Consider the following 144,179-nt stretch of genomic DNA (forward strand, 5'->3'; position numbering starts at 1 on the left):
CGACTGAATGAATGAATGACTGTCTCTGTGAGCGCTCCGTCCCTTCCGAGCGCTCAGTCCAGTGCTCCGCACGTGGTAAGCGCTCGCTAAATACGACTGAATGAAGGATGACAGGCGGGAGCGTGAGTCCGGGGAGGGGGGGGGGCGGTCGCCGTGGCAACGGGAGGGCGGCGCCGGGTCCCGGCCGCCCATTGGCTCGGCGGCGGGGCCAATAGGAAGCGGCGTTGCTGCGGGGTCCCAAGATGGCCGCCGGGCGGCCCGAGGACGACGGCGACAACGGCGACGAGGAGGAGGAGGAGGAGGAGGAGCGAGCGACGGGGTCCGCGGCCACAGGTTTGGGGGCGCCGGAGGGGGCTCCTCCACACCCACACCCTGACACTGGACGCTCCCCGGCGCCTACTACAGCGCCCGACGCTCAGTCGGTAGCGGGGATCGTGCGCAGAGGAGGCGTCCGCCACCTCTCTTTCTATTGGACGCCCCCCCCCCCCCAGCGCTTACTAATAATAACGGGGGATTTTTGTTAAGCGCTTAATAATAATGTTGGTATTTGTTAAGCGCTTACTATGTGCAGAGCACTGTTCTAAGCGCTGGGGTAAACACAGGGGAATCAGGTCGTCCCACGTGGGGCTCACAGTCTTCATCCCCATTTTACAGATGAGGGAACTGAGGCACAGAGAAGTTAAGTGACTTGCCCACAGTCACACAGCTGACAAGTGGCAGAGCTGGGATACTATGTGCGGACCACTGTTCTAAGCGCTGGGGGGAGTCATCGGGTGCTCTTTCCCACGTGAGGCTCCCAGTCTTCATCCCCATTTTGCAGATGAGGTCACCGAGGCCCAGAGAAGTAATAATGATGTTGGTATTTGGTAAGCGCTTACTGGGTGCCGACCACTGTTCTAAGCGCTGGGGGAGATAACGGGGTCATCAGGTGGCCCCACGTGAGGCTCCCAGTCTTCATCCCCATTTTGCAGATGAGGTCACCGAGGCCCAGCGAAGTAATAATAATGGTGGTATTTGTTAAGCGCCTACTGTGTGCAGAGCACTGTTCTAAGCGCTGGGGGAGATCCAGGATAATCGGGTTGCCCCACGTGAGGCTCACAGTCTTCATCCCCATTTGACAGAATAGGGAACTGAGGCCCAGAGAAGTGAAATGACTCGCCCAAAGTCACCCAGCTGACAAGTGGCCTTCCCGGGATTCGAACCCATGATCTCCGACTCCAAAGCCCGGGCTCTTTCCAATCAGTGAAGTGACTTGACCGCAGTCGCCCAGCCGACAAGTGGCAGAGGCGGCATTCGAACCCATGACCTCGGACTCCCAAGCCTGTGCTCTTTCCCCTGAGCCACGCTGCTGTTGTAGTCTCCCAAGCGCTTAGTACAGTGCTCTGCACAGACTAAGCACCCAATAAATAGCAGTGATTGTGGGTGGGGAAGCTGCCCGTCCTGGATTCTAATCCCAGCTCCGCCATTTTGCTGGGTGAGGTTGGGCAGGTCGCTTGACTTCTCTGGGCCTCGGTTACCTCACCTGGAAAACGGACATTAACACCAGGTCCTACGCGGGACAGGGACCGTGTCCGGCTCAGTTTGCTGGTATCCACCCCGTAGTGCCTGGCACGTAAGTGCTTGATTAATTACATCGAAATAAAATAAAATATGACATCGTGCCTCCAGAGTCCCTAAGATCAATAAGTAGTATTTCCTGAGCACTTTCTGAATGTAGAGCGCCGTACCGATCACTCGGGAGAGTTCAGTCGAAGTGGTACACACGATCCCCGTCCTGAAAGGATCTTTTCGGTCTAGTAATGACGTTGGTATTTGTTAAGCGCTTACTATGTGCAGAGCACTGTTCTGAGCGCTGGGGGAGATCCAGGGTCATCAGGTTGTCCCACGGGAGGCTCACAGTCTTCATCCCCGTTTTCCAGATGAGGGAACTGAGGCACGGAGAAGTGAAGTGACTCGCCCACAGTCACGCAGCTGACAGGTGGCAGAGCTGGGAGTCGAACCCATGACCTCTGACTCCGCAGCCCAGGCTCTTTCCACTGAGCCAAGCTGCTAGTTGGGGGAGAAAAACCCAAAATTATGGCAGGTGGGTGTTGGGGGCCAGAACGATTAATGCCAACGTTATTATTATTAGATTAGAAATTCATCCCCAAAGACCTCCTGGGGATGGAGCAGGTGGGGGCTGCTGCCATCCGTGTGAATCCTTCCAGGGTTAGTAATAAAAATAAGAAGAAGAATAATGTTGGTATTTGTTAAGCGCTTACTCTGTGCAGAGCACCGTTCTAAGCGCTGGGGGAGATACAGGGCCATCAGGTCGTCCCACGTGAGGCTCACAGTCTTGATTCCCATTTTACAGCTGAGGGAACTGAGGCACAGAGAAGTGAAGTGACTCGCCCACAGTCACACAGCTGCCGAGCGGCAGAGCCGGGATTTGAACCCGTGAACTCTGACTCCCCAGCCCGGGCTCTTTCCACTGAGCCACGCTGCAATGGTATTTGCTAAGCGCTAACTACGTGCCAGGCGCTTTTAAGCGGGCGCCGGCGTCGATACAAGCGAATCGACCCGGCCACGGTCCCTGTCCGATATGCGGCTCGCGGTCTCAATCCCCATTTTCCAGATGAGGTAAGCGAGGCCCGGAGAAGCGAAGCGACCCGCCCGGGGTCACGCGGCAGACGAGTGGCGGAGCCGGGGTCGGAATGCGGTCCCTCGGTCCGCCGGATCTTCAAAAGTGATCGCTGAATTATTAATCTCTATAAATACCAAGGTGACATTTCATAAAGGGTTGAATCGTTCACTTTTATTCATCAGATGCGTCTGTATCGTTGCGGGCTCTGTTCGGTTCAGGTTTCAAAACCGAACCGCCCGTCAGATTTAAGATTTTTCAGGTTGATTTCTAAGAACCCGAATAAATGGCCTGGCAAGTTGTTTTTTCTGCTTTGGCGCCGCGTAGGGTGTCGAGTTCACGTCCGTTCTTTTTAACAGCGAGGATGTGGAGCGGACTGTTACCTCCTGGGGTGAGCGAAAGCGACGTCGGGTCGGATTCCGAGGACGAAGCCGCCCCGGGCAGCCGCGGGCTCGGTTCGAGGGAAGGGGAAGAGGGCGAGGCGACAGAAGAGGTCGCGTCGTCTCGCTTAGCCGTAAGCGGACCTGAAAGGATGGCAGAGACGACGGCAAAAGCGGTCTGCGAAGAACGTCCCGCTGGAGTTTCCCCGCAGATGTGGGATGTAGGTACTTCTTCATTTTCGCTTAATCCAGATCCTCTCCCTGCGCGATATTTGGAAGTTTCCCCTTAAGTTGGGCATCGTGGCCTTTGCGGTCGGTTCGGCGGCCGCACTGAGTTCTTTCAGATCCTTTTGTGTTCAGTTATTGGCATTTATTGAGCGCTAGCGTGGACGTAGGATTCAGTGGTATTTAATGAACCCTTACCGGGCGGAGAGTAGAAGCGCTTAGTGCAGTGCTCTGCCCGGAGTAAGCGTTCAATAAATACTATCGAATGAATGGAGAGCGCTGTACTAAGCGCGGGGGACCGGGACTGCGTCCAATCCGATTTGCTTGTATCCTCCCCGGTGCTTAGTATGGTGCCTGGCCCAGGTAGTTAGTGCGTAACAAATACCACAGGTATTATTATAGTTTATTCTGGAACACCCCATTACCCTTTTTAAATAATAATAATTGTGGTGTTTAAGCCCTTCCTGTGTGCCGGGCACTGTCCTAAGGGCTGGGGCGGATGCGAGCGCATCGGGTTGGACGCAGTCCCTGACCCGCGTGGAGACTAGGAGTCCCAATCCCCATTTTCCAGATGAGGGAACTGAGGCCCAGAGAAGCGAAGTGGCTTGGGCATAGCAGACAGGTGGAGGAGGCAGGATTGGAACCCATGACCTTCTGACCCTCAGGCCCGTGCCGAGGGTGAGGGTATTGAAACATCTGGTCACGGGGGAGCATTTGGGGAGCAGGGATAATAATAATAATAATAATGATGATGATGTTGCTATTCTTCTTGTCTGTCTCCCCCGATTAGACCGTAAGCCCATCAAAGGGCAGGGGCCGTCTCTATCTGTTACCGATTTGTACATTCCAAGTGCTTAATACGGTGCTCTGCACATAGTAAGCGCTCAATAAATACTACTGAATGAATATTTAAGTGCCTACTATGTGCCACAAGCACTGTTCTAAGTTCTGGGGAAGTTATTAAGTAATCAGGTCATCCCACGTGGGGCTCACAGTCTTAATCCCCATTTTCCAGGTGAAGTAACTGAGGCCCAGAGAAGTGAAGTGACTTGCCCACAGTCACACAGCCGAGAAGGGGATGGTCGACAGCGTCAGAGGCAGCTGAGAGGTCGAGGAGGGTTAGAATGGAGTTCTTCCCCTCGACTGTATTTATTGCCATCGTTCTTGTCTGTCCGTCTCCCCCGATTAGACCGATTGTCTCTATCTGTTGCCGATTTGTCCATTCCAAGCGCTTAGTACAGTGCTCTGCACATAGTAAGCGCTCAATAACTACTATTGAATGAATGAATGAATGAGTCAGAGGACATGGGTTGGAATCCCGGCTCCGCCGCTTGTCAGCTGTGTGACCGTGGGCAAGTCACTTCACTTCTCTGGGCCTCAGTTACCTCATCTGGAAAATGGGGATAAAGACTGTGAGCCTCATGTGGGATCACCTGAAAACCACCTGATGACCCTGTATCTACCCCTGCGCCTAGAACAGTGCTCCGCACATGGTAAGCGCTTAACACATACCAACATTATTATTATTATTATTATTATTATTATTAGACCAGGTTACCTGCCCACAAGAAGTTTGCCACCTAGTAATTCAACCTCAGAATATTTCTGTAATCAATCTGTTGACTGATTGGTAACCCAATCGTTGGGTCGTTAACAATATATGAGGGGAGACTGATGAAACAGTATTTATAGTTTGAGGGTCGAACACCCAACTTACTCTGAAAAGAGAATGGATCCATGTATAAATGGAATCAATCGGAGAAGCAGCGCGGCTCAGGGGAGAGAGCCCGGGCTTGGGAGTCAGAGGTCATGGGTTCGATTCCCGGCTCTCCCACTTGGCAGCTGGGTGAACGTGGGCAAGTCACTTCACTTCACTTCTCTGGGCCTGTTACCTCATCTGGAAAATGGGGATTAACCGTGAGCCTCACGTGGGACAACCCGATGACCCTGTATCTACCCCTGCGCTTAGAACAGTGCTCTGCACATAGAAAGCGCTTAACAAATACCAACATTATTATTATTATCGAGTAGGGGGTTTTCAGTCTAGTACATTGGGCCAGGCTTCCTGGTCTGACCTTTGAGAGTTTCGAAACCTTCGGTGAATATTCTTCCTTCTTACAGAAGATGAGAGCAGAAATCTTCATGTGAAAAAACTCAGCGTGCTGATATTATTTCCTGCTCTATCCTGTAGGAACTGACGTTAGAAGACTTTATTTTTGGTGACCTTTTTTTTTTTAATAATAACGTTGGTATTTGTTAGTAATAATAATAATAATGTTGGTATTTGTTAAGCGCTTACTACATGCAGAGCACTGTTCTTTTTTGTCCCTTGCATATTTCCGGGAGAACCAGTAGTGAGGTTCCCAGATTAACAAAATCTCAAGTGATAGATTTGTTTTGAAGGTGTTCGCTTTCATTTATTTGGCGGGTGGGGGGTGTTTTCTTCATAAACAGAAATTTCGAGACCTGCAGAAAAAATACGTTGAACTGAAAAATCAACCAATTCCGAGATGCAGAAGGAGAAAAAGAAAGCGTGGGAAAGGTGAGTGTCATCTTTTAATCAGGAGTGAGAATGTCGAGATGCCTTCTATTTGTGATTATAAAACTTTCTTTGAAGTGTTCAGCCGAAAATATCAGTGTTGATGCAGACTTTTAAAAAATTATTTTCAGATCAATTGAAAAATGATGAAGAAGTGGCTGGGAGGTAGGTAGACCTCAAATAGTTATTTATATGTCGCATATACATGTGCATACACATCTTTATAAATGTATAGATTTGAAACGACACGGTCTTAAGGTTCCAGTCCCTTTCAGGGTGAATATCGCTAATTCACAGGTTGCAACTGATTGTGGTTGAATAATAATTTGGTATTTGTTAAGCACTTACTATGTGCAGAGCACTGTTCTAAGCGCTGGGCTAGATATAGGGTAATCAGATCGTCCCACGTGAGGCTCACAGTCTTAATCCCCATTTTCCAGATGAGGTAACTGAGGCCCAGAGAAGTGAAGTGACTTGCCCACAGTCACACAGCTGACAAGTGGCAGAGCTGGAATTCGAACCCATGACCTCTGATTCCCAAGCCCGGGCTCTTTCCACTGAGCCATGAGTCAAAATAAGCTTCAAATTTTCACCTCGCTAATGAAAATAGAGGCAGTGGTTGTGTTTTTGTGAATAGGACCAGTTTTTTTTTTCTTCTGACAGTCAGCAGTCTTCAAATGAAGACCAGTGGAAGGAGCTAACACAGTATTTTGGAATAAATGATCGATTTGAACCTCTCATACACAATAAACATCTTCAGAAGGTAATCGTCATCGTGCGCTTTGGACCTACTGTCTTTGTTTTAATACAGATTTCCAGAATAAAGAAAAAAAACTTAGTGGTGCCGAACTTGGCCACCCCAATCCCTCTTCTAGTTTAATGTATCAGCCTGTCAGTTGGATGCTTTTAATGTCTGGCGAAAGAAATATATAGTGGTGAGTGGCATCTTCTTTGGGTTAAGCACGTATTGGATGCTCGTATATATTTTCCCTGAAATATTTTTCCTTCTTAGTGTTATTTAATAATGTTGGTATTTGTTAAGCGCTTACTATGTGCAGAGCACTGTTCTGAGCTCTGGGGGAGATACAGGATAATCAGGTTGTCCCATGCGAGGCTCACGGTCTTCATCCCCATTTTACAGATGAGGGAACTGAGGCCCAGAGAAGTGAAGTGACTTGCCCACAGTCACACAGCTGACAAGTGGCAGAGCCGGGATTCGAACCCATGACCTCTGACTCCCAAGCCCAGACTCTTTCCACTGAGCCACGCTGCTTCTCCCTTGTGTGTGTTCTAAGCCTATGAAAGCCTCATCGCACGCATTGGTCTTATCCACCTCCGCTCCATTTCGGAATGCTAGGAAGTATCACGTGAGTCCGGGAATGCCCCACTTTTCATTTCGATGATGATGATAATGTTGGTATTTGTTAAGCGCTTACTGTGCGCAGAGCACTGTTCTAAGCGCTGGGGTAGATACAGGGTTGTCCCACGTGAGGCTCACGGTCTTCATCCCCATTGTACAGAGTCTCGTCGGAGACTGGGGATGGGGTGAGTATCAGGGCGCTTAAGGGGTAGAGACCCAAGAGCGTAGGAGACTCAGAAGTGAAGGCCGAGAGGGTGGAGAAATGAGGGGTCGGTGAGGAAGGGCCTCGCGGAAAAGATGGCAACCGAGCAGGGCTCCGAAGACGGGGCGGGCGGTGGCCTGTCGGATACACGAGTGGGGAGGAGGTCCTAGGGCGGAGTAGGACGCAGGCGGCGCGTCGGCGGCGAGACAGATGGGTAGAGTCGCGGTAGGTTGCCATTAGGAAGCAAAGCGAGTAGGCTGTGTCGTAGGAAATCAGGGAGGTAAGGGAGCAAGGGGAGAGTCTCCTGAGTGTTTTAAAACCGACAGGAGTTTTGTATGAGGCGGAGGTGGACGTTGAAGGCACTGGAGGTTTTTGCCAAGCGGGGAGATGTAGGCAACGGTCTTTAGAAAAATGACCCAGGTGATGGATTAAGTAGGGACCGGAGAGGGGGAGACAAAGGAGCCAGGGAGGTCAGCCAGGAGGTGGGCTATAAGTGCTTCGGATCAGCCCGGTAGGAGTTTGGATGGAGAAGGAGGGGTCGTACTTAGTGAGCGCTCGCTGGATGCAGGGTGCTGTAGTAAGCGCTTGGGAGAGTACAATGTAACAAACAGACCGATTCCCTGCCCCTAGTGAGGGAGAGACGGACATGAATATAAATAAATACGTTACAGATATAGATATATATATACTGTGGGGCTGGGAGAGGGGATGAATAAAGGGAGCAAGTCAGGGTGACGCCGAAGGGAGTGGGAGAAGAGGAAAGGAGGACTTCGTCAGGGAAGGCCTCTTGGAGATGTGCCTTCAAGAAGTCTTTGAAGTCGGGGGAGAGAAATTATCCAGTGGATTTGAGGAGGAAATTATCCAGGGGTGGCAGGCGAGCGAGAGGTCGGCGGGGAGATGGATGAGATGGAGGTATAGTGAGAAGGTTAGCGTTAGAGGAGCCAAGCGTGTGGGCCCGGTTGTAGTCGGAGAGTAGCGCGTAGAGGTGGGAGGTGGTAAGGGTGATGCTGTGAACGTAGTCCGGATGGAATCTGGTGACAGACTGAATAGGGGGGTTTATTTGTTTTCCTCTTATGACTGTTATCCTGAATAACCAGGGGTAGACTTTTTAAAAACCCTCTGTGATGAGTAGTGTGGCTCAGTGGAAAGAGCCCGGGCTTGGGAGTCAGAGTTCATGGGTTCGAATCCCCGCTCTGCCGCTTGTCAGCTGGGTGACTGTGGGCAGGTCACTTCACTTCTCTGTGCCTCGGTTCCTTCATCTGTAAAATGGGGATTAACTGTGAGCCTCACCTGGGACGACCCGATTCCCCTGTATCTACCCCAGCGCTTCGAAGAGTGCTCTGCACATAGTAAGGGCTTAACAAATACCAACATTGATTTTATTTTTATTTATGATTTTGGAGAAGCGACGTGGCCTAGTGGAATCAGCCCCATCCTGGGGGTCAGAAAGACCTGGGTTCTAATTCCGGCTCCTCCACTTGTCTGCTGTGAGACTTTGGGCAAGTCACTTCACTTCTAAGCCTCAGTTACCCCATCTGTAAAAGGGGGATTAAGACTGAGCCGCATGTGGGGAATGAACTGTGTCCAACCTTGGTTAGGTTGTATCTACCCCAGGGCTTAGTGCACTTAACAAGTACTACTAAAAAAAAAAATACACATTTCGTCAAAAGCAGCCATTCATTTAATAAGCAGAACCGAAGCTGTAATGTATGAAGAAAAGCACAACAAAAATCCTGCAGAGGTTTGGTGCCTATTTGATTTTTTTTTGCTAGAATGGTTACGGCTAACGACTTCAGGATCAATTCAGATGAGGCTCTCCTGGAGTTCGTAACTATTTTCTTGATCACTCCTAGCTCCCTGTGATGCCGTAAAGTTATTTTGACATTAACGATCAATCGGCAGTACGTATTGATTTATTAAGTGCCTACAGTGGGTAGAACACTACACTAAACTCTTGGGAGAGTACAATAGTATTCATTCAATATTCAGTAGTATTTATTGAGCGCTTACTATGTGCAGAGCACTGGACTAAGCGCTTGGAATGGACAAATCGGCAACAGATACAGTCCCTGCCCATTGACGGGCTCACGGTCTAATCAGGGGAGACGGACAAAAACAGTAGCAATAAATAGAATCAAGGGGATGTACATCTCATTAAAGCAATAGCAATAAATAGAATCAAGGTGAAGTACATCTCATTAACAAAATAAATAGGGTAATGAAAATATATACAATTGAGCGGACGAGCACAGTGCTGAGGGGAGGGAAAGGGGGGGAGGAGCAGAGGGAAATGGGGGGAAAAGGGAGCTTTTTAGCTGAGGGGAGGTGAAGTGGGGGGGTAGAGAGGCAACAGAGGGAAAACGGGAAGCTCAGTGTGGGAAGGCCTCTTGGAGGAGGTGAGCTCTCAGTAGGGCTTTGAAGAGGGGAAGAGAATGAGTTTGGCGGAGGTGAGGAGGGAGGGCGTTCCGGGACCGCGGGAGGACGTGGCCCGGGGGTCGGCGGGATGGGCGAGAACGGGGGCCGGTGTGGAGGTGGGCGGCGGAGGAGCGGAGCGTGCGGGGTGGGCGGTGGAAAGAGAGAAGGGAGGAGAGGTGGGGAGGGGGCAAGGTGATGGGCAGCCTTGTAGCCTAGAGTGAGAAGTTTTTGTTTTGTGCGGAGGTTGCTAGGCAACCGCTGAAGGTTTTTAAGAAGGGGAGTAGACATGCCAACGACATGCCAATGTCACAATGTCACGTGACATGTCAATAGTAGACACGATCTTGCCCTCAAAGACGTCACAGTAGTTAATGGGTCCAAATCATACCTCCGGTGCTAATCCAAGCTTCGGCTGTTTCATGGTAGTCTCAGGTTTTCAAGTGAATTCACTCACGTGCACAGGGAAGGTTAAGTAAAATGAAAGTGGAAAACATACTAAATTTCGCTTTCGCATAGGTTATGGTGTCTGCCATCAGATCACACCCACTTTTTGCATCTTCTGCTGTCCTGAAGATTTCTAGTTGAAATTTGAAAATTTCTGACCTGATGCTAAACTTCTACCCCGACCCCGGATAGAGAAATGTAAAGAAGGCCCAATTGGAAGGCACAAAGATGAAAGCTTGCAACAGATGTAAACCGACAAATGTCGAGCTATGCCATGCTCGATTTCTTAAATTTGAGGGGGTAATAAAAATCTATGGAGCCGTTTGGACACAGCTCATGTATTCCCCGTCCCTCATTTCTCTAGGGTGGAAAACACATTTGTTAACGTATCTCACGGTACCTTTTCATCCTGTTTCGTGAGCCCTGTAGAATGGTGAAAAACTTTCCAATTTTGCTGCTGTTGGGAAGCTTACCAGGCTAAAATGCTGCTCGTATAAATCACGTGGGTCGGCGTTACTGCTGTCGCCTAATTTCCAGGGCAGAGGACGGGTATTTTTAAACGTAATCTTGCTATTTTCCGGGTGCCGACCTTTGGGGTTCTCTGTGTTCTCTGCGTTTTTCTAATAGCGTTTCAGGCAGCAGTTCTTTGATTCGTACCAATCATTTGTAATCGGCAATTAAAACTGAAAATTTGTGGCAGTTTCTGAATAAATGGAATTGCCCGTTTTGATGTGAAAATGCCTCGAGTAGCTTTCCATCGACGTAATTCAGTGCGCTTGGTAATCGGAGACATTGTTTCACTAGACAACCCTCAGATACGGACAAATGGATTGGCACTGCGGATAGTCCGTGACTAGTTTCTAAGATCTCACCTTATTTTTATTGCAGAATTCTCAAAATGATTCCTTTATTATTTGGGAAATCAGATACTTTTACTGTAGCTTAAGCTACGTCTACTGTAAGCTCTGCCAAAAGTTAGAGTTGCCAGCACCGGCGTCTACATTTCCCCTATCGAAACATTTTGTCGTCGTAATTTGTGGTTTCATAATTTGATAGTTGAATGCATTTTTTTTGGCAGAAGGTAGAAGAAATGGCTTCGTTTTACCCTGTGTGAAAATATTTTTTTTTAATAGAGGTGAACATCGAGTGGCAATAACAGTGCTCAGAACGTTCCTAATATTTTTATTTTTTTAATACACCGCTTCAGAATTTGCGTAGCACTTTCCATATCCGTCACTTTTTTTTTTCCAGGCTCCTGTAGCGTGGCCTAGTAGATAGAGCACGGGTGTAGGAGTCGGAAGGACCTGGGTTCTAATCCTGGTTGCGCCGCATGTCTGCTGTGTGACCTTGGACAAGCCACGTATCTTATCAGTGCCTCAGTTACGTCACCTGTAAAATGGGGTTTAAGACTAGGGGCCCCTGTGGGACAGGGACTGTTCCACCTGATGAGTTTCTACGTATCCCGGCGTTTAGAACAGTACTTGACATGCAGTAAGCCCTTAAGTATTATTATTATCATCATTACTTTGAGGTAGGGAGAAACACGTAATACTCCGAGTTACCAGAAGAGGAAACCGAGGCTTGGAGAGGTTCAACGATTTGCTCCGAGTCTTAGAACCAGTGAATCTCTAGTCTTTATTCCATGTCTGTCATATGCAGAGCTCTCCCGTAAGCACTTGGGAAAATTCAGTGAAGATAAAATATACTGGTCGCTTTCCTAACAGGCTGCTCGACTATTATAGTCTCTGAATTGGGAAAAATTGGAAATGAAATAAAACCTCAGGGTCTCGTCCCCCCTTTAAAGGGTGTAGAGCCGGGGCAGGGCTGGTTTTTTAGCTGTTCGCCCGGCAGTGGTCTGTGGTCTCTTTCCTCGAGGAGCTTTCAGCCTCAAGCCACTGGTGTCCTGACTTCCAGACAGTACATTTGCTCTTAGGCCACGCTGCTCGACTGTGATAGTCTCTAAATTGGTAAAAATTGGAAATCAAATAAAACCTCAGGGTCTCGTTCCCCCCTTTAAAAAGTGTAGAGACGGGGCAGGGCTGGTTGTTAGTTGCTTGCCCAGCGGTGCTCTACGGGGGATCAGAATGTCCACCGGAGGGGCATTTATCTGTCGAAGAGAAGGGTTGGTTTGAGGTCATTAGCCCTCCAGACGAGGAGGTCTGCCGTGGATCTTTTCCCCCACCCCCCAGCCCCAACCCCCGCCCCGCAAAGGATGAGACTAGCTCAGGGCCCGCCAGCCGCCTGGATTTAGAGCCCTGCCAACCCCAGGCACCCCACCCTTTCACGTCGGAGACTTGTCGAAACAGACGGGGCGCGAGGTGGTGACAGACTGCTCATCTTGTATGTGCCGTGCAGTGGGGAAATCCCACCTCTGGGGATGACTGGCAGCTCCGACAGAATGAGGTCAAAAGCGATGTCTCCCCGATATTCTCGGGTCACGCTGCACGTTTTCCGAGCTGGCATTTTTTTAACCGGGAAGTTGGCCCGTGGTCGTGATTTAATTTTTTTTTTTTGAGTACTTTTAGGGCAACGAAGGCTAAATGAACCCCTGGATTTTCTCTCAATCGATGGCTTGATGTAGCAAGCCAGGTGAGTCGTTGAAAGGCAGGCGGCAGAAATTAAAAGTGAAGGGGAGAAGTGCGGAAGCTCCAAGGGTGCAGAGTGATGTATACCCTGCTTTTGCTAGAGGAGGGATGCCCTTTGTGGCCTGGAAAAATTCTATCCCATTGGCCCTGACCAGCGGAGAGCCTGGAAATGATCTGGAACACGTCTGAGTTCCCAGTTGTGGAAAAATTGCTCTTTTTTTTTTAGTGCTAAATTGCCCTCGTCGGTGTTTCTCTGTCACTGTAGTCTGTGTATTCTAGTCTGGGAGCATTCAAGTGCTTAGAACAGTGCATCGCACACAGTAAGCACTCAACAGATACGACTGAATGAATTCTACACGTAAGGTGAAACTCATGTACTCGTCAGTTCTCAGTACATTTCCGAGGATGTTTGCTTCGGTCTTAAAACAGACTTTATGTTGGCCCCAAGGGGTTTACGGATGTTCTCTTCCGCAAAGTAAATGTCTTCAGGTAATAAATGTAGAGAAATTTTCTTTTGAGAGCTGTGTTTTAAGGAGATTAAATCATATCACTGTTTTTCCTAGCGAATCTCTAGAGTATTTTTGCCCTCTGGTTTAACTTTTTTTTTTTTTGCGCTTTCCAGTCAGGCCTTGAAGTCAGCATAGACAAGTCTGTGGCCGAAGGGGATATTGAAAAGGCTGAGGAGCTGAGTAACAGATTAGCCACTCGGGAGGTAAGTTCAACTGGTTAAATCTTGTCTTGTAGAAATTAATTGCCGTGTGTCTCCTATTAAAACAGTATGTTATAAGCAAGTGCACTTAAGGCTTTTCTGCCGTCTTGCTTCTCCTCATCCTTCTCATCGTTCTTCACCTTGGGACTTTTTAAAAATAGGTGACTTTGAACCCGAGAGCCACCTAGACACATTAATTTCTGAAATGGTTCCCGGATGATACTTGCACTTTTCACGTAGCAGCACTGGCCAACAGGGATCTCTTTCCATTACAGGAAAAATTCGCCTTTTTTTTCCCCCATATATGCAGTTCTGTCCTCACGTCTGTTTTCACCGCCTGCTTTTCATAGAATGCTATTGTGGATTTTGAGGTGCACAGCTGCCTGGAGGCTCTGTGGTGCAGATCAGAAAAAGCGGTTTGCCCATGGTTGCGACTCCAAACTCTCTGTGAATTCGACAGCGCCAACTCGTCAGGGCATGAGGAACACAATCTCTGGGTTACACCCCTGGGCCCTATCCTTTTCTACTGCTGCCTGACCTTCCCATTTCCTCCCACTCTCTCACTGATCCTCCAATGCTTTTAACTTCTTTCTCTCTTTCCCCAAAGCTTGCAGTTCATCACTCGGTGACCACTTCCATCAAAGAGTAGTGCTTAGTGCAGTGTTTGGCACCTAGGAAGTGCCTGACAAATGCCGCTGTTATTATGACTTCTGCCAAGTCGAATAAAATGGTAAAGGATGAACTCAGTTTGCAGAAGTGCAATCCAGGGATACTCTGTCCAACTCCTTAGTTCCTGTCTCTAGACTGTAAGCTCACTGTGGGCAGGGAACGCGTCTACCGACTCTGCGTATTGTACTTTCCCAAGTGTTTAGTACAGCGTTCTGCGCACAGAACGTGCTCAATAAATACGATTGATTGATAAACAGTTTAATTGGTGGAAAAACAGGCTCTGTTGACTCACTTCCAAACACTCCCCGTTTTTTACTAAGCATTGGGTAGATCCAAGCTTATTGGGTTGGACACAGTCCCCTTCCCACATGGGGCTCACAGCCTTAATCGCCATTTTTCAGATGAGGTAACCAAGGCCCAGAGAACTGAAGTGACTTGCCCCAGGTCAAGCTACATCTCAGTTATTATGTCCGTATTTCTCTGATTCTGTCTGGAGTGAAATTAAAATGACTATTTTTAATAGTAATATTCTTCCTCAGGGCCTCAGTAGTGTAATACACTGTGCAAAACGAGCAGTGACACATTCTCTGCCCACGAGGTGCTTTCATTCCAAATGGGGGAAATGGCCATGACATTTTTTGAAAGGAAGTCAAAGGAAGTAATTATATAAGTGCCTGTGTGCTGGAGATAACTGGTGGGTTTGTTACGACCTCGATGCTGAGAACTAGTCAGGGAAAGCCCGTTATAGGGCTCGGGGCTCTAGGTAGGCGTTGTGAATTCCATAACGACGACCGATTACGTTCCGTTCCCCAAAATTGGTTTCGTCGCAGCGTCGGTGAGGTTGACGTCAGATTTCTGTTATTTTGTAAGGCCGACACGGACTTATTTTGGCAACAGTTTTAGTTTTCACGTGGAGTTATTGAACTGCGAATGTAGACCTGAAACCTACTTTATGCGTTCATTTTATCCTCGTCCAAGAGTGGTACTCCGTTTCAAAACTTCACGTCAGTTTCTCATTAAAGGATTACGACTTAAATTCCCATAATTTGGGCTAATTTCTAGTTTCATCTAAAAAAGAGAAAGTCATCCAGAAAACGATTACCATCAAGTTTTGAAATACGGAAAGGACACTGATCCCATCTTAACTGGACACCGGCCGAAGGTGAGGAGGTGACCGAGGCGCAGAGAAGTGAAATGACTTGCCCAGCGTCACGCAGCCAACACGTGGCGGGGCCGGGATTAGAACCCAGGTCCTTCAGACTCCCGGGCCTGTGGGAGTTACCTTATGAGGATCATATCGTTCTTGGATAAGTGGATTAATGTGTGTAGTTCTTAGCGTCCGAGGAGGCTAGAAGAAAGATAGTAGATTGGGGTTTTATGAAAGCAAGAGGTTGAAAAGTTGTATGGTGGGAATAGCAACTGTTCACAAACAGCACGCTTTTGAAATGAGGTGGATTGGTTTGTACTCAATACCATTTTCAGGAAGCGGTGACTGGGACCCGCTGATAAAGCCTGTGCTGTGAGGCACAGATCCCAGAGTTTAAAGCCTTTTCCTGCCATAATAAGTGAAACTAATTTTTGATGTCTAACATTTATAAGCCCGTGACACCGAGAGGGGCAGCGTCGGCACTGAGGAAAACGAAGCCAGAAATAAAGCCAGGACTGAGACTATGCCATGAAAACCTCTTCTTTCAACACAGGGAATGCCAAAACAATGCTGTCAGTGTGCTATCATTGGGAAACAGCAAGGGCGAGAATTTGTTCTGTTTTGTTTTTTCCTGCAATCAGACTCCCTTGAATCACCGCTGACTTTAGGACCGCGCATAATCGGGTTTGGGGGATGACTGACTGAGTTCGCATGTTTGCGGCCTCAATTGCGTCGTCATAGGTGTGGGGTTTGCATTTGGGGGTCATCCTTCCTCTCACCTGTAAACCTCTGAGGTCAAATGTGTGTCTCATTTATCATTCTCGAAGCCACCTTTCCTGAAAAAATGAAGTGTAATAATAATAATGATATTTAAGTGCTTACTATGTGCCAGGCACTGTTCTAAGCACTGGGGTAGGTTCAAGAGAATCAGGTTGTACACAGTCCCTGTCCTCCACAGGGCGCTCAATCTCTTAATCCCCGTTTTACAGATGGGGGAACCGAGGCCCAGAGAAGCGAGGTGACTTTCCCAAGGTCACACAGCACACAAGCGGCCCAGCCGGGATTATAACCTGTGACTTTCTGACTCCCAGCTCTGGGCCCTAACCACTAGACCATGCTGCTGGAATACTTTTAGAAACTGGATGCTGGGGTGCGTTCTGTTGCAGAAAGTAGGCAGGGCAGCCAAGGAAATCTAATTCCTACCATTCTTTCTTGTAATGCCTCACGGCGCTCCCTGGTAGTCTTCATTAAGTCGAGTTTCTCCGTAGTTTTCGAAACCATTGATAAGCTGGAGAATTCCCATTTCACTTGCCTTTGGCTTTATGGTTTTTCAAGGTATTTGAGTGCTCACTGTGTGCCAGACACTGTCCTAAGCTCTGGGGTGGATCCAAGCTAATCAGGTTAAACCCGGTCCGTGCCCCACGTGGGACGCACAGTCTTAATCCCCATTTTACAGATGAGGGAACTGAGGCACAGAGAAGCGAAATGACTTGCCCGGGGTCACACAGCAGAGGCGTGGCCGAGCGGGGATTAGAACCCACATCTTCTGACGGCCAGGGCCGTGCTCTGTCCACTAGGCCACAATGTTGTGATGCCTACAGGAAAGGCAGCGTGGCTCAGTGGAAGGAGCCCGGGCTTGGCACCCAGAGGTCATGGGTTCGAATCCCGGCGCTGCCACTTGTCAGCTGTGTGACCGTGGGCAAGTCACTTCACTTCTCTGTGCCTCAGTTCCATCATCTGTAAAATGGGGATTAACTGTGAGCCTCAAGTGGGACGACCTGATTACCCTGTATCTACCCCGGCGCTTAGAACATAGTAAGCGCTTAACAAATACCGACATTATTATTAATCAAAAAGGAACGTCTATTAAGTATTCCATTTGCAACCCTATTTTGTCCCCGGAATGTACGAAACCGACCCGGGGCTTGGCAACCGAACAGTTGAGCTTCAACCGTCAGAGTGAGTCAGTCACACTTTTACAAGCTTGAGTTATTGTGGAGGTTTACTGAGGTTGCTTTAGGGTGCTGGTGCAATTTATGAACTAAAATTTGCTGGGGGGGGGGATTGGCAGGGTGAAGTAGAAAACCGTGCCTTTGGTTTGCAGCGTACACACTGAGACATGTCTGACTGGCGATGCCGAACGTTCACCCAGATGCACGTAGATCGAACCCCAAAGCCCGGCTTCCTTTCCATATTCCGAATAGAGTTTTGTTTATGAAAATCCAAATAAGATTACTTCATTCGTGTGTGTGTTTTAAAACTCTGGCACGCTGTTCGCTTGCAGTCCACTGCCATGTTTGGGAATGTTTTAAAACCGGTGGGAGAAACGATATGCTGAAACATTTCATATTTTAAAACCAGGTTGCTCCAATTCGTAAATGAGCACCCCGGGCGAGGGCTTCGTGCTTATGTATTTGACGATAAAATGTTCAATCTGATGGCTGCGAAGCGAAATATTTATAGATGAGCTAACCTAGGCATCTCCAGAATGGATACGGGCGAGAAAAATGAAATCGGGTTGTCATTTTGAAATGCCCAAGGAGATGCCCACAAGACCTTCTAACTCGATTCAGTCGGTAACGTAGTTCTTTATAATAATTAAAACGTGCAGACTTCGGTTAAAGCTGGGAACAAGGAAGGATTTGTAATTATTTTGCACTGGCATGTACTCATAAAACAAGTCTTTCTCCCTAAAATGCATCATGAGTGATTCAGAAATGAGTTTAATGCTTTTGGCGATATTGAAAGCTATTCGTATGTAGAAGAGGTGAACTGTACTTTCTGCTCTGAGCATCTTCAATCTGAGGGTGTATCCAGCTGATTTAGTGTACTCGAGATCATCGAGAAGCAGCGTGGCTCAGTGGAAAGAGCCCGGGCTTGGGAGTCAGAGGTCTTGGGTTCGAATCCCGGCTCCGCCACTTGTCAGCTGTGTGACTGTGGGCAAGTCACTTAATTTCATCGTGCCTCAGTTACCTCATCTGTAAAATGGGGATTAAGACGGTGAGCCCCACGTGGGACAACCTGATGACCCTGTATCTACCCCAGCGCTTAGAACAGTGCTCTGCACATCGTAGGCGCTTAACAAATACCAACATTATTATTGTTATCTTTAAAGGACAAGTTGACATCTCATCTTAGATGCCATTATCTGTGCTTAAAGATGTGAAAATAGTCTTAGGTTGGTAGGGGTTTCCCTTTGGAGAATGCCTTCTCCATAAATGGAAATCTTCTCACCACCAAAACGTTCTGCATTTTTCTCCCCTTGGAAAGTTTTGTCTTTTTCAGGATGCTAGAAACCTCAGAATTTGCTTCATCTCTAGCGATGGAATGTGAGCTCTTGTCTGGTTTACATTTCCCTAGGATTATCTGGACATAACTCCATCTTTCCACCTATTCTGCCACATTTGTGTAATTGTTCTTGTTGTTGAGATGCTGGATTACCTGGGGGTATCTGAGCCCGAAGATAAAAGCTCCCCCAATTAGGAAAAAATAATTTTGACCAAAGATTTACCTGTCCGGATATTCTGGGTGCTGTATACTGGTGGAGTACCAAATTATTGACAAAGTTATTCAGTTTTTTCCGGAAGAGTAGCGTTGTCGAACAACGCGTTATGACTGCTCCCAGCATTCCAGCCAGGGCAAATCTGTAACTATAATTTATAGGAAAGCTTTTCGGGATTAGAAAACTTGCTATTTATGGAGCAAATGATTGATTTGAACCATTCGCTCCATAGACATACCCAAACACGCTCATGTTCTGTCCACTTTATATCCAGCTGAGGTAATTGGTATACATTAGACCGCGAGCCGCGTTTGGGGCGGGGACCACTTCTGATGGGATTGTCTTGTAGCTCCTCCAGCGCTTAGTACGGCGTCTGGCACATAGTAAGCGCTTAACAAATATCACAGTTCTTTTTATCCCTATGATGCTGATAAAACTCATCCTTAAAGCCCATAGATGTATTGAGAAAGTCCTGCAGGAAACCTTTCGTTATTTCCATTCTTTGCGTTTTCATCTGGTGAATGTTGGGCATCTGCAGTAAAAGAGCATTTAGGACAAGCGGCATTGAAAATGTAAAATTGCATGTCATTTTGTTCTGTTAAGGGGGAGGGCAAGAACCTTTTCTGTCAGGCATTTTGGTAATAAAACAGATAGTGATCTCCTGAATATAGTCCTGGCATCTCTCGTGCCAAGGGTTTAAAAATAATCTGATTTTAAGTAATCAGAATATCCAAAGACATGAAATGCCTGCAGACACCCGCTGAGAAACTTCCTATCCGTTCGAGTGATAATGCAGAAGTATAGATGCAGCCATCTTAAATTTAAGCCAGGTGGATATGATCTATTCTTACGAATGTGGCAAAGTAATGTTTGTTCCAGTAGAGATGTTGAAAAATATTTCCTTTAAAATGTCCATTAAGTGGAAGTAATGTTTAAGCAACCTCGTCGCCTGGCACCGGTAATAGCGATAGCATTGATTAATAACACAAAGACAGTAAATAACATGAGCTCTTCATAAGGTCGAGGCTTTCCGGTTTTATAGCTTCATCTTTCGGAGGAGATCGCTCATCCCATCGCTCATCCTCTTGTGCTCACCTCTTTTGGTTTTTTATTTTCCACTGAACCAGGTGAATCTGCTGACGCTTTTGATTTAAATATTCATCAGATTGTCATCCTCCAGTGTGGTTCTTGAAGACCTCAGAGCGTGGCTATCTGTTGCCGAATTGTACATTCCAAGCGCTCAGTACAGTGTTCTGCACATAGTTTGCGCTCAGTGAATGCTACTGAATGGATGAATGGTTCCATTTTTAAACTTCAGTTGAGGCGATTCTGTCTGTCACATTTTTGGCCCCAAGATTTATTGGGGGAATATTTAGTTAGGGAAATGGAGACCGGATAATATTCGTTGTAAGACGTAACAACATTTGGAAAACCAGAGGAGGAATTCCAGTAACTTCAGGGCAGAAAAATAAGTGTGGCGTTCTCATTCCCTGAGAGGTTTTCAGGTTTTTAGCGATGATACCTGCAAACGCCTTATTTCATGAGATTCGTTCAGTTTCAACCTTCGGTATATGATTGGTGATCACCTAGAATAGCAATCTTTAATGCTCTCTCTTAATTATGTCTATCTGTGCTTTAACAAACCTTAAAAAAAAGATTTCAGATGTTACGAGTCTAATTAGACAGACAAAGCACAGTTTATACTGTAGATTCTTTCTGCAGTTCAATTAATCAGCATGTTTTCTCTTTTAATTAAAACCATTTTAGTAAATTAAAGCCCACAGCAAAACACATATATAATTTGTTTGTAATTAGCTCTTAATTGGTGGTAGTTGAAGCTTAGCACCCTTGGTTTCTTTCTTCATGATTGCCATTTTATTAGCAGCCAGTCATTAATTAATCTTTTTTCTAATTAGCTTATAAAACTGTTGATGGCACATTATTGTAAATGTGATTTTAAGTTCAAAGCTTGTTAATAAGCTTTCTTAGAAGAACAGAGATAAAGAAATTGCTGAAAACAGTACTACAGTTCTTTTTTTAAAAGTGTCTTTCTCATAAGGGGACTGTGTAAAACATCTAACAGCTTATGGTGAGTTTTTTTAATGCTTTCTTTTTTTCTCCAATGGAGAAATCGCTTGCATGTAAATGCCTCGAGTCCAAACAGAGGCATCTTCCTTTCTTTCTCCTCGTTTCAGTGTGGGCTAATCAACCTGCGATTTGACTCTTTGAGACTCGTCGTTCTAACAGGTCACCCAAACTGTTCCTCTGTGAAATCAAAGCAAGAGTGCAGACCGTGAAAACCGGTCGGACGGAGTTGTCCCGAAACTGGTACCGACGGTTTGACGCACATTCGTTCTCGCGTCGTCACTTGTCGGACGGAGGCGCGTGCCCCACGTCTTGTCATTTTCCTCTCCGGGAGACGGCCACAGGCTGGGCGAATAGCAGAACGCAGAATGGTGCTCTGTTTTTAGCGGGCTCGGTTTTCGATCACCGTGAAGTGGTCGGTGCCGAAGGCCGGGATCCACTGGTACATACCCCGGGGAACTCGGAAGTAATCCAGAGGTGCGATGGGTTTTCAGGTTTTCCCCAGGCGGCACCCGGTTACAGACGAGAGGAAATAACTTGCTAGGACCCGAGCTGAAATCATTAGAGACGATCTGTTTTTCAAGGAGGGGGGGAAAGAGAAGTGCCTAAGCTTTGCCTTTTTGCACCGAAATTCAGGAATGGCGTTTGACCCGTGTGGGAGTTGAAACATTCCTGGATTTCACCTAACGTGTAATCCCTTCGAATGCGAAGTGACGGAAGCAGGTGCCGAAGGAACCATCCGTATCTTAGCCTTTATGGAAAATGTTCCTACTCATAGCACCGAAGGTCTTTACCCTCTGACCTTCTAAGTGACACGTCGGTGCAAAGTTTCAAGAGTTGCGGGGGAAAATGCGGCGGCGTAGCTCGCTGGAAATGGTTTGGCCGGCCGAACTTTCCGAACGATTTCCACTTCAGCCATTTCTCTGCGTGGTTTCATTTTTTTTTTTAAATGTGTTTTGTGATGCCATGCAAGAGACACTAGAAAGGGATAGCTGACAAGGAAAAAATTAAAAATTGGCTAAAAAGTAAATGAATAATGTCATATTACTAAAAAGATGAGAGGCTAATTTGTGCCGACTTTTTGCTAATTTTGCTCAAGCCTCAAAATGAGGAGCTGTCACCCGTTCTGTGTAGCACTGATGACAGTGTCAATGATCCATGAAATAAGCTGCCGCTGGCTTTGTTCTGATAAGAATGAACAAATCTGCACAATGTACGGCTTCCAGAATCTCATTTTCATACTTGCATGCAGGCTAAAAGAAATAAGCTGTTTGCAGGCTTGATTAATCAGACATTTGAGGGGGGTTTTTTTGTCTCTTTGATCTCTTTCGTCTCCTAGGTAACTTGCTTGACATGAATGTTGAGCCCGAGTAAAGACAATCAGGAATTGTAGACCAAACTGATATAAAAATGAAAGACCTTAACACTTTAAGTACTCCAGTAATGGTTCCGCTTTACTTCAGAAAACATCTGTTTTCATTTAATTAAAGAACAAAGGAGATGAGCATAAATATTTTTTCATAGAGACCTATTATTCCATAAAAAGTTAAAGTATGATAATTGGTATTTTAAAATAAGTGCCTCGAAAGTGTTCAAAACGGGGCGGGGGGGGGCGGGGGGGGGCGGGGGGGGGCGGGGGGGGGGGGCGGGGGCGGGGACGACTTCAGAAATGGGTGACAAGGTAGTAATTTGACTCGAGTCAAACATTTCGTGAAATGGATAAGGAGTTTGCAGTTATGCCAGATTAAACTGTTAGAGTGAGATATTTCCAACGATTATCAGCGAACTTGGCAGTGGCGAGATTACGCCGCCGAGCGACGCGCTCCGATTTTCAAAGTTTGTCTTTTCGGATCTGTCCTGCTACAAGGATGAGCCATTATATCTGTTTTACTCCCCAATACGCTTTACACACTCTAAACCTGTAAAATTGAAAGGAATTAAAAAAAATGTCGCAGTGCGTTTGCTGGAGGTTATGCAGACGCTTTTACAAATCTTCCAAGTGGCTGTAAAGATGAATGCCTCAAGGGGTCTAGCCAGGGCCCTGCTTTTCCAACCAGCTAAAGCCCTTATCTTAAATCCAAGCAAAGTACCATTAATCTTTTTGAAAGACCTTTTATGGCTTTTAATATATCCCAAATTAGAACATTTTACACCCTTGGTTCCTGAAATATGGTGATAAAAAGCCTTTAGAGCTTAATTTTCCTTACTGCGTGCTCTGACCAATTTGCAGTTCTTTGTGATAATGTTTAGACTCCTTAATTAAAATGCAGCAAAATATTGGATGTTCTGTATGGAAAATGCTGATACTTTGGCTACACAATAATTTTTTTGTGTGTGTATGTGTGTGTGTTTTTATTCGTGTTGTCTTTTTTCTCCCAACGTCGTATTGCCGTTGAGTTATCTGATGACCTGAAATGGTTTCTAAACCAAAAGCCATGGGTCTTGCGTGCTTTGTGGGTTTTTTAATTTCTCTTTTTTGGTGGGTTGGCGCGAGAAGTGAAGGGGCACATCTTGGGGGAGGAGGGGAGGGGAGTCCTTGGTGTGAATTAACCATGTATAACATGTACTCCCAACGTGGCTCCATGGCTTCCGGAAACTGAGATTTGACGGGGTTGCCTCGGAAAACGTTTGACTCAAGGATCTCATCCAGCCATTTCAGTTCTCCCTTGCCTCCAAAGAGTAAGCAAAATACGGGCCGTCCATTTTAAGCCTGTCTGTCACCGTCATCGACCAACTGGGCCCCTCGTTTAATACGTTCTATCAACTGTGAAGTATTTAAAAGCGTTTCCGTTGAAAAAATATCACACTCGAGCGTCTTCCCAGATACGTCAAGGTAGAACACAAATCAAATGTTGGCCTCTTGAAGGAACGGAACTATTTGAATGCATTGTCATACGTACCCAAGTGACTGGCTCTATTTACATAGTTCTTAAAACGAGGAGCCCACTCATGCAAATACTTGGAATTATTTTAATGCTCTCTTTTTAACAAGTTGATGCAGTGTTTAAGGAACATAGATATATATATATATATTAGATGTAGGCCCCAAATCTTTACTCTGGTGCTGGGTAAATTGGATTGAGTTCAATTTTGCCAGAAATGTATAGCTTTAAAGCTCTTAGAGTATAAAGCCACGTCAAGCCATATAAATCAAACGGTTGCATGTTCAGACACACGGAGATATGCAGTGGTTCGGCCGCCTGGAGAATATGCCTTCCAGAGTCCAGAAATCCTGGTTTGAGAGGTTTCACTAAATTTAATTGCTAGCCGGCTACATTAAATTATAAAACCGGAAAAAGACCTGAACGTGTGACACGGGCATTTGGCCGTATTAATGTTGAAAATGGTCTACCTGGATGGATGTGCATCCCTGAGTCGACTTGATTTAAATCACTTGTTGTGAAGTCTTGGTTTACTCCTTTATTTCTTGAAAATTTTTTACCAAAAAAGCATTATTACTGTTTGATTATAACTTTAGTCTCTGGGAGCGTTAGGCTGAAAATTTAAAAAGGGGTTTTGTCTGGTAGGAAATGAGTTCATTGGAAAGGATCCTTCACTCTTTCAGATCACCAGTCACTGCTCCTTTTGGTAGCGTGGGACTCGTTAAGCGCTTACTATGTACCGGGCACTGTACTAAGCTCTGGGTGGAAGGTTGGACATAGTCCACGTCCCACGTGGGTGCTCACAGTCTTAATCCCCGTTTTACAGATGAGGGAACTGAGGCCCAGAGAAACAAAGTGACTTGCTTAAGGTCGCTCAGCGGGCAAGTGGCAGAGCTGGGATTGGAACCCAGGTCTTACTGACTCCCGGGCCCGTGCTCTGTGCACTAGACGACGATGCTTCTCAGTATAATGCACTGTCGTAAGACACTAAATGGTGCCCCGAGTGTTCGGAAAGTCGGGTCCCCCCCCAAAGCATTTACTCTGTTCCCCGTTAAGTGGAACCACTCTTCACTACTCAGAGGTATTTTTTTTAAACAGACATTAGAGGAATATCATTCAGGTATTCCTGACAGGGTGTCGCTTAGCCTCGTGAAAATCCCATCTCCAAGAGGCCTTCTCCGACTCAGCCGGCATTTCCCCCGCTCCGTCTTCCACTGCGTCGTATTTGCCTTCAGATTTGCACTCTTAATCACCCCACCCGCAGCCCCGCAGCACTTAACGTACATATCCCTAGTTTATAACGTGTGTCTCCCCCTTGTAGATTGTGAGCTCCTTGTGGGCAGGGAACATGTCTGCCAACTCTGTTATCGTGTACTCTCCCAAGTCCCTACTGCGGTCCTCTGCGCAGAGTAAGCGCTCGGTAAATAAATCGATCGGTATCTCTTTTTTATCCTCCCTCCGGCCCTTTATCTCGGCCTGGCGAGCCTGGAATCAGGAGTAGGGCCCCTTCCTTTGACTTCCAGGCCCGGGCCTAGCGACTCTGCCTCTTAATAAACAGCAAAATCGTGGTTTGCTTCCTTTCTGTTTCTCAAAAGGCAGTCTCCCAACTACTCTTTAAATGCCCACCCCCTCCCCAAGTACCTGGAACTCCTGACCCTATCCCGTCCAGCTTACGGAAAGAATCCTGCTCCGCTCTCACTGCAGTCTTCGGCCTCTCCCCCGGCTCCTTCCTTTCTTCCGTCGAACGACCCAGGTCTCCCCAGCTGTCCATTCCAGTCTCCCCCCAATCAGTCGGTCATACGTGTGCGCTTACCACGTGCGGGGCATTGTACTGACCGCTTGGGAGTGTACGGTACAGCAGTATAACGGGTACCCTTCCCGCCCACAACAAGCTTGCGGTCTAGAGAGGGAGACAGACATTGATATAAATAAATTACAGATCTGTGCAGCAGTCCTGTGGAGCCGAGATGGGGGTGGTGAATAAAGGGAGTAAGTCGGGGTGACGCGGAAGGGAGCGGGAAGCAGCGTGGCCTGGTGGATAGAGCAGGGTCCCTGCCCACAGCTCAACCCAAACATCCACCACTGTGGTATAAACTCTGGTCATTTCAGTCTGCTCCCCCGGGTCCCTTTGCCCCCACCCTCAATCAGTGGTAAGCGCTTCCCTTATGCTGCAGAGCACTGTGCTACGTAGCGTGGCTCAGTGGAAAGAGCACGGGCTTTGGCGTCACGGGGCCCGGGTTCGAATCCCGGCTCTTGCCACTTGTGACTGTGGGCAAGTCACTTCACTTCTCTGTGCCTCAGTGACCTCATCTGTAAAATGGGGATTAAGACCGTGAGGCCCACCTGGGACAACCCGATTCCCCCGTGTCTACCCCAGCGCTTAGAACAGTGCTCTGCCCATAGTAAGCGCTTAACAGATACCAACATCATTATTATTAAGTGCTTGGGAGGGTAGGGTACAATAGAGTAGGTAGCCACAGTCCCTACCCACAAGAAGTTTTCTGACTAGAGGAAGAGCTCACAGACTAGATCATCAATCTGCCTGGATTATTCATTCATTCAATAGTATTTATTGAGCGCTTCCTGTGCGCAGAGCACTGTACTAAGCGCTTGGAATGTACAATTCAACAACAGATAGAGACGAACCCTGCCCGGTGACGGGCTCACAGTCTCTATTGTCATTTGGCTCTCCCAAAGCCTCTACTGGCTTGTTGCGTCTGCACATTAATAATAATAATTAGGGTATTTGTTAAGCGCTTACTATGTACAGAGCACTGCTCTGAGCGCTGGGGTAGATAACAGGGTAATCAGATTGTCCCACGTGGGGCTCACATTTTTTTAATCCCCATTTTTACGGAGGAGGTAACTGAGGCCCAGAGAAGTGAAGTGACTTGCCCAAGGTCACACAGCCGACAAGTGGCGGAGCCGGGATTAGAACCCATGACCTCTGACTCCCAAGCCCACGCTCTTTCCACTGAGCCACGCTACTTCTCTATAAACACTCATAGTTGGCCTCAGTGCTCTCCACCACTTTCCCTATCCGTTTTCCTCACCTGCTATGCCCCGAAATACTTTGAACGGTGCCCGGCACAGAGTAAGCACTTAACAGGTGCCATTAAAAAAACCCCCACAAAACCCCAAATAAAATTTCCAACGGTCCCTCACTCTGGACTGTCTTGCCTCCCTTCCTTTGCTCAAACTCATCCTCTGCTCTTCCTGGAGAAATTCTACAGGCCGTCACTCTCTTTACATTCAGAGTCCTCCTGAAATGCTGCCTCCTCCAAGAAGCCTTCCCCAATTACTTCCCAGCATCCCAAATTGTGTCTTCCCCTCTTCCTCCCGTAGCAATTACACCCTTTCTCATCACCTATGTGTATGTTTATTCAACTGTACCTTCAGTTATTTATTTTAATGACTGCTTCAGATATTTTATGCCTGCATCCTCCCTTCGAATGTAAGCTCCAGGTGGGCGGGGGATGCGTCCCTTCTTTGTCCCAAGGACTTCATGATCATGGTATTTGTTAGGCACTTACTATGTGCCAAACACTGTGATCAGGTTGTCCCACGTGAGGCTCACAGTCTTCATCCCATTTTACAGATGAGGGAACTGTGGCACAGAGAAGTAAAGTGACTTGCCCACAGTCACGCAGCTGACAAGTGGCAGAGCGGGGATTCGAACCCATGACCTCTGACTCCCAAGTCCGGGCTCTTTCCACCGAGCCATGCTGCTTCTCTAATAATAATAATAGTAATTAGGGCACTTATTAAGTCCTCACTCTGTGCCGAGGACCGTGGTAAGCACCGGGGAAGGTAATAATGTTGGTATTTGTTAAGCGCTTACTATGTGCGGAGAACTGTTCTGAGCGCCGAACAGGTTAATCAGGTCGGATACAGTCCCTGCCACATGTGGGGCTCACGGTCGAAGTAATAATAATAACAACATTGGTATTTGTTAAACGCTTACTACGTGCAGAGCACCGTTCTAAGCGCTGGGGGAGATACAGGGTCATCGGGTCGTCCCACGTGAGGCTCACGGTCTTCATCCCCATTTGACAGATGAGGTCCCTGAAGCACAGAGAAGCTAAGTGACCTGCCCACGGTCACGCAGCTGACGAGTGGCGGAGCCGGAATTCGAACCCATGACCTCGGATTCCCAAGCCCGGGCTCTTTTCCACCGAGCCACGCTGCTTCAAGGACTAGGGTTTAATCGCCATTTTACAAAGGAGGTGACCGAGCCACAGAGAAGTGAAGCGACTTCCCCCAGAGGCAAGCAGCAGATTGGCGGTCGAGCCGGGATTAGAAAGCGAGACCTCCGACTCCCGGGCCTGTGGTCTTTCCGCTAGGCCACGCTGCTTCCCCCGTTTTGACGACGGATACGAAGCACCGCAGGATAAATGGGAATGCCGTATTAACATTGACCTCAAGTTCCCGTTCCGTTAATCCTAATCTCAGGATGCTTTTAGACACGAACGTCTTCTAGCCTTCAATAGATGTGAAAAATAGAACGATCGTTTAAGTCCTCTTCTTCGGAGAGCATCTTTTGCCAAATATTTGTACGGTTTTGTAACGCCTGTCTGTTTCTCCAGAATATCCAGCTGCCGACATTGTCAGGTATTGATTAATTGCCAGGCTTTACCCGGCCAAAGAACACGTTTAGAAGTTCCGTTAATTCCGTCAGCAGCGGAATTGAAAAATCCAAAACCGGCACGGCTTCGCGATCGACACCGAGGCTGCGGGCTTCTGTGACGGGGAGGACGATGGTATTATTTATTGAGATGGGAATATTAACGGCGTGTTTAGAGGGAGAGACGAACGGTTACGTTGTCACCGTATTGAGTTGGATATCTGGGTGATCCGTTCGTTCAGTCAGTCGTTGGTTCAGTCGTGTTTATTGAGCGCTTACTGTGAGCAGGCAGTGGAGGAGGTGCCCCGGAGGCAAGAGGAGGTAGGAGACCGGGTCAGAAAAGATGTCAGGACTGGAGAGGTACCGATGATGACGACGATGACAACGACCGCGGTATTTGTTAAGCGCTTACTACGTGCCAAGCACTGCGCTGTGCGCTGGGGTAGGTACAAGATAATCGGGTTGGACACAGCCCCTGTCCTAAGATAGGGCTCACGGTCTCAATTCCCCATTTTACAGATGAGGGAACCGAGGCCCAGAGGAGTGAAGTGACTCGCCCCAGGTCGCACAGCGGACACGTGGCAGAGCCGGGATTAGAACCCACGTCCTCTGACCCCCCCCCCCCCCCCCCCCCCCCAGGCCCCGGGCTCTCTCCACCAGGCCATGCTACTGCAAGTGGGAGTCACCCGCGAGGAACGCGAGCTCTCTAAGGGGGCGAGTGTTGAGCGAGAAGGGCCCGGGACAAGGACTTTGTGAAGCGCCCACAGTTGAGAGGATGAGAGGCCAAGACGAGCCTGCGGACTGAACTGGAGGAGGAGCGGTCGTAGAGGTGGGAAGAGAATCAGGCTCGTAAGTCGGCAGAACTGAGCGCAGAATAGCATTTCCCGGAGGAGGAGCTGGCTGGGAAATAGAGGTCGGCGTCCCAAGGAGCAGAGAAGGAGGAGTATTGAGAGGAGGAGGGTGAGGAAAACATCAAAATCAGCAAGAAAGGCAGAGCTGGGCCTAAGGAGGTGGTAAAAAATGAACAACTAGTAATAATAATAATAATAATAATGTTGGTATTTGTTAAGCGCTTACTATGTGCAAAGCACTGTTCTAAGCGCTGGGCGATACAAGGTGATCAGGTTGCCCACATGGGGCTCACAGTTTTATTCCCCATTTTACAGATGAGGTAACTGAGGCACAGAGAAGTTAAGTGACTTGCCCAAAGCCACAGAGCTGGCAAGCGGCGGAGCTGGGGTTAGAACCCATGACCTCCCTCCTCACCTCCGCCACACTCATTCTCTTCCCCTCTTCGAAACCCTACTTAAAGCTCACCTCCTCCAAGAGGCCTTCCCAGACTGAGCTCCCCCTTTTCCCTCTGCTCCCCCTCTACCCCCCCCCTTCACCTCTCCTCAGCTAAGCCCTCTTTTCCCCCCTTTCCCTCCGCTCCTCCCCCTCTCCCTTCCCATCCCCTCAGCCCTGTACTCGTCCGCTCAACTGTATATATCTTCATCACCCTATTTATTTTGTTAATGAGATGTTACATCGCCTTGATTCTGTTTATTTGCTGTTGTTTTAATGAGATGTCCATCCCCTCGATCCTATTTATCGCCATCGTTCTCGTCCGTCCACCTCCCCCGATAAGACCGTAAGCCCGTCGGAGGGCAGGGCCCGTCCCTATCTGTTCCCCATTTGTCCATTCCAAGCGCTTAGTCCAGTGCTCTGCACGTAGTAAGCGCTCAATAAATACGATTGAATGAATGAATAAATGACCTCTGACTCCCAAGCCCGGACTCTTTCCACTGAGCCACGCTGCTTCTCGTAGCTTCTAGTAGCTGTAGAGGGTGGGCGAGATGGGTGATCTGGGACCCAAATGAGGAGAAGGAAGAGAGGGCAAAAGCGATCCCGTGGGGAGAGCGGCAGACCGACTCTTGCTCCACGGAGAGAAAGGGAGAATGGGAGAACTTGAACCCAGGTCCTTCCGACTCCCACGCCCGTGCTCTATCCGCTAGGCCTCGCTTCTTCCTCCCCCGTCAATCCTTCCTTTACTTCCGCCACCGTTTCTGGAGCGCCCGCCGGTGCTTTAGAATCCACTGCGCTGCCCCGGATGGAGAGGAGAGAGGGTGGGTGACTTAGAAGTTTGGAACGAGAAGCCTCCGTGCTTCCATTTGGTCCTTTCGACCTGGAGCGGGCTCCCCGACCACTCTCTGCTCTCCGTGAGAAGCGGCAGGATGTTGGGAGAGAAATCCAAACTGGAAATGGCTCGTTTGAAACCGAGTAGATCGCCGAGATTTTAAATCCTTTGATTTTAATCCCTAAGTCTTCATTTCCCCTGTCGGTCCTCACCTCGCCATTGACCGCGCACTTAGCTTTGTGCCCCTTAAGCGCTTCGAACAGATCCGTACACTGCTTCCCCTCTGGGTGATTTATTTTAATGTCTGTCTCCCCACGTTAGACTGAAAACTGATCCCGTCTGCCGACTCTGTCGTATTCTATCCTCCCTAGTGCTAAGCACAGTGTTCCGCAAGTCTCCACCCGAGCGCTCACTACGGTGCCAGGCGCGTAGTAAGCGCTTAACAAATACCACAGTAAGCACTCCATAAATTCCACTTATTGACTGATTTATGGGAAGCTTTAAATAATTTGAATGACTTACATTATTATTTGCGTTTTGGACTGCGGTCCCGTAAGTTGAGCTTTCGTTAGGCGTCTTCACACTGTCGGGGAGTCGGGGAACATTCTTCCGACACCCAACGTCTCTCTGGGAAGATTACATTGTGATGCCAGAATAAACATCGACCGTTCTCAAGGCGTTGTTCCTTAATGCAGGGTTCCTCGGGAACATAACCCCGAGTCATCTGAGAATTGATTTCACTCCGTTCCGCCAAAATAGAGTCTCTAAAAGACAACATCGTCGATTTTTTTTCCACTTAAAATCCTAGTCCGGGAAGGATCTTTTTCAGAAGTCTGCCACCTTGTCTCGAAGACTCTGCCGTGGTGAACAAATTCCGATTAATCTCATTTTAATGACTGGATTTGTTCCGTCGGTGGCCCCACTTCATTCGAACATCGTCCTTCCTTCCTGGTATTTCTGATTTTTTTTTTTTTTTTCCCTTTCCCTGTTTCTAAACTTGCCCGTTTAGAAATCTGTTCCATCTGTCTGGATTATACCTCATAGGGGAGTTTTCCTGAAAGGTGGGGCTGGGGAATCAGAGCGATCCAGGGGTTTTGGCTCCTTCACTTCATTCATTCAAATGTATTTATTGAGCGCTTACTCTGTGCAGAGCACTGTACTGAGCGCTTGGAAAGTACAGTTCGGCCCAGGGCTTAGCAAGTGCTTGTCGCATCGTGAACACGTGACGGATAGCACAGTTGTTGTTCAAGCCAAAGAGAAGAGGCCCCTCCCTCCCCCAACTCAGTCAGTCGATCAGAATTAATGGTATTTATTGAGCGCTTACTCTGTGTGGAACACTGGTGACCGACCCTAAACCTGGAAGAGTGCAGTACAGCAGAGTTGGTCGACACGTTCCTTCCCACAAGGAGCCTGTCGTCCAGAGGGAGAGACAGACATACGTTTAGTTTTTAAGGTATTTGTTGAGCGCTTATGTGATTCCGTCAAACGGCCGCAGCCCTTACGAATAAGGAAACAACCTCTCATAGAGGGAAATTTATTTTTATGCACATCCCTGCCAGGCACTGTACCGAACGCTTGGGGTAGTTACAGGCTAATCCAGTTGGACACAGTCCGTGCTCACTGTGTGTGTCCCCGTTTTGTAGCTGAGGGAACTGAGGCCCAGAGAAGTGAAGCGGCTCCGCTAGACTCTAAGCTCGATGTGGGCAGGGAACGTGGCCGTTTGTTGTTGTATTGTACTCTCCCAAGCGCTTAGTACAATGCTCTCCACACAGTAAGCGCTCAGTAAATACCTCTGAGTGACGATCGCGAAGCGGACAAGTGGTGGAGTCGGGATTAGAGCCCAGGTCCTCCCGACTCCCAGGCTTGTGCTCCATCCACTAGGCCACGCTGCTTCTCGGGGAAAGTAATAAAACAGCGTTGGTAGAATCCAGTAAAGGTCAAAAATAAACAGTGACTGTAAGCCTGTCGTGGGCAGGAAACTCACGTGGGACAACCCGATGCCCCTGTATCTACCCCAGCGCTTAGAACAGTGCTCTGCACATGGTAAGCGCTTGAAAACCAACGTTATTATTGAGAAGCAGCGTGGCTCAGTGGAAAGAGCCCGGGCTTTGGAGTCAGAGGTCATGGGTTCGAATCCCGGCTCGGCCCCTTGTCAGCTGTGTGACTTTGGGCAAGTCACTTCACTTCTCGGTGCCTCAGTTACTCATCTGTAAAATGGGGATTAAGACCGTGAGCCCCACGTGGGACAACCTGATTCCCCTGTGTCTCCCCCAGCGCTTAGAACAGTGCTCGGCACATAGTAAGCGCTTAACAAATACCGACATTATTATTATTATTATTACCAATTCTGTTGTACTGTGTTCTCTGTACAGCTAGGCCATGCCGCTTCTCCTAATTTTAAAGAAATTTAAACACTTCTATGTCTGTAGTTTATTTTAATGTCTGTCTCCCGCGTACCTAAGTGCCGTGGGGTGGCGAGCGGGGTGACTGTCAAGTGCTCAGATAGATCCCAGCGAGACCATTTTCTCCGCGACCTTAGTCTCACAGCCTTATTTTTCTCCCATCTCCTTCCCAGCAAGCAGATCATCTTCACGTGGGTTCTAATCCCGGCTCTGCCGCTTGCCAGCTGTGTGACTTTGGGCAAGTCGCTTAACTTCTCTGTGCCTCAGTTCCCTCATCTGTAAAATGGGGATGAAGACTGTGAGCCCCACGTGGGACCGACCTGATCACCTTGTATCCCCAGCGCTTAGAACAGTGCTTTGCACATAGCAAGCGCTTAACAGATACCACCATTTATTATTTTATTTTGCTGACTGGGCCTGACCGTCTCCGTTCAGCCACTCCGGGTTTCGTATCCTTTTTTGCTCACCACCGACCTATCCGCGCCGTGGTCTTTAACTTGATCTTTGCTTTTCCCCAAAAGGGAGAGGAAAGAAATGAAGTGAGAAATTATGGCTTATCCGGGACTCTAAGGATCAAAATCGTACAAGCAGTCAAAACATAAATTAAGCGCGGAACTCTTGTCATTGTCCTTCATTTAAATTCAGCAGAAGATACGATAGCACCCTTTCTTAGGAAGGATTGCAGAATATATCGATTTAACCGTTACTGTAACTGACCCTAGAGCTGACTCTCCTCTTTGGTTTGAAGTAACTGACTCGGGCTCTTCCCCGATGACATTCCGTCGTCTTTTTACCCAGCTCGGGGTCAAAATCGCCAAAGCCGTTTCTTGCCGCAACTTCGTTCAAGCCAAAAAAGATGCCGAAGCCTCCCAGGAAGCTCGGAAAAAGAAGAAACTGGCCTGGGGGTAAGTCACCGCGGAGTTTAGTTCGGTCAATGTTTAATCTGCTCGAGAACCTGGAGAGCCCCATCGGCGAGGCAGCCTGGGAGGACCGGAATGAGAGTGAATTTTCACGAGGACTTCCTTGATTGTACGCTTCCTCTAGACCGTAAACTGTTGTGGGAGGGGAAGTGTACTCTCCCAAGCGCTTAGTACAGTGCCCCGCACACAGTGAGCGCTCAATAAATTGGACCGACTGACCTTCAGACTCCCCAGCCGCCAGCTTCGGTCTCTCGAGCCGGCCACCCCGAGTTCCCCTTGTACCCGGTCGGCGTCGGGGGACAGGCGTGGACGTGGGAATGCCCAAAACGGCCCTTCGGGAAGACGTGCGTTTCTACGGTGGGTTTGGCTCTGAATGCTCCCATATTTAGAGGGGAAGCGATTCACTTTTAACCTAGCCATTTTCTCGTGCCTCTCTTCCCCTTTTGCGTCCCTTCTGCCTTTACCCTCCGTGGTGACTGTGCACTTGAGAATGTAACCCTGTGGCACTCGGATTTTTCACCTTCGGCCACAACACTTATGTAGATGTCTGTAATTCATCTTAATGTCCGGTCCGTGACATCCGTGTGAGCGGAGATCGTGTCTACCTACTCTGTTGTGTTGTAACCGGACGATTAATAGTATTTATCGGGCACCTGTATATATCTTCGTTACCCGATTTATTTTGTTAATGAAATGTACAGCGCCTTGATTCTGTTTATTGGCTATTGTTTTAATGAGATGTTCATCCCCTCGATTCTGTTGCTATTGTCCTCGTCCGTCCGTCTCCCCCGATTAGACCGTAAGCCCGTCAAAGGGCGGGGACCGTCTCTATCCGTTGCCGATCTGTCCATTCCAAGCGCTTAGTCCAGTGCTCTGCACATAGTAAGCGCTCAGTAAATACTACTGAATCAATGAATGAATGCAGAGCACTGGAAGTGGTTTGGAGAGTACTCTTCAGTAGAGTTGGGAGATGTATTGCACACCCCCAACCACCTAATAGTAGCAATAATTATTATTCAGCCCCACAGCACTTCTGTACATATTTATAATTTGATTTATTTGTTTTGATGTCTCTCTGCCCCCTCTAGACTCTAAGCTCGTTGTGGGCAAGGAATGTCACTTTATTGTTGTGTGTGCTCTCCCAAGTGCTTAGTACAGTGCTGTGCACGCAGTAAGCGCTCAAATATGAATGAGTGAATGAAATTATGGTACTTGTTAAGCGCTTACTGTGTGCCAAGCACTGTTCTGAGCGCTGGGGTAGATACAGGCTAATCAGTTTGGACAAATGTCCCTGTCCCACAGGGGGCTCGCAGCATTATCCCCATTTTACAGATGAGGTAACTGAGGCACAGAGAAGTGAAGTGACTAGTCCAAGGTCACACACATTTGGTTCTTCCAACACTATAACGTAACACGTCCTTCACCTTAAGTTGGACTTCTGCATATTGGACCTCAAATCACATTTTTTCCCCCCAACGTGTACTTTACCCTTGCAGATTTGACCACTGTTATTTGCTTCTGCTGCACCCTATTTATGTTTTCAGTCTCCATTTTTCATATTCTTTCCCAATATCTGTGGTTTTAAACGTCAATTTGCAGAGTTCTGTTCAACTTGAGTAACAAAAAATATTTTAGAAACAAAAGGAAAACACCGATCCCTCATTGGTAAAAACACTTGTTAAGCAGTATGGCAGAAAGGGCACGAGCCTGGGGGTCAGAGGTCCTGGGTTCTAATTCCGGCTCTGAAGCGAACCTGCTGTGTGACCTCGGGCGAGTCACTTAATTTCTGGGCCTCAGTTCCCTCACCTGCAAAATGGGAATTCAACACCTGTCTTCTCTTCTTCTTACTCTGTGAGCTCCCGATGCTCCTGTGTTTACCTCAGTGCTTAATACGGTGCTTGGCCGAGAGAAAGCACTTAACAGATAACACTTTTTAAAATATATTCAGAAAATATAGTGGTTCTTTAATGCGTCACTTATTAATACGGAAACATCGTGCTTTTCGTTCCAGGTTTGAGGCGAAGAAGAGGTGGGAAACCAAAAGCAACATGGGATATATGTAACTAAATCAAGTATTTTTCCAGTAGCACTACACACTAGAAGCAGCTTTTATTGTTTCGGTCCCTTATGCGCTCAGCTTCGTTGTGAAAGTGAGTAGATGGCAGTTATTGAAACTAGACACAAGGTTTGTAGTTAATTCCTTGTCTTTTAAATCTCCTGAATAACTGAATGTCGGCATAGTCTACGAAAACCAGTGAAATAATACCAAAGTGCTATCTGTGAAGTTTAGTTATTCGGCAATGTCAAATAAAATTTTAGATTTTACGTTTACTTCTTTGACTCTCATATATTCAGTTTTTTCTTGGTATCTTTCCCTTATTTACCTTTTCTCAACAGCTCTTCCCTTATGTGTCTGTCACTCTGTCCCTCACCTCTTTATTCCTAGATTGGGTGGCTCTTGGAGGGTCAGGCTTCTTGTCGTCTTTCCCAGCCCTTAGTAGTGATAGTGTGTATTTAGCACTTACTGTGGGCAGAACACCGTCCTGAGGGTTGGGAAAGAAGATACAAGTGGGGTTTGTCCCTTGGTGGGGGGGGCGGGGGGGCTCACAACCTAAAAATAAAAAGGGGGAAAGGACACCGGGGACAGAAACGTAAGGAGAGATGAAACGGAGCACCGGGACGACATGAAGACTAAACCCGAAGATCGGCAGGGAAGTGTAGGAGAGGAGCAGAATTTCAGGCTCCTCGCAATTCAGAGTCCACAGTCACCCAACGGCCGCCACGGCGGGGGCCGCGGCAGCAGCCGCCAAGTCTTCCCGAGGTTCCGTGGTGGCTGCTGTTCTCTGTCCCGCGGCGGCGGTGCAGGGTAGCCCGGGCCGGAGGACCCCGGCGACACGCGGGAGGAAGCCCGGGCCCCGGGGGATCGCGGCGGGAAGGCGTCAGCTGTGGTGGATTCACTCGCCCGCCGGGAATGATCCCTAAATCTACCTCTCCAGCCCCGACCTTTCCTCGGAAATCTCGCGTCTCCCCCCGCCTTCAAGGTACCCGTCGGATGTCCCGCCGGCATCCCAAGCTTAACGTGCCCAAGACAGGGCTCCGCCTCTTCCCACCCGAACCGTGTGCCCCCTCAGACGTTCCCATGCCTGTAGATACCACCGCCATCCTCCCCGTCTCACACGGCTGTGACCTCGGCATCACGTTCAACTTCATTCTCTCATTCGTCCCACGTATTCAGTCTGTCGCCAAATTCTGTCGCTTCTACCTCTATAAAATGATGAGGACCCACCTCTCCCTCTCCGGTTACGACGTCAACCCGCTGATCCAGGCCACCGTCATCACATCCCACTTCTTCGCTATCTCCTTCTGCCTTTTCTCCAGTCCACACTTTCGCCTGCTGCGTAGATCGTTCTTTCTAAAGGAACGATGGATCCACACTCATCGAAACTCCCGCCGCCACGTCCACCAGACGTCCCTCACCACCAGATTTAGGGCGCTCAGCCTCTTCCACAGTCTCCTACCCCAACCCAACCTGACCATTCTGCTCCTCTAATGCCAACGTACTCGCTGTACCTTGAAATCATCCGTCTCGCCACCAACCCCTCGCTCACATCGTCCTTCGGGCACGAAACTCCCTCCCCGTTCGTATCGCCTACGGACCAAATGTCTTCCCGCGCTAGTATCTCGCCTCCTCCGAAAGCCCTTCCCTCACTAAGTCCTCATTTCCCCACTCGCTTGAACGTGGCTCGGTGGAAAGAGCAGGGGCCTGGGAGTCAGAGGATGTGGGTTCTAATCCCGGCTCCGCCACTTTGCTGCGTGCCCTTGGGCTACTGAACTTCTCCGGGCCTCAGTTACCTCGTCTGTAAAATGGGGATGAAGACTGCGGACGTGGGACGACCTGATCACCCCGTATCTCCCCAGCGTTTAGAACAGTCCTTGGCACGTAGTAACGTTTAACAGATATTGAAATTATTATTATTATCCCTTAAGCACTTGCTATTCACCCCCAGCCCCAGAGCACTTTCGTACATAATTAACTTGAACGTCTATCTCCCCCTCTAGACTCAGCTCCTGTGTTCGTGTCTTCCAAAGCAGCGTGGCCTAGTGGATAGAGCACGGGCCTGGGAGTCGGAAGGGCTTGGGTTCTAATCCTGGCTCCGCCACTTACCTGCTGCGGGACGTGGGGCAAGTCACTTAACTTGTCTATGCCTCAGTTACCTCGATAAGGGAGTCGGGGAGTCCTCGTTGCTGCTCCTAGGGGACCCACTCAGCCACCTGAAGGAGACAGAGTGCTCTGTGCATGGCAGTAACATCATTAAAACGATTATTACCACTACTGGAGATTTAAGGACTTTAAAAACGTACCCATTGTTCGCTGGCTAGGTCACGGCCAAGGCAATGTCCTTTAAAGTCCCCTCTGTACGGCCCTGACACAAAGAGGGCGAGGGCACGCCTCAGTAATGGGTAGAGCACGGGCCTGGGAGTCGGAAGGTCCTGGCTTCTAATCCCGGCCCCGCCACCTGTCGGTTGCGTGACCTTGGACAAGTCACTTCAGTTCCCTGTGCCTCAGTTACTACGTCGGTAAAAGGGGGAATCGAGACTGTGAGCCCCACATGGGTTAGGGACCGTGGCCAACTCGATTTGCTTGTGTCCATCCCGGAGCTTAGTACAATGCCTGGCGCGTAGTAAGCGCTTAACACGTGCCGTCGTCATTATTATTATTATTAGAACTCTATGACCCAAGGAGCGAAGAGGCCAGTTTGCCTCCATTCCCCTAAAGTTATCGAGACGCTCCGGAGCGGAGTTCGCCTTATCTGGTTCTCTGCCGTAAGGGGAGAACTACCCCGATTCCAGCCAATCCGACGGGACAGAGTTAAGTTTTCTTACGGGATTGTCCTAGAGGATAAGTCTTAATGTGCAGTTTTTGCCTCGTTGGAAAGCTCTCGGTCTCTGTTTCTGTCTCTTGGCGTCCCTCTCTCTGTCTCCCTCGCCCTTTCTCTCTCTCTGGCTGTGACCGCTGCCAGAAGATTTCCTTCTCGCTGCGAGGAATCTCTCTCGCTGCCAATACCTGTGGTGAAAGAGGCTTTAGGGTGATCTCATTTGGGGCGATTTCGATTTTAAACCTGTTCCGTCCCCTCCCCCGAGGAAAAGCTTTAGAGAAAGGGTGGCCTGTTTTTGGAGGATTTGGCCCCGACCACTCGTTAAAAGCTCTCGTCATCTCTCCGCTAATCCCTGGGTCTACAGTGACAGATCTCAGCCTTTGAATCTCTCCGTTCTTATTGTTTCCAATTTTCATATTGATTAAACGTTGACTTTAGCCATTATTCTGATTGGGAGCCCAGTTTAGGGTTGCTGGAGTTTTCGTAGAGTTTGCAATTAGATGGGGGCTAGCCTTTCTTCCCTCTCCTTTCCGCTGGGTTGCCCTGAATTTTGATTTTAATTCTTGTTCGGTGCTGGGCGGCAAGTTGGCCAGAGGTTCATGGTTGTGTCTTTCTGAGCTTAATATACCCTGGGGTCTTCTTTAATTTCAGCCGCGTATATTTATATACGTGCGTACACGTCATTTATTTATATTAATGTCCGTCTCCCCCTTGACTGTGAGCTCACTGTGGGCAAGAATGTATCTGCACGGTGTTATAGTGTACTCTCCCAAGCGCTTAGTATGGTGCTCTGCACACAGCTAAGCGCTCAAGAAATACGATTGAATGAATGAGTCGTTACCGATTCGTAGCAGCAATACGGACATTAATCCGTAGAGTTTTCCGGGTAAAAATACAAAAGCGGTTTACGACTGCCTTCTGTGCAGTAATAATAATAATAGTGATGGTCTTTCTTAAGCACTTACTATGCGCCAAGCACTGTTCCAAGCGCTGGGGTAGGTACAAGGTAGTCAGGTCGTCCCACGTGAGGCTCACAGTCTTAATCCCCATTTTACAGATGAGGTAATTTATGCCCGGAGAAGTTAAGTGGCTTGCCCAGAGTCACACAGCGAAGCGCTTACTACTACTACTAATAATGTTGGTATTTGTTAAGCGCTTCCTATGTGCAGACCACTGGTCTAAGCGCTGGGGGGGAGATACAGGACCATCAAGTTGTCCCACGTGAGGCTCACAGTCTTCATCCCCAATTTACAGATGAGGTAACTGAGGCCCAGAGAAGTGAAGTGACTCGCCCACAGTCACACAGCTGCCAAGTGGCAGAGCCGGAAGTCGAACCCGTGACCTCTGACTCCCAAGCCCGGGCTCTTTCCACTGAGCCACGCTGCTTCTACTCTGTGCCAAGCAATGTTCTGAGCGCTGGGGGAGTTACAAGGTAGGTTGTCCCACGTGAGGTTCACAGTCTTAATCCCCATTTTACAGATGAGGTCATTTATACACAGACAAGTTAAGTGACTGGCCCGAGGTCACACAGCAGACAAGTGGCAGAGCCCAGGATTAGAACCCATGGCCTCTATCTCCCAAGACCGTGCTCTTTCCACTGAGCCACGCTGCTTCTCACGCCGCTTCTGCTAAAAACTGAAGTCTCTGCCATTGTCTTTGATCAAAGTTTCGATCACTTTCCCGTATCGCTGCCGCCCGGCGGAGTTGATCCCGCCTCACCCGGGGCTCGCCGTCTAAGTAGGAGGGAGAACAGGAGTCGAATCGCCCCTTTTACAGATGATCAAGCACAGAGAGGTTATGCGACCTGCCCGAGGTCACACAGCAGGCAAGCAGCGGCGGAGCTGGGATATTCGATTTTTGGTTTATTCATTTTTTCTTATCTTTAGTAATGCTAGTTGCGCAAACGTGTTTTTGTCTTATCTCACTTACGTAGGTGAGCGTTGTCAGCCTGTCTTTCCTATTAGGTCGCAAACTCCCTGAGGGCAGGGACCGTATTTCACTTAATTGTATTTATTGAGCGCTTACTGTGTGCGGAGCACTGTACTAAGCGCCTGGGAGAGTCCAATACAACAATAAACGGACACGCTCCCTGCCCACGACGAGCTCAGTCATCTCCTACTTTTACTGTACGCTCCCAGTGCTCTGCACGCAATACACACTCGTTCCTTCATCTAATCGTATTTATTGAGCCCTGACTATGGTGCAAAGCACTGTACTACTGTGGCAAGAGCCCGGGCTTGGGAGTCAGAGGTCATGGGTTCGAGTCCCGGCTCTGCCACTTGTCAGCTGTGTGACTGTGGGCAAGTGTCTTCACTTCTCCGTGCCTCAGTTACCTCATCCGGAAAATGGGGACGAAGACCGTGAGCCTCACGCGGGCCAAACCCCAGCGCTTAGAACAGTGCCCTGCACGAAGTAAGCGCTTAACAAATACCGACATTATTATTACTGAGCGTTTGGACTCGATCGGTACCGATGATTTGCAACCAGGGCCGCTTTTGCCAATTGACCGCATTTGACCTATAAATAGTCAAAGCCGGTACCCGGTAAAATAGACGAAAGAATCCGAGAAGGCCAACATCGCAGACGGCGATGCGGCATTCGTAATTTTTCTCGCTACCGTTCATAGTGAAAATAAGGATAAATGTTTCGGGAATTTAACTTTCCTCCCCGAAGCTTCCAAGTGGGAATCCACTGCCACCAGAATGCCTGAATTAAATCAGTGATGTAAATGACAGTCATTGTTAACTGAGATTAATATGTTTCAGGCCATCGGTATGGCATTAACGTAACCGCGATTTACTGGGTAAAGACTTCAGGCTAAAGCAACTCACAGAAGAATAGCGATTTCCAACTTTACGGCTCCGGTTCCGAGCCCTGAAGTTTGCAGAGCATTCGCGTCTGGTTCCCCGCCGCGGGATGTTTCTGATTTTCTGCAGAGCATTCTATTTCTTTCACTAAGGGAAGAGTTTGGATGTGGTAACGGAGGGCTATCTGTAATCAGTTCCGATGACAGAGTTAAATACCTCCGCCAAGGCCGTAAATCAGGAACTGAACAGGTTTCTACAACCCGTCGTAAATTTCGAGCCGCGTATTGTAAATGCGTTCGTCCAGATGCGGAAAAGAATATTCGTTCGGAGAAACGGAGATTAAAGGTTGTCTACCTTGAGGATTGGTTTAAAATTGCAGATATAAACTGGCGGATTGGTAGGAATTACTTGAGGAAAAGGGATTTTTAAAGAATCCGTTGCCTAAGCTATCGTTTCATCCTTCATCTCTGCGATTTAATAATAATAATAATGATATTTGTTAAGCGCTTACTAGGTGTCAAGCGCCGTTGTCAGCTCTGGGATACAAGCTAATAATAATAATAATTACTGTAGTATGTATTAAGGGCTTACTATGTGCCGAGCGTTCACTCATTCATTCATTCAATAGTATTTATTGAGCGCTTACTATGTGCAGAGCGCTGGACTAAGCGCTTGGAATGGACAAATCGGTAACAGAGAGAGACGGTCCCTGCCCTTTGACGGGCTTCCGGTCTAATCACTGTTCGGAAGCTCTGGGATACCAGCTAATAATAATAATAATTACTGTAGTATGTTTTTAGCGCTTACTATGTGCCAAACACTGTTCTAAGCTCTGGGATACAAGCTAATAATAATAATGATTACTGTAGGATGTATTAAGCGCTTACTACGTGCTGAGCACTGTTCTAAGCGCGAGGGTAGGTACAAGGTAATCAGGCTGTCCCACGTGGGGCTCTACGGTCTTAATCCCCATTTTACGGATGAGGTAACTGAGGCACAGAGAAGCTCAGTGACCTGCCCAGAGTCACACAGCAGACGAGTGGCGGAGCCGGGATTAGAACCCGCGTCCTTCTGACTCCCAGGGCCCGTGCTCTATCTACTACTAGGCCACGCTGCTCCCCTGTAGAAATCTGAATCCCGGCTCTGCCGCTCGCCAGCCGCGTGACTGTGGGCAAGTCCCTTCACTTCTCTGGGCCTCAGTGACCTCATCTGTAAAATGGGGATGAAGACTGTGAGCCTCATGTGGGACAACCTGATTACCCTGTAACTACCCCAGCGCTTAGAACAGTGGTCGGCACCTAGTCGGAGCTTAACAAAGACCAACATTATTATTATTTGTACAGTAAGCTTTAATATTGTTTCAACTATTTTATAGGAGAAGATATTATAGAGACCAATGCTTTTAAGAAAGTCACACACTTAGAGTACTTTTGGTTTCCTGAGGATAAGTTTTTACCACTGTAGAAAAGATATCACGTTGGTTATTGAAATAATCGAGTTTGCCTGTGGAATATCTGGAATGGTTTTCTTTTAGGTGTTAAAAATATTTTGGAAGAAGAGACGACAGTACGTCTTGTTTGACCCCGAAAAATATAAGGCAAGTAGTCTTCATGTGTTTGAAACCAAATTAGTCAATGTTCTCTGTTGGGAAAGACCCCATTTTTAAAAACCGACAGATGAATCGAAGTTTGGGCATGAGCGCAATGGTTTGGGTTTCTTCAGGCCAACTGCTCACTCGGGCTTCATTATTATTGTTATTATTAACAACAGTAATAATAAAGTGTGATTTTTAATTCTGTGCTTACTTAGTAAGCCAAGCACCTTACTAAGCACCGCGGTTGATTGAATATTAGCAGATCTGGGGAATACATATTAAGCACACTGGGGCGCGGTCCCTGTCCCACACAGGGCTCACAGTCTAATAGGTAAGGAGAGCGGATATTTTATCTCCGTTTTACAGATGAGGCAACTGAGTCACAGGGAAGTTAAGTGACTTGCCCGAGGTCACACAGTAGGCAAGTGGCAGAGCCGTGATTAGAACCCAGGTCCGCCGACTCTCAGGCCCGTATTCTCTCCCCTAGGTCTCACCGCTTCTCTTTAATTTACACTCCGTTCAAGTCTCAGCACCGACTCTGAAATATGAATATCCGGGTATCAAATATCCATTCATATATCTTTTTTTTTCCACAAAATGAACACGTCATCGACCCATCACGTTTTTCAAGTCCATTCTTTCCAATATGCGGTATTGTTTCACTTTTAGAAAATGTTTAGAGAAGCAGCGGGGCTTAGTGGAAGGAGCACGGGCTTGGGAGACGGAGGCCGTGGGTTCTAATCCCGGCTCCGCCGCTTGTCAGCTGTGTGACTTTGGGCAAGCCACTTCACTTCTCGGTGCCTCCGTTACCTCATCTGTAAAATGGGGATGAAGACCGTGAGCCCCACGTGGGACAACCTGTTCACCTTGTATCTACCCCAGCGCTTAGAACAGTGCTTGCCACATAGTAATGCTTAACAGATGACATCATCGTCGTTTAGGAAGTCTCTAAAAATTAGGGTTTGGCTGATTCATTCATTCAATAGTATTTATTGAGCGCTTACTATGTGCAGAGCACTGGACTAAGCGCTTGCGATGGACAATTGGGCAACAGATAGAGACGGTCCCTGCCCGTTGACGGGCTCACGGTCTAATCGGGGGAGACGGACAAAAACAAGACAACCTAATGGCAATAGGTACAAGATGAAAAGCGATCGTTTTTTCAGGAACTTGTACGGAAATCCTGCCATTTTGTTATTTCTCAAATACTGGGAATTCTCACTAAGAATAATAATAACGTTGGTATTCGTTAAGCGCTCACTACGTGCAGAGCACTGTTCTAAGCGCTGGGGGAGATGCGGGGGAATGAGGTTGTCCCATGTGGGGCTCACACGCTTCATCCCCATTCTACAGACGAGGAGGCTGAGGGACAGAGAAGTGCCTTGCCCACATTCACACAGCTGACAAGGGGCAGAGCTGGGATTCGAACCCATGACCTCTGACTCCCGAGCCCGGGCTCTTTCCACCGAACCACGCTGCTGCTAGTCCTCTAAGTATCACGCCATCTAATAACATCCAAGAGGTGGTGAGTGAACCACCACACCCTCTCTCCTCACGGTGGTCTTTAGTAAACATGTGAATTGCGAAAGACCTTGAGGTAAGCACTGCGGAAGACTCCCCGGAAGACAGTTCAGACGATCCCTACCCTGAGCCAAAGACACACAGAGAAAAGTCATCTGAGCGCCATTCGAATTGCCGGCGTTGCGTCGCGCACTGCATCCCTAGAAGAAACCCTGGGGGCGTTGACAGATCAATCAGTGCTATTTATTTATCCATTCGATCGTATTTATTGAGCGCTTACTGTGTGCCGAGCACTGTACTAAACACGTGGAAAGTACAATTCAGCAATAGAGACAGTCCCTGCCCACGCCGGGTTTACGGTCCGTTTATTTAGCGCTTACCGGAATACGATCCAGACTCATTCCCTGCCCACCGTGGCTCAGTGGAAAGAGCCCGGGCTTCGGAGTCAGAGGTCATGAGTTCAAATGCCGGCTCCGCCGCTCGGCAGCCGTGTGACCGTGGGCGAGTCACTTCGCTTCTCTGGGCCTCAGTTACCCCGTCTGTAAAATGGGGATTGAGACCGTGAGCCCCACGTGGGACGACCCGATTCCCCTGTGTCTACCCCAGCGCTTAGAACGGTGCTCGGCACGTAGTAAGCGCTTAATAAATACCAACATTATTATTATTATTATTATTATGGTATTTTGTAAGAGCTTACTAATGTGCCAGGCGCTCTACTAAACCTCTCCTTCACAGAAGCAGCAGCCTGGCCTAGTGGATAGAGTAGACCTAGGAATCAGAAGGGCCTGGGTTCTAATCCTGTCCTCCACTCGTGCGCTGTGTGACCTTGGGCAAGTCGCTTAACTTCTCTGTGCCTCAGTTATGTCATCTATAAAATGGGGATTAAAACTCTGAGTCCCTGGTGGGACATGGACCGTGTCCACCTTAATGAGCTCGTTTCCGACCTAGCGCTTAGTACATAGTAAGCGCTTAACACATACCAAAAAAAAAAAAGAGTTATCTGGTCAAACAGTGTGCTGGTTACTTGGGCCAGTACCTAGGTCGCTCCCAACTGATCAAGCATATTTATCGAGCGCTTACTGCGAACAGGGCACTGCACTAAACTCTTGGGAGGGTACGACTGTACCACCTGGCAGCTGTGTGACTGTGGGCAAGTCGATAATAATAATAATGGTATTTGTTAAGCGCTTCCTATGTGCAGAGCCCTGTTCTAAGCGCTGGGGGAGATACAGGGTCATCACGTCGTCCCACGTGGGGCTCACGGTCTTGATCCCCAGTTTACAGATGAGGGAACTGAGACCCAGAGAAGTGAAGTGACTCGCCCACAGTCACACAGCTGACGAGTGGCGGAGCTGGGATTCGAACCCATGACCTCTGACCCCCAAGCCCAGGCTCTTTCCACTGAGCCACTTAACTTCTCTGTGCCTCAGTTACCTCATCTGTAAAATGGGGATTAAGACTGTGAGCCTCATGTGGGACCACCTGATGACTCAAGTTCTCTTTGCCTACGGTATTGTAGTAGAATTTTACGTTCACTGCCCTAATTCAAACGCGTAGGTTTATAATTTGTCCGATCAAACGCCTTTGTATCTGTGATTTTAGAGTCCGGGGAAAAAAAATGACAGAATCGTTCAACGTTTTCTAACCCGCAGTGCGAACATGGTGAAGATTGCAACGGTTGAGCTCATGTGAGCAATTTGGTTTTAATACCTGTTACCGATTTGTCCATTCCAAGCGCTTAGTCCAGTGCTCTGCCCATAGTAGGCGCTCAATAAATACTATCGAATGAAATACATATAGCCGTGCCCTGAGTAGCTGTGCATGTTAGAAGCGAAAACGCACCCCGAAGGAGCGGGGGACGAGACTGTAAAGCTTCTTGAGGGCAGGAATTGTGTCTCCCAACTGTAATACCGGACCGTCCCAAGTGCGCGGTACGGAGAAGCAGCGTGGCTCAGTGGAAAGAGCCCGGGCTTGGGAGTCAGAGGTCATGAGTTCTAATCCCGGCTCTGCCGCTTGGCAGCTGGGTGACTGCGGGCGAGTCACTTCACTTCTCTGGGCCTCAGTGACCTCATCTGGAAAATGGGGATGGAGACCGTGAGCCCCACGGGGGACAACCTGATGACCCTGTATCTACCCCAGCGCTTAGGACGGTGCTCTGCACGTAGTAAGCGCTTAACAAATGCCAACATTACGATTATCATCATTACAGTGCTCCGCACACAGTAGGCGCTCAATATACGCAGTCGAATGATTGACGGGTGGAAGGTTAGCGGGGTAAAGGTCAGTTGCTTCTGGTGTTTCATTCTTCCTCTCCTTTCCGCCATCGTGGCCCCTACGTGCCCCCTTGCTTACCTCCCCAGCGCACATATACACCCCCACGCTGTCTCGGAGAAGCGGCGTGGCTCGGTGGAAAGAGCCTGGGCTTGGGAGTCAGAGGTCATGGGTTCTAATCCCAGCTCCGCCACTTGCCAGCTGTGTGACTGTGGGCGAGTCACTTCACTTCTCTGGGCCTCAGTTCCCTCGTCTGTAAAATGGGGATGAAGACCGTGAGCCTCACGTGGGACAACCTGATTCCCCCGTATCCACCCCAGCGCTTCGAACAGTGCTCTGCGCATAGTGAGCGCTTAACAAGTACCAACGTTATTATTATGGGGAAGCAGCGTGGCTCAGTGGAAAGAGCCTGGGCTTCGGAGCCAGAGGTCAAGGGCTCGACTCCCGGCTCTGCCGCCCGTCAGCCGTGTGACTGTGGGCGAGTCACTTCACTTCTCTGGGCCTCAGTTACCTCATCTGTAAAATGGGGATTAACTGCGAGCCTCCCGTGGGACGACGTGATTACCCCGTCTCTCCCCCTGCACATAGTAAGCGCTTAACAAATACTAACATTATTATTATTATCCATTCAGTAGTATTTATTGAGCGCCCACGATGTGCAGAGCACTGTACGATTGTCATTATCATTTCCCCCTCGGCCATCTTGGATAGCTGTAGCTACTCCCATCTCTCGATGGAATTCTCCTCTTTGTAACTTCTTATGAATGAGTGGCGGCGATAGGGTGTCACTCATTGGCCGCGAGTGAGATAATGTTTTCGCACCTCTAATTTGCGAAGGTGTGTCCGTCCAGTTAATACTTGTTCATTGAGCCGAACATTCAGAAACAGCTGCAGCTGCTGCCATTATTGACGTCTATTCCTCTTCATCTGTGGATTTTTGGCATCTCATCAAAAAGCGAGCATATTGCTTAATCTCCAAGTTGTACATTCTTCGACTCTAAAGGTAATTGCTTGCCGGGTAATGTGGAGTCATAAAATGACTAAGTAAGATGTGCTTCTTATTTAACGTCGCGCGTGACGGTCTTGAAGAAATAACAGAAAACCCGGTTCGATAAGCAAAGTTAAACGCTTACAGCTTCTTGGAAGAAATACACAGGAAGAACACATCGTATCAAGGGGCACCACGTTGAATATTAAGGTGGTTTTTTTCACTCCAGGAATTTTTTACCTCAGGCTAGCGTCTCAAAGATCCAGGTTTTTCGTTCCCAGTTGAAGGAGAGCAAAAAACGGACTGAGGGCAACTAAGCTTATTTCATGTAACGCTAAAGTTCACCGGTGAAGCAGGTTTACCAATTCCTCCTCCCCATTTATTCATCGTGCACTTCCCCGGCTCTTCATCTCCAGAGAGCCTGTAAGATGTCCTTGGAGTTTGCCTTTACCAAAGAAATTCAACCGGTGGAAAGTGTCTCAGTAACGTTTATCCACTCGATTGACTGATCCCCTGGAGCCCTACACGGAAACGATTTTGAGTCCGAGTCAGAGACTGGTGTAGGAGGATTCTGGTTTGGAGGAAATTCAGATGTACCTAGAAACGTGAAAGCCAGATGATTCCACGATTTTAAGAGGTATGTTGAGAAACCCTATCACTCTAGCACTCGCTGAGTCCTGGCCCAGAAATTCAAGCTTCTCTCCGGAGAACGCTTCATTCCAAATCCACCTTTTCCTTGCAGCTTTAGCGTGTTCCCCCGAGAAGCAGTGCAGGATCTTCTAATCCTCCCTCTAGACCGTAAGCTGTGGGCAGGGAACATGTCTACCAGCCTTTACGTCGTACTCTCCCAAGCGCTTAGTGCAGTGCTCTGCGTACAGTAAGCGCTCAACAAGTACCATCGCTGGAGGGAATGATTGTTTCTCTCTGGACTGTGAGCTTCTGGTGGGTGGGCTTTGCTGTGTTATACCCCGTGGGACTGTATTGTAGTTGCCCAAGTGCTTTGTACAGTGCTCTGCGCACGATAGGTGCCACCGATTTCCTAGATTTCTTCTGCCGGTGCGATCCAGGTGTGGGGCGATGAGTCGAAAATACCATTTCCACAAAACTTTCCAGCCCAAATAGGAGGACAGGTTGACTCAGAAGCCCGCCCGTGCTCCCATCGTTGAGATTCGAGCAGAAAGGGCCTTGATTGAGGAAGGAAAAGGCCCTTTCCGAATCCTCATGGGGATATTTGGAAATCACTGATGTACTCATGCCAAACTGGAAAGGGGGAGAGAAGTTACGGCTCTGATTCTCTGATGAATATTAGTATTCCTCCGTACGTATGGACATCAGAGTCTTCATAAATCAGCCCGTCTTTAGGCAGGAAGGGAGGACGTTTGTTCCTGAAGATAAAAATGACCGGATTTGGGCCCCGAGAGAATTGTCACTCGTGCTTGCGCTGTCCAACAGAGCGAGCTTCAAGAGAAGATCTCTCCCACCATTTTGGCTTCTTAGAATGAAGTAGCAAAAATTCAGTGTCTGGCGGTTGCTAGGCAACCAGAGTCCACGGCTGCCCTTTTCCATTCAAAATCATCTGCCTTTTTATATTGTTCTGAATTATTGTTTTATGGGGCGGGGAACACAACTGGAAGTGAAATTGGGACCGAGGTAATCAAGACAGCGAAAGGTTATGTTAATCTTATTGAGAGAGCTTTGAACTTTAACGTCTGACAGAATCATCTTCCAAGAAGATTCTACAGTCCCCATGCCTCCAAGTTAAGGCACAGAAATAATTGCGCTAAAATAGAGCTGCAGTGCCCTGCAGGCCATTAAGTTAGGGCCATAAATAATCAAATTCAGAGGGAAGAATAGTAATAGAATGGCCTTTGTTTAGACCATTAGTGGGCTTCCTTTCTGCAGTATTCACGCTCACTGCTATCTTCTGCTTCACCCTCAACTTTCGGTCTGAATAACAGAGAAACTGGCAAGCTTCTTTCTCGGCAAAATTTGTTTTTCAAATCTGGCAATCACAAATGATGCTCTGATTGCCCAGCTAACGGCTAGGATCATATTTTTCAGCGTCTAGGGATTTAAGGATATGGGAACTCGGGAAACGAATATTGGACCCGATAACCTGTGACAAGGTAAGAATACCTGGAAGTGAAAGAATTTTTTCCATTTGGAAAAAATCTCTACTCTTACACATTACCCACTCAGAAATTCTGAAGGAAAAAAGCCATATTATTGGCATCAATTCTTAAATGCTCAAGAAATGAGAGTTTAAAGAAAATGTGGGCTCGATTCTCACGTATTCTGAAAGGTAAATTCGTCCCTTTAAGATTGTATGGCGTGGAGGCTGGCAAACAACTGCAAATCAGCGCTACTTCCTAATTTAAATCCTTTGGTTGTGGGAAGGTTTCCCAGTTGTAGGCTGCCATATCATTTCCATTTCCTTAAGATTTACTGTCAGACCCAGACCCCTCTTCTGAATCTGCAACGTATTTCATGCTTCATAGCGGCAGTGTAGGCTAGCGGAAAGAGCGCGGGCCTGGGAGTCAGAGGACCTGGGTTCTATTGCCGGTTCCGCCACTTGCCGACCGTTTGACTGGGGCAAATCACTTCACTTCTCTGTGCCTCAGTTTCCTCAACTGTAAAATGGGGCTGAAATCCTACTCCCTCCTACCTAGACTGTGAGCCCCATATGGGACGGGGGCTGTGTCCCTCCTGATTATCTTGTATCTACCTCGGCACTTAGTGCTTGACACAGAGGAAGCACTTTAACAGAAACCAGACCTGTGGCTAAATATTCACTTCGCATATCCTCTCACACATGGTCTTTTGTGAATACTTAATAATTCTCTGCTTTTGTGAATAATAATTCTCTGCTTTCAGATAGAAGGAGGGTGTACCCTGCTATTGGGCTGCGATGCTGCTTTGGGAAGAAGAACGGCCTAGACGAATCAGAAGGTCATGGATTCTTATCCCGGCTCCGCCACTTGTCTGCGGTGTGACCTTGGGCAGGTCACCTGACCTCTGTGTGCCTCAGTTTCCTCAACTGCAAAATGGGGATTCATAGAGCCCAATTATCCGAAGGTCAGAGACTTGGAAAGGGGCAGAGGCTTCTCTAGGATGTTGTGCTGTCACTGCACACACCACTCACTCCTGCTAAGAATGATCCCAGGAGCCAAGCTAGGGTTTGGGGTTTTTTGTTTGGGTTAGGAGGGAGGTTGTAGTCGCCTATTAATGCAAAAAGTAAACTCCGTCTTCCTAAAGTATTAAGGGACTTATGGAGAAGAAGCAGCGTGGCTCAGTGGAAAGAGCACTGGCTTGGGAGTCGGGGGTCATGGGTTCGAATCCCGGCTCTGCCACTTGTCAGCTGGGTGACTTTGAGCAAGTCATTTCACTTCTCTGGGCCTCAGTTCCCTCACCTGTAAAATGGGGATGAAGACTGTGAGCCTCACGTGGGACAACCTGATGACCCTGTATCCACCCCAGCGCTTAGAACAGTGCTCCGCACATAGTGAGCGCTTAGCAAATACCAACATTATTATACCTGTCCTCCTTAGACCGTGAAACCAGTGTAGGACGGGGATTGTATCCAGCCTGATTAACGTGTATCTACTCCGGCGCTTAGAACAGTCATTTATTCAGTCGTATTATTGAGCGCTTACTGAGTGCAGAGCGTTGTACTAAGCACTTGGGAAAGTACAAGGCGACAGTAAACAGTGACATTCCCTGCCCTCAGTGAGCTCCCGGTCTCGAGTGGAGGGGAGACAGACATCAATACAAATAAATAAAGAAAGAACAGTGCTGGACACACGGTAATCATTTAATAAATACCATAAAAAATGGGAATGCGAGCTTTCCCTGGATATGCCCCCCTTCCCCACCCGCCGAGCCCATCCTCCCTCAAGAGATTGTTAAATCACCGCAGCAGAAAGACCCCTAAACCCCAAGGTTTAGCTGACCGTAAAATGTCTCCAATTGTCCCAGACTTTTAGGGGTCTCTCAGAGCTATAATCACCAACAATCCAAGAGATGGAGGAAGCTTTTATTTGCTCTCCCCTTGAGCACTTTGGGGAGAGAGAGAACAGATTGACTGCCTTAAAGCCAACGGTCAGGAGCTTCTGCTTGATGCAGGAGGGAATGAGCAACCGTTGGATATTATTGAGGAGTGGGGAGAAATGTGAAGTGTGTTTTAGAAAAATAATCGGGGTATAGGGTAGGCGAGCACCTATCTGTTAGCGTAGACATTTTTATATATTAGCATAAGGTGCCTTTTGCTGAACAGGATGTGAAAACACTTAGAAAATTAAACACTTGTATGTACATATGTACACAAAAGAATTCATTTAAAAATCTTTCATTATTGGTTCATATTTACACAGTTATTTTAGGTGTGCTTCTTACTGTGTTCTTTATTTTTCTTATGATTTTAAAAATATTTTTGGAATGCATGAATAATGCATTATACATTGTTTCTCTTTGAAGAGTACGTCACTTATCACTCTTTTCTTAACGTTATATTTTCCTGGAACCCATGAAGAGAGCAAACTTGGACTATAACAGAAATTTGAAATTCTTTTATTATATCACATAATGATAAATGCCACCAAACTACTTTAGACAATTTAAAACAAATAAATCAGGAGGTGTAATTGAGGAATCTCGCAGGAGGCTGCAGGAAAAAAAAAAAAAAAACACCTCGTTTTACTGATTGTAGTGATTTTTTACTTTAGTGTAGAATTTGTGCGATTTGGTTTCAACAGTCTTCTTAAAATTTTTAAACAGGATTACTCCTTCTAAACCACTTCTACGCCCCTTCGCACTCTCTTCATTTAGGGGTTTTCTTCCTCAATCGTATTTATAAGTGTATCCACTTTCTGGAGAATTGATGCAAGACACTTTGATCCTGAGATTTTAACTATGGGAGGTCCTTGAGATCCTCATCGGAAGACACCGTGGAATAAGCTGCGATAAATTGATCAAAATCCGCATTAGCCATTTCTAAATTAGGTGGTCTTCCCAGTTCGATAGCTTCTTTGTTTATTTGCTTAGGGGTTTCTTCAACATCTTGAAAGTCTGAAGCCAACTGGGGCTGACCTTCCTCTGAGAACCATTCCTTGTTCTTTACTTAATCTCACCTCAAAAGGGAGCTAGAAAAAAGGGATTTACTTACCTGTAAGGCTCCGTCAGAACCGTCAGGGGCTGGGCAAGGTTAAGACACCAAACAATACGGGTTATTTCCTTGGTGGACCGTGTCTGATCCAATTATCCTGGTGCTTAGCACAGTGATTGGCACCTAGAAAGCATTATTATTGTTATCAGTTGTTCTGTGACCCTGTAGAGAGGGGAAGTGAAACAAAAAGGAAGTTGCGTCCAAATATGCCACATCTCTGCCTCACATTGATTCTGCCAATGTGGACTTTTTTATGACATATACATAACACACACACCCATGAACACACAACACTCACACACACGTGCATGTAGCTCGCTTTCATTTTCAAAGACGACGTTATTGACCGTGAAGTCCCATCCGTGGGTGCGAATCTATCGGAAAAGATGATGGGGGATTGACACACTACCCCATACTGTCTACAAGTAAGGATGGATCCTTTTTGCCCTGATGCATTCATTCCTTCAGTCGTATTTATTGAGCGCTTACTGCGTGCAAAGTGCTGTACTAAGTGCTTTGGAGACTACAATATGACGACACATTCACTGCCCACAACACGCTCACGGTCAAGAGCGATGCATTTGCCCTGCATCGTTCCCATCTGTTTCTGACTTGCGCTTCCTTAAATCCCCATCTCCCTGGAAATATTGCTCTCAGAGCGGAAACCTTGTCCCGATTTCTACTCACCCTGCCCCTGTTTCTGTTTTCTCTTTTGCAGTGGTACCTCAACAGTTCAAAACTATGCTTCACTCTTGAGACTGTCATTCACCATGTCTTTCAAATGATTTTTCTGCCCTCTGTGATTATTATTATCATCACTTTCATTATCATTATTATTATTCTTGTATTTGTTGAGTGCTTACTATGTGTGCAGCGCAGTCCCTTTCCCACATGGGGCTCACAGTCTAAGTAAGAGGGAGCAGGATTCAATCCCCATTTTAGAGTGAGGAAACTGAGGCACAGAGAAGTTCAGTGACTTGCCCAAAGTCACCCAGCAGCCTTTGGGATAAGAACCCAGGTCCTCTGACTCCCAGGCCTGTGTTTTTCCACAAGGCCACGCTGCAATTCATTAGGACTGCAGTTCTAAGTGTGGACTCTAACTCTGTTGTATTGTGCTCTCCCAAGCGCTTAGTACAGTGCCCTTCACATAGTAAGCACTCAGTAAATACCACTGATGAATTGATTGCGCCACAAGGAGCCTGCAACTCTGCTGTTTTAGCCACAGCCCCCTTCTTACTGATCTTTTTGTCTTTAAGGCCATGCTGCTCCCTGGAGTTTCCAGTCTCATGGAGAGGGATGCAAAGTGTAAACCTGCCACAGGAACAAGTACAAGAGCAGCGATTCAACTGAGAAAACCAAAACTGTGCTGGCAGGCAAGTGGCAAGAGCTGGCATTAGAACCCAGGTCCTCCGACTTCCAGGCCTGTGCGCTTTCCACCAAGCCACACTGCTTTAGGTCACACTGCTTTAAAGGTGGGGGTGGATTTCCAAGAAGGAGAAAAAGTACTTGCAATGGAAAGGAGATAGGAGAGGCAAGAGTGAGTTATTTCACTGGGAAGAGTGAAGAAAGCAAGCTAGGAGGCAGTGAAGAAAGAGTGTAGGCGACTGTTCAGGAGCCCGTGGTGGAGAACTGAGAATATAATAGAAGTTTCTTTTTGGCAAGACACAAGTCCATACGGACCAGATAAAGCTCTTAACAGCTAAGGAATGACACATCAGGGAGGAAAAGACTGGGGTATTTCATGGTCTCAGTCATCTTTACCTCAAGGTCTTTTGATGAGTGCAATGATCTCTCTGTCTGATTTTTCCCAAGAAAATCAGGAGACGCGCATAGTTGGTTCTAAAAATTCGCATAGCATCTTTAAAGGAAAGTTTCAACAAATACAGCAGTGTGCATTTAGATTATCAGTAGCTTAAAAGATTGTAAAAGAAAAGTTTCATATCAGCCCCCCCCCGCCCTAAAAATGCCCCACTAAACTTAAGAACTTTTTAGAACTCAAGTTTCCATAACAACTTGAAACAGGTCTGTGGTGATCACTCTGTACTTGAGCCTATTGAGCCTGTTATAACCCTCTCCTTCAGCTCCCCCTGAGCTAACATGGTAAATACTATTGGTTACTGAAAATTCAGATCTTTAAAACAGTGAAACGACTTTTAGCTCAAGTAAAAGAAACCTCTTACATCTAAGTGTTTTCCTTCTAAAAAAAAAAAAAAGCATGATTCGTAGGACATTAAAATAACAAAAGGGCTTTGAGAAAGGATTATGGATTCTGATGTTTTGCCACTAGAATGGATTTATTTTCTCTCCTCCCGATGTTGTAATCTTGAATTCTGAGGTAATGTTTTAGCCTTTCTTTTCACCTAAATGAAGATTTCGGTGATAGCACTTCATTCCTTCCGTAGGACCGCCCTTCATTTTTTCAGACGTTAAGACCTGCCTCAGCTATTTCTTCGGGACAGCATCCAAATTGGAAGTACTGCTCTTATCTAGAGCACAGGAAAGTTGTTATGAGGAACCCCATGTTCAAACCCCTGCGTGATTTTGAGGTCGTACGGATCCGACGGTGGCTATCTAAAGTCGCCCTTTCGAGCAACAACAGAACATTTGGAAAGGGTACGTTAAAACTGTATCGCTTTTAACCTTGCAAGTGATTTTTTTTTTTCCCGACTCTGGCCGGGATTCCGAAAGGGCCTGCATCTACAGTGCTCACACAACTGCTAATCGCATCCACCGCTTTTCGCTCCAACATCAGGCCCAATATAGCCGGCAATCTCTCAGAATAATGTAAATCTAATTCGGGCTAAACCTTAAAAAAAAAAAATCAGATATGTTCCCCTCCTATTTTCAGCAACTCAAGAAATTCCTCGACTATGTTTTGAAAAAGAAAATAACTGTATGTAAATAATGAGCTGTTGTTTACCTACATCGGAACAAAAAATTCTCCTCACCCCCTTCAGCTCCCAGCTATGTGGGGGGAGATTTTGCCCCGGTGACTTCATACTTATTAGCTTGATTGCCAACTCGGGCTTATTATTCAAAACCCCAACCCGCCGCCCTGCCTTTGAATGTATAGAAAAAATGGTGTTTATATTCCAGATTTTTTTTCCTTTCTTCTTAAGCCTCAAGTAAATGATGAGGTATTTTCTGCTTCAACAGAGCCAGCAGGGAAGAAACGCTTGTAATTATCTTAAACAGGCAGGCGATGGAGATCGTTTCTCGAGCTGCATGGTGAAGAATGCGCGGCAAGACTAGGGAGGTGTCACCACATTTTTCTCTCCATTCTCTATGATTCCGTCTTCAGTGTCGCCATCCGTTGTGAGAATGCAGGCGAGTTCTCTTTCTCTGCGAGGGAGTGTCGCCGGCCATTTCCATAATTGGTTTCTCTGTTTACCAGTTTGGGAAGCTAAGGACATTGATGGCATCGTATTGATCCTCTTTCTCAGGTAGAGTAAAAGACTTGAACTTTCAGCTGCCCAGCAGATATTTGGCGGGGAATGTGTCTGTTTATCATTATACCGTACTCTCCCAAGCGTCTAGTACAGCGCTCCGCACACATTTAAGCACTCAATAAATGCATATCGTGTCTCTCCCCGTGACTTATGCTCACTCCTCCATGACTACACTCCAGTTCTCATGCTTCTCCCCCTCAAGCCAACCTGTATCTCATTGTCACCTCTCTCAACATCGACCCCTCGCTGGCTTCCTCTTTCCTTCCCTCTTGCCTGGAACTCCCCTCTCCCATCCTGACACCTACTCTTCCCCTCTTCGAGTCCCTTCTCAAATGACCCTCTCCCTTCCTGACGGCTACTCTTCCCCCCTTCAAGACCCTTCTCAGATGAGGTCTCCTCCAGAAGGTCTTTCTCGATTCGTCTCTCATCCCCCGCCCTTTAGCCCGGGCTTCGGAGTCAGAGGTCATGAGTTCGACTGCCGGCTCTGCCACCTGTCAGCTGTGTGACTGTGGGCAAGTCACTTCACTTCTCGCTCGGTGCCTCACTTACCTCATCTGGAAAATGGGGATTAACTGTGAGCCTCACGTGGGACAACCTGATTACCCTGTATCGACCCCAGCGCTTAGAACAGTGCTCTGCACATAGTAAGCGCTTAACAAATGGCAACATTATTATTATTGGCTGCCTACTGGCACTTCAGCAATTATATGTAATAATAGAGGTAATAGCAGGACTGGGTGCATACTGTGTGCTGAGCACTGTACTAAGCATTGGGAAAGAATACACAAGTGGAAGTTAGGCAAGGTCTCTGGCCCTCAAGGGCCTCAAGGTCTTAAAAGATAAAGAGGGGACTGGTGACCGATGCATAAGATGAGAGGAAACGAAACACCGAGTCAGTAGCAAGACAGGGACAAGTACACAGAAATGTAAAAACAGGCACTAGTGGGTTACTGTGTCCGAGGAGCAGAATTTGGGGCTCCTCCGCGTACAGAGTCCACGGTCCGACCACAGCCACAGAGAGCGCTCCAGCAGCAGCCATCGTCGGTCTTCCCGAGATTTCGTGGGGACGGCGCCAGGCTGAGGTTGCCTTTCTCTGTCCCGGCGGGATGGTGCGGGACAGGCTGGGATGGAGGTAGCCGGTAACTCTGAGGAGAGCCTGCCTCCCTAACTAGATCCTAAGTTCCTCAAAGGCAGGACTCCTGTCTACCAACAGTACCGCATCCTCCCAAGCAGAGTGTTCCGCATAGAGTAGACACTTAATGAATACCACTGATTGGTTGACCGATTGAGAATAGCCATGCCAAATGATCATTTGCGACTGCTTCTCCCAATCATAATGGCGGCCTCCGGGTTCAGTCGTGCCTCTGTGACTTAATTTTCCCCCTCGGGAGAGTTGTAGATTTATTTCTTCTAATGTTTTAAATACCAAGTGTATCTACTTCTCCTATTACTTATAATTAACATGAGAATGGCGAATCACAGAGAGTATCCATCCCCCCAGTGAGTTGTTTTTGAAGAGTGACAAATGAATCCCCTGGGGCATGACTGAAGTGGGCTGTTTTGTTTCTCCAGCTCCCGCAATTTGATGGGCGAAATTTCCAATTTTAGAAAAATCGGATGCGAAATTCTAACACCCTCTTTTAGCTTTACTTTCTCTCGATTACCGAAAAGACCGAACTTACTGACATTTTCCTAAAGTAGGTATTGATTTTGCTGAAATGGTTCAGGGCTTTAAGAGAGCAGGATTGAACACTTAATCCTAAAATCCTAAAACGCTGGTAACCTTTGCGACGTGTCATTAGGCACAAACATTTGGAGTGGAAGAATAGGACTAGATAAGGTTAATTTAAATAGTTTTGCTTGATTTCACTGCAAGTCAAAGGCTCAGTTTCTCCTTCGGGAAGATCATCAAATCAATTAAAATTGAATCTGGAATCTCGCTCTGGGGTGAAATGATTATCTGTGCATTCAAAACTACCGTCTGCTCTAGAAGCCTTAGTCAGTTCTGTTGTTTGTGTGTTTTTTTAACGGCATTTGTTAAGTGCTCACTATATGCCAGGCACTGTACTAAGCGCTGGGGTAGATACAAGCTCATCAGGTTGGAAACAGTCCCTGTCCCACATGGAGCTCACAGTCTTAATCCCCATTTTACAGCTGCTAATTCTGTTGTATTCTACTCTTTCGGGCACTTAGAATAGTGCTCTGCATATAGTAATTGAATTCATTCATTCATTCAATAGTATTTATTGAGCGCTTACTATATGCAGAGCACTGTACTAAGCGCTTGGAATGTACAAATCGGCAACAGATAGAGACGGTCCCTGCCCTTTGACGGGCTTACGGTCTAATCGGGGGAGACGGACGGACAGGAACAATAGCAGTATGATCGATTGATGAGGTAACCGAGGCCCAGAGAAGTTGGGTGACCTGCCTAAGGTCACACGGCGGACAAATGGCCGGGTGGGGATTAGAACTCAGGTCCTCTGACTCCAAGGCCCGTGTTCTTTCATTCATTCGATAGTATTCATCGAGCGCTTACTGTGTGCAGAGCGCTGTACTGAGCACTTGGAACGTACAATTCGGCGACAGATAGAGGCGATCCCTGCCCGTTGACGGGCTTACAGTCTTCCAGGCCAGGCTGCTTTTAGAAATGGTCATATTAGGGAATAAATTCTAGGTGATGCAAAGTATTTTCTTTTCTGGGAACTTTCCTGGCTCATAATGCACGAGGCCAGAGTCCTGAGATGAACTGGAGAAGGAGATAAAAACACAGTAATGAACCAGTAAACGTCAGGTGGTCAACAAGGAAGGCAACAGAGAAGAACAAATAGGGTAGGCTTTTCGGAGAACAATAGGAGAACAATTTGGACAACAATATTCGAAGAACAAATAGGCTTCTCATTCATTCAGTAGTATTTACCGAGCGCTTACTAGATGCAGAGCACTGTGCTAAGCGCCTGGAATGGACAGATTGGTAACAGATAGGGACAGTCCCGGCCCATTGACGGGCTAGGTTAGGAGAAGCTACGTTGGGGAGGAGCGGGTTAAAAAGTACGGAACGTGTCCACTTCATTCAGTCGTACTGATCGAGTACAAACTGCGTGCAAAGCGCTGTACTAAGCGCTTGGGAGAGTACCGTATAACAACAAACGGACACATTCCTGCCCACAACGAGCTCACAGTCTAGATTCTCCCAACTCTGTTATCTTGTACTCTCCCAAGCGTTTACCACAGTGCTCTACACACAGTGGGTGCTCAATAAATACAATTGATTGATCGATCGTCAATCCCTTCAACTGTCCAGTTCAAATCTCCAAAAGACCAGCGTTGCTGGAATTCTATTACCCTCTTTCCCAGGTTAGAGCTGGTATTTGTTAAGCGCTTACTGTGCGCCGGGCACTGTGCTGAGCGCTGGGGTGGATGCAAGGACATCTTTTCTTTTGTAGAAGAATAGCACTAGGTAGCGAAATCCTTTTAGTGAAAAGGATGGGGATAACGAGTTTACACACGTGAGCGACTCTCACTCTGCAGCCTTTGATTTTCATTGCTGCCGGTATCGTGGTGATCGTTTCCTCGAGATGATTTGAATTTCCCTAGATACTGACAGATTCTGGCTCGTCGTCAATGACGGTGTTCATCGTCTCTCCACTCGGTGGGAAGCATCGTGGCCTAGCGGATAAAGCATGGGCCTGGGAGTCAGAGGAGCTGGGTTCTAATCGCGGCCCTTCTGTTCGTCCGCCGTGCGAACTTGGGCAAGTCCCTTCACTTCTCTGTGCCTCAGTTTCCTCAACCGCCAAAAGGGAATTAAGTACCTGTCTCCCCTCCTGCTTGACAGTGAGCCCCATGTAGGACAAGGACTGTATCCGGCTCGATTTACTTGCACGTGCCCCAGCGCTTAGAAGAGTGCTCGACCCATAGCAAGTGCTTAACGAACAGTAAAAATGAAACCAAAATTAAGAAGGTGAATTTGCTAAACGGGTTATCCCAGAGCCGAGGTGACCTTAGATTAGACCGTGAGCCCGTCACCGGGCAGGGATTGTCTCTATCGGTTGCCGAATTGTACGTGCCAAGCGCTTAGTACGGTGCTCTGCACATAGTAAGCGCTCACCAGATACTATCGAGTGAATGAATCAGGCCCGCAGACCTCAGGCTAAGCTGTTCGATACAACTGGGGGCAGGCGCACGTCGGAAGGGCAGAAGCCATGCTCACGGGTGGAGTTATAGTGATAGTATTAATATTAGGCGCATCTAATATTATCTAATATTATACGCATCAAATAGAAAGTCCAAGCTTTAAAGCGGTCAGTCACCTCGCCCCCGCCTACCTCGCCTCGCTACTCTCCTACTTCAACCAGCCTGCACACTCTGCTCCTCCGATGCCAACCTTAACGTTGGTGTTTTACTGTCGGTACTCGCTAAGCGCTTACTATGTGCGGAGCACCGTTCTAAGCGCCGGGGGAGATACAGGGTCATCAGGTCGTCCCACGCGAGGCTCACAGTTAATCCCCATTTTACAGATGAGGGAACTGAGGCACAGAGAAGTGAAGCGACTCGCCCACAGTCACACAGCCGACAAGCGGCCGAGTCGGGATTGTGGCAGAACCTTCTCAGGGTATCTTGATCTTGTCTATCTCGCTTCTTCCCTCTCTCCCACACCCCGCCTCTGGCCTGCAATGCCCCCCCCTCCTTATATCCAACAGACAATTCATTCGGTAGTATTTATTGAGCGCTTACTACGTGCAGAGCACTGTACCAAGCCCTTGGAATGGACAAATCGGTAACAGAGACAGCCCCTGCCCTTTGACGGGCTCACGGTCTAATCGGGGGAGACGGACGGACGAGAACGGTGGCGATAAATAGAATCGAGGGGAAGAACATCGCACTGAAACAGTAGCAGATAAATAGAATCAGGGTGATGTACATCTCATTAAACAAAATAAACAGGGTGATGAAGGTAGATACAGTCGAGCGGACGAGTACGGTGCCGAGGGGGAGGGGGAGGAGGAGAGGGAAAAGGGGGGAGAAGAGGGTTTAGCTGCGGAGAGGTGAAGGGGGGGTAGAGGGAGCAGAGGGAAAAAAGGGGGGAGCTCAGTCCGGGAAGGCCTCTTGGAGGAGGTGAGCTGTAAGTAGGGCTTGGAAGAGGGGAGGAGCACGGCAAAGCCTTACTGAAGTCGCATCTCCTCCCGACTAAGCCCTCTTTTCCTTTTCTTCAACTCCTTTCGGCGTCACCCCGATTTTCTCCCGTTTTATTCGTCCCTCCTCCCAGTGCCACGGCACTTACGCGCGCATCTGTACCGTATTTACTTGTATTAATATCTGCCTGCCCCTCTAAACCGTAAGCTCCTGGTGGGCGAGGAATGCGTCTGTTATACTGTGCTCGTCCAAGTGCTTAGTACAGCGCTCTGCATACAGTAGGCGCTCAGTAAATACGATCGACCGACTGGCTGATAAGCGCCGACTGTGTGCAGAGCGCTGTATTAAGCGCTGCAGTCTTCTGCCGTTTCCTGCTTCCTCTTCCCTGAGACAACCGACGCTTTAGGATTTCCTGTGGCCCGGGCTTGGGAGTCAGAGGTCAGGGGTTCGAATCCCGACGCTGCCCCCCGTCAGCTGTGTGACTGGGGGCAAGTCACTTCACTTTTCTGGGCCGCAGTTTCCTCATCTGTAAAATGGGGATGAAGACCGTGAGCCTCACGGGGGACAACCTGATTCCCCTGTGTCTACCCCAGCGCTTAGAACAGAGCTCGGCACGCAGCAAGCGCTTAACAACAACCAACGTTATCACCGGAAAGGAATGTGGGGAGATGGGGCAGTGACCTGACCCCGCGCTCTTCCGGACACCCGGCGCCATTTCACTCTTTGATAATTTAAATCTCACGAGTGGCCGGACCATCCCATTTGTCTACTGCTGCAGGTGAAATGGCGATCACGTCGATCGGTCGTATTTATTGAACGCTTAGCGGGTGCACAGCCCTGTACTAAGCTCTTGGGAGAGTACAGTACGACAGAGTTGGTGGTGGATACACTCCTGGCCCCCAACGAGCTTACGTCCTCACACTTCTGGTTCTCCAGCGGTTGCCCGTCTACCTCCGCAGCAAACGAAAGCTCCTCCCCGTTGGCTTTCAATCACTCCATCACCTCTCCCTCGTTACCTCACTACTCTCCTCCTACAACCCAGCCGGCACACTTTATTCCTCTAATGCTAATAGAGAAGCAGCGCGGCTCCCTGGAAAGAGCCCGGGCTTGGGAGTCAGAGGTCGTGGGTTCTGATCCCGCATCCGCCGCCTGCCGGCCGTGTGACCTTGGGCCAGTCACTTCACTTCTCTGTGCCTCAGTTACCTCACCTGGAAAATGGGGATTAAAAGTGTGAGCCCCACGTGGGACAACCTGATCACCTTGAATCCCCCAGCACTTAGAACAGTGCTTTGCACATGGGAAGCGCTTAACAGATACCGCCATTTATTTTATTTTTTATTTAACCTTCTCGCCGTACTCGATCTCGTCCATCTCGCCCCCGACCACCTCCTGCCTCTGGTCTGGAACACCCTCCCTCCTCAAATCCAACAGAAAATGACTCTCCCCCCGCTTCGAGGTTTTAGTCGAAGTCCAAGAGGCCTTCCCTGACTAATCACGCCCCCGTTCTTCTTCCCCCATTCCCTTCTGCGTCGCCCTGACTCGCTCCCTTTATTCATCGCCCCCCCCCCCCGGTCCCGCAGCGCTTATGTACATATCTGTAATTGATTTACAGACTCTAAGCCCGTCAAACGGCAGGGACCGTCTCTATCCGTTGCCGATTTGTCCATTCCAAGCGCTTAGCACAGTGCTCTGCACATAGAAAGAGCTCAATAAATACTATTGAATGAATGAATTTGTATTAATTGTCTGTCTTCCCCTCTAGACTGTAAGCTCACTGTGGGCAGGGAATGTGTTTATTGTTATATGGTACCCTCCCAAGCGCTTAGTACGGTTCTCTGCACACAGTAAGCAATAAATATGACTGACCGAATGCAGTAAGCACTCAGTAAATATGACTGACAATGAATGAAGTTCTAAAGTGCTACGTTTCTGCCATTGCACACACTTAATGTTTAATAATAATGTTGGCATTTGTTAAGCGCTTACTATGTGCAGAGCACTGTTCTAAGCGCTGGGGGAGATTCAGGGTCATCAGGTTGTCCCACGTGAGGCTCACAGTCTTCATCCCCATTTTACAGGTGAGGCACAGACGGCTGACAAGTGGCGGAGCCGGCATTCGAACCCATGACCTCCGACTCCCAAGGCCGTGCTCCTCCCACTGAGCCACGCTGCTTCTCACTGGAATTCTGGGAGATCCCGAGGGATGGGAGGGGCCCAGCACAGGAGTGACTCAGGAGGTCAACATCAACCATTAAAATAGATTAAGAAAGGTGTAATTTTTCCAAGTAGACCAACAAGCTGAAAACACCAGTCCCTTCCTGCATTTGAGTCCGTCAGAGCTTGAGCTGACCGATCCCAGAAGCCGCGTAAATAGGCGTGCGAATTCTTGGAAACCTCCTCAAGGACCGGAAGTTCCTTGAGGACAGCGATTACGTTTACCGGCTGCTTTACAATACTGATGCCGGTCTCTGTTAAGCGCTTACTGTGCGCAGGGCGCTGTTCTAAGCGCTGAGGTAGATACAGGGTAATCACGTTGTCCCACGTGAGGCTCACGGTTAATTCCCATTTTACAGATGAGGGAACCGAGGCCCAGAGAAGTCAAGTGACTCGCCCAGGGTCACCCAGCTGACAAGTGGTGGAGCTGGGATACACATCCACGTGCTCAGTAGAGTGCTCTGCCCACAGCGGGCTCTCAATCAACACCGCCGATAGATTGCTTCCAACCTCTTCTTTGAAAGTCACACTCGTTTGCACAATTCTTTCTCGACGCTGATCGCTTTCAAAATCTTTTGTGTGATTCCTTCCTTCGAGATCGGTTAACGCGAAGCCACCATCGGACATGCCCAATCTGTTTCCAGGGCTGATTGAAATAAATTGACTCGGTACAGTTATTTTCATTTAAAATCAGTCACGCACACGCAGATGGGGTCATGGAGCTGTCTAAGAGGAGGTGAGCCACAAAGATTCGGAAATGAATCTTTTGGGTGCCCTCCATCGTAACCGTCAGGGACCCAGCACTCTCCTACGTCGGTCAGTTCCGGGGCTCACTGGACCCCTCTGTGGCTCCACGGCAGCGGAGCAGGTTTTGATTTCTCTTCGAACTTCAGTCCGTCGATCGACGGCGTTCACTGAGCGCTTACCGTGTGCAGAGCACTGTATTAAGCGCTTGGGAGAGTATCGAAAACAGAGCCGATGAGCACGTTCCTCAATCTGTCAGGTTGCCTCAAGCTGGCATCCTCAGTTGATCACCATGTCAGGGCCACCCTCATTCCTTGTCCCCCATCTCTTTATAATGATAATAATAATGGTAATAATAACTGGTATTCGTTAAGTGCGTACTCTATGCCAGGCACTCTCCTGAGCGCTGTGGTGGAGACAAGCAAATCAGGTCGGACAGAGTCCCTGTCCACAGTGGGCTCAAAATCTCAATAGCGACTTTACAGATGCGGTAACTGGGACAAAGAGGAAGTGAAACGACTTACCCAGGGTCATCCGGCAGACAAGCGGCGAGCCGGGATTAGGACCCATGATCTTTGGACCCCCAGGCCCTTGCTCTATCCACTACGCCATCCCTCCCTGCCACCTCGCTCTGCCCACCACTCTCTGAGGCTTCCTTCCCTCCCCCTGCCCCCTACGCTGTGAATTTTTTTCCCTATTTCCTCACGGCTCCCGTGTGGCCCCCTCCCCTCTGTGCCCCCAAATATACCCCCCGCCCCGTATTACGGATCCTAGGCCTCCACCCCCGGCCCACCACCATTTTAGTATCTTCTACTTATTTGCCTCCATAGCCGTTCCCTTCTCTTCCCCTATTTCTGGGACGCACTGAGTACAGTGCTCTGCACACGGTAAGCACTCAGTAAATACGACTGAATGATTGAATGGCTGCCGGATAATAACAATATCGGTATTTGTTAAGCGCTTACTACGTGCAGAGCACTGTTTTAAGCGCTGGGGTAGATACAGGGGGATCAGGTCGTCCCACGTGAGGCTCACAGTTAATCCCCATTTTACAGACGAGGTCACTGAGGCACAGAGAAGTGAAGCGACTCGCCCACGGTCACGCAGCTGCCGAGTGGCGGGGCCGGCATTCGAACCCATGACCTCTGACTCCAAAGCCCGGACTCTTTCCACTGAGCCAACCAAGCTTAAGATGGCCTGGGGAGGAAGTGAGACGCAGCCCGGCCTAGTTGGATAGAGCCCGGGCCTGGGAGTCAAAAGGACGTGGGTTCTGATCCGGGATCTGCCACTTGTCTGCTGTGTGACCTTGGGCGGGTCACTTACATTCTCAGCGCCTCAGTTCCCTCAGCTGTAGAACGGGGATTAAGACCGTGAGCCCCACGTGGGACAGGGACTGTGGCTAACCTGAAGATCTCGTATCCGCCCCGGGGTTTAATACAGTGCCCGGTGCATAGTAAGTGCTTAACAAATATCGTAAATAAGAGTGTAGGTGGAGGCAATGCGGGGCGGGGAGGGGATGGTTCCCTCCCACTCTTTTCTCAGAAAAATAAGGAAAAACTGGTACCGGGTGCGGAAGGGGAGGAGGAGTGGATGGAATGAATTTGGAGGGGCAGGAGCACCGGGACTGCAGGCCCAGGGAGTGAAATGGCGCCTGTGTCCAACCTGACAACCCTGTAGGTAGCTCAGCGCTTAGAAGAGTGCTTAGCCCATCGCAGAGAAGCAGCGTGGCTTGGTGGAAAGAGTACGGGCTTGGGAGTCAGAGGTCTTGGGGTCCGCGTGGCTCAGTGGAAAGAGCCCGGGCCTGGGAGTCAGAGGTCAGGGGTTCGAATCCCGGCCCCGCCACTCGGCAGCTGTGTGACCGTGGGCGAGTCGCTTCACTTCTCTGTGCCTCAGTGACCTCGTCTGTAAAATGGGAATTAACTGTGAGCCTCACGTGGGACGACCTGATTCCCCTGGATCTCCCCCAGCGCTTAGAACAGCGCTCTGCACATAGTAAGCGCTTAACAAATGCTAACATTATTAGTATTGTAATCCCGGCTCCGCCACGTGTCTGCTGTGTGACCTTGGGCAAGTCACTTCACTTCTCTGTGCCTCAGTTACCTCATCAGTAAAAATGGGGATTAAGACTAGGGACCCCCGGGGGACAACCTGATTCCCCTGTATCTCCCCCAGCGCTTAGAACAGTGCTCCGCACATACTGAGCGCTTAACAAATACCATGCTCATTATCGTTATTATTACTAAATAATGCCATGAAACAAAAAGATAAGGCAGAATAGCAAGGGCCGGTTCTCGGTAAAGTTAATGCGGTTTCCCACCGTCACACGCTCGGTCTGTAAAGCGTTACTTTTAATTATGAGCGCTTCAGACGTTTTCTATTAATATTTGACAGTGTCGCAACTTTTGAAATACATTTAATGAGATTAAAACATTAGATGGTCGCCTGAGTCTTTATGATGAAATGCCATTTTCCTTATTAGTCCGGGCACACTGCTCTAGGTGCAACAACTCAATTGGTAATGCTGGTATCTGTTGAGCGCTTACTCTGTGCGTGGCTCAGTGGAAAGAGCACGGGCTTTGGAGTCAGGGCTCCTGAGTTCGAATCCCAGCTCTGCCGCTTGTCGGCTGTGTGACTGTGGGCGAGTCACTTAACTTCTCCGTGCCTCAGTTCCCTCATCTGTAAAATGGGGATGAAGACTGTGAGCCCCACGTGGGACGACCTGATTCCCCCGTGTCTACCCCAGCGCTTAGAACAGTGCTCGGCACATAGTAAGCGCTTAACAGATACCAACATTGTTATTATTATTATGTGCAAAGCACTGTTCTCGATTCTGGGCTCTGCTCGAGTTAACGCCCGTCGCCTAGGCAGGAGATAAATAATGATTAACGCATACGTGTTTATGTTATTTTAGTAGACAATCCATGTGCCGTTGGTAATGAATTGAAGGTTAAGTGACAATTTTTCTTTACCAACCACTCATGTCTTACAGTCTGTGAACTGAAAACTGGATTAACCTTTAATTACCCCCAGTGATCTCTCGACCTTGAGACAACATTACCGCTCCTCCTAGAAGTATTTGCATATACAATTTAATGAGAGAAACATCTGTGTGCCTATTTGGTATCGTTAATATTTTGCAGATGAGTAGCTATTCATAATGTGCAAGGCATTTGTGCTAACGTCTTCTTTTCTTTTTTTTTTTTTTTTTAAACTTTCGTTCTTTCTTCTTCCACCCCCAGTTCAGCTTGACTGTTTAATTAGAACAGCAGCTCCGAGTACACCAGGACTGGGAAATCTGAATGGTCACAAAACTACATTTGGCTCGATTAAAAGCAAAAACTCAACTGGTTCTTACCACGTGAACACGTACGAGATACGGTTTTTTTTTTTTTCTTTTTGGTGCCACTCTACTTTTTCTTTCTTCACTCTGGCTTGTGGCTACCAAAGTATCTTGGGAGGGAAATACTGTGCTCTCGAGTAAGGATTTTCTCTAGTCAAACCGTCTTATATATACTTGATTAATTATCAAGACCCTCCCGGAAAATTGAGCAAATCCTGTTTAGCCGCTTAGAGGTGGAGAGCACGTGTGTGTATATGGATAGATTTGAGCGTGTGGAGCACGAATCAGTTTTTGCCCGGTTTATGCATGTGGATATAATAATGTTGGTATTTGTTAAGCGCTTACTATGTGCCGAGCACTGTTCTAAGCGCTGGGGTAGACACAGGGCAATCGGGTCGTCCCACCTCCTTGAAGCTCCGTGGACATTTCCAATCCCCCGTGAATCTACCGGACTGTCTTTCGATCTATCTTCTGAGCTCACCCGAACTCCCATCTCCTCTAGGGAGCATTCTCTAATCTTTACTGTCTCAGGCGTGTCAGCCCCCAGACCACCCCTGGCAATCCGTCAATCAATTAATGATATTTATTGAGCACTTGCTGCGGGCAGAGCACTGGACTAATCTTGGGAGAGTACGAGATAACAGCGTCCGCAGACACTGCCCTGCCCGCAGATCACAGTCTAGTACTTAGGAAGGTAGAGCGGCACGGCTCAGTGGTTAGAGCGCGGGCCTTCGGCTCAGAAAGACCTGGGTTTTAATCCCGGCTCTGCCACTTTTCTAGCGCGTGACCTTGGGCGAGCCACTTAACTTCCCCGGGACTCGGTTCATCTCATCCGTAAAACGCGGAGCGATTGCGAGCCCCAAAGCGGGACACGGACTGTGTCCAAACTAATTAGTTTGTGTCTATCACGGCACTGAGTACAGTGCCTCGCACAGAGCGGGCACTTAGAAACCATTAAAAAAAGCAGATCTGAAAATAGTTCAGCGGTGCTTCGTCTATAGTATGTGGCTTATAGTCTGTCGTTCCGAAAGGACCCCTTTCAAGATGGCAGCTGGAGGGTTTCCAGTACTCTCCCAGTCTCGGCTGCGAGGGGCAGCGTGGCCCAGTGGAAAGAGCACGGACTTGGGAGTCAGAGGTCACGGGTTCGAATCCCGGCTCTGCCCCTTGGCAGCTGTGGGACTGTGGGCGAGTCACTTCACTTCTCCGGGCCTCAGTGACCTCAGCTGTAAAATGGGGATGAAGACCGTGAGCCCCACGTGGGACGACCTGATGACCCTGTATCTCCCCCAGCGCTTAGAACGGTGCTCTGCATATAGTGAGCGCTTAACAAATACCAACGTTATTATTATCATTACCCGTTCCTTCCTTAGCTGGGGCAGTGGCTAGAGGGTGGAAGACCAGTCAACACTCACCTGCATTGGGCAGCAGAGGCGCGAGAGGGAGTCGAGGGGGGAGACTCAGGTTTAGCCCGCGGAAGGAGGCAACGGTAAATCGCTTCTGGATTTTTCCCATGAAACCTCTACGGATCCCCTACCAGAACGATCGCAGATGGAGGTGGGGTGTTCTGGGAGGGACTGGAGTCGCTAAGGGGCGGACACGACCCGACAGCACAAGGCAAGACAGGTTCATAAGGAGTTTCCTATTTGTTTTCCAGAAAAAAAGCTCCCAATCTACAACATAATAATAATATTGGTATTTGTTAAGCGCCTACTATGTGCACAGCACTGTTCTAAGTGCTAGGGGAGATACAGGGTAATCGGGTTGGCCCACGTGAGGCTCGCGGTTAATCCCCATTTTACAGATGAGGGAACGGAGGCACAGAGAAGTTAAGTGACTCGCCCACAGTCACACAGCTGACAAGGGGCAGGGCCGGGATTCGAACCCGTGACCTCTGACTCCCAAGCCCGGGCTCTTTCCACTGAGCCCACGCTGCTTCTCATGTAGTCATACGGGGAAATGTACCCATTTTACAGACACTTATGATGCGTTCACGTTTTGGAGGGACCGAGAAGCGGTGTGATCGAGCGGTAAGAGCACAGGCCTGGGAATCGGAGGACCTGAGTTCTAATCCTACTCCGCCCTTTGTCTGCCATGTGACCCTGGGCAAGTCACTTTAATAATGATAATAATGATAACGTTGGTATTTGTTAAGTGCTTACGATGTGCAGAGCACTGTTCTAAGCACTGGGGTCGATACAGGGTCATCAGGTTGTCCCACGTGAGGCTCGTAGTTAATCCCCATTTTACAGATGAGGTCACTGAGGCCCAGAGAAGTGAAGTGACTCGCCCACAGTCACCCAGCTGACAAGTGGCAGAGCCGGAATTTGAACCCATGACCTCGGACTCCCAAGCCCGTGCTCTTTCCACTGAGCCACGCTGCTTCTCTTTACTCCCTGTGCCTCCTCAACTGTCGAGTGGGGATGAAATCCTATTCCTGCCCACCTTAGCTGAAAACTCCATGTGGAACGGGGACTGTGTCCCAACTGGTAAACCGGTATCTAACCAGCACTTAAAACAGTGCTTGGCATAGATTAAGCACTTAATAGAGACCGTAATTATTAATTATTAACACAGCACAGTTGTGTCAAGGGGCCAGTTTGTTTCGGCTTCTATCAGCTGTACCTAAGCAGCGAGGTCACGGTTCCAGCATCTGTAAAATGGGGATTAATAAGTGTTGGTATTTGTTAAGCGCTTACTAGGTGCCGAGCCCTGTTCTAAGCGCTGGGGGAGATACAGGGGGATCAGGTCGTCCCACGTGAGGCTCACAGTCAATCCCCATTTTCCAGACGAGGTCACCGAGGCACAGAGAAGTGAAGTGACTTGCCCACAGTCACACAGCTGGCAAGCGACGGAGCAGGGATTCGAACTCATGACCTCTGACTCCCAAGCCCGGGCTCTTTCCACGGAGCCACTCTGCTTCTCTGAGCATTAAGACCGTGAGCCCCACATGGGACACTGATTGTGTCCAAACCGACTCGCTTGTATCGTCCCTCAGTGCTCAGTACAGTGCTCGACACATAGTAAGCACTTAAATACTATAGGGAAAATAAATAGGATAAAGCTTCACCTGTACCCATTTTTCTCCCCATTTGCTTTTAGATAGGTAGATCCCAGTACTTAGTACACGGTCTGGCACAAGGTAAGCACTTCACAAATGCCATTATTATTATTATTATTATTTTTACGATAGAGCCCCTATCTAAGATCCTATCGTTTAGATCCAAGTGTTTGCTATTCACCTTCGGCCTCCTAACTTTATTATTGACGATAATGCTAATTCCATTTTTATGCACACGCTCCGTGCCAAACGCTGTACTAAACGCTGAATAATAACGTCGGTATTCGTTAAGCGCTTACTAGGTGCCGAGCACCGTCCTAAGCGCTGGGGGAGATACGGGGCAGTCGGGTGGGGCTCACACACTCTTAATCCCCATTTTACAGATGAGGGAACGGAGGCCCAGAGAAGCGAAGTGACTCGCCGCAAGTCCCACGGCTGACAAGTGGCAGAGCCGGGAGTCGAACCCGTGACCACTGACTCCGAAGCCCGGGCTCTTTCCACTGAGCCACGCTGAATAATCGGGTCAGCTATGGTGACCTGGGGTTCACGGTCTAAAGGGGAGTGAGAATGCACATTTAATCCCCGTTTTTCTCCGAGGCACGGAGCAAATACGTGACTTAACCTAGGTAAGTGGTGGAGCCGGGGTGAGAACCGAGGTCTTGTAACTCCCAGCGCCGGGCGCTTTCCACGCGGCTTCTCTCCAACCCAGTCAAGCTTTCCTGAAGCCCTTCGTACCTGTGGGCGAATGCAGTAGGAATTGCTCTGGGGGCAGCTGCCCTTCTTGATCGAGAAGGAAGAAAATAAGGAGCCTGCAGAGTATGTGAATGGAAAAGAGGTTCTTGGCCACGTTTTCAGATAGGGTATTTTATTATCATTATCATTACCTTTGCTCCTACTACTACTAATGGTAACGTTGGTATTTGTTAAGCGCTTCCTAGGTGCAGAGCACCGTTCTAAGCGCTGGGGGAGATACAGGGTCATCAGGTTGTCCCCCGTGGGGCTCACGGTCTTAATCTCCATTTTCCAGATGAGGGATCTGACGCACAGAGAAGTGACTTGCCCACCGTCTCACAGCTGCCAAGTGGCAGGGTCCGGGATTCGAACCCACGACCTCTGGCTCCCAAGCCATCTTTCCACTGAGCCACGCTGCTTCTACTACTAATACTTGTTAAACACTTACTTTGTGCCGGGCACTGTACTAAGTGTTGGGGGGGGGAGGAGGGGGGATTCAAGCAAATCAGTTTGGACACAGTCCCTGCCCCACCGTCTTAATCCTTTTAGACCGTAAACTCGCCGTGAGCAGGGAATGTGTGTCCCAACTATGTTACCCTGGACTCTCCCAAGCGTTTGGCCTCGTGGATAGAGCTCGGGCCCGGGAGTCGGAAGGAGCTGGGTTCCGATCCCGGCTCCCCCGTCTGTCCTCTGGGAGACCTTGGGTAAGTCACTTTACTTCTCCGTGCCGCACCCACCTCATCTGTAAAATGGGGATGAAGACAGCGAGCCCTGTGTGGACAGGGACTCTGTCCAACCCGATCGTCTCGTATCTATCCCGGCTTTTAGCACAGCGACTGGCACATAGTAAGAACTTAACAAATAGCCCAATTATTATTATTTTGAGTGCTCAGTACACAGTACTCTGCACACAGTAAACTCTCAGGGGATACCATCGATTGAGTGATTGACGTAACCCACTGAACATTTCAATGCTCTTCCGGACTCACAGCTGTGACCCAGCCTGGAGCTACTATGGCAGGAAATCAATCAATCATTGGTATTTATTGAGCGCTCGCGCTGTGCAGATCGCTGCATTGAGCACCTGGGAGAGCATCATAAAAAAAAACAGACTCACCGAGCGCATTTCCTGCCCGTAAAAAGCTTACGGTCTAGAGCAAACTCTCCAATACAAGGCCACTGAGAACCCCAAATTGGTTTTTCAGCGAAATGGAGATCTTTTGAACTGACACTCAGTACACTCTTCGAGTCCTTTTAATCACAGTCATCGATGTGGGAAAGTCTTCGTCGGGTTTCCGTCTGCGGTCTCTTGGCTAAATACTCCAGTATATGCTGATTTACTCGTCATAAAAAGCTTTCGTTTTACCCCGTTTAAGAAAGGTGGACGTTTTGACGGATAATGGCGCTAATCGGGCTGCTGATTGAGGAGATCTGACTTTTTGGACGGGAATGTGAACGTTCACGATTGGGGCAGCTCGGCTGTCGAGGTGAGGGCAGATTAGCGGGCGGGGGGGGGGGGCAGGCCACTGGCTCCAGCTGGTGCGGAGAAGAAAACTGGAATGGAGCAGCCCTGGGAAAATGTTTGATCTAAAATGATAATTCAAATGAAAAAAAACCCCTACCTAATCAAGCCACATTTCCTGCATTCAGCTCTGGTTTCTAACAGTGTTTTACCTCACAGGTGTCTCACTTGACGATCTGAGACGCCACCAGGGAAACTATACAAGGGCAACGATTCTTCTTGGCCCAAAAAAAGAAACCACCAGAAAAAAACAACCAACACACCTTAGGGAATGGACAGAGATCGGGCAGGTGTCAGGTGCCCAGCACATTCAATCGTATTTATTGAGCGCTTACTATGTGCAGAGCACTGTACTGAGCGCTTGGAATGGACAATTTGGCAACAGATAGAGACAATCCCTGCCCTCTGACGGGCTCACGGTCTAATCAGGGGAGACAGACAGAAACAATAGGAATAAATAGAATAAAGGGGATGTACGCCTCATTAACAAAATAAATAGGATAATGAGTTTTGCCCTGTAGTAGATTGCCTTCCACTCAGTAGCCACTGCCCAAGCTAGGAATGGAACGGTTAGGCCTCTGCTCGACTCTCCTTCCTGTAGTCAAGATGGGTAGAGTACTGGATACTCTCCAGGTGTGACCCTGAAGGGGTGTTTAAAAACAAATACCGCGATGATTATTATTATGATTATTATTATTATTGCTGTTAGTAATCCCGGATCTGTCTGTCACTTGCTGTGTGACCCTGAGCAAGTCACTTAACTTCTTCAGTTCTTTTCATTTATATCTGCCCCGGGGCTTAGAATAGTGTTTGCTACATACTAAGCGCTTAACAAACCCGCATCCTGTCCTGAGCTAAATCAGTCAATCCGAGAATCAGTGGTATTTATTGAACACTTTTGTGCAGAGCACTGTACTAAGCACTTGGGAGAGTGAAAGAGCACGGTCTTGGGGTCATGGGTTCTAATCCCGCCTCTGCCACTTGTCAGCTGTGAGACCTTGGGCAAGTCACTTAACTTCTCCGTGCCTCAGTTCCCTCAACTGTAAAATGGGGATTAAGACTGTGAGCCCCATGACTACCTTGTAACTACTCCAGCGCTTAGAACAGTGCTTGGCATGTAGTAAGCGCTTAATAAATACCGTCATTATTATTATTATTACAAGAGAACACAATTAGCAGACAAGTTACCTGCCCATAGCGAGCTACCAGCTAAAGCATTCAGTTTTCTTTCCCAGATGTATCTTAGTATCATTAGTATCTTTGAGCCGTGTGAGAAGAGGAAGAAGATGGTTGAGGGGGCGGGAGGAGGGGTGTCTGCCCCATTTGCAACAGTAGTAGAGAAGCAGGGTGGCTCAGTGGAAAGAGCCCGGGCTTGGGAGTCAGAGGTCATGGGTTCTAATCCCGGATCTGCCGCTTGTCAGCTGTGTGACTGTGGGCAAGTCGCTTTACTTCTCTGTGCCTCAGTTACCTCAACTGTGAAATGGGGATTAAGACTGTGAGCCTCACGTGGGACAACCTGAAGACCCTGTATCCACCCCAGCGCTTAGAACAGTGCTCTGTACATAGTAAGCGCTTAACGAACACCAGCATTATCATTATTATTAATCTTTGCAGAAGGAATTATCCACAGGAAAAAAGAATCGCTTCTGTAAAGTCGTCACCGTTTACGAGAGCCACAAAACTACTTTTTCTGGCCTCTTTCAAATCAGAGGTTGAATTCTGGTGTGCAGACTCTAGGAAAGGGAGTCGATCCGAACGAGAGGTGAGTGCAACTCAGTTACTCTCACCACCGTTTTCGATCCGCAGTTTCCTCTGGGCTTCGGAGTTTGCCCGGCTGCTTCAGGCTTCAATCCGTAAGGACGGTTTTCCAAATAAGGAATGATCTGTGTAATAATCATAACGACAGAGCTTCAACGCCATCTCATTGGCCCTATCAGCCGAAACGCAGGCAATTGCAAAGTCGGTTATAATTGGAAATAAAATAGGGGCAGAGGGATATTTCAGCCCCATTCCTCAGAAACTGCCATTCCAAAAATATATATATATATATAATACTTTATTTTTATCCGTGGAAGATTTTTCTACCTCAGTAATAAATTAACATGTCAAAAGTACTTTAACCTGCTGAGATGGATCATTCCGCTAATATGGGTAACACCACGGACTCCAATAATTAGTGTAAATTGCCTTTGAATAATACCGAGCTGGGAACAAGTTTAACATGCTAGTGCTTAATGCCCCTTGCAATACAGGATGAAGAGTCCTTAATGGAGCTTGGAAAAACAACGAATACCTATAAATCAAAGAAGAAAAGCCGTTTTTGATGCATTTGTCTGAGAGTGTGAGTTTTAAACTAAATTGTTAGCACTCCTCCCCGCTGAGGGTCAGGGATTAGCTGGGATGGGAGATTCTTTTAGAATATTTCACACTGACCAGGGGAGGTGGGAGGTTTCAAATACAAGTGTTTTCTTAACCCTAATCCCTCCCTCTCTGCCCAGCACAGCTCAGACTTTCTCTCTAATTAGGAGAAGAATTAGTAGGTGGATAAATGTGTTGGAGGATGAGGAGGTGATTAGCTTTCTCCAGACGAGGATAGCGATTTCAAGGCGTTACTGAATTCATTCTGTGCTAATAATTTTTGGCAGTGCGGCCTGTGTCTAAGAACGGGTAATTATCGGTGGGTGAATTTGGGGCATTTTTTCACTCTCTGGCGAGTTCACTTTTATATGATTTCATCTTAGGAGGAAATATTTTGAACCGGGTTTTGAAGACTGTCCAGTCATTAGGAGTCGTTACAGATATTAGCGCCACTTAAAAAAAACACACCCAATAGCCAAGTGCCTTTTCGATAGGAGGAGAAAGTACCCCAGACCTCAGAAACTAAAAATAAAGGCACTACGCTCTTTTCTAGGCCCTCGCTCCTAAAGTGTAATTTGTCTATTTTAAATCATTCTTAGACACTTTCTGAATAATTTGGTACATTTGTGGCACTGCAAATTGTCCCAGGACCCATCTTCTTTCCACTAGGCCAAGCTGCTTACCCTAATAGGTTTTGTCTGAACCCTAAGAAATTTGATGCAGATCTTGTTCTGATTTAGTTCCCCGATAGTGATCTACTGCTAGTGACCGTCATGCAACCAGCCAGAGAGAGAATTCTCTTCCCGAGTTAATAATAATAATAATAATAATAATAATGTTGGTATTTGTTAAGCGCTTACTATGTGCAGAGCACCGTTCTAAGCGCTGGGGGGATACAAGGTGATCAGCTTGTCCCACGTGGGGCTCACAGTTTTAATCCCCATTTTACAGAGGAGGCAACTGAGGCACAGAGAAGTGAAGTGACTGGCCCAAAGTCACACAGCTGGCAAAAGGCGGAGTCGGAATTCGAACCCATGACCTGGGACTCCCAAGCCCGGCCTCTTTCCAGTGAGCCACGCTGCTTCTCTGTTAATGTCCCATTTATCTCATTTTGAGCTGAAGTCATAATGTGCCACATGCTCCTTAAAGCTCAGAGCTCGAATGATGAAAATTAACCTAAGCCCCACGGTATTCATGCACATATCTGTAAATTATGTATTATTATTTATTTAGATTAACGTCTGTCTCCCGCTCTAGATTGTAAGCTCGTTGCAAACAGGAAACGTGTCTGGCAATTCTATTCTATCGTACTCTCGAGAAGCGGCATGGCCAGTGGAAAGAGCCTGGGCTTGGGAGTCAGAGGTCATGGGTTCTAATCCCAGCTCCGCCACTTGCCAGCTGTGTGACTTTGGGCGAGTCACTTCACATCTCTGTGCCTCAGTTCCCTCCTCCGTAAAATGGAGATTAAAACTGTGAACCCCACATGGGACAATCCGATCACCTTGTATTCCCCCAGCGCTTAGAACAGTGCTTTGCACAGAGTAAGCGCTTAACAAATAGCACCATTATTAAATGCTTAGTACGGCGCTCTGTACACAGTGAGCGCTCAGTGAGAAGCAGGGTGGCTTAGTGGGAAGAGCACGGGCTTGGGAGTCAGAGGTCCTGGGTTCTAATCGCGGCTCCGCCACTTGTCAGCTGTGGGACTTTGGGCAAGTCGCTTAGCTTCTCTGTGCCTCAGTGACCTCATCTGTAAAATGGGGATTAAGACTGTGAGCCCCACGTGGGACAAGCTGCTTACCTTGCGTCCACCCTAGCGCTTAGAACAGTGCTTGGCACATAGTAAATACTTAACAGATACCATAATTATTATTATTAAATAGCACTGATGATGATCCCACACTAGGGATAGTGAACCTGAACTAATGAAAATAGAAATGTCCCATCATCTTTCCACCTTTCTTCTCTTCTTAAGATACAAGTGAGCACTTGTGCCTGGGCCCGTGGTTTTATTCTTCAACCCACAGAACAGGTTTGCCCCATGGTCGAGAGGCCGTTTTCTGGGTACCTGAGGATTTGCCGTCTTCAAAAAGATAATGGGACAATTTACGATTTGGGAAGCAGCAGTGTTCTCCGTCAGGCTTCAGAGTGGGGCTCGTTGGTTCATTCAGGTGGATTTACTGAGCACTTACTGTGTGCGGAGCACTGTACTAAGCATTTGGGAGATTACAATATAGTAATAAACAGACCCATTTTCTGCCCACAACGAGTTTACAGGCTGGGGGCACGGGAGGGTCATCCAAGCGTTGCATTTAATCGGCGGGATTTAGCGTGTGCTAGCTGTGTGCGGAGAGCACTGTATTATTAAGTGCTTGAGATGGCCGGAAAGCAGGTTTTCCTTCAACGCCGGTTCCCGCCGAAATGTTCCGGCACCTTCCTTTCCGGATCGTTTTTAGGCTGAACTCAGTCTTTAACCCCACGCCCCGTGCCTAAGTCATGCCCAGTTTTACTCGACAACCCGTATCACGAAGCATTAATCGGGATTACGTTGTCTGTTGATTTTTATCAGCTCTGCTAGCTAAGCCACAAAAGCAGCTAATAGAGTTCCATTTAAGAGTTGGGTTCAGACATCTAGTACCACGTTCCGGTTGACTGTACGGGCACCGACCCGAGGTTAGGAGCGACCCTGCTATTTGTAAGCTGGCTTTCTAGTTTGGACTATCAGATGATCTTTTCCCATAATGGGTTGCACCATAGCCAGTGAAGGTTTCTAGGTGAATAGAAGTTTTACTTCCCCTTCTAGCTTTAATGCGGCAGGTAGTTAAATAAGTGAGGTTGGTTTTTTTTTTCCTGGGAATGCTAAATAAAGCCAATTAATCGCTTTCGTTTTTGCCCCGTTGACTTCTAAGGCTGTTTCGTTTCCAACTCTCAAGGGCAGAACGTGTATTCTTACTCTTATTGAGAAAACAGTTCGGGAGAGTGCTTCGGGAAGGGTGGGCCGATCAGCCGCTTCAATCCTCATCAGCCCTATGCATCCAGGACTGAGCCTCGTAAACTCCGCTTGAACCCAGTGGGTGTTGTGGACCGGAAGTGTGAGGAGATTTAAGCTGCCGGCAATTAAAATTGATTTCTTCATCAAAACTTGGGTTATTCTAAACGTGTTTGTTCCTGCTTCTACGTCTGATTCTTTCAGACCGCCCCGGAAAATAACTAGGGAGTAAGACCGACGCCGCACATGGAAAATTAGCTATTCGTGCGTTGGGCTTTCGGTCGTTCGAGTTACGCAACCCTAGTCGGTAGCCTCATTAACGATTTGGGAGCAGTGTGAAATTTGAAAACAGAATTTCATTACAATATTTATGGCCCAAATCTGATATGATCAAATAATAGGTCTCCTGGTAGAAACGTCTACGTGTCATGTAGTAAACTCGATAATTATGAGAATATATTTAAGGCCGCGGAACTGAATACCAAACCGGGAGATTAATATTTCCGTTATATAATTACAAGTTCAAGGAGTTCAGCGTCTTATCATCGTAGAGTAAGTAGAGGAAGTAGAAACGATCCTCTTTAATTTGTAATTATCGAACTGAAATATAATGTCTACCAGTTTTCTTCTTTCTTACCCTTGTGCAAGGGAGGACATTGGTATGCAGAATCTATGCACTAAGCAATAGTACACTATCAGAGAAGGGCATGTTTGATTATTCTTTAAAACCAACTAAGAGAAGTTAATCTCATTGAACTTCTTTTTATTCAACAAAAGAGTTAGATGTTTCCCAGCCTAATGTGACTATAATGTTCATTAAATGGACTTCTTTACACCTTTAAATGGATTAACTGTACATCTCTACAGTCTAATTATTGTACATGTCATTCAAAAAAGAAAAAAAAAAAAACAGATCTAATTCAGGGGATGATAAAAAGCCCCGTCTTTAACCCGTGAGGCAGATGACACCGCAACAAGCGAATGGGATTTTTAACAGTGCCATTTTAAAAATGGACAACATCCACACCGGAGGGGCCGATTCCGCCCCTCCCCACCCCGACCCTTTGAATGCGGTGAATTTCTCTGACAGTAATTTACTTTCCGAGATTTAGAATCCGATTATATTGGCATCTGGGCTGCTTCATTATCCCCGTGCCAGGTACGTTAAAATTTCCTCCCACCCAAGCCTGGCCGGTTAATGACTGCAACTTGTCGGAGTGATGGCATCTATTCAGATAAGAGGTAACTTATGAGCTTCCATAATTTGGTTTTCGGCCCTTGGGGATTCCTTTATTGCTCCTCTACCCGGATCCGCAGCGAGGCGGCATGCAAAGAGGGTTATAAATGGGATTCCTTTTTGGGGAGTATCCGCTCCGCCGTGGCGGAGAGGAGGGGAGACCGGAGGAGACGTTTAACCCCCTACCTTTCTCCAGTGACCCCAGCCCTTTCCGTAGCTGATGGAATTCCCGCGGTCTCTTCGGACCCCCGTTCACTCGAGAGCTGCACTCTTCACCCCCGAGACCCCTCTTCCCATTGGTGGACAGCAGTTTTCTCACGGGGCTTTACCCATCTCGGTCTGGAGCTCGGGCCTCTGCTCGGCAGCGTTGGCTGAGGGAAGGGCCCCGGGGTGGGGAAGAAGGAATCTCGGGGAGCCGACAGCACGAGGGGTCAACCGAGCCGGAGGAAGCCAGGCCCCCGTCGGACGTGGGAGACTAGTCGGAGATGGCGGAGATGCCTTTGGGTCGCTGCCGGTGACCGTGCGGAGACACGCTCCCCATTCGAAGCCTAATCGAAGACGCATCCCCTCCAAGAGGCCTTCCCTGACTAAGCCCTCCTTTCCTCTTCTCCCACTCCCTTCTGCGTCGCCCAGACTCGTTCTCTCTCTCCCAGCCCCACAGCACTTACGTACATTGCTGTCATTTATTTATTTATAGTAATGTCTGTCTCCCCCTTTCTAGACTGTAAGCTGGTCGTGAGCGGGGAAATCTGTTTATTGTCATTTTATACTCTTCCAAGCGCTTAGTTCAGTTCTCTGCGCCCAATAAGCTCTCAATAAATACAATTGCAATGAATGATATGAGACACAAGCAGTTCCTAACTTTGGCCAGCCTCAACCAATCACTAAACATCAATCAATCAATCATATTTTTTGAGCGCTTACTGTTTGCAAAGCACTGTACTAAGAACTGGGGAGAGTACAACTTGGGGAAGCGGCGTGGCTCAGTGGAAAGAGCCTGGGCTTCGGAGTCAGAGGTCATGGGTTCGACTCCCGGCTCTGCCACTTGCCAGCTGTGTGACTGTGGGCAAGTCACTTCGCTTCTCTGTGCCTCAGTTCCCTCATCTGTAAAATGGGGATTAACTGTGAGCCTCACGTGGGACGACCTGATTACCCTGTATCTCCCCCAGTGCTTAGAACCGTGCTCTGCACATAGTAAGCGCTTAACAGATACCAACGTTATTATCATTATTGTTATTCTTACAATAGAAATATATAGTGGGTGCATCCCCTGCCTATAATGAGTCTACAGTCTAGGACCGTAATCACTAGAACTTATTGAGCTCCTGCTGCACGCTGAGCACTGTACTAAACGCTAGGGAGATATCACAGAATTAGTACATGTGATCCGGTTTACCATGACAGTGAAGAACGTGAGTGAAAAATAAAGGCATTAAATAAAGGAATTAAGACCTTATCCCAACGTGTAATATTAATTATGGGAATCTTGGCAACCTGTGTTTTGTACCGACTTCGCTTACAAAAATAGGCCCCGTACTTCGAAAGAAAGAGAATTTTCAGGGAAAAGCAACTTGTTCTTTCGTGAGTTTTCCCTGATGAGATGTCCTCTGATCGGTGTTTACTGCTTTCTTGTTAATTTGATTTTGGAAGATCTGTATGTACCTGCAAAGCTCTCACCAACTCCTGAAGGCACAGACGGAAAACGACACATTGCTCTCAGAAACCTTTTGGAATAATTAACATGCGGAAACTGCAGTCTGTGAAAAATGTATGTTCACGTTGACTCTTCAGAGTGGAGCACCGGTGAAAGATTAAGGGCCGGATTGACACGCCCGGTTGGGATGGTCATGGTTATTCCGATTAGGATTACTGTATGCGTTAAGCCCCGACGATGTCAAGAACTGTTCTCAGTGCTGGGGTAGATACAACTTAATCACGTATGACACAGTCCCTGTCCTACAGAGGGCTCACAGTTTAAGTAGGCGGGAGAACAGTCATTGAATCCCCATTTTACAGATGAAGAAACTGAGGCACCGAGAAGTTGAGACTTTCCCAAGGTCATCCAGCTGGCAAATGGCAGAGCTAGGATTAGAACCCAGATCTTCTGAACCCCAGGCCTGTGCTTTTTCCACCAGGCCACACTCTTCCACTTTGGTTTCAAAGTAGATGCAGTGTCAGGTTTTTTAGAATGTTGTCAATCCAAGCTGCCTGAACTGGGGACTCCATGGCTGCCTGGGAGCCTAGACTGTCTCTATCTGTTACCGATTTGTACATTCCAAGCTCTTAGTACAGTGCTCTGCACATAGTAAGCGCTCAGTAAATAGTATTGAATGAATGAATAGGCTGGATTCTTTCCCAGCACTTAGTACAGTGTTCTGCACCTCGTAAGCCCTTAACAAATGCTATCACCACCATTACTACGGCTACATCACTTCCACATCACCCAGGCACTTGGCTACTTTCTCCCCCTACTAGCACTTAAAAAGAAATCTTTAAACTCTGTCGCTTTTCCTTCTTAAAATTATTTTAGGCAGTCATGTTTATTCAGTACTTACCGTGCGCAGAACACTCTGCTAAGTGCTTGGGAGAGTACAATACAACAGTAAGCGGACACTTTCCCTGCTCGTAGAATTTGTCTCCTCCGATTCACCGGAAGCTTCTTGAGGGCCGGGATCGTACTTACTAAATCTATAGGTGGGAAGCAGCATGGAGGAGTGGATAGAGCACGAGCGTAGGAGTCAGAAGGTCATGGGTCCGTCCGTTCATTCGTTCGATCGTATCTATTGAGCACTTACTGTGTGCAGAGCACTGTACTAAGCGCTTGGGAAGTACAATTCAGCAACAAATAGAGACGATCCCTGGCCACAACAGAATCACAATTCTGCCACCTGTCTGCTGTGTGTTCTTGAGCAAGTCACTTAACTTCTCTGGGCCTTAGTTACCTCATCCGTAAAACGGGGACTAAGACTGTGAGTCCCAAGTGGGACAGGGACCGTGTCCAACCCGACCTGCTTGAATCCAACCCAGAGCTTTGTAGAGGGCCTGACACACAGTAAGCACTTAAATACCAGAATTATTATTAATATAGTCTCCCAAGAAGGCGGCATAGTAAATGCTCAATAAATCCAACTGACGGAGTGATACTGAAACCTCTCCCGTATATTATGATGTGGCATTTTGTTGGAGAAATTTTGAAGTCTTTCATCTGTTTGGCACCCGTAAAATGATTTTCCTCATCTTGAAACAAACGAAGTAATTCTCTACCACTTATCCTCTCCGGTCTTCTTTGTGACTTGGAGGTCCACAGTGTCCCGCGGCGGGTACATTAAGAAGTGTGAAAACCAGGTGTTCGACTCTAATTATTTGCTTATTGGCAGATCTGACGGCCGCAACGTCCGCTGTGGCAATCCGGCGGTGATTTGCTGCCGGGGGAGGCCTTTTTTGGCCGCCATCTGCGGTCCACCAGCGGGGAAGGGGGGGGTCTCCTGGACGGCCCGGCCTCCTGGGGCCCGCTAGGACGGGCAAGCTAGCCCACCCTCGGGACAGAGGAGGCTCTGACCTTTCTCCATGAGCCTGTCCACCTCCCAAACCCGTTCTGCTGGCTTTGCTTGCCGGGGTCGCTCAGGGGTCTTTCTCCAGGATCTAAGAAAATTCCGCTTTCCTAAGGGGGCGTGTGATCCAGGTCGCCGATACCTGGTTTGACTGCATCTCCGCTAATGAGTATCTCTCCTACCTCCATTTAGGAAGTTAAATGGTAATGTTGGCTGGTTAATGATCTCCTTCAGTGACATATATTCTTAGTGACACTTGGATGACCTTACATTTATTCCCTACAGTTTGTCGCTGCTGCAATGTAACCGACTTAGAACGTGTCCATTTATTGGTATATTGTGCTCTCCCAAGCGCTTAGTACAGTGTTCTGCATACGGTTAGCGCTCAGTAAAGACGACTGACCGACCGACTTAGCCGCGGGAGTCTCGGTGGACAGAGGACAAGATACAGAAGGAACTCATTTGACAGATACTTTGGCAACGTGTCAACTAGGTGTTGTATTGTCCCAGGCGCTTAGTACAGTGCTCAAATATGAGTGATTGATAAGGTCATGCTTCTTATGGAGCTTTCCTTGCCCTGTCCCCACCCGCTCTATCCTTTTGGAATAGTGTGCTCTCCTGGTGATGGGAGAGAAGGCAAAAATAGCAGGACTTATTTTTGGCAAGGGTGGGTAGGTCTAGGTTTCGCAGGCTACAGATGCCTGAATTACTGGGGGGAATTTTGGTTTTGTTGCCCTACATTTAGCAACTCTGGTGAAATTAATTTAATACACGTGCAATTATTTAAAAAATACAAATGTCAATCAGTGATATTTACTGAGCACTTACTATGAGCAGAGCGTTGCACTAAGCGTTTGGAAGAAGACAGTGTAACAGAGGAGGTGGAATCATGACTTGCCCGTAATGAGCTAACTTACAGTTTAGAGGGGGAGACAGACATTGATATGAAGAGAGAAGATGAATTAGAGAAGCAGCATGGCTCAGTGGCAAGAGCCCGCGCTTGGAAGTCGGAGGTCATGGGTTCGAATCCCTGCTCTGCCACTTGTCAGCTGTGTGACTGTGGGCAAGTCACTTACTTCTCTGTGCCTCAGTTACCTCATCTGTAAAATGGGGATTAACTGTGAGGCTCACGTGGGACAACCTGATGACCCTGTATCTATCTACCCCAGCCCTTAGAACAGTGCTCTGCACATACTAAGCGCTTAACAAATACCAACATTATGAATGAATCATTCATAATATATATAATCGCAAGATATTTACATGTTAGGGTAGTCTGTTTTTCTCTCCGGGTTTTGCACTAATGATGCCCGTGTCTTTTGAAACCCTTTTCCATCAAGAATCAGAGCTGAGAGTGAAATGCACTAAAAACTTCCACCTGCTCTCCAATCACCAGTCTTCATATATCATCTGTTCGGCCTAGCCTTTTTCTTGCCCTCGCCCAAAAAAATAAAATAAAATCAGCTGCATCTGAAACCTTGGCGAATTTCAGACCTAAGGAAGGATTCCGCTACCGCCAAGGCGCAGCCTCTACCGTACTGAAATTGATAACTTACCTTAGTAATTGAATAGATTGTTTGATTCTGACCACAGCTTCGCAAATTGACACCTGTTGAAATAATATTGGAACCACATTTGTGGCTAATCTCAACAGAGCCGTCAACTCAATTAATGTTACAGGCTGATTTACCCACAAGACAATGCTGCCTCCGAGTTGATGGTTCAAGTCAAGCCTGGGCATGTTGCCCTGTTACCTGACAAGGCTTGGAAAAAAACGAAGACTAAATATAAGGTAATTTAATTAACTCCTCCTTTCCCAGAAGGCGCACCCTTGTGCTCCGAATGCCTGGAGGCCTTGTAGCCAACGCTGGTGTGTTTTACCCTGAGTCAGTAAACACCTAACTTGTGGTTTGATTGTTTTAAGTGTATGATTGCAGATAAGACTTGATGGTGAGCCTCATACTTCAACCAGAGCATAATTTTCCTGTGTACTGCAAACAGACTTGATAAAGTGGGTGTAAGGTCGGTGGATTTCAAAGTGAAATAGGCACTTAGGATCCAGAATACTTTTTTTTTTAAAGAAACTATGTAGCTTTATTATCTCCCCCCCCCCCTTCACCACCCACCATTTAAGAGGACAAGAAACGCAAAAGGAAGTGATTTAAAGACCCAGATTTGCTTAGAGTTAGAGACTTCAAGCAGATGGAAAAACTCTTCTTGTTTTAGCCCATGGGCTGCTAGAACTGTCCCTATTCCTGGGGTCTTTGGGGGCAAGAAAAGGGAGTGGGTGGATCCCTTAGAGCGCTTAGCTCTACTCAAATTGCCCCGTTGATATCCAGAGACAAGGGGGGTTCAGAGCTGCATTCTGGGGAGCCCAACAGCCCCAAGTAAATCCTCCAGACAATCCCCCAGTCTGTAGTAGTAATCGTAGTTATTAAACATTTATTAAGAGGACTGAATGCACCATCAACTGACAGTGGACAGGAAATGTATCTGTTATATTGCTATATTGTACTCTCCCCAGAGCTTAATACAGTGCTCTGCACACGGTAAGCGCAGGGAATGTGTCTGTTTATTGTTGGATTGGATTTCCTCAAGCGCTCGGTACAGTGCTCAGTAAATATTATTGATTGAGTGGGAGGGAATACACAGGTGGGAATCAGACACAGGTCCCTGTGCCTTGAGGGTGACACCAGCAGGGAAGCATCGTGGCTTAATGGATAACGCACAAGCCTGCGAGTCAGAAGGACCTGGGTTCTAATCCCGCCTCTGTCACTGGTCTGCTGTGTGGCCTTGGGTAAGTTACTTCATTTCTCCGGCCTCAGTTACCTCATCTGTAAAAAGGGAATTAAGAGTATCAGCCCCATGTGGGACAGGGACTGCGTCCAACATGATTAATTTGCATCTACCCCAGCGCTTAGAACAGTGCTGAGTACAAGTGCCTGTGACTTCTGGTGTCACGTGAGAACCTCTAGGTAGAGCGCTTACCCTAGTCCCTCTTTCCTTTTTTCCATTCTTTCCATTAACTTGGAGGGACCCGCGACTGTTCTCGTGGGAAAACTCGGAGGCAGAAGGAACTCTTCGGAGAATTTTCTGAATTTCATCACAGGTGAGGCTGTGTTTCCTAGATTCGACCATGCTGGGCTGAGCTAATGTTCACCTCTTTTGATCGATTTCCAGCCTCGAGCTTCAAACTAACCTGAAGAAAGTACTGCATCTGGTGACCGTCTCTCATGGCGTCAATCATCTGGTTGGTTGGTCTAAGAGAGGGTCATCAACAGTCACTTATTGTTGACTGTAACAACAATCACTGCTTCTCATCTTGGCACTATTTGGAGAAGGAATACTAAATCAATCAAAGGTATCTCTTGAGCACTCACTGTGCAGAGCACTGGGCTAAGTGCTTGGGAGAGGAAAAAAGAGTAGGAAAACCCAATCCCTGTCCACAATTATCCCTTTATGTCACCGATTTGAGGCCTGAAGTTGGGAGTGGAAGCAGCACTCAAATAGTATTGTACTCTCCCATGCGTTTAGTACAGGGCTCTGCCTACAGTGAGCGCTCATAGATAGCACCGATTGATCGATTAATAACACAGACATGGATGCCCAGGTCAATGTATCCCATCGTGCTTCATTACCGTAGAAAGTGCAACAAAATACAGGAATTTAGCTCTTGGAGATCACACTGTATTTATTTCATGAGTCGAGAGGATCTGTTGATTGTTTACTGTGTGCAAAGCAACCATCAAACAAGCAATGGCATTTATTGAGCGCTTACTGTGTGCAGGGCACTGTACTAAATACTTGGGTGGGTACAGTAGAATAGAATAGAGTTGGTAAATGCCATCCCTGCCCTTGAGGAGTTTATAATCTAGCAGGGGAGGTAGAAACTAAGGTAACTAGGAGCAGTGTGGCCTAATGGATAGAGCACAGGCTTAAGAGTCAGAAGGATCTAGGTTCGAATCCCTGTCTGCCACTTGTCTGCTGTGCGACCTTGGGTAAATCACTCAACTTCTCTGTACTTTGGTTTCCTGGTCTATAAAATGGGATTAAGACTTGAGCCCTACGGGGGACAGGGACGGCGTCCAACCTTATTTGCCTGTAACCGCCCCGGTGCCTGGCACGTTGTAAGTGTTTAATAAGTACCACCGCTATTACTATTATTATAATTACAGGTAGGAGAAATAAAGTTATTTGCATAGTAAGCAGTAGAGCATGTGTGTGAGCAACCGAGTGCTGAAGCGGTGTGGAAGGGCTAGTGTGTCATGGCCTAATGGAAAGAGCCGAGGCCCGGGAGTCAGAGGACCTGGGTTCTAAACCTGGCTCTGCCACTTATCTGCTGTGTGACCTGGGGCAAATCACTTCATTTCTCTGTGCCTCAGTTACCTTCCCTGGAAAATGGGGATTTAAGCCGTGAGCCCCATGTGGGACGTGGACTGTGTCCAAATTGAGTCCCTCTAGTCTGGATAGGGAACAGTTCTACCAACTCAGTTATATTGTACTCTCCCAGCTGCTTAGTTGGGTGCTCTGCCCACAGTAAGTCACACGGCTGACACGTGGCGGAGCCAGGATTAGAACCCACGACCTCTGACTCCCGAGCCGGTGCTCTTGCCACTAGGCCATGCTGCTAACTCTGAATGAAAATCCACGAGTCCTTGGTCAAGATAGTTGGGAGAAGGACGGTGGTGGAAGATCTATTTTAATCCCCGCCAAGGATGAAGAGCAGAGCTAGAAATTGGCATGTGGTGACAATTAGCCTTCCTAACAATAGCTAGCCTTTGTCCTTTAGCAGAAGCACAGGAGTTTATGATGAGTGAGAAGAACAGGCAGATAGGTGCTCATTTTTTTCAAAAGGAAAGTCTAATTTGTAAACAATCAACATCTTAACAAGCTATCAACAGCTGTCCTGACTTCTAGCAGATTTACTGATGCTTGAGTGGCTAAAAATCACAATGTTTTTCCAAACCTACTTCATTAATTTGTGGTCTGGTATTCATTAGGACAAGAAGCCTCAGGGGGCTACTTACAGCTTAGCTTCCATCATAATGATGTGAGCTTGGGGTCTGATGATTTCCAACATGGGTGCAATCTGAGGGAGGAAGGGAGGCTCCAGCCCGGTTCCTTTCCGCCGTCTCGTAACCCCGGCTCCGGGCGGAAAGGAGAGCGCTCTTCTTCCGAGGAGACAAAGAGAGAAATAAAATTTTGCTTTTCGAAAATAACCGATCATTTATCACTCATCCTGTAGGAGCGATTGCCATTCGATTCTGGATGGATGCCTTGCTTGGGCCCCCTCTGGGAAATCAAGAAAAACAAGATGCCACTTGTCCTATCCCACAGAGACTCGGCGGAATAGCTGAAATCGTCACAATAAGTGGTAGTAATAGAAGCATATACTGTACAGTAAATACGAACTGGTCTGTGGAGTGGCAAAAAATAATGAAGTAATTAGGTGAACTATTATCAGCACCTGTGACTCTGATTGGCACAAACGTGTTTCTGCTATTTTTTTTTTTTATCGTTATTAAGCAGAGCCACGATAAACAGCTTTCTAAGTTACATAACTTTCCCCTGACTGTCTCTGTAAGCCATTTGAGGGAAGCTTCTTACGTGAAGGAGCGGGGCGCAGTCTAGCTAGCGGGTCGGGGATCTTGCAGGAAGGGCCAGAAGTGGACTTGGTTTGATTCTAACCAGCCTCGAGTCAACAGAAATGGGCTCAATTAAGAGTCCCTCTTTCCAGTCCATTAGGGTTAATGCAGTTTTAATTAGCACTTGATTTGCTGCCTATGAGATACCATTTAATGTGCCATTTACAGACTCCAAAATGGTTAACATCCTCATTTATAGATTCCTGAAAACAAGATTGAATGGAGTTAAGGACGAGCGTTGAAGTAAGAGAATAGAGCTTTTGCAGCGATCCTTTTGCAAATGTTGACCGACGCTCCAGTGCTTGACCGGAATAAATACCGGTTTTTTTTTTCCTCTTTGGGAAGCTTTAGATTACCTCAGATAATAATAATAATAATATTAAATATAGGATTTATTAAGCACTTACTACGTGCCCAACCTGGAAGACACGCAATACAGTCGCATCGGACACAGTCCCTTATCGGGCTTACAGTCTAAGGGGGAGGGAGGACAGGTATTTAATCCCTATTTTACAGATGAGGCAACTGAGGTCCAGAGAAGTGGAATGACTTGTTTGGGGTCACATGCCAACCAAGTGGCAGAGTTGGAATTAGAACTCGGGTCTCCTGACTCCCAGTTTTCCGGGCTCTTTCCGCTAAGCCACGCTGCTTCTCTAGGGGAAAAGTGACCTGGGTTCGGATCTCTGTTTGTTTTGAAAGAGCGCAGCTAGAAATAGGGGAGAGAACGTATAGCCCTCTCATTAGTTGTGAATATTATGGACCTGTGGTCAAAGGTGTTGGGTCTTCTCAACCTAGCGAGGCTGTGGGTTGCCCAAGACTCTGAGCTTGTTGTGGACCGGGAATATCACTCTTTATTGTCGTTCATTCCCCTGTGCTTAATACAGTCCTCTGCACACAGTAAGCACTTAATAAATTCGATCGAATTTATGGGGATTTGGGGATTTGTTTCAGTCACAAACCAAACCTGGGTTCTGGTCCCGGCTCCACCTCTGATCTTTTGTGCGTCCTTGGGCAAGTCACTTAACTTCTCTGTGCCTCAGTTACCTCACCTGTAAAATGGGGATAAGGGTGTGAGCCCCATGTGGGATGTGGACTCTGTCCAACCTGATTACCTAGTATCTACCCCAGCGCTGAGAATAGCGCCTGGCACATAGTAAGTGCTTAACAAATACCATAAACAAACAGAGTATATGCTGAAACAGAAAAGGATACCTCATTGTCCCTAAGTGCCTGAGGTTTACCCAGCTGAAAACTTTCTTTTCCAGCTAAGAAGCTTGGCATTCTGTGGGGAATTGCTGGAGAGTCCTCCAAACCCACTGAGGATACGTTACTTTTCAAACCACTCAAATTCTGGTTTCAGTCATTTTTGTTTTTGTTTTTTTTCCCTCCAAATATTATTATTATTATTATGGTGTTTGGTGATGGTGTCAAGCACCGTTCTAAGCACTGGGGTAGGTATAGCTTTAACAGGTTGGAGACAGTCCCTGACCCACATGGGGCTCACAGTCTAAATAGGAGGGAGGATGGATATCAAATACCCATTTTACAGATAAGAAATTAATCACAGAGAAGTCAAGTGGCTTTCCCGAGGTCACATGGGAAGCAGAGTGGCTCAGTGGAAAGAGCACGGGCTTTGGAGTCAGAGGTCATGAGTTCGAATCCCGGCTCTGCCACTTGTCAGCTGTGTGACTGTGGGCAAGTCACTTAACTTCTCTGGGCCTCAGTGACCTCATCTGTAAAATGGGGATTAAGACTGTGAGCCCCATGTGGGACAACCTGATTCCCCTATGTCTACCCCAGTGCTTAGAACAGTGCTCTGCACATAGTAAGCGCTTAACAAATAGCAACATTATTATTATTACCTGGCAGACAAGTGGAAGAATCAGGATTAGAACCCAGGCCCTTTGACTCCCAGGCCCACGCTCTTTCCACTAGACCTCGTTGCTCCTCTTAGCTCCTCCATAGTTGGCTGAGAAGCATAACCCCATTATTAATTGTGAAAACTTTATTTTTTTGGTTAAGTAAAAAGGAAAACCTGCTGATCTAATGCACCCCGCTGGAAGTGAAGCAGCAGTGGAACTGACAGGGGAGATAAGGCTCAGGTTTTATAACCACTGAAAGCAGCTCATATAATAGAAGCCACAGAGTTGAATAACCCACCCCCGACCAAACATTTCCATTATTTGGGAGTGGGAAGAATTTGGGATGGCCACAAAAATAATCACTAAACGATGCAAACTCCCAGCTTCAAGCCAATGATCTTTCTTTGTATATTTCAAGATTAGTAGGGCTTCCTGCTCACCTCCTTTCACCCCTGCCTTCCCCCACATATGCCAGTTCTTTCTGCGGAATTAGAACGCCAAGTTGAAGGATAAAGTGTTTATTTCAATTTTTGGGACGGCTTAAGTTGCATCAGCTTTTCATCTTTTTTATTTGGAAAGGACGCTAGCCAATAAATACACTGTAGGAGTCTAAACTTGCAAAAAAATTACCCACTTTTTAATTTGCACCAACCCTCGGAGAAACACAGAGCAGAAATTAGGAAAATCCCATGTATAATACCCACTGGATCTCCCGGGATTTCATGGAACCCAGGAACTCGATGACCCAACTTTATATAGTGTGACTCTCAAGGGTCAAATTCTTTTTAAAAGAGGAACTGGAAGGAGTCGTAATGACCGGAAACACAAGTCCGATCGCCGGCATCACATACCCGGAGGCGGTGACCCAGATGGAGCTCAGATTGAGAGGAAACTGTCAAAAACAAGAGCAGCATTCGTGAAATACTCAGTTTCCGAGGAAAGAAAGAAATGCCCAGGCCCCTTCTAGATTGGACTTCAGACCAGTCAATATCGAGGCGTTCCATTAAGGACAAGATAATGACATCTCTTTGGTATAGATAGTGAGGTGTTTACACAGGGTGCCTTTTTAGTGATTGAGCTGTGTGGTTTAACTCTTTGAAAATGAATATATATATATATATATATATATATATACACATATATTATTGGTATGGATTTACGTTCTTTTAAATATCTTAATTGTGTCTTGTATCACTCTTGTATATACATTTATAGTTATGCTCTATTTGTGGGATCTTGAAAAAGCCACCCATTTCTGTGGGAAAATCTACTTCAACGAGTGCTCTTTTGCTAAAGTCGATTTTGAGCCGAACCGAGTGAGAGCCGTTAACCAGGATATAGCAGCACTCTAGTCTCAGAAATCAATGATAAACTCCATACGTTGAGGAGGAGTTCCATCAAAATCATGAACTGTGGGATACAAATCTTGAATGAAAGGATCTGAAGTAAATCAAACGCTACGCTGGTTAATATATCACATTCATGGGCTGAACTGTAACTCTAAATTCCTTCGGTCTCATCTCTAAGATCATCCTGCTCCCAAATCACAGGCTTTTAAATGCTGTCCATATGACTGAAAAAAATAGATTTCAAGTTTACTTTTATTGAAAATTGTTATGATACAAATTCATTCTTTTCTAACAAGTATAGTTAGCGATAAGTGGATGAAATCAACAATCGTCAGGCAAAGTTGATACTGACAATTACGTTAGGTGGGAGAATCTAAAACGACTTCCTGAAAAAGAGGTTCCTCTTTTAATTCCTCAGATTCCTAAGCAGTTTTGTCTTGATTTAAGTCACCATTTTGGTTTAAATGATTAAATACCTTAAACCCCCGTTACGACCAGATTCAAAGAGATATCAAAATGAAATTCTTCCCAAACTTTATGGGCAAGTCAGTTCTTCCTCATTCTAATCATGTTTAAAGATGTCAAACCCGCTTTAAAGTTGCTGTATAATTATCTGTCTAAATGTCCCGTTCATGCCACTCCTAGTGTCAACATTTCGCCGGTTTTTCTGCAGCTCCCTCAGTCCTCTCAATGAAATGCATAGATTACTTTGGAGTTCCTTGCCCAGCACGACTTTGGGAAACGTGCAGGGGGAAAACCCCCCCACAAAGGATCGTGAATTTGATTCCCGGACATTGTAAATCAGATTCCTGTGCAAATGGGAAGATTTTTCTTCTCCCCGATGAAAAACAAAGCCTTCCTTACAAGCTAAGTGGAGGCTGGTCCCTGTGAGCATCACTTTGAGTTGAGCAGTGGGTCCTTGGCGGGGAAACAATCTGGGAATTAGTCTCCTGACCTGCTGCCCATCCCAACTGTCGCAAACAAGAAATCCGTCCACTTTCCAGCCATCCCCAGGTGAGCAGCTGCACTAATATAATAATAATAATGATGGTATTTGTTAAGCGTTTACTATGTGCCAAGCACAGTTCTAAGCACTGGGGGAGATACAGGGGAATGAGGTTGTCCCACATGGGGCTCACACTTTTAATCCCCATTTTCCAGATGAGGGAAGTGAGGCAAGAGAAGTGACTTGCCCAGGGTGACACAGCAGATGAGTGGCGGAGCCGGCATTCATCTCTTTCAGCAGCCTTTCTGCTGCTCCTTGGCCACGATGGGGTAGTTTGGGGGAGCAATGTGGATACTCCCCTCAACCAGATCTAAATCTAAGGCCTTCCAGAGGTAAACAGGCAAGCAGCGTGGCTCAGTGGTAAGAGCCCGGGCTTCGGAGTCAGAGGTCATGGGTTCGACTCCCGGCTCGGCCACTTGTCAGCTGTGTAACTATGGTCGAGTCACTTCACTTCTCTGTGCCTCAGTTCCCTCATCTGTAAAATGGGGATTAACTGTGAGCCTCACGTGGGACGACCTGATTGCCCTGGATCTCCCCCAGCGCTTAGAACAGTGCTCTGCACATAGCGCTTAACAAATACCAACATTATTGTTATTATTCTTACCTCATCTGTAAAATGGGGATTAACTGTGAGCCTCACGTGGGTCCACCTGATGACCCTGGATCTCCCCCAGCGCTTAGAACAGTGCTCTGCGCATAGGAAGCGCTTAACAAATACCCACATTATTATTATTATTATTATTATTATTAAACAGACTTGCTTGGAATTGAGTGGAATTCCGATTAGGAAAAAGGACACGGAATCCCAAGAGGCTGGAATGCGCGGAGTTTCCATTAGGGCCACTAGATGGCGACTGACAACCACTTCTGTTACCCTGCACCACCAGGCCCCACATCAGCCTCCTGGACATTGGTTTGCGCCTCCTCAATTCTCCCCAGATATTTGGATTCCAGTTAGATTATTGTTCGAATTTTACTAAGAAGCTCCTCCACCTCGTCCAGATGCAAAGCGACCAAAAGAAAAGCCAAACACCTTGGAGACGCATTGGACTTTGCCATCCGCTTTGCATCCGAGAAATGAGGCGGCGTGAAAAATGCGGCCCATCTCCAAACCAGCCGTGATGGGTGATATTTTCCTCGACGTTTTAGATGGCGATCGATTAATGGTCTTTACCGAACGCTCACCGAGGGCAGGGCAGCGTCCCAGGTAAATAGATGTTGGTATTTGTTAAGCGCTTACTATGTGCAGCGCACTGTTCTAACCGCTGGAATAGATACAGGGTCGTCAGGTTGTCCCTCGTAAGGCTCACAGTCTTTATCCCCATTTTGCAGACGAGGCAACTGAGGCACAGAGAAGTGAAGTGACTTCACAGTCGTCGGGTACAGCTAAATTGAGATTAGGGTACCTCCCCGCAAGGAGCGGTACCCAACCTCGACCTTAGTTATGGTGCTGGATCTGGCTGAATTATCGGTAGAAATTGATTAAATGAGATGTAGAAAGCGTCCCTGAGCCCGTCTTAGATCATTTAAAGTAAATATAGCTTTTCAAAATGGCACTGACGCCATATTCCAAAGCTTAGTCATCAAGGTGAATGGGGTGCGATCAGGCAGGTCTCTGTGGAATTTTACCAAATTTACTGCCGGATTTAATGCTTCTAATTTACTTCTTCCCGACGTCAGGGATATGAAGCGGCGGGAGGGACTCTTTGGGAGCCGTTTGGATCCTGTAGTTAAACCCTGATGCTATTTGTCTAGCCGAGAGCCCGGCGCACGTAAATATAAAATGAAAAGTAATCGGAGAAGTTAAGTGGTGAATCGTTTTCCAAATCTCGTCTCGGAAAGTGATAAAGTCAGTTTCTCAGAGCGATATGTTGTTCCTTAAAAAACACGATTTCCATGGTGAGACCTTCCACATGCCTCTGTTTTGTGACCTTTGAGAAGGACACTATGAGGGGTGTTTCATCCTTACTTATTGTGTGACTATCTTGCCGTGGAAATAGTATTGTCATTCCCAAAACAGATGTCCCCCGGTCTTCTCAGAGACTCCTTCGCTAGAGAACAATGCCGACCTTGAAGTTTGCATTTCTGGATGCTCGCAGAAAGTAAGTTTTTAGCTCAATCAATTGAACTTCCGAAAGGAAAAAACACTGACGCGCTCCAAACGTTCACACAGCGGCAGAACAGATAGGTTCTTTGTGATTTGCAAAGTGACCCGATGGAGTATCTGCACTGACAGACTTGGAAATGTTGTTGTTACTGGGTTTTCACATATTCCTGAAATAACGGGACTCAAGTGAACCAATCTTGTCCTCAACAGAAACTCTCCTTTAAAATGACCAACACATACACTTGCACAGGTACACTGACTGGTAACTTTAAGCTAACAACACTATTTCAACAAACTTTAGCATTATTAATAATAATATGATGATAACTGGTCTTTTTTAGGTACTTACTATGTGGCAGGCATTGTTCTAAGCACAAGGGTAGATTCATTCATTCATTCAATAGTATTTATTGAGCGCTTACTATGTGCAGAGCACCGTACTAAGCGGTTGGAATGGGCAAATCGGTAACAGAGACAGTCCCTGCCCTTTGACGGGCTTACGGTCTAATCGGGGGAGACGGACAGACAAGAACAATAGCAATAAATAGAATCGAGGGAATGAACATCTCATTAAAACAATAGCAAATAAAACTTGGTTCAGAGTAATCCTGTTGGAAACAGTCCTGGTCCCACATGAGGCTAACAGTGCAAATAAGAGGGAGAACTAGGTTGAATCCCCATTTTACAGATGAGGAGACTGAGTCACAGAAAAGTCAAGAGATTTGCCCAAGGTGTCACAGCAGTTAAGTGGCAGAGCCGAGATTAAAGCACAAGTCCTCCGACTTCAAGGTCTGTGCTCTTTCTACGAAGCCATGCTGAATTATCCCAGCTCTTCGTGAAATTACAACCTAGTCGAAGGGTGAGCATGCTGGAATGGAGAAGGTGGAAAATGTGTATATATATCTATATATAGATATATATATAGTATTTGTTAAGTGCTTATTATGTGCCAGATATTGTACTAAGCGCTGGAGTGGATACAAGCTTATCAGGTTGGACACAGCCCATGTCCCACATGGGGCTCGCAGTCTTAATTCCCATTTTACAGATGAAGTAACTGAGGCACAAAGAAGTTAAATGACTTGTCCAAAGTCACCCAGCAGGTAAGTGGGGGAGTGGGAATAAGAACCCAGGTCCTTCTGGACTCTCTGGCCCATGCTCTATCTGCTAGGTCATGTTACTGCTTTAAGATATAGTGTAAATTGTCCACATTGGCATGCTATATTGACTGAGAAAGGTACTTAACACTTAACCTAATAATAATAATAATGTTGGTATCTGTTAAGCGCTTACCATGTGCAGACCACTGTTCTAAGCGCCGGGTAGACACAGGGGAATCAGGTTGTCCCACGTGGGGCTCACGGTCTTAATCCCCATTTTACAGACGAGGTAACTGAGGCACAGAGAAGTTAAGTGACTTGTCCACAGTCACACAGCTGAGTGGCAGAGCTGGGATTCGAACCCATGACCTCTGACTCCAAAGCCCGTGCTCTTTCCACTGAGCCTGACACTCCTCTGGACAGTCCAGTGCAAATTCCCCATTTAACCCCCACTTATCATTTTAAATACCATGCTACAGCATTGGAAAGATAAAAAGTTTCACAAGGTGGGGTTTACAATGGCCAAAAAAAATAAAAATTAAACATCCGAAAACAGTCCACGCAGTGCATATTATCTGCTAAGTGGTTCTTTATAGTTGCAGAGAATCTAGGAGAATTTTATCTTCAATTTCTATCAACCAGCATTCAACCCCAGCTGGTTCCTTGAAAATGTGATTTATATATATATATATATATAAAATATGTTTTGCACACAGCACTCCAATCGGTAAAATGACAGTTTCAATCCACTGGAAACACCTTCTTGAGTCCAGCAGTGAGTGCATTAATGGGAACGAGCCTAGGGATTAAAACAAGATCCTTTGAGACTTTTGTCTCTCTTAAAAGAGATTCTCATCTTGGTACAGTGTGTATCTGTCTTGAAGATGTGTTGTCAAGAGAACAATTCTACTACAGCTAATCCTCTGAGAACCACCGGCATACTCTATTCGAGTTGGGGAGTTATTCTAAACCAGGAAGGTTTATTTACAAACTCCGGGCGGTTGTATTGACACACGCAGTTTGATGCAAAGGGGACTCACTCTGGATGCATGTGAACTTTTCTTCACCAAAATAACTTCAACCCCAAATCACTCAGAAGGCTCCTCCGGAGTCCTACTAATTTAGAATAATTATAGTATTTGTTAAGCACTTACTATGTGCCAGGCACAGTACTAAGCACTGGGTTGGATAAAAGCAAATCGGGTCGGACGTAGTCCCCGTCCCACGTGGGGCTCACAATCTCAATCCCCATTTTACAGATGAGGGAACTGAGGCACAGAGAAGTGAAGTGACTTACCCAAGGTCACAGGGCAGCCAAGTGTCAGAGCTGGGATTAGAATCTATGACTTTCTGATTCCCAGGCCCATACTCTATCCCCTTCGCTATGCTGCTTCTCTCTCCTTTCCCTGCTAGCTGAGTACGTTTTCTTTGTGATTTTTTCCCCCCCCCCAACTCCTCTCCTCGCTCCACCAAAAGATGATCCTGGTTAGCCTCATCCCCCATCCAATACAATCCATCAGTCGTATTTATCGAGTGCTTATTGTGTGTAGAGCACTGTACTAAGCGCTTGGGAGAATACACTACAGCAGAGTTGGTAGACACATTCCCTATCCACAATCAGCTTATAGTCTAGAGGAGAGGAGACGTTAATAGCCATAAATAAATTGCACATATGGACGTAAGTGCTGTAAGGTTGGGGGCGGTGAATAATGCATTTCTGAATTCGGTTTTTCCATCGGTCTTCAGAAAACACTTCACATTTCTTTCCCACAGATAGACCTAGCATTGCACCTTTCAATGAGATTTGATTTCCACAGTGTTCTCCAGTTTGCACATAGTAAGTGCTTGATAAATACTGTTGCGGGATCGGTTGATTGATGAAACCTGACTTTGTTGGTGAGTGTTGCTCCATTTGGTAAGAAGCCATGGCCCAAGCGACACAGACCCTAGGCTTGGTTAGCTAAGCGGCTGAGAAAGCGATAGTAATAATAATAATGATAATGTTGGTATTTGTCAAGTGCTTACTATGTGCAGAGCAGCGTTCTAAGCTCTGGGGCAGATACAGGGTCATCAGGTTGTCCCGTGTGAGGCTCACAGTTAATCCCCATTTTCCAGATGAGGTAACTGAGGCACCGAGAAGTGACTTGCCCACAGTCACACAGCTGACAAGTGGCGGAGCCTGGATTCGAACCCATGACCTCTGACTCCCAAGCCTGATAGTGGCAGGTGCTTACTTTGTGCAGAGCACTGAACTGAGTACTGGGAGAGGGTATACAGGTGAGAACTGGACCACGGACTCTGCCCGTCGAGGGGCTCACATCGTCCTCTACTTAATGGCTTACGTCTCGATCCTTTCTCCTGAACCCGTCGCATTCGAAACGGAAAGCGACGTCAAATACCGCGGCGTGATCGGATCGAAGTGGATTTGCACCAGATACGTAACCCCAGAAGCCACTAACGGTCAATCGGTCACGCTGGACTCAAGTTCCCTTAGAAGCCATACTCATTTCGATACCTTAGGAAATGGGTTTTTTACGGGAACGGCACGAACAAGGTTTTAATCCCTTTCTCTAAGCGGAGTCAAGACATTAAAAACCCAGAGTTAAAGGCTCCACTCCCGGAGGGGTTGGGTTGTGGATGAGGACCCGTTTCGTTCATTTCCGTGTCCCGATTCTGGAGCCGTCGTTTCCTAAGCCGAAGTGAGAGTTCCAGATCGGCCCAGCTGTCTCCAGGGGGTTATTAAGTGCACTGACCACAGTCTGCTTTAAGTCCAGCTGCTGTGTTCACCAGCATTTTGAAAACAGCTGAACTTCAAAGAAGGAGGGGCGTGTCCGTCGGCAATATACTTGTGGGGGAGGCGGCAGGGAGAAAGGAGAGGGCCCCTTAAGTCGAGGTTCTTTCCGCATATCTCCGTTTAAAAACGCACTGCACTTCCCATTCGGCTTTTCAAAATCAGCACTCGAACCCCAATCGGTGCGGTAATCCCTCGTGGGGAGAGATCGCGTAGCGGAAAACCCGTCTGAACTCCTCTGGTGGGTTCTCGGGATCGGGGCCATCTATCTTGGAACCAGCAGGCAGAGGGGTTCGCTCCGAGAGGGCCGCTCCGCTTCCAACTGTCTCTGTCGGGGTGCCGAGGGAGAGAGCAGATCGTTTTCCAGGAGGCCGGCCCGTCGGAGAGAGTCGGGAAAGGGGAAGAACACCCCAGGCCGACTAAAGAAAGTCACCAAAGACTTAAAAACCAGACAGGCCCCTTAGCCCGGGTACGTCCGCGACGCAAGAAGACAACCCAGCGGAAGGCCTGACGGAGCTAACTCGGTAAAGAGATGCTACCCGTGAGGATTCGATTCTTGTTCTCCCTCCCGCTTTAGACTGTGAGTCCCACGTGGGACGAGGGCTTCGTCTGACCCGATTATTTTGAATCTACCCCAGAGCTTAGTACGGTGCTTGGCACCTAGTAAGCTCTTAACAGATTATTATTAGGAAGTGGAATCGCTTTCCGTCGTCACCCGCGTTCGGCCAAAGAGAGAGGAGGCATGCGTTACAACAGAAAGAACCGGGGTTAAGGAGTCCAGGAAAACGAGTCCCACAGCAGACCACCTCGGAAAAGCTGCCAAGGAAGGAGGATTTTCCATCGTCGGAGCCGTTCCGTCCTAGACGAGGGACCTCTCTATTACCGAGCGTTTAGCGATAATGAACTCGATCCCATCACAATGCGCGGGAACGGACTAAATGACCCAGTGGAGACTTCCTCCAGCCCAAATGAGTCTATAATTATTGACCCAGGTGGCTGACGTGTGTCTCGGAGGAAAGCGAGCCTGGTTCAAACTCTCTGGCTGCCAATAATGCTCTGTCAGTGTCTGGACCGCTTTCCCCGAGTTGAGCGGAGAGGCTGCTCGGTTCCCAGCTCAGTCCTGGAAGCAGCTCCTCTGAGCTCGGATCACAACCTCTCTCCCTCCACGTGCCTCCGTCTCTTCGGTGGAAGCAGCGTGAAGCAGCGTGGCTCGATGGAAGGAGTTTCGTGGGTTCGAATCTCGGCTCGGCCACTTAGCTGTGTGACTGTGGGCAAGTCACTTCACTTCTCTGTGCCTCGGTTACCTCATCTGGAAAATGGGGATGAAGACTGTGAGCCTCACGTGGGCCAACCTGATGACCCTGTATCTACCCCAGCGCTTAAAATAGTGCTCTGCACATAGTAAGTGCTTAACAAATACCAATATTATTATTATTATTGTGTCCCTCTAGACTGTAAACTCATGGTGGGCAGGGAACGTCTACCAACTCTGTTATACACTGTACCCTCCCAAGCGCTTATTACAGTGCTCTGCACACAGTAGGTACTCAGGAATTACTATCGATTGCTCCTTCTCCACTTGGCACGGGGTTTTCCACCCTCATCTTTACTGACCCTCAGAGGGATGTGGACGGCACCGAACCCCAGCATTTGGTCACGGAGAAGGCTACTTTTCGGACACTTCTCTGGTGCTCTGGACAGGGGTTAAGGTGAGGAGCAGGGCGGCTTAGTGGATAGAACATGGGCTCGGGAGTCAGAAGGACCTGGGTTCAAATGCCGGCTCTGCCACTTCTCTGCTTTGTGACCTTGGGCAAATCACTTACCTTCTCCGTACCTCAGTTACCTCATCTGTAAAATGAGGATTAAGATATGGACACAGACTGGTTTCAACTTGACCAGCTCATATTTAACCAAGTGCTTAGTACAGTGCCTAGCACGTAGTAAGCACATAAATACTATTAAAAATGTCACTCTGCTTCAGTTACCTCATCTATTCTGGGGATTCAATATCTGTTTTCCCTTCTGCTTAGATTGGGAGTCCCACGTGCGACCTGATTATCTTGTCTACCCCAGCGCTTAGGACAGTGCTGGGCACATAGTAAGTGCTTAACAAATACCACAATTATTATTATTATTGTTATTAATAATAATAAGGCATTTTGGGTGCTAATCTGAGTGACTTCAAGTGACTTTGAGTTCAATCACATAGCATTTATTTAGCATATACTGATCAATCAATCAATGACTGGGACTTATTGAGTGCACATGGTGTGCAGAACATTCAGAGAGAGCGTTGCGTTAGTGTGTTGAGGAGGGTGAGTAAAAGGGAGCCGGGGGGGGTGTAGGTGGGGAGGGCAAGTATAGCTTGGCAAATGCGTGAAAATGTGGTTTCCAGGCCAGTAGGTACAACAAAGATGTGTGAGTTTTGCTTGCCTTATACTTGGCCCACTTTTACCCCAGGAACTCCACTCTCCTCTAGATTGTAAGCTTGTTATGGGCAGGGAATGTGTCTGTCCTATGGCTACTCTCCCAAGCGCTGAGTACAGTGTTCTGCACACAGGAGGGACTCCGTCAATCTGACTGATTGGCCGAAGGTGCAGAACTGCAGGCACACTGGATAGAATTCAGTTTACCCAGTTTACTATACCCAATCCCTGCCCTTGAGGATCTTACGATCCTAAAGTAAGTTCTTGGGTGCGTACGATAGAGTTAGTAAAAATGATCCCAATCTTCCAGCCACCAAAAGCTGTTCTTTTTCCAAATCCCTCCCTCTTTTTGTTTCTTTAAGCTGCTCCTCATTCCAGTCTTTGCAAGGGTAATTCTGTCCCTTTCTCCCCTCCCCTTTCCCCTTATCTCCCCCCCAACATTTCCTCACGATGCCCCTTCCCCCTCATCCCTCTCCATCCCATCCTTATCTCTAATGCTCTAGTTTCCAAACCATCACCACCAACCTCCTTCATTGATCTACTGGCAATAATAGTAGTAACATCTATTAAGCACCCTCTTGAGGCAGTGCACTGTGCTAGACCCTTAGGAAGACCAGGACAACCAAGTGACACCTTTTCTGCGCAGAAGGTTCTTACGCTCCAACACGGAGCCCATCTGGCAAATTACAACTTGGGTAGTTTGGAGCGGCAGAGGTGTGTGTGAATGGACTGGGGGAGGAGAAGGGGTTGAGAGGGTGAGGTGCGTGGGAATGGGGATGAAGGTGGACGAAGAGTGGTCACAGGTTAAAAAAAAAATAGGTTTTTGACTACAGCAGCGTGTCTCTCATTACCACAGGTAGGCACGGCCCTCTAGACTGTGAGCTCGTTGTGGGCAGGGAACGTGTCTGTTTATTGCTGTATTATCTCTCCCAAATGCTTAGTACAGTGCTCTGCACACAGTAAGCACTCAATAAATATGACTGACACAGCACGTGAGTGAGCCTTTCAGACACAGAAGTGTTTTGAATATGGCCTTTTCACCCCACCACTCCCCTCCTTCCTTTGGAGAGAAAAAAAACACCAAAACTTGAAAGAACAGGTTCCCAAATTTTATCTTCATGTTTTGGTGTAAAAATGCATTCCATTTTAACAGGCTGTGGACTGATTTGTTAAAGCGAGTGGAAAACAGTAAACTGTATGAATTTATAATAATAACTGTGGTATTTGTTAAATATTAATTTGTTACTATGTGCCAGGCCTTGTTCTAGGCACTGAGGTGGATATAAGCAAATTGGGTTGGACGCAGTCCCTCACAACATGGGGCTCACGACGTTAATCCTCATTTTGCGGACGAGGTAACCGAGGCAGAGAGAAGTGAAGTGACTTGCCCAAAGTCACACAGCAGACATGTGGCAGAGCTGGGATTAGAACCCAGATTGTTCCGACTCCTAGGCCCGTGCTCTATCCGCTAAGCCACACCGCTTCTAAATTTTCACAGTCACCCGCGTCTTTTAGCGAGGAATCGCTACTACTTGAAAACAAAACCCCCCGAATTTCTTAGATTTACCCAGTTCCCTCTAAACCGTCCTCTACGCGTGTTTGGAGCTGTCCAAATATTCGCTAGCTCAGTGATGTCCACAGAGACCAGTAGATAGCCCTTGGGCTGACAAGGTAAACAGAGGCTCAGGAGGGCCATTTTGTCATTTCGTAACGATGGCCCACATCGATGTAATAGGCTACTTGAAAGCACGCTAACATTAATGTCTCCATTCCCTGTACTTTTCTCCTCCTCTGTCCCCAGATCCTTCTTTGAAGATTTACGGAAAGTGAAAGTCCGAATTCCTCTTGAGGGCAGGGATCACGTCTACCACCTGCATCGTCCTCTCCCAAGAGGTTAGTTCAGTGCTGTGAACGAAGTAAGCACTCACTGTGTAACAAGCTCCTTTTGCAATCAAGAATGTTATTGTTTCAGAGAAATCGGAAACCCCGTTTGAAGGGCAAGGAGGGTATTTTTGGAAGGGAGCTTTTTCTGGATCAACATTATTCTCTGGCAGTAGCAACAAGGGGCTAGACTTGCTTGCAGCACCAAATTACGCTATCGGGAACTGCCCCGTTTAAACTGGGTCTACCGTCCCTGGAGCTACGCCCAACCAGTTCCACCCCAGCTCCGCATCGTCAGCAAACCGCCGTAACCGACAGGGAGGATATCGCCGGGCAGGAGGACTCAGTCTCAACCAGCACTTAGTACGGTGGCAGGCACATGATGAGCGCTTAACAAATACCATCATCCTGAGAAAATGTCCTGCCTGCCATACCCCAACCCGAGGGCGGAAAGCCCTTGAACGATGACAGAATCCCTTCAGTTCGATTCAATTCAGTCGTCTTTACTGAGTGCTTACTGTACCCAGCGCTTGGGAAGTACAATTCAATGGAGCGGTGTGGACCCAGTCCCCACTTTTGAGACTGGGTGATTCAGGAATCCAAAGGGGAATAGTATCTATCAAGCGCCTACTGTGTGCAGAACATTGTACTAAGTGCTGGGATACACAGGTGGGAAACAGATACGGTCGCTGCCTCTCAAGAGGCTCACAGTTTCTGAATAAAAGTGGGGGTGGGGGAGGCCTGGAGTCAGATACATCAGCAGCAATGAAACATTTAATAATAATGGTACTTTTTAAGTGCTTATTATGTGCCAAGCACCGTTCTGAACGTTGGGGTAGATACAAGTTAATCTTGCGGCACAAACAAATCTCATCACCCCTAGTGGGTTATTGAGGAAACCGTCTTTGAACGCTGGGTGTGGAGATTTTTTCAACCTGCCTTTAGGCCCGTTTTGAGCACACGTGGGGCCGTATATTTGGTTGGAGTCAATAAAATGAGGTGGATTTACTGCTTCTCCGTTCCTCCTCGTCTCCCCCTCCCCCTTCGCAAAATTCCACACCATTCCTCCCCCTACTCATGAATCAACTTTTGAAAGTTTTAAGCTGTGGTCTGATTCATCATCTGGAACCAAGCTGGTGCGATGGCATGCTCTCGTACGCTCTCGGAGTTTCTGATTCATTTTGAACCGGGAACCTTTGTGTCCTCAAGCTACAGCAAAGTCCACTTTATATAAGAGCCTCGCATGGGTGCTGTATCTTGCATCTATATTCAACCTGACGCGCTTAGTACAGTGCTCTGCACGCAGCAAGTGCTCAGTAAGTACAATTGATCGGTCGCACCCACAGAACACCCGTCCGCATCTGACCCGTATCCGCGAAGGGAGGAGCAGAGTGACCTACGGAAAGGGCACGCGCCTGGGACTCCATGGACCGGGGTTCTAATCCCGGCTCTGCCACTTGCCTGCTGTGTGACCTTGGGCAAGTCACTTAACTTCCCTGGGCCTCGGTTTCCTCATCTGTAAAATGGGGATTCGATGCCCGTCTCTCCCATTTGTACCATGAGCCCCCCACATGGGGGCTTGGAACTGGGCTCCACACATAGTAAGTGCTTTACAAATGTAATAATAACAGCAACTACAATAATAGTAATAACAATAATAGTAAAAAACCCCAACTTTGGAACTGGAACCTGAAGGTCTGGTCAGGTCAGGTAACCTGTGATTTGCAGGCCTCTACTTGACCAGATTAATTTCAGGCCAAACTACACATCCAAGATAATAGAAGTTAGGGGGTCCCCAAGCCAAAGTTGCTCCTCAAATATCCGTGGGCTCATCGAGCTCAACTTCTCTATGTGTGCGCTGACTGTGTCCCTGAACTAAGCACTTGGGAGAGTACAGTATAACAATAAACGAACAGATTTCCCGCCCACAACGAGTTCATAGTCTAGAGGTTGATGGTCTCCCCAAGTCCCTTATATTCTAGAGGTTGATGATCTCCAGGGGTCCCCCGTGTAACCGTAATGCAGATGATGTCATATGTAGCGTGATGTTGCGATGTCATCACAGCCCCGTCCCTCTCCAGCCAGAGTGGCGGCGGAGACAGAAGGGAGCTCTGAACGCCCTTGGCTGTCATCACCCACCCAAGTGGGAGGTCTTTTGTCTGGTTGGTCTCTGAGGGAAGGAGGAGTCGGGAAGACCCTCCCCGCGACTGCTCAGAGAGGGGAAGGGAGAGGCCAGGCCCCAGCGATATTTAATCGTGTGCATCTCCTCCTTTCCCCCTTCCCCTGCACGCTCCGCTCCTCGGCCTGTTCCCCTGATAGACCTGGAGCTAGCGGATGAGGTCCGGCTGGGGGTTCCGCTCTGTCTCCCCTCTCCCCAACAAATGTTTTTGAAACCCAGGGTGAGGAGGGAAGGCAGAGGGGGGCTCCAGTCATGCCTGGCAGCTGGATCCAGAACCCCAAAGTGTGGAAGTGATGAAATTCAGGAAGGAAGGGGGCCCTGGCTCCACTTAGAGGACAGTGTCCCCTTGAAGAGGCAGCCATGCCAACTACCAGGACTTGGGCAGCCAACAAGCTTCCCTGTTCAGGGCAGACTGCCTCTCCCCGAGGTCTTCTTGGTTGGGAAAGGTGTGCGGGAAGGGGGACATAGAAGAGTCAAGGACAGTTGAGGGCCTATCGCTGGGCTCCATTTAGTTTCCCTTCATCCTCCTCCTGCTCCTCCATCAGCCACCTTTTCTTTACAGAGCAGGGAGAGTCAAAATGGCCACCACACACGGAAGCACACGAGGAAGTTGGGGAGAGAGCGGGAAAGGGAGTGGACAAAGCCCAGATAGGCTGACTATTTTGGGAAGCTCTATTTCCGGTGCCTTTTTCCTAAGGTCTCAAGCGGTGGTCACGTTGTTAGGATCAAGAGGAGCACGATCGCTAGAGGTGCCTCTGAAATCGGCTGGGGGTGGGGAGACTTTAAGCTCAGGACCCGTGGGATTTAGTATTCTGAGTCGCTGCATTAATCCGGGCCTGCTCTTACCGCTCCAGATTCCCTAGGGATCGAAGCTTGTGGCCCTGGGGAGGGAGCAAGAACCCATGTGGAGGTAAATGTTTATATATGGCCTATGGCACCTGAGAAGTTCTCCACTTAAGGGGAGGACAGACAAAGCATTCAGAGGGGATCGCTGGGTTCTGAACTCCAAACCGCATGTTTTGTCTTGAGTCACTTGGTGATGGACCAAGTGCCGTGGGTTAGCCACTCTGGTGATTTATTGTCCTGCTTCGGCATTGAACTGGGCCATGCACATCCCAGCAAGGAAGCTTGGGGAATGAGAGGGAGAGGCATGTGGTTGTTGGTGTTATTTTAAGGGGCCTGTGCCTGAAGCCCCGAGGGCTGCCATTTTACGCTTAGGAAATAACATCCCCACGGGGAGAGGAGAAGGTGAGGGGAGGAGCAGATGGGGTGTGCTTCCCCGAAGGTTTGTAAGTAGGGTGATACCGACAGGAAGGAGACCTATGGGGGAGTCAGGAGTGGTGGGTGGGGAGGGGGAAACAGGGCTCGGTTTTTGAATTTCCTTCCGGGGCCTTCGGCCCACCCGTCTTCCTGCCTAATCACGCAGCTCAGGCCTTTCCTCATTCCCTGCCTACAATCCAAGTGAGCAGTGAGGGATGGGAAAGAGGGTGATAGGAAAAGGAGGAAGCAGAGTGGAAAAGGGAGGTGACAGGGAAAGCGAGATTTTTCAATTACCTGAGGGTAGGGATTATGTCTACTAAGAGCACGGGCCTGGACGTCAGAAGACCTGGGTTCTAATCCCGGTTCTGTCACTTACCCGCTCTGTGACTTTGGGCAAGTCACTTCACTTCTCTGTGCCTCAGTTCCCTCATCTCCAAAATGGGGATTCAGTTCCATTCTGTTCAGTTCTGTTCAATTCAACCTGATCTCCCTCCAACTTGGACTGTGAGCCCCACATGGTACCTGATTATCTTGCATCTATCCCAGGGTATAATACTGTACTCTCCCAAGCGTCTTGTCCTGTGTGCTGCACACAGTGAAAGTGCTCAAAAAATCCCCTCAATCGATCGGCTGCCCTGATGAAGGTCTTCAATTCCGCCTTTGGAACGCGCAGCCCGGAACTGGAGCCAAAACTCGATTCGGTGTCTGTCCGGAGCTGATGATAACAGGGAAGATTGGAGGTTCTCTCTGATTTTGAATCCCAATCCCAGGCTCGAAAAAGCACCGCACGTGTATCAATCATTCAATCGTATTAACGGAACACTTAATATGTGCAGAGAAGCAGCATGGTGTAGTGGAGCGAGCCCGGGCCTGCGAGTCAGAAGGTCATGGATTCTAACCCTGGCTCCGCCACGTGTCTGCTGGGTGACCTTGGACAAGTCACTTCATTTCTCTGGGCCTCAGTTACCTCATCTGTAAAATGGGGATCGAGACTGTGAGCCCCACCTGCGACAGGGACTGTGTACAACTCAAATTATTTGTATCCAGCCTGGTGCGTAGTTCAGTGCCCGACACACGGTAAGCGCTTAACGAGTACTATTATCACTAAATCAAATCTAAGCCCTTGGGAGGGTAGTGGTCCACTGGGGCTGCCCATCCCTTTTCCAGCCTTACATTTGCTGTCATCATCATCACCATCATCAATGGTATTTCGTGAGCACTTACTGGGGGCAGAGCGCTGTATTAAGTGCTTGGTAGGGAATCCTACAACAGAATCGGTAGATGTGTTCCCTGCCCGCCCTGACGTGTATTTGTGTGGTCGATTTTTGCTTCTTCTTCATAAACAGAATATTGTAAAGATCCCATATGCTCTTCCCACAACTACAAGCCATAAAATTAAGAACTGCAAGAGCCCGGTGATTAATTTTTTTCTGTGTGTCTTTCAACCGATTACCAGGGAATGCTTGCTAAATCATTCTTTTGTAAACGTATTTGTAAATAATACTTAAAGGCACTTGGTCTAATTACTTTTGCAGTAGCTGAGAGTTAACAGATTGAAGATGTGATTTATGTTTTAACTGCATTTAAAACATGGTGTTAGGTACCAATTCTTTTCCACAATGGGGACGGCAATTGACCAAATTACAGAAGAAAGTGTGCTACAACAACAACAATTAATTTTCACCAGCCTGAATGGCTTCTCTAAGCAGATCCAGTCTCTCTTCAGCGGCCTGTAAACCAATAAAATCTCCCAACAGTAATTTAGAGCATGGGATTATGCATTAATTGCTTTCCCTCCAGCCCAGCCCGTCTCCTCTTTCCGTTAGCCTTGACGGCAGCCACGCATTCTACTCTCAGACACAGGATGTCTGCAGCTCTGCAGGGGTAGGAGAGAAGAAGAGGGTCACATAAATAAGAGGGAACCTCTCCACGAACAGGAGGATTTTATTTTTATTTGCTTGACCAGAAGGAGGCACGGGTATAAATTCCAAAAAGAGTAATTTATTATTTAAAGTCGCTCATTTTTGGCAACACAATAGAATGCACGTTGGGATGAATAGCAACAAATCACTCCCTTCCCACTGTCTGTTTTCTCCACCATATGTTGCCGGGAACACAATTCACATGGCGGAAGATTTGCCTTCTCCCGCATTGAGCGAGCGTACTGGGAGTCAGTCTTTTCCAGGGCACGGGAGAGAGTTGAGGTGCGTGTAGAATGACTACTTCACCATAATATTTTCCTCGTCCGGGGAGATCCTCCCATCGATATCCAAACCCCCATTTCCCACTCATCGAGATCTTTGCCATCTTGAATGGGAGTCAATTTGAATGGGCATCTCTGCTGAGCTGGATTATAAACTCCTCGAGGGCAAGGATCGTATCTACTAACTCTGTCGTACTAACGGGTGATACCGTTATACTAACCGACCATCCTAGGCGCTCGGCTCAGGGTTCCGCACAGACTTAGCACTCGATAAAAGCTGTTGGTCGATTGACCGACACCTTTTTCTAATATCGCTTTCAATGATTGGCTACACTGTGCCTGTGCCCTGATCCAACTCAAGCCGTGCATGTCCTAAATGTAATCTTTCCCCTCGTGCGTCGTGCTGTTCCTAAATCCGCTGCAGGAAATTCTCTGTGACATATCTTTCATAATCTCCCTTTCTCAACTGTGGCCCAGGTGGCCCTGATAAAACCATACATTTGCGAGACATTCTAAGCCCTCTCAGGATGAGGTCAAATATTTTAATAGCCCCTGCCATTTAAGTTGCTCAAAAAAAGATCTCTGTTTTCATTTAGGTTGGGACGGTGTCTAGAATGATCTTTATAGTTCTTTATTAATTGCACAAATGAAGGGGTAACTTTAAAGGCAATTTTAGGTGGTGAGGTTGCCGGAGGGTGGAAGCATTTCAGTTCTTGCCTACAGTGAGAATAACAGGTAAAATGTGATTCTGATCTCTAACCCTGGGTTTGAACTCAAACTATGTGGCTAAATTTAGCTGAACAGATGTGCGAACCTTGTGGAGAGATTTTCTGCACACGATTCTAAGAAGCCTTTCAGTTTGGGCCGCCCATTGAAGCTCCCAGGCGAAGCCTTCAGTGACTGCAATCTGCAATTCAATACTCGAAACCGGCCCGAAATTCAGCCTACACTTCACAAGTTTACATTTTTACAGTCGAAATGTTTTCTTTGCTATTCGAAGGGATGTAGTTTCTCACGTCATCCGGCCTTGAAGTAGCTTCAGAACTTTCTCCTGGACCAATTTTCCCGAACTCAAGGTCGCCGGGAATTAAGCTCTCTTCGAGCTGGCCCGTCCAGGCTTCCAGCCCTTGGGACCACACATGAGAGGTAACACCTGTCTACTGGCTTGAGCAATTAATGATAATAATAATAAAAAAAACCCTGCCGTGAGCCACCAAAGTGCAAGGAGAAAGGATAAAAAGTATAATTGGACCTCCTGAGTTTCCGGAGGTGGCCTTTTGATCCTGATGTTCCCGTGGCAGCTGAGAGACCCTGGACGTTTCATCCAGCCGGAGAGTCGTTTAGAAAATAGAGCAAAACGTCAGGCTGCGTGAAGTTGTCTCCCTAATCCTACGACCCCACAAGGCAGTGGCCAGTTGGGTTGACTTAAAAGACTTACTGCTGATTTTTCTCTCTCTTAGTCATTTAAAGCTCTCAGATTTCACCCCAGTGGGTCCCGTTGGAAGATCTAATGTTTTCGGGTTTTTTTTGTTTTTTTTGTTTTTCTAAAGGGTGACAGTTGGGCTCTCTGGTTGATGATTTTAATGTGGCACTTGTCTGTAGGTTCATTAGATAACTGGGAACTTCAAAGAGTTAAACAAGCCATCCTAGCTGAGGCCCGGCCACACATAGAGAGAAGGCACTTCTCAAAACCCTTTGGTAGCCAAGACAAGGTCACTGATCAGGGTAATTTGCAGGAAAAGTCAATTTCTCAAGTACCCAAAGCAGGTGTTGGGCCACTCTGACATTTTACTGAAACTAAATTGAGGAAGTTGAAAAAAGCAAAGGTCGCGACCCTAAGGAAGAAACCAGGAAAGCAAATCTCTTTGACTGTACGTTTAAGTTTTTTTCAACCAAGACTTGCTTTCTGCTAAGAGAAAGGGAAAGATGAATCCTCTGCTCAGACTGTAAAATCTGTATTTTTATTTAATTTTTTTTTTCAGAGAAAGGAGGATTTGATGTTCTCTTGAACCCGCTTAGGGAAATGAACCTAGTGAGCCAGGGAGAAAAAAACAGTTTCTGCAGCTGTTGGAGTAAAACCAAGCTTTGGTGTTAAGATTTCACTCTCCTTTTCACAGTTTAAAAAAGACACACATATACACACACATGCAAATTGCATTCTAAATTAATCTGCTTCCCCCCGCCTCCAGCCCAGTTGTGGAAAAACGTATCAAGAGCATGAAAAAGACTTAGAATAAGAAGTGGTAACAGGAGGTCTAGGAACCTGTTGGTTGGAAGGGAAAGTAAAGAAAGGGAACATCCATGTTCCATTAGTTTACTGTCCCAATTCATCATTTTCTGGGTGTTTGAAATGTACAACTGCTGGGTGAGAGGCTTGAGTGGGTACAGGGGAGAGAAGATACTTGATAGTAATAGCTATATTTCAGGATAAAAGTGCTCAGTATAACTTAGCAATAATAAGAATTGTGGTACTTATTAAGCTCTTACTATGTGCCAGGCGCTGTACTAAGTACTGGGGCGGATACAAGCAAGTCGGGTTGGACACAGTCCCCATCCCATGTGGGGCTCACAGTCCCGATTCCCATTTTACAGATGATGTAACTGAAGTGACTTGTCCCAGGTCACACAGCACAGGTGGAACCAGGATTAGAACCCATAACCTTCCGACTCCCAGGCCCATGCTCTATCATCTAAGCCATGCTACTTATCCACAATCAATGTACATTAGATTTCTCCACAGGGGAACAGAAGCTTGTTTACTTGTTTTTCTTTGCTTTGTTGTCTGTCTCCCCTCTTCTAGAGTGCGAGTCCGTTGTTGGGTAGGGGTTGTCCCTGTTGCTGAATTGTACTTTCCAAGCGCTTAGTACAGTGCTCTGCACACAGCAAGCGCTCAATAAATACGATTGAATGAATGAACGAACTCAACAAGTAACAGGAACGGCAAGATCCCCATGAGAGAGTAGTTCTGCTACAGATTTAGAGGTTACCGTAAACCTAAACAAGTCGGCACAACAGAACCTGAAATTAAAGATTATCAGGCCGCGTCTACGTGTCTCTGCGTAGGCCAGTCTCATCACCAAGAAACAAGATAGTCCTGGGAGACAAGAGAAGTGGTAAACTCTCTATGCTCCTCTTCATTTAGACATTTGAAAATGTAGAACCTCTAGACAGTAAGCTCCTCTAGACCGTAAGCTCGTTGTATGCAGGGAACATGTCTACCTACTCAGAGTGTATTCTCCCGAATGCTTAACACAGTGCTCTGCACGCAGTAAGCTCTCAATAAATATGATTGACTGTTAGAACCGTGAACAAGATACAACTAAAAAAGGCAAAATATTATAATAACTCAAATGTGGCCCTTCAAAACAGACACAGGTTCATGATCCTCCTCTTCATAGGTGCCATAAGGATGATGAACCTCAGAAATTCAGAACTGTGGGCTGACGCAAACAACTTCATCCCCACAACTTTATGAGCAGGAAGGGTAACCGCAGCTAACTCGCCTTGCCCCTTGGAGCCGGGAAGGGGACCGGAGGGGATCCAAGATGGCATCACAATGCCCGGAACCTCCTCTGGGCCCCGGTATTGAGTTAATTAATGGTATCTGTAAAGTGCTCACTGTGTGTCGAGCACTATTTTAAGCGCTGGGGTAGATACAAGCTAATCAGGTTGGACACAGTCCCTGTATATGGGATTCTCAGTCTTAAACTCCTATTCACAGATGAGGGAACTGAGGCCCAGAGCGGTGATTTGTCCAAGGTCACACAGCAGACAAGTGGCGGAGCAGGGATTAGAACCCACAGCTTTCTGATTCCCAGGCCTGTGCTCTATCCACTCTGCCACGTTGCTTCAACAGCCCTCACACTTCTCTCCTTTAGTGGCAGCCTACTCATTGGGCCTCCCTCTCATCTATCTTGCCGCCAACCTGTTGCCCATGTCCTGCCTCTGGCCTGGAGTGCCCTCCCTCTTCCTATGCAATTGATTAATTGATTGGTTGGCCTGCACTCACCGGAAAGGGCTGATTTCAGGGCAGCCCCAGCTGAAAGGCTGCACGAACAAGCAACACTTGCGTCGATGGACTTGCCCATCGCAGTGGCCCCCACTGGTTTCCGGGTGGGTGAGTGGCCCCTCTGTGCGGCGATACTGGTTGAGGGGAGGGGCAAGTGAAATGCTCTTAGCCAGGTGTTCCCATGTGGGGAGTGGAGCAAGAGGATAATTCTTTTTTTCTGCCCTCTACGTGTGGCTGGCAAGAGTGATGCTAAACCACCAATCTCCAGGTAAAGCTACCTCCTTGTTGTGTTAGTCTTCATCCCATGCAGGCTCCAGCCTCTGTTTACCAGTCTGTCTCAGCCCCTTTAGCTTTGCCTGGCATAAAATGGCCCCAAGATCATGTAAGGTGTTCAGTGTTTCCTTTCCTTAGGTCCTGTCTAGTTATTAACTGTGTGTTCTTTCCCAGAGGTTAGTACCGTGCTCTGTATAAGTACTTAGATTAGTACTGTTAATGGCTTTATGTTTACAACCAGTCCCTGCACAGAATAGAAACCATGTTTTTGGAAAAGCTCAATACAAAGGTGAGCAAGGATGTCCCCTACATTGTTGGAGTAAAAGTTATTATGTGAAGAATGGCTATGTGAAGGGAAAACAAAACAGGAAGACAGAATATAGAAAGGTCTCTAAAAATTTCCCGAATGATTAATTATAATTATGGTACCGTTCTAATCAGTGGGGTAGATTCAAGTTAGAAACAGTCCTTGTCCTCCATGGGGCTCACACTCTTAATCCCTATTTTACTGATGTGGTAACTGTGGCCCAGAGAGATTATGTGACCGGCCCAAGGTCACACGGCAGACATGTGGCTGAGTTAGGATTAGAACCCATAACCTTCTGACTTCCAGGCCCATGCTCTATCCACCATGTAGGGTTTTTTTTCCCTCCAAGACCTTCACCCTTAAGACTGTGATCTCACTGTTGGCAACAACATCTTAAAACTGAAGGACAATCCTACAAGGAAGAATGGTCCAATTGGGTTGGACTGTGTCTACTCAGATTTGTTTGTCTCCATCCCAGTGCTTAGAACGAGTGCCTGGCACAGAGTAAGTGCCTCACAAATCCCATCATTACTACAAATATACAGATGTATATACACAGATAAATATTGCCCCCAATTGTGAAGATGACCATACATTTGCTGTTGGATCTGTGACCTTTGGGCATTTGATATTCACCTCCCCCTCAGCACTTATATGTATCTATAAATTATATATTAATTCCCATCTCTCCCTCTCGACCTTAAGCGATTTGTGAGGAGGGACCGTGTCTACCAACTCTGTTGGATTTTACTCTCCCAAGTGCTCAGTACAGTGCTCTGCACCCAGTAAGTGCTCAATAAATAGTTATTGATGAGGATGATGATTAGGAATAAACCTTATCCATGCCGGGGTATGTGGCAGAGGGGAAAGAGAAATAACCCTGCCGTGTCATTAGCTCGTAAAGACCGGAGTTTTGTCGCTCTAATGAGTTTGTCCCTTTCTCTGTTTGAATATGCCTCTTGGTATCCTGATCTATGCAAGAACTCTGTTTGAGAAGAGCAATCCCCACTATTTCAGCCCTAAATTAATCTCTATGAATGCCAACTATCGATACTAAAATGAAAAAAAGAATTTTAAATTTCAAATTGTATTAATCCATTTCAATATAATAATTATGGCATTTGTTAAGCACTTAGTATGTACCAGGCACTGTACTCAGGCCTAGGGTGGATACAAGCTAATCAGGTTGGACATCGTCTGTGTCGCACATGGGGCTCACGGTATTAATCCCCCTTCTACAGATGAGTGAACTGAGGCACAGAGTTGAGAGTGACTTGCCCAAGGTCACATAGCAGACAAGGGGCAGAGTTTAGATTAGAACCCAGTCCTTCTGATTCCCAGGCCCTTGCTCTATTCACTAGGCCACGCTGCATCTCCTGTTTTCATAGCAGTCTGATCTGTCTTTTGCTTGGAAACAGATGGTTAAACCACTTTTTTAAGGTAGAAGAAACCACAGTTCAGTTTGGTATTTGAAACCTAGCTTCAAAATCAGGGCAATTAACAGCTTAAATAGAAATTAAATATAATGATAGCCACATTCCTCTGACCTTCAGAATCAACCATTTTAAATGCTGCAGTTGATTACCAACCCAGCATAATATCATCTGTGGTTTCACGGTAAAGTTGCTTTTGAATTTCCCTGATTCAGGCACTGTGTTATGTTGGTAACGATGGGGTTCAAGTGTCACCAAGGAAAGATAGGTGCTCTTATCCCGGTGCGTCCTAATTAGTGGCTGATATTTTATTTGGACCCCACGATGGATCACTTGTGGTGCAGTAAACCAATACAGCCCCTTGATATCCAAAGACTAGTCCAATTAAGTTGCTATCCTTTGTCTCACCTGTCTTTTCTTAAAGCCTGGAAACAATCTATTGGAGCCACCAGAATTTTTTTTTTTTTAAAGTGGTGGGGGAATCCATCTAAAATGAGTTCGTGGGCTTGAGTTGATTAGTCAGACAAATAAACAAACAGTGTAAAACCCACAAATAAAAGCCACCCCACCTGCAAGAATGTCGAATATGTTAAAAGGGGTTGCATCCCTAGGCGAGCCGTCCTGGTTCACTTTTCATCGCCAGAAACCATGCTCCAACTGCAGCTGGTGACATTACTTAGCCTCCAGCAAGGTCAAAACATGGGGGAAAGTGAACAGAGGAATAATTGTTCCTACGCTCATAGGGAAAACATGGTCAAATGTGATCTGAATTACAGCTGCAATTCCACCTACTAATAATGATAACTTGACTAAGGAATATTTCTCAGGAAGCGTTCTTCCATTTCACAATTACCTCTTCCACGAAGGCAGCCACCAGTGAAATACACTGCACCGATCGCTATCTCCGTGCGAGCATTTGAACCTGGAAAAACCTAAGGTAGAATGTGAGGAGAACGGCTTCCTTATTCTCTAAAATACTGTTTCGTGAATCACTTCGCCATTCACTTTGCTTTGTATCTACCAAATCAAATCGGATATTCGTCGATCAGTCGCACCGAGTGCTTACTGGGTGCGGAGCATTCTTTTAATCGTATTTATTGAGCGCTTACTGTGTGCAGGGCACTGTATGAAGAGCACTGTACTAAGCACTTGGGAGAGTACAATATAGCAGAGCTGGACGACACGTTCCCTGCCCAGTTAGGTTTTTAGACAATGTTATTATTACTTTTTATGGTATTGCTTAAGAACTTACTATGTTCCAGGTATTGTACTTAAGCACTGAGGCAGATACTAGCTACTCAGGCTGGACAAAGTCCATGTCTCTCATGGGCCACACATTATTGATCCCCATTTTTCAGATGAGGTAACTGAGGCACAGAGAAGTTAAGTGACCTGTCCAAGGTCACACAGCAGGCAGTTGGCAGAGCCAGGATAAGAATCCAGATCCTCCTTATTCCCAGGGCTGTGCTCTATCCACTAGGTCATGGTGCTTCTTATTTGCATGTGAGAGTTCTAGGAGAAGTATGATTAATTGCGATATCAATTTATCAAGCTGCATTTTAGCTAGAATTGTCTTAAACTGGAGCAAACGATACAAGGGAGTAATCACTTAAACTGAGCAGGCATTCCAAAATGCCTGGAGAGCTTTTTTAAGTCACAGATCAAGATTCCTTATACACTTGGCTAAGTGATGTGTTTTTTAATTGTCATATTTTATTCAATGTTATAGAGACTCAAGACAGAAACCGTTAACATTAGTTGACACTCTGAGATCGAAAGAGTCGCACAGTCCAAGGAATGGTTATTTCATTTCTGATGGGTTTTGAAACTCTATTTCCATTTCTTCTTTTTACTTCAGAAATGTAAGATTAGCTCAATTAGCAAGAGTTAACAAAGAAGATTCGAAGTGAAGATAACCTAAGTTTAAAAAAACGGTGGTCATTACTGTTCATTTCTTTTCTTTATTGGGGTAATTTAATTATCATATAGATACAAACATTAGCGCCAATATGGTTTCTTCACATCTGTTAGTAAAGATTTGATTAGGTATTCACAAATGTGCTAGATTAAACCATCTAGTTGGTGAAATTCAAGCCACCTGGATATTTTAGTGACATCAATAAGAATAATTCTCTTTTTCAAAATCAGTAAATCCAAGCTATATTAAAAAGAATTAATTAATGAGTGCCAGAGAGGCAAAACAAACATTTGACAATGAATCATATTATCAAAGGTTTTGCGGGAGATCCCTCTCAGCTTATGTTTAGATGTCAAATTATATTACCAAAACTAAACAATCTGTTAAAATGATGTCAACGCAATACGGCTCTTTCACCATTCTCTTTTTTCTAAATACCCTCAATAATAAAAGCCATGCCGTGCTTAATGACAGCAATAGTTAAAAGCACAAGAAAGTTAACATTTGCAGAAGCAAACCACTTCCGCTCAAGGGCCAGGGTATTTTTCAATACCAATCATTTACCATTGTTATTTTTATAGTAACCGTTTTAGAGCCTAGCGCTAAGGTATGATTGCTCTTTCAAATTTCAAATCTATTTAGTTTTACTATATAAGATTCAAATGAAAGAAAAGTCAGCCATATCCACAACCTGAGGTGAAGCGGAATGAGACGGGGATGTTAATTAAGGCTATTTTGGAGGGGAAATGTAAATGTACTGCACATGGAGAACTTCTCAGCCACCCAAAGATGACACTAGCATAAAGCAACAAGAAAAACACCCCAGTTAACCCATCTTACGACCAGAGCAAAACACCAACAGATGCCTAGATTGGTTGGTAGTCTGTATAGAACAGTATATAGCGCGTCCCTACGTAGGGTATCCTTTACGTGAAATATCGCTGAGATGGGTTAAATTAGAGGTAAAAAGAACCCACCCCAATGCCTTTATACTGTGAACCCAAACAGGTTTCATGAAGTATCCCGAGTGACTTATAATGCGCTTCCTAACCTTCTCTGCTGTCAGGTCATTGTGGTCAGGAAATGCGTCTGTTTATTGTTGTAGTGTACTCCCAAGCGCTTAGCACAGTCTTCTGCACACGGTAAGCACCGAATAAATATGATTGACTAGCAAGAAGCAGCGTTCTTACCATGGAAAATATTTAGAACTCACGACCTATATTCACCCGCAAACATTAAAAAGGTGCCAGTTTAATTCTTTGTTCCGGGGACTTTCTCCTTAAAAAGAAAACAAAGGAAAACAGGCCTTAGGTTTAGGCCTAGAAACCTGCATCTCCGAGACTCGAGACAAATCATCTTTCAGGGCCCCACTTAGACCGAAAGGCTTTGTTATTTGGGTTGTGCAACTGCAAAGGGCTCCCACTGACAGTCCAGAAGGATGTGATTGATGAAAGGGAGTTGAACGTTTGAGGTAAAATGGACCATCATTAACCAGCTCAACCAAGGAAACGAAACTGCGGACGTCGAGGGGCACTGGGGCACATTCTTCTTAAAGACGTGGGTCCAACCCTCAGGATGTGTGTTACTAAAGGGGAAAAACAGCCATTACTTAATGGTTAACAGCTTGCAAAGGTGAAATCACCCACACTCGACTTCTCCCTTAGTTGCTCCGAGTTTAGACTGATGGGCACCCTTTTCCAGAACACAGACGTCTGACTTATAGCTGCTTTGCCGCCTCAGTTGAGAATTTTCTGCTCCCGGTTTGAAACTCTGCTGTCCTCCAAAGGAGTGTTTCTTCTTCTGAAACCATCGTCGCCAGAATGGTAGCGTTTGTTAGGCCGCCGATACGGGTCGAACGCTGAACTAAGCAGGATAATCAGATCGCTCACAGTTACCATAGTTTATATGTAAGCTTAGCTAAAGTATTTGCCTTTTTTAAGGTTTTTCTTAAACGCTTACTATGTGCCAGACACAGTACTATGGCACTGAGGTAGATAGAAGCTAATCAGGTTGGACACAGTCCATATCCCACATGGGGCTCTCAGCTTTAATCCCCATTTTGCAGATGAGGTAACTGGGACACTAAAGTTAAGTGACTTGCCCAAGGTCCTCCAGGAGACAAGTGGAAGATCTGGGAGTAGAACCTGGGTTCTTCTGACTCCCAGACTTGGTCTCAGCTAGGCCTTGCTGCTCCTCTGCTTCTTTGAATACAGGTGCACAAATACAATTTTGTCTTCATACATATTCTCATCGATATCCACACTGTGACATTATAGATTTCTGTATATAAACCTCATTATTGGATATGTCTATTCTTTGAAGGGAAAACCCTTCTGGAAGATGCAGAGTGAACATCTAAATGTCATATTTTTTTGAAGGACTGTTAAGGGGCTCTTTGAGGTTGAAATGTTTTTACATTCACATAAAATTTGCATTTCTATTTGCATTGGGAAGGGAAAAAATCCATAAATCCATAAAAGATCAGAATGAGTGATCGGCCTTTTGATAAACAGTGGCGATAAGAGTTTTCAAGTCCCAGCTCTGACCAAAAAAAATTCAAATTGTTTTAGGTCAAGGATAACAAAAGCATGAATGATTCAGATGAGCACCTTTTGAACTTTTGTCAGGAAGACTTGAGCTGCAGAAGAACTTAAAACCCTAACCAGAATGCCTGCAGGTGGCCACTTCTCAGGTTTAAACATCTTGAAACAGTTTTAGTGCCTAGCAAATAGGCACACATTGTCAGTTTATGTGGCTGTGTGCTTGTGTATGTGTGTATAAAAGAGAGAGAGAAAAATAGAGACCTATAAAAAGAGGAAGCAGCATGGCCTACTGGAATGAGCACAGGCGCGGGAGTTAGTGGACCTGGGTTCTAATCCCAGCCCTAACTCTTGTCCGATGAGTCGCCTTGGGCAAGTCACTCAAACTTCTCATCTGTAAAATGGAGATTAAGATGCAAGACCTGGACCGTATCCACCCCGATTATCTTGTGTCTACTCCAGTGCTCAGAAGTAGCATAGCACGTAGTCACTGCTTAGCAAATTCCATTTAAAAAAGACAGAAAAATGTCCCTGAGAAACTGAGGCATAGTGAAATTTAAGAAATCGCCCGAGGACACCCAGCAGGCAAATGGTGGAGTCAGAATTCCAGTCTCCTCTCAGTGCTCTTTCACTAAGCCAAACTGTTTCTCAGTAGGAAATAATTATTAAAGCAAATAATTCAAAACTTTTTCCACAAGTCATGCATTCTAAATAAAACAGTGGTCAAGCCTAATTAAGACAAAAGATTAATTGGGAGAATTCAGGAAACCAGAAGCAGTTTGATCTCCTTTTCCCTCTCCTCCTTGAGGAGAATATGTGTGTCATCAAATCGGGAAAAGAGTGATGTACTTTGGGGTAAGGCAGTAGGCCATTAAAAGACCACTGTTCTAAGGATCAACTTTTCATAACTCTTTTTGATTTTGTTTCAGTCTAACAGGAAAGTTTCAAACAGGAAACTACAGAAGTAATATGAAGGGTGGAGTTTTCCAGTGAATTGGACCGGATTCAAAATTAATCCTCAAAGGCTAATTTTGAGGTTATAGTGCATAAAGCTGCATATTGTAGCTAAGAATATAGTGCAATTACAATTTTTTTTAAAAAAGGCAATGTGTGTATATATGTGTGTGTATATATATGTATATTTTATATATATAAAGTTTTACCATTCTGTAGTCTTTTGTAATAAATGAGTTCAGACACAAGCTGCACACATTGTGGACAGCTGCAGGTCATGATTACTTTTTTGCTTTTGTTATTACATAACAATAGGCTGGAATTTTAATTCCAGATTAACTGGCTAGCAAAAATTCTATTTAAACATTTTATAAGAAGCTAGAAGGTATATAATTTTGGAAAGCATGTCATTTAAGATCTTTAAAAGAATGAGGAACACTTCCATTCCAAGCGTTTGTGGGGTTTTAGATAACCTAATAAAAAGCTGTTCATTATATTCACAAGGGTCACAAGACAGTGAAGCTCGGAATAGCTTCCAAATTTATGACTCCAGCTTTAAACCTGCAACTAGTTATGTGTACAAATATTTGTTTTCGGTTATTATTAATATTACTGCTACTCTATGTTGTGTCGAATGTTGAGCTGGAAAACCCTTGATACTTTCCAAGCTTTCATTTCTGATAACATGAATGTATTACCAAGTAGCATCCCAACAGGCATGAGAAGTAGCACAGCCTAACGAAAAGAGCACAGATCTGGGAGTCAGAGGACCTGGGTTCTAATTCCGGCTCTGCCACTTTTCCGCTGTGTGACGTTGAGCAAGTCACTTAACGTCCCTGTGCCTCGGCTCTCTCATCGGTAAAATGCAGGCTACGACTGTGAGCCCCGGGTGGGACAGAAACTGTAACCAACCTGATTAGCCTGTATCTATCCCCAGAGCTTAGGACAGTGCCTGGCGCATAGTAAGGGCTTAACAAATACCAGAACAAAACAGTAACAACAACAACAAAAAAATCCATGCGCCTGTCTCTTCAAAATCGACAGTTCCTGCAAAATACCCTCACAAGAGTTTCAGAACAGTCCTATCATTGCGAGAAACAAATGAATGAATGCATCCAGAAGACACTGTCTACTGGACATCTGTTAAGTCTTAGATCGCCGTTAACAGACAATACCAGGACTGATGAAGATGACTGCATGTATCGTATTTATTGAGCGCTTATTGTGTGCAGAGCACTGTACTAAGCACTTGGAAAGTAAATTCAGCAATAAAGAGAGACAATCCCTGCCCAAACTGGACTTTCTTGCAGCAATACAAGCAGCACACGTCAACTGATGACCCCCAACAAAAAAGTTGTGAATAGAAGGATATGTCCTGGAATTTAGAACACGTTCAGAAGTACATAGTCAAGTAGCAGGCATCAGACTCAAGAGATTCCTGGCAACACTAATGCATACTCATATACACTGCCACACAAGGTAGCCTGAAGAAGTTTAGCAAGGCCTAACATACCCCAGAATTTCTATTTCTAGTCCACAGTGGAGTCCAGGGAGTCAACTGTGCTACCTAGATGGCACATCGTTCAGTGATCCAAGTATAGACAAAGAAATACATACAGAAAACTTTTTTCCGCCTTCAGCCGGCAACTGCTCATAAGAAAACTTTCTCGCTATCACCTAGTTAAAGATTTCAGACCAGGTTTTAAAGTTTCAGGCTGCTGAGGTTAAACAAAATGCAATCATTTTGTTCTGGTTCATCAGTATTAAAGAGAATTCCCAGTACACGAAAAGTCCGGAGTTAACATCTGAACTCAAGATCATAGTGGGAAAAATGAAAACAGAAGAATGACGTCAAGATGAAAAAATAAATCATTCTATAAAAATCAGTGCACCCAAAAAGCTACCCTACTTGCATCGTAAGCTGCTTGAAGGCTGAGATGTTTCCTACGAGTTCTCCACTTTGTAGCTCTCAATAAATTCAATTGATTGATTGATGACAAATTTCTGTGTACTCAGCAATGATCATCATGGTGAAACCACTATTTCCTTCTCTAAAACCAGCACAATAAGAATAATCTCAGCCACATCAGAACTGCCCAGGCGATAGAAAATACAATACTGCTAGCTAATTCCTTTACGATCAAACTCAAAAGCTGGTAATATATATATATAAAAAAAAAACCAAAAAAAACCCCACCTGCCTCCTCAGAGGAGAGACATACTTTCCAAGAGGATTAATTCATGAAAAGTGAGATAATCCTCTCTGGTCGGATAAAAATATCTTATGGAAATTCCCATAGCCGCTCTGCGTAGGCATTTCACTAAAATTAAATCAGCAATAAAAGGGGCTTTCCTTGAGGTAAATTTAAGTTGGTTTTCTTTTACAAGCTGTTCGAAACTCTCCTAATCGTATGGGCAAAGACGCTATTTCATCTCCACCGGCGTTTAAAACGTGGCCTGTTTTTACAAGGTGTCCTGGTAAAACCCAGCCTCGCTCTGGCTGAGTGCACACCTGGACGGAGGAGGCTTTTGGGGGATTCTTCATTAAGTCCGAGTTGGAGCCCTGCTTTCTCGGCGGCAAGATGGCGAACCGTGGGAAGGCCACGAGTTCACTCGTGACAGTCGGGAGCTCTGCTTTGGAGCCTCAACTTCCGAATGCTACAAACCTGTGGGGAGGAGAGAGAGACCAAAGAAATGAAATGGAAGGAAAGGTCATAATATTCTCTCCTCAAACAGAAGCAACCGAGGGACGCTCCGCTCCGGAAATGCGACGGCCGCGTCCGCAGCCCACGGCCTTTATTGATTGACGCAGCTTGACTGCGACCTAGCTCTCAGTGCGACATTATAGGTAGGGACGGACCGCATTGATGTTTGCTTCTTTCCTGGAAAAATATTGGTCCCGGTCAAGGTCAGTAAGAGCTTCTTTCTCTCCCGTAAGTACTCGCACTATCTAAGCTGGGGAGTGAATCACAGAAACTGTGCAAATATTTTACTTTCATATATCATCTGTAGCAAGTATAATACAGAGATTTAAAGGTAAATAGCTGAGGAAATTGCAGTTGAGTTATCTGAATGACATTCCTATCATCTCAAATCAAACTCTGAGGCATACCGTCGAAGACAAATACTGTAGTAGTTTTAGTCAAAACCTCTCCCTCGAATTGCTCGAAATGCGGGCCCCAGGAATCGGCGTTTGAATACAAACCCCTGTATAAAAAGGATAAAAATTGGGTTGCTCTCTAAGAGCTGTAGAGATATTCCACACTCGAGCACTGGTTTGTTCATTAGTGAGAGGAGTCTGGCCTCTTGCGAGAAGAGTTAGTTCATCCCATGACACTTGGAAGACGAGGAAATCTGAATTCTGCAGGCATTTTGACACATGTTCAGATTCGACAGGAGGAGGAAACCAAACTCGTATTTTTCAGAGGACGCAACTCTCAGAGCCCTTGATGAGTTGGGAGCATTTCACCTTCAGTCATTGCTCTGCCTCTTTCCTTAGCTCATGGAAAATAAGCGAAATTAAGCCCCATTTTATAGATGAGGGAACTGGGGCACAGAGAAGTGAAGCGACTTGCCCAAGGTCACCCAGCAGATAAGTGGTGGAGCTGGGATTAGAACCCATGACCCTCTGACTCCCAGGCCCGTGCTCCATCCACTAGGCCATGGTGCTTCCCGAAATGTCAAGAGCAGCATTGCAGAGGGGTGTCTAAAAGAAATTCTAGGCTTTTAAAGTGAGGATATCGTAGACTTTCAGAGAGTCCTTTGCCAGGGCTAGGAGGGCATCCAGGCGATCCTCCTATCCTTCTTGATTGTCCCGCAGTTCCTGGTACATCTGGAAATCCCCAGCATGGAGCAAGGGGAAAATATTGAGGCTCCACCGCGTTCAGGACAAGCTGTTGAGCCTGACCTTCTCTCCCTCAGAAACCTCCTCAACATGGTGACAGAGCAGTGTGGCCTAGTAGAAAATGCACGTGCCTGGCAGTCAGGAGACATGGGCCATAATCCCGGCTCTGCCACCTTTTCTTTTAAATGGTATTTGTTAAGCGTGTATTATGTATCAAGCACTCTACCAAGCGCTGAGGTTGATACAAGCTAATTAGATTTGACACAATTCATGTCCCACGTGGGCCTCACTGTCTTAATCCTCATTTTATAGATGAAGTAACTGAGGCACAGAGAAGTTCAGTGTCTTTCCCAAAGTCACACAGCAGACAAATGGCAGGGTCAACATTAGAACCCAGGTCCTCTGACTCCCAGGCCCATGGTCTTTCCACTAGGCCGTGCTGCTTCTCGGTTGCCAGCTGCATGACCTCGGGCAGGTCACCTGTCCTCTCTGTCTCACTTTCTTCATCTGTAAAATGGGGATTCAATGCCTGGCCTCTCTCCACCTTAGACTGTGACCTCCTTGTGGGTCAGGGGCTGGGCCCGACCTGATGATCTTGTAAAATAATAATAATAATCGTGGTATTTGTTAAGCACTTACTATGTGCCAAGCAGTATTCTACCCTCGTGCTTAGTAATAATAATAATGACAACGTTGGTATTTGTTAAGTGCTTACTATGTGCAGAGCTGTTCTAAGCGCTGGGGGAGATACAGGGTAATCAGATCGTCCCACATGAGGCTAACAGTCTTAATCCCTGTTTTACAGATGAGGGAACTGAGGCACAGAGAAATTAAGTGACTTGCCCACAGTACCTGACACATAGTCAGCACTTAAGCAGCATGGGAAACGGCCTGACCTAGAGGAAAGAGCATGGACCTGGGAATCAGAGGCCCTGGGTTCTAATTCTGCCTCTGCCAATTGCTTGCTGTGTGATCTCAGGCAAGTCATTTAACTTCTCTATGCCTCCGTTTCCTCAACTGTAAAAAATGAGGATTCAATTACCTACCTTCACTCCTACGTAGTCTATGAGTCCTATTTGGACAGGGAATTGTGTCGAACTTGATTAACTTGTATATCCCCCCAGCTCTCAGGACAGTGCTTGACACATAACAAGCATTAACGAAGACCATAATAATAATCGAGACAATTGTTTTCATTATAACTCAGGGAGGCATTTTGAGTGAGTGAGGAGGACAGGCAACCATCTCATTTGGAAGAGCGATCTACCTGCTTTGAATGGAGATTCCGGGAGGGAATGGAGAATCCAGGAGGGAGGAAATCGTGGATGGAAGATTTGGGTTCACGCTACGGAAACAACATAAGCTTGGGCAGAACTGATGAAAGCACAAGGGTGTTCTACTCTCAGGATTTGGGAAATCAGAGCCTCCTGAAACCAAGTTTCAAGTTATTACTTAGGCTTTCTTCAAGAAGCCTTGGTCAGGTCATATTTTGAACATATGTATAAAGCAGCATTCCATAATTGATTTATTAACAGATGAGGTCATGTTTATGATTTTCTTTCTGAACTATTTAAAAGAAACTAGGACTGCATAATCCTATAAAATCTATTCATCACAAACCTGCTTCAAAAGTTCATAAAGAGCACAAAAAGAGCCAGCATATTGTGTTTAGTTACGGTTAAGGTTTATGCTCCAAAGGATAAATGGGGACGATTTGTGTTTGTTATGGATCTAGCTATGTTTTGTTCACATCGTATTACGTCTCAGGAGAGGTTGCTGCTAAGTAGGTCCAAATGGTGAAGAATAAGAAACTTTAAAAAAAATGCAAACATAACATTTTTAGGCTGGAAAAGCCAGAAACTATTTTTCCTATTATTAAAAAAAAAAACAAACCCAGAAAAACAAACTTTAGAAAAGATTACATTTACCACTCTTAAAAATGGCTTAGGATCCCTAAAACTTTTAATTCCCTTCCTCCCCGCTCACTCTCTCTGACGTTTAGACACTTGGGAACTATAAGTAAGTAAAGATAAAATAAAGTAAATATTTTGGTACATTGAAATCTTCTCATTTAGGATTGGAAACCTAACCAAACCCTCCGCCGAACTGTTATCCTCTTTCAGAACAGGACATGAACCGAACCACAGCCCAAGTAGAACGGGGAGAGGGCGGTTGCGTGGAATCTAAAATCGGGGAGAATACGTTTCTGCTAATTAGAGACTCCTTGCTTTCTAAACACAAGTTGTATGGGTCATACATTCTTGCAGGGAGCAGAGTCGAATGGTAGATACAGACATTCGTCTATCCGGGCTCCCCCCAGAGTGTTATTGGAAATCAGCTGTCTTGGCCCTCAGTTTGAAAAGCAAATTGAAAATTCATAAGTTGTCTCTCATTTGAAGGCAAGGTCCAAGTTACAGCGATGGGTGGGGCTGGATGAGAGTGCCAATTAGGAGCAGCTGGGAAGTGATCACGTGGGTCGCTCCGCTGCCCGGAGAAGCCATCGGCTCGGAAGAAATTCTTCTGCGCAAAAAAAAATGTCTAGTCACAAGAACCGCCCTTTTCCGAAACCCCGGCCGTCGTCAGTGCCAGCAGGACGGAGTCCAGAAAGATCAAGGCCGGCTCAATTCAGGGAGTCTTCAGATAATCACGGAGAGAAGAGTCAAACGACTCCATGTCAGGAGTGTGGGAGCTGAGGGAACAACAACCACTTATTTTAGCGGTGGACAGAAAGGGAACTGGAGAGAGAGGAAGCGAGATGGATGGATTCCCCCAAAGGGGAGGAAAGCAGAGCAGAGACACAGCAGAGGGACGGCGAGGAGAAAATGCAGCTCAGTTTAATTGATGTGGAATGCCAAAGTTTCTTGGCCTTGAGCCTCTCTAGTTAGGCTAGACCCAGCCTTAGCTAGCAAGGACAAGTCAACATGGAGAACAAGGGACAAGGCCGGTGAGCACCGGCAGAGGTCACGTAAACGGCCAATCTGAGAGCCACTCCCAAATCAGGGGGCGAGGATTTAGCACAGGATTGGAAAGATCTATGTTCTCCGACAGAAGAGAACGCCAGTTAAAAAAAAATCAGCCCTCTGATGGGGTTTTATGGACAAGGCCCGCGAGGATTCAAAAATGTATCGTACTGACGGAAACCCTATTTACAAAGATTTAGAAAGATTTCTGACGCGAACCATGAAATCGAGGCTCCCCGAGCATCCCGGAGTCAGTTGTATTTTACCAAATAATGACTTGCTCCGAAGAGTGAATTCTTTCCGCAAATGAGACCAAATGGCCTTTTTGAAAATACTTAATCACTGCCTTTTCACTCCCCCTTTTGTTTGATCCTAGGCTTCTCAAACACCAGGCCGACAATCCGCTCCAGATAGACAAGAGCTGAATTACAGCTCCCCAGGGGGGGAAATGGTCTCCTCCCCGGCTCCAGTTAAAGTGGAAACAAAGCCAATTGTTTGTCATGCATCCCCTGCATGTCAAGCATCTGGCGTGGGCACAGTCTGGATCCAAACACAAAAGGAGGAGGTGGCAATATCGCAACTCCGTCCTTCACGGAGCGTGGAAAGGGAACGGGACGCCAGAGCGTATCAGTAACATCCACACTGTCACCCTCGTTTATTAACTGACGGAGGAATAGCCCTTGGGTTTGCCCGTGGAATATGCGACGGATGGAGTCCCCCATCAGGAGGGACGGACGAGCTTTAGACCCGGAGGTTTGGGACTGAGGGCTTGCAGGAAGGAATTGATTTTAGTGATCGTGGTTCTCACGGTGCCAATCGCAGTCTCTCATAGCTGCCCGATACATTCCCTCCACAGCCCAATGTGCAACAAGTGTAATGGGGCACGTAAGGGTGTAGCACATTGCAAAATGCATGTGAAGGGACCTTTTGCAGGAGATGAAAAGGCATAATTTCCCAGCTCCAAACACTACACTACAAGGACGTAAAATCTGAGGGAAGTTGAGCTCTCTAGGTACAGAAAAAAAAATCTCAAATAAAATACAGGCCTACTCCAGGTTACAGCCACTCCATGAATCATCCAACCTGGAGATACAGCCATTATAGTTGGATATTTTACCCATGTTACAACCGCTCCCTGATATATATGGCAAGATGATACAGCTAGGATGGTTTGATACCTTATCTGAGGGTACAGCCACCCCACAATTCCTACAACCCAGGGATACAGCTGTCATTTTTTGATTCCTTGACAATACAATGCATCATTGCAAGATGCACTAGATGCACAGTTGAAAAACTGATGGTGACTCCAACAACCCAAGGATTAAGAAGTCTTTTTTTTTTTTTTTGAAGCCAGTGAATATTTATAAAAATGATCGACAGACACCCCGATGGAGAGAAGAGTTCGAAGGTGTTCAGAAAAGGTACTTTATGAAGGTAAAAAGGACAAATGGACAATTCTTCATTAAGTTTGAAAAAAAAAACACTACAAGAGTCAGCAGACAAGCTTCTCGTTTGGCAGCCTCTGGTAAAGGTAATCATACTTCAGCTCCTCACTCAGTTCATATTGTGATGCAATGTTTTGAATTATCCTTAAAAGATTAAGTACTATTTTTGTAATTATTTTTACGGAATTTGCTAAGCGCCTTCTATGTGTCAAGCGCTGTTCTAAATGCAGGAGTTGATACAAAATAATCAGGTTGGACCCAATCCATGTCCCACAAGGGGCTTACAGTTTTAATCCTCATTTTACAGATTAGGTAATTGAGGCCCAGAGAAATTAAGGGACTTTCTTGCCTAAGAACACCCAGTAGATAAGTGGAGGAGCCGGAATTAGAACCCAGTCCTCTGTCTCCCTAGCCCGTGCTCTTTCCACCAGGCCACGCTGCTTCTCATGGATTTATGCCATGGTGGTCAGTGGACAGGTGACCAGAGATAGATCTTCAGACCCTCTCTACACTCTCCTTGGCCCTGGGGATGTGGGAGTTCTGAATGGATAGTCCTGGAGAAGCAGCATGGCCTTATGGAAAGAACAACGTCTTAGGAGTTATAGGACCTGGGATCTAAACCTGGCTCTGCCAACTGCCTGCTGTGGGAACTTGGGCGAGTCACTTAACTTCTCTGTTACCTGTTACCTCATCTATAAAATGGGTATTCAATACCTGTCTTCCCTCCTACTTAGACTGTGAGCCCCATGTGGGGTAGGGCCTCTGTCCAATTTGATTCACTCGTATCTACCCCAGCAATTCCCTCTCAGGATCGCACCTGGAGAGCTTCCAGTACCCTACCAATCTCAGCTGTGGGAGGGAGAATCAAGCAGAGGCCTCCCCATTCCATTCCCAGCTTGCCCAGTGGCTAGTGAGTGGCAGGCACTCAGTTACAAGTCAAAACTCACCTGTGCTGGGCAGCAGGGGCATGGGAGAGAGTCAAGGGTGGAGACTCAGGTTTACTGTGTGGAAGGAGATGAGGGTAAACCACTTCAGTAATTTTACCAAAAAAACTCTATGGTTACACTACCAGAATGAATGCAGTTGGAGGCGGGATATTCCGGGAGAGATGTGTCCATGGAGTCACTATGGATCGGAAATGACAGGATAAAGCAGGACAAGACTCCAGGAATTAGAATGGAACGGTGCTGGACCACACAGTAAGTGCTAAACACCATCATTATTTTCATTATTATTATTATTCTGGTTTCCGAGGCTGGCAGAGGGCGGGAGAGGGAGGGATATGTTTTAATGAGTGGATGAGGGAGATAGGGATGATGAAAATTTCGTTTTCAAAGCCGGGTTTAATTTCCACAGTTGCATACTGGTTGAAAGACAAAATCGCTTTACTTTCAATCGATCACTCATATTTATTGAGCACTTACTCTCAGCAGATCACTGAACTAAGCACTTGGGAGAGTACAGCATAGCAGAGTTAATAGACATGTTTCCTGCCCACAGTGAGCTTAGGGTGTAGAAGGGGAGACAGATAATACTGCAAATAAATGAATAAAAGTGGGTGTAAAGAGGGCTGACCTCAAAGATCCTGCATGACCCAATTCCCTATTCCCCATTCTCTACTTCAGAGGACCTTAACTCTTGTGCTTTTTATTTTTTCCTATGGTATCTGTTTAGCGCTTACTGTGTGCCAGGCACTGAATTAAGTGCCGGGGTAAGTACAAGCTAATCAAGTTGGACACAGACCATGTTCCACGCAGGGCTCACAGTCTTCATCCTCATTTTACAGATGAGATCACTGAGGCACAGAGAAGTTGAGCGACTTGCCCCTGGTCACCCAGCAGACAAGTGGTGGAACTGGGATTAAGAACCCAGCCGTTCTGACTCCCAGGCCTGTGCTCTATCCACTAGGCCACAGTGCTTCTCAAGTCAAGCATAACCACAATTTACAGGGATTTATATCAGTCCCTAGAATGTGAGCCCTGTGTTGGGCAAGGACTCTGCCTAAACTGATTATCTTTTATTTACGCCAGTATCTGGCACGGTGTTTGCACGTAACATTTAAAAATACCCTAATTCACTCACTAACTAGGCACCATAGGCTTTTCAGCACACATTTCCTGCCCCGTTCTGGTCTTTTTCCCTTCTTCAGACTTTCCTCAGGTCTGCCCATAAAATGACCAGCTTTGGATTTTGTCCTTCTCGAAGATTCTCAAAAGAGCATCTCTCCAAACAAAAGCCAAGTAAAAAATACTAAAAACCTCAAGGAATCTGGAATCAGAAGTTTAGCTGACTTTACCCAAAGCGTAAAAATGGAACTGTTTGATAAGCTACTGAAAATGCTGACAAATGGTGTCTTTGTACAAGAGGCAGTAACACTTTTGCCTGTGGAGGTGAAAAACGAAACAGATGGCAGCTCTAAACGCAAGCCGTACAGATTTTAGCTGCACTTGTGTTTTTCTTAAACTTTTATTTTAAATACCGGGCCCGGAGGAACGAGGTGGTTTGTTCGGAACGGGCTTGACTTTTCCCCCGTGAGTCTTTGAAAGCGCTCTATGGGTTTGGTCTGCAGTCCTCATTCTCTGTCAGTTCTCAGACTTTGCTGGTCAAAGTGAAATTTCCTAAGAACCGGGAGAGCACATTCAGGTCAGGTCAATACACCGCAGTCTTCCTCTAGATTTGAATTTCGGGTGTACTGGGAATCCAAAATAGGCTCCCTTCACAGTTTGTCTGTTCTGCCATTTGGGATGTCATTTGGTACAACGGAGTAGGAGCTTTGTGGCTGACAAATGGAGATGAGCCGTAAACAGCAGGGTCAACTCGACAGCTCCCAGCGTCGACTGTCCAGTTAATAAGACTGTGAGACTGTGCCCGACCTGATAACCTTGTATCTACCCCAGGCCCTTAGTACAGTGCTTGACACATAATAAGCACTTAATAAGTACCACAATTATTATTAACATTATAATTAATTTCTACATTTGCATATTGGTTAAAAGACAGGATCACTTCATTTTAAATCATTCGTATTTAATGAGGGCTCACTGTGTGCAGAGCACTATACAAAGCTTCCTGGGTGAGTAATAATAATAATAATGATGGTATTTGTTAAGCACTTAGTCCACGTCAAGCACTGTTCTAAGCGTTAGGATAGATAGGAGCTAACTGGGCTGGACACAGTCCCCGTCTCAGATGGGGCTCATAGTCTTATTCCCCATTTTCCAGATGAGGTAACTGAGGCACAGAGAAGTGAAGTGACTTGCCCCAGGTCACCCAGATGCAAGCGGCCAAGTTGGGATTAGAATCCAGGCCCTCTGACTCCCAGGCCCGTGTTCTTTCCACTGTGTCGGACTGCTTCTCTTCCTGAATTACGGAGACTCGGACGTTACGAGTACGGGCTGGAGGCAGTCAGAGTAAGGCAGTTACATTTCCTGGTGGCCGTATTCCAAACTGTATAACCCTCGCTTAGTCGCTCTTTTCCAGGGTGTCTGGAAACTGGACAGTGAGTAGTTTATAAAGTTAGCTGCACATCTGCAACTATCAAATATCTATGAACAAGAGAGGGACTCTCTCTTTTTGGTCAGATGGTTTCATTTAAGAACCACCAGGTCAAGGGTCACAGCGTGACCTCATCAAATTAGACCCAACTGAAAGAGGTGTTTAGCACAACAGAAAGGGGATAATTGGAAGGACATTAAATGCAAATGAAATGGCCATCTGCAAAGTTCAAAAAACACCTGATCTACAAAAGACATAAATCCTTCTCCGAAAGGCAAAACTTTGGTCCTATTTTTCCACCTCGAAAATGACGGTGAGTACTCATTTCTCTATTACTGCTAAAATTCTCATTCGGGTCCCTCACTCATTTTTCCTGGAGAGAATACCGGGGGGGGGGGTCTCTGTAGGGATGGAGGGGGCCGGGGTTAAAGATCCGGGGGGTGGGGCGATTGGAGAGGAAAGTGAGGAGCATTCAAATCTGCTGGGTCTTTCCTTCCTCTTTAGTGCTTGGGAGCACAGGGAGTACTGACTGACTCATGAACTTGGCTGAGTCAGGATTAGAACCCAGGTCTCCTGACTCCCAGGCCCTGCTCTTTCCACTAGGCCGCACTGCTTCTCCACCACAACGTATGCTGCAGTCATGTGGGACTGTTGCATCCTGCTGCAGGTGCCACTGCTTGCGTTGCTACTGCTCTTCTCCAAGTTGCTGCAACGTGGACAACGCAGAGAGGCCGGTCACCTCACCGACGATAATAATAATAATAACGTTGGTATTTGTTAAGCGCTTATTATGTGCAGAGCACTGTTCTGAGCGCTGGGGGAGATGCAGGATAATCAGGTTGTCCCACGTGAGGCTCACAGTCAGTCCCCATTTTACAGATGAGGGAACTGAGGCACAGAGAAGTTAAGTGACTTGCCCACAGTCACACAGCTGACAGGCGGCAGAGCTGGGATCTCCCAGAAGAGCTCAGCCGGAGGCACCGAGCTACGGGGGTCTAGCAGGGCGGAGCTAAATTGGCAAGAGAAGCCTTGGAGTCAGGTTCTAATCCCAGCTGTTTGTTGGGTGACCTTGTATTTACCCCAAAGACTTAATGCAATGCTTAGCACCTAGTAATCACTCAATCGATGGTATGGATTGAGCGCTTACTATGCGCAAAGCATCATATGAAGCATTTGGGAAAGGAAAATACAACGGACTTGGTAGACATGTTCCCTGCCCACAGTGAGAAACTTTGTGATCTACCTGAACAAGCCACCTGCTAGAGAAGCAGCATGGCCTAGTGGAAAGAACCTAGTGGAGTCAGAAGGACCTGGGTTAATAATAATAATAATAATAATAATGTTGGCATTTGTTAAGCGCTTACTATGTGCCAAGCACTGTTCTAAGCGCTGGGGTAGACACAAGGGAATCAGGTTGTCCCACGTGGGGCTCACAGTCTTAATCCCCATTTTCCAGATGAGGTAACTGAGGCACAGAGAAGTTAAGTGACTTGCCCACAGTCACACAGCTGACAAGTGGCAGAGCTGGGATTCGAACCCATGATCTCTGTCTCCAAAGCCCGTGCTCTTTCCACTGAGCCACGCTGGGTTCTAATCCCGTTCTGCTGCTTGTCTGCTGTGTGACCTTGGGCAGGTCGTTTCACTTCTATGTGCCTCTGTTCCTTTAAATGGGGCTTAGAAAAGACATTGTGTGCCTGGCACATAGTAAGTGCCTAACAAATACCATAAAAAAGGAGCTTAAGCGCTTAAAAATAGCACCGATCTTATATTCATGAAATTTCAATTGCAAGACAACGCACCTCCGAACACCCAAGTGTGGATGCATTCTCTTCAACACGTTCGGAGTTTAAGTAGTTAGTTGAAGGAGCTACTTTTCCGAAAATAATGACCCTATACACCTGTATGATCCAAACCTCCAAGGAGGTTTCGTAGATTAGTAAATGAGGAAGTCAGAGAGAAAAAAAAGTCACATGGGCTGAGATGATCAGGAATTGGACATCTCCTGTGTTTTGGTCTCCGAGGATGAAAAACTCAACTGTGCTTTATGCTGCCTGGCTATCTGGACATTCCCCCAAGTGAATTCTTTTAGGGAATAGCTAGGTCCCAACACTGATCACTTCAAGAAGAGGAGGAAGGTTTTGGGCCTAGAGCCGGTGGATCTCTGGGGTGATTTCAAGAGCATTTCGCCTTTCAAGAGCGTGGCCGATGGCCGTCTTCTTTCAGGACCAGGACAGCCAGGAGTGATCCGGGGCGGTTTCCTTTCCAGAGAAACAGCAGCCTGTGCAGGTAGCAGGGGATTTATGGATTCAACTAGGAAACCTTGGGGCGCGGGGAGGGGGCGGGGTGCTCACATCTGGCCGCAAGATGCTTTCGGAAACCCCGACGGACAAAGAGGCTTGGTCCGAGAAGGTCGCGGCAGGTTCAGTGGGATTGCAAACTGTGAAAACTGTAATGAAGGTGAATAAAGTGCCAGTCACGACTCACGGTTTATCCTATTAAGAGGAACAAGTTAGCCAGCTGAGTGCTTGCCTCTTCATTTGCGAGGGTCTGGGAGGGTGAGTAGGTTATTGGCATCTTTGAATCTCTCTTCTGGAAAGCCGGTCCCAGCCACTGGTCTGCTGTGGAACCAGACGCCAGGGCTACTGGTCAAGAGGAAGCAGAGGCTGGGCTCTCCCTCTACCAGACCCGCAGAACTGGTAGCTTCTCACATCAGGTCGGAACGACCAGGTTCTTCCTTTCCGTTAAGCAGGCGAACGTAGCTACTTCAGTTGTTCAGTCATTCGGTTGGATTTATTGAGCGCTTACTGGGTGCAGAGCAGTGTACTGAGCGTGTGGGAGAACGCAACACAACAATAAACAGATGCATTCCCTGCCCACAGTGAGCTTACAGTCTAGAAGCGAGGAGATGGACATCAAAAAATAAGTAAACTACAGAAATGTACATAAGTGCTGTGGGGCTTAGAGAGGGGAAGAGCAGTCAATGCCTCTGGAGGTGGAGGGAGCGTTCCCCAGTGGAAATGGTGGCTCTCTACAAGTCCTCCGGGACGCAGGAGCTCTCTGCCCCTTCAGACGTCCTGCCTAGGGAGGGTGATGGGTTTACAAACAGGAATCTAGATGGCGGTAAGAAAGAAATGACCCTGGAGGAGGAAGATTGGGCACATGAAGGGGGAGAGAGGGAGAGTTAGACTAAACAACATGGGGAGAGCGTCTTATTTCTGCTTTCTCCGAGCTCTGAGTGTGATCCAACACACCGAGCATGGAGGTCCTAGGAGGCAAAAGACCCAGGTTCTAATAGCTCCTCTGCCACTGACACCGTGTTACGTTGGACAAGGCACTGTAGCCTCCCTGGGCCACGCTTTTTCCTCATCTGTAAAATAGGGTTCATGAGACCGTCCTCTCCCTTCTTCACAACAGAAGGAGTGGGAGGACTCAATAAGATAAGTAATATAAAATAGAAAGCAGAGTGATAGTAAAAAGGAGAACAGTAAGTATTGTATTTGTTAAGGCCTTATTATGTGCTATGTGCTAGACATCCTGGCCCACATGGGACTCAGAGTCTAAGGGGAAGGGAAAACAGGTATTTAATCCTCATTTTACAGATGAGGAAACTGAGGCACAGAGAATTTAAGGGTCTTGCCTGAGGTCACCCAGCAGGGAAGTGGTGAAATGGGGTAAACCCAGGTCTCTTTACTTCCCATCTTGTTCCCTTTCCCCTCAGTCATGCTGCTCGTATAAATCTAAGATAAAACTGTCCCTTCTTCTCTCTTACCCGTTTGCATCCCTCTTCCTTTACCGTGTTCCATACCTGGTATTGTCACCTTCATTTTGCAGAGTAAATTGCTGGTATTCGCTCTTTATGAACAAGGTCACATAACCAGGCTCCTGTGAGTCAGAGTGAACCATACTACGCAGTGCCATGTGAAAACTCAAACTGTAACATTTCCCCAACCCTGAGCCTTTCTGAATCATTTTCCCAATCATGTGGATTTCCAGATTGACAAACGGTTTGAGCAAGGGGTTATTTCTCCAGTAGAGCTTTTTTGGTCTAAATATGAAGTTATTTAGATTTATACGTCTTCAAATCTACTAGAGAACATTGATAGCTCTATGAAACTTATGGTCATCTCTAGCATTTGCATTCCAGGCTGCTGCAGAGCTCTCTGAATAAATTGTGCTCTAGATTTTGAACTCCTCACTTAGATCGTTAGCTCGTCGAGGGCAGGGATCATGTTTCCAGGCAATACTCTCCCAAGCGCTCGGTACAGTGTTCACCACACCGTAAGGTCTCCACAAATATCGGTGATTGATTGAAGTTGATCTCCGGGTTTCTGAACGGTACTCAACATCCAATTCCCACCATCCACCAAAATACCTACTCCAGGATTGTTGGTAGGGACCAGGAAGTTTTCTTTAGAGGTCCATGGGATGGCACCAACTGAATCATGAAGTGCGGTGGAAGGGCATCAGCTAATCGAAGATGACTTTCAGGATATTACTTGGTTCTGATTGCTTGGATTTGCTCCCTTTATTCAACCCTCTCTCAGTCCCACAGCCCTTGTGTATGTATTTATTTATATTAATATCTGTCTCCTCCTCTAGACTGTAACGCTCGCCGTGGGCAGGAAGCATGTCTACCAACTCTGTTATAGTGTACTCTCCCAAGCGCTCAGTACAGTGCTCCGCACACAGTAAGCATTCAAAAAATATGATTGATGGATATTAGCATGGTAATTTGAATCACCTGATAAGGTGATAGCTGAATACTAGAAGGAATATCAAGAAACATGGAATCTTCTCATTCTGGTCTCGTAATCATCTCAAGTGCTATTTTGGCTACCCTTAGACTCGTGGGCCTCACAACTGAAGCAAAATAAAGATAAATTGACCTCCTTTCTCAGTGAACAAATTAATTATGAAACAGATGAGATCACAAAATGCAAAACTCAGTCCAGAGAAAACTACATTCATAGGCGGAAAGTGAATCTCTGTAGAGAGAAGGACAGAAACAGCAGCAGCACAGCACAACCTAGAAGTGTGAGACAGAAGAGGGGACTGGAGGCAGATGCCTAAGGAGAGTTGAGGTAAAACACACAGACGAAGCAAAGACATTGACAAATACACAAAAGAAAAACAAAGATGAAAGATTATTAGGGTTATTACTACTCTTCCTTTTCCTCCTCCTCTTCCTGTTACTCTATTTGTCATGACTGTAAACCCCTTAAACTCAGGATTACATCTTTAACTTCTCTTCCACTCCCCCAATAAGCCATATTTACCAAAATATATAGATTCTAAAATGGGCACCTGCATTTTTAGTAACTTTTGGAGGCCTTTTTTAGCAAACAATACAAAAGTGATTAATACACGAATGCGTAAGCCTTTATGATCAGCCGCAGAAAATCCTGAATGAAAGATTTTCATCAATAATATCTGTGGTTATTTAACCCCCAAAATTTATGGGTTTTAATTTAACACATCTGTTTTTCATTTCCATGGTTAAACATACCTTCTGTGAAATGCTTTGTTTTTTTTCTTAAAAGCATTTGCTCTTTTACTGATGACTCATTTCAGTTTGCACAATCCCTTAAAAACAAGTACTGTCAAATATAGATATATATTCTTACATTTGTACGTCACATATATTCTTACATATATATATATATGTATAAATTCATGTTCATTTAATCGAATTTGTTAAGTGAATACTATGTAACAAGTACTGTTCTAAGCATATGGGTAGATAAAAAATAATAAGGTTGGACCCTGTCCTTGTTCCACATGAGGCTCGCAGTCTTAATCCCCATTTTACAGATAAGGTAACTGAGGCCCAGAGAAGTTAGGTGATTTGTCCAAGGTCACTCAGGAGACAAGTAGCAGAGCTGAGATTATAACTCAGGGCCTTTGACTCTCAGGTTCTATGACTCCTAGGCCTGTGCTCTTTCCTCTAGGCCATGCTGGTTTCCAAATATCGTAGGTCAAAATCGATCATATTTAGTCGGTACTTCCTCTGCGCAGAGCACTGTACTAAGCGATTGAGAGAGTACAGTACAAAAGAGTTGGACACATTCCTAAAGCCCTAGCAACCAAACTGAGACGAGGAAATCACCGACGAGAGTCAGTCCAGCACCGTGAGCTTGCAAGGAAAACCAAGTAATGTATCGGTCTACCCAAGGGAAACCCAGCTCGCAAAGCTGTTCACTGGCCACGGGGAGTTAAAGGTTGTCGCAGAATTCCGTTTCAAGGCAGCGCAGCGCCCAACCCTGCAACTACAAAACAAGGTAGTCGAAAAGTCAGTCAAGAAAGTCAACACCTCCCTGGGGACACTTTAAGACAGAATGTGGAAACAGCAAAGCGAAAACTTCAGATCAAATTCAAGGTCTGTGGAGAGGTAAGGCTACCCAGACTTCTTTTTCTCTGTGAGACCCGAGCCCCCAACAAACATTACATCCGATTGCTCGAGCAGTTCCACCTGCGTCACTTAGAGGTCATATTGGATAGCAAATGAAGCAGTGTGGTCTAGTGGAAGGAGCACTGGCCTACGAGTCAGAGGACCTGGGTTTTAATTCCGGCTCCGCCACTCCTCGGCTGAGTAAGCTTGGGCAAGTCACTCAACTTCCCCGGGCCTCAGTTCCCTCATCAGCAAAATGGGCGTTCCATACCTGTTCTCTCTCTTACTTAGACTGTGAGCCCCAGGTGGGACCTGATTATTCTGCATCTACCCCAGCATTTAGTGCAGTGCTTGGAACATAGTGAGCGCTTAACAAAAACCATTATTAGTATTATTATTATTCGAGGCAAGACTCCAAAAACTGAAATCCTGGCACCGTTATTCTAGCACAGCTTCATTTCAACACAGTTTTGTTGAGTGGATTATCCGAGAAGAATGGCATACCCCCAGATCTGCTCTAAAGTGGCAATTGAAAACAAGTGGGACAGTGGAAATGTTTGAAAAACCCAATAAACTACAATTACAAGACATGCGGCATCTCAGCTTATTTCCGGGAAACAGCTCGGATAGGCTGATCTGCGTGGCCGACTGCGATCAAGAACGAAACTGCTCTTTTTGAGCAACGAGGATGCGAAACCAAGAGTCGAAAGCAAAAACAGCAGCGGACTTGGCAGACAACTAACATGTCAGCACAACCAAGGAGAGTCTTTGGGGGTGCAAAATGTGATCAAGATGTTGAGATCGGAAATAAGATGGGCATTATCTGAAGACTAACAGTGACATTAATTTTAAATATCAAGAAAAATGACACTTGTACATTGGGTGACTATTCGCAGGTAGAGTATATCATATTAGGTCTGTTTGGAAAATGGTTCCTCTGTCCACTCTCTTAGTGGTGCTTAGTACAGTGTTCTGTGTCAAGTAAGTGGTCGATAAATGCCACGGATTATGATGGCTCATTTCAGCTCACAATAGAGCAGTTTATCAATCAATCAATCAGTGATATTCATCGAGTGCTTACTAGATGGAGAACTCTGCACTAAACTCTTGAGAGAGTATAAATTAGTAGGCACGACCCCTCCCCATAACGAGCTTATAGTCTAGAGGGGAGACAGGCATTAATATGTACATAAATAATTGGTAATAGAGTTAAAATATTCATATGTCATGGTCAGCGAAGGAGGTTAGTCGATGAGCGTTATGAGCGTTATTTCAATTCAGGTGAAAGGCAACTACTGAGATCATTCTCTCTGACAGTCATCTTGCAAACCAGATGAGAGAGAGTGTGAATGGCTCGGTGCAAACCATCACCCCCACCACAAAAAGATCTCAAAGCACTTGTTCCGCTGAAGATAGGACATCCCTCTCCTAGCTTAAAGTTTGATGTCTGAGCAGTGTTCACCCTGAAAGGGAAAGGGCCAGAAAAAATACACTGCTTTATTTTATGGATCCAGAGGGTCCTTAGGAGCTGGCCGAAGAGTAATAATAGTAGAGGTTGTATGAAGGAGGAATAGCATCCGCTTTTGTCAGTTTAGCAGCACGGCCTAGTGATGGAGCACGGGTCTGGAAGTTAGATGTCCTGGATTCTAATCCTTATTCCACCACTTGTCTGCTCTGTGACCTGGGGCGAGTCACTTCACTTCTTCACGCCTCACTGTCCTCAAATGTAAAACGGGGATTTAGTACTCGTTCTCCCCGCTTCTTAGACTGTGAGCCCAAAATAGGATAGGAATAGTGACCAACCTGATGAACCTGTATTAACCCCAGTGTTTAGAACAGGTCTTGACAGACAATAAGTGCTGCACAATTATTTTTGTTGTTGTTATTATTTTTATTATTTATTCAGCACCCACTGGTGCTATGCACTATAATAACTGTTTGGGGATTAGAAAACAGAAGTGACATGGTCCCTAACCATAAAGGATTTACACTCTAATAGGGGAGACATATATAAAATAATAGAATGAACAAGTACTTGAATACATAGTTGAAGAAGTATATATAGAAGCATATAAGACGTATTTTGGAAGACCAGAATATTTGCAAACGTAGTCAAATCTGAGCCAAAAAAGACCCTCCAATCACACATCTGTAGCAGACTAAATGATTCAACCACTGACTATCCAGTCAGTGACCGTCCGGGCCCTGTTTTCCTGTTTCCCCTATCCCCACCTCTAATTTTCCCCTTTCCCGTATCCACTTAAAGGAGGTGAGACACAAATCAGTCAGTTTTCTTACTCATTAGCTCACTGGCCAGATATTCTGTCAGCATATGTAACACCGAGGAAATTTCACCGGATTTCAAGGACACTGCCATCATAACAGTTTTCAGGGAGAAAGGCGAGAAAGCTATTAATGACATCTCACTGTTCTTCATTCAAATCCTCTGCCAGCAGAGTGACTTTTGTGGTGCTGTTGGACAAGGTACTCTGTTCATGGTATGTTCTGGTTGAATTAGAGAAGCAGCGTGGCTCGGTGGAAAGAGCCCGGGCTTGGGAGTCAGAGGTCATGGGTTCTAATCCCGACTGTGCCACTTGTCAGTTGTGTGACTTTGGGCAAGTCACTTAACTTCTCTATGCCTCAGTTACCTCAACTGTAAAATGGAGATGAAGACCGGGAGCCCTGTGTGGGACAACCTGTTAAACTTGTGTCTAGAACAGTGCTAGCCACATAGTAAACGCTTAACAAGTACCATCATTATTATTATTATAAGTAATGGCTCCTCTCTTTCTCACCCCTTTCTACCCTCTCAGTTCCCAGTGACTTTTCTACCCCCATTCATGTACCCTGAACTCACCCTCACCTCAGATTTCCCTTGATCCCTCCCCTGAGAAACCCGCTTCTTTGCAACTTCTTCTTTTTTTTATTTGGTTTTCTTTAAAACTTCTCCTGGCCAGGGTGAATACGTCGTAATCTTTTTTATTCTTTTCTTATTTTTCTTTTTAGTTTAACAGCATCTCTCCTGCTGTCCCTTCCTCCTGACATTCCCATTTCCTGGCTTGGCGCTGGTTCATGGGTCAGGAATGCAATGGAATAGGCCCGCTCCCCTGCCATTCCTCCCCCCAGCCCCCCTCCGGATGGCTGCAGTCCAGGAAATAATAATAACGATATTAATGAAGGTAGTTGTTAAGTATTTACTATGTGTCAAGCACTGTTCTAAGCGCTGGGGTAGATTTAGACTAATCAGGTTGGACATAGTCCATGTCCCATATGTGGCTCATGGTCTCTTAATCCCCATTTTCCAGTTGAGGTAACTGAGGCACAGAGAAGCGAACTGACTTTCCCAAGGATCCACAGCAGACAAGTGGCAGAGTCGGGATTAGAATCCAGGTCCTTCTGACTCCCAGGCCCGTGCTCGACCACTAGGCCGTGCTGGAAGAGAGAGCAGGAGTAGCAGGGCTGTGGAAGAAGTTGCCCTAGAAACGGGGAATGGGCGGCATCGAGGGGTGGGGAGGAGACAGAGGCGGTTGAGTGATTTCCCCCTGTAACCCCACCAGGGACCCTCATCTGGGATGTGTTGTCCGCTGACACTGGCCTGACGGCCAACCAACAGCCCTTTTCAACTTCTGAACTTTGGGCTTGGGAGTCGGAAGGTCACGGGTTCTAATGCTGACTCCGCCACCTGTCTGCTGTGTGACCTGAGGCAAATCACTTCACTTCTCCGGGCCTCAGTAACCTCGGCTGTAAAATGGGGATTAAGAGTGGGACCCCCATGTGGGACAGGGACTGTGTCCAACCTGCTTAACTTGTATCTAGTGCTTAGAACAGTGCTTGGCACATAATAAGCTCTTAACAAGTACCATAATTGTTATTATACCACCCATCTGAGGCTGGACACCCTGTAGAACCTTTGTTTGTATCTTTACATTTCAAATCAGTCAATCAATCCATCGATCAATCATAATTACTGAATATTTACTCTGTGCAGTGCACCGTACTGAGTACTTGAGAGATTACAATAGTTTAGAACACACCTTCCCTGTCCTCAAGGAGGTTACAATCTAGCGTGGGAGACAGACACTAAAATTCTTTATAGGAAGGAGTGTCAAGATATAATTGCTGTAGGTCAGCGGTGGGAGAGGTGAGTACTCAAATCCATAGGTCGGGCAATGATATTTATTGCACGCTTACTGTAATAATAATAATAATAATGTTGGTATTTGTTAAGCGCTTACTATGTGCAGAGCACTGTTCTAAGCGCTGGGGTAGACACAGGGGAATCAGGCTGTCCCACGTGGGGCTCACGGTCTTAATCCCCATTTTACAGATGAGGTAACTGAGGCACAGAGAAGTTAAGTGACTTGCCCACGGTCACGCAGGTGACAAGTGGCAGAGCTGGGATTCGAACTCATGACCTCTGACTCCAAAGCCCGTGCTCTTTCCACTGATCCACGCTGCTACTGTGTGCTGAGCACCATCCTAAGCACTTGGGAGAGTAAACTATAACAGACACATTCACTGCCCACAGCGAGCTTACAGTCTAGAGGAGTTTAGAGTCTAGAGGTGATGCAGGTGTGCCATTGCAAAGTGAAGAAAATCCTCGAGCTAATCTTTTCCTCCGACGTAAATACGTACGGGGGATTCTTGGGCCCCACTGGAGCCGAAAATGTGGAGATTCTGGGGTCAGACCACCAACGGATGGCCAGAGGCAGACTTTTCTGAGATAAGTCTGGTTGCATTTTGTCTCTGAACCTCAAATTAATTTCTATAAAAAGATTAGTGAGTCCAATTTAATTAAATACACATTTTTATTCGGTGAATAATATTGTTTAAGAAACACTTAATCGTTTCATTTTGTTTTTTAGGATTAGCTGTTTAAATAGAAAACACTCCAGGCCCAATTAACTGCTGACAAAATTTAATTTAAGTAGCCTAATTGACAGCTCACTCGATACTGCAGTCAATCTTGACGCTGGACTTCACTAGCTCTGTTCTCTCCAGTGGAAAAAGGGTCAATCTGAGCTGAAGTGTGGCTTCAGGAGGAAACACCCTAACCCTTCCTCTGTTTAGCTAACGTAAATATAGATGGAAGACTATTTTTTTAAAAAAGGTATTTGGCCAGTGCTTATTATGTGCCAGGCACTGTACTAAATGCTGGGGGAGATAGAATCCAATCGGGTCGGCAGGGGGTCGATTCCCATTTTACAGATGAGGTAAAACAAGTTAAGTGTCTCGCCGGAGGTTACGAAGCGGACGAATAGCGGAGTCGGGATTAGAACCCAGCTCCTTCTGCCTCCCGAGCCCACGCTTTATCTATTCACTAAGAAATGCTGCTTCTCTACCCTATTTAGACTTGCGTGCCCTATGTAGAATTGGAAATACAGGAAATGGGCCGCAGCCGGAAGGGGGAATCTGCCTGTGGTGGTGAAAGA

The 144,179-nt window shown here is 46.8% G+C and overlaps 1 protein-coding gene and 2 long non-coding RNA genes across 6 annotated transcripts; all 3 read left to right on the forward strand.

The window, feature by feature from the left end:
- Positions 1-224: 224 nt before the first annotated feature.
- On the forward strand, positions 225-36,157 carry FAM204A (family with sequence similarity 204 member A). Of its 2 annotated transcripts, none has more exons than XM_029081076.1 (8): positions 225-333; positions 2,980-3,221; positions 5,680-5,767; positions 5,896-5,929; positions 6,428-6,527; positions 13,393-13,482; positions 33,705-33,811; positions 35,838-36,157. In XM_029081076.1, exons 1-8 carry the CDS (start codon positions 243-245, stop codon positions 35,887-35,889), a joined length of 804 nt encoding a protein of 267 aa, XP_028936909.1. In that variant the 5' UTR covers positions 225-242; the 3' UTR covers positions 35,890-36,157. The 2 variants fall into 2 exon arrangements, with proteins under 2 accessions (XP_028936909.1, XP_028936910.1); XM_029081077.2 differs by having other exon boundaries at positions 267-319.
- Positions 36,158-49,105: 12,948 nt separating this feature from the next.
- LOC120638894 lies at positions 49,106-54,413 on the forward strand. 3 transcript variants are annotated; one of them, XR_005660924.1, is made up of 4 exons: positions 49,106-49,534; positions 49,946-50,010; positions 50,759-50,959; positions 54,302-54,413. It is a non-coding gene; the product is annotated as an uncharacterized LOC120638894 (long non-coding RNA). The 3 variants fall into 3 exon arrangements; XR_005660925.1 differs by lacking the exon at positions 50,759-50,959; XR_005660923.1 differs by lacking the exon at positions 49,106-49,534 and having other exon boundaries at positions 49,542-50,010.
- An 18,227-nt stretch (positions 54,414-72,640) lies between these two features.
- On the forward strand, positions 72,641-76,207 carry LOC114817444. Its single transcript, XR_003765305.2, has 3 exons — positions 72,641-73,202; positions 74,852-74,999; positions 75,490-76,207. It is a non-coding gene; the product is annotated as an uncharacterized LOC114817444 (long non-coding RNA).
- The last annotated feature ends 67,972 nt before the right edge of the window (positions 76,208-144,179 follow it).

Source organism: Ornithorhynchus anatinus, chromosome 16, assembly GCF_004115215.2.
Source record: "Ornithorhynchus anatinus isolate Pmale09 chromosome 16, mOrnAna1.pri.v4, whole genome shotgun sequence".
Taxonomy (NCBI): Eukaryota; Metazoa; Chordata; class Mammalia; order Monotremata; family Ornithorhynchidae; genus Ornithorhynchus; species Ornithorhynchus anatinus.

Bases quoted from the DNA above. Each gene is read 5' to 3' on its own strand.
- FAM204A (XM_029081076.1), top strand. From the start codon at position 243: ATGGCCGCCGGGCGGCCCGAGGACGACGGCGACAACGGCGACGAGGAG. The intron at 3,222-5,679 runs GTAGGTACTTCT...CTTCATAAACAG, and splicing joins TTTCCCCGCAGATGTGGGAT to AAATTTCGAGACCTGCAGAA. The intron at 33,812-35,837 runs GTAAGTCACCGC...TTTTCGTTCCAG, and splicing joins AAGAAGAAACTGGCCTGGGG to GTTTGAGGCGAAGAAGAGGT.